Source organism: Lathyrus oleraceus, chromosome 6 (genome assembly GCF_024323335.1).
Source record: "Lathyrus oleraceus cultivar Zhongwan6 chromosome 6, CAAS_Psat_ZW6_1.0, whole genome shotgun sequence".
NCBI classification, from domain to species: domain Eukaryota; kingdom Viridiplantae; phylum Streptophyta; class Magnoliopsida; order Fabales; family Fabaceae; genus Lathyrus; species Lathyrus oleraceus.
This window is the reverse complement of record NC_066584.1, coordinates 97076907-97221085: the sequence shown is the minus strand read 5'-3', so window position 1 is coordinate 97221085 and position 144179 is coordinate 97076907.

Genomic DNA, 144179 nt, shown 5'->3' with positions numbered 1-144179 from the left:
GAAAGCATGGTTCAGATTACCTTTCCAAGGCCAAGTATCAAAGAGGCCAATCCAATTTCTGAGCACCAAAAAGACTTCTGGAAATTTTCTTCTTTGAGCTTTTGAGTACCAAATCCGAAAACCCTAATCTGCGAGCATAAAAGGAGAAAAAGAAATCAGTGAGAAGGAGGAAAAAACTTAGAGGCGAAAAAGATACCACACAAACCCTAATCCCAAAATCGAAGCAAGAAACCAGTATTTGAAGATTCAAGGACTACCTGAGCTCGTCGTCACCGTCGAAGGTGAGCCGTCCTGTCCAATTTTCTTTATCCTTTCGCGCTTTGATTGAGGGATGATGACTGAGGTAAGAGCGATCGTGAGATTGAGGGATGATGACTGAGGTAAGAGCGATCGTGAGATTGAGAGAGATAGGTATGAGCGAGTTTGAGAGCGTGAGAGTGGTCTGGTACAGATTGAGAGCGATGGAGAGTTTGAGAGAGGAAGAGTTCAGTTCAATGACGCTAGCTTTTTTCCATTTTTCTTTCTTTTTATTATTAGTTAACTCAGGAATGTTAAAAACCAAAACCATTTAACTCCATTTTAGTGACCTTTGAGTATTTCCAGTAGACATTAACACATCATTTTGGTATTCCCCAACCCATTAATCTCTAAAACCCAACAGCCAAGCGGCTGGGTTTAATTACTGGTAGTCCAACAGACTTTTTTTATTTTAGTTTTTATTCTAATGTTTAATCTATTTTGGTTTATATATTTAAAGCAGCATCAAAATAATAACTAATCATGAGTGGTCTGGTGGAGAAGGGTAGTATCATAGTCTTGAGTGGGGTGGGTTCAATACTCATATGTAGCATTTTCTTTTAGCATTTTATTTTCTTTTAGTATTTTATTTCTTTTAACATTTTTTGTTATGTTTATGCTTTATTATTTTCATAGTTTCATTATCATAACATAGATTTGTTTTCTTTTAATTTCATCATTCATTCAAAACCATTTTAAAACCATAAAAAATCATATTTTTCTCGATTTAATATCGAGCCCATTTTTCCACACCCTTGTAAGTCGATTGCTTTTTAAGCGTCGCCATCAACCTCACATAGCTTACTCTTGGGCTTTCTTACAATGAGCCGGTTCTCTTGCACTTACACTCATATTTCGCATCATTTGTTGTTTGGGGCTGATCTAATTATTTCATGATTTTGAATCCCCATTTGACAAAATGTACCCCACTTCCCCAATGTGTATATAATGTTGTATTGTTTTATTTCTCTATTTTTTTTAGACACTAACCTAAGAGTAAAATCCACCATTTCTGAAAAAATACAAAAATATGACTTGATCCAACGTCGAGTATTTTCTCAATAAACAAATCAATTCATTTCGCCCCCCTATTCTATTCCAGTTCTTCCAAACTTTCATCAAATGCTTGATTCAACGTCAAGCCATTTTCTCTAATAAAAACTCAAAAAATATTAATTCATAGTCAAGACTTTTTCAATAAAGATGGAAGTGGAATGTGGTGTATACCACGCACTCCTGAGACTAGGATTCGAGATGTATATCTCGCCAATCCTAGCTCTCGCCATCATCCAATTTACCCACTTTGTTTTCTCAAACACTCATTCAAATCTTTCTCAAACGTCCATCAATACTTGATCTAGGTCAAGTCATTTTCACAACAAAACTCAAAATACCTAATTCTTATTTAACACTTTTTCAATAAAGGTGGAAATGGAACATGGTGTATACCATGCACTCCTGAGACTAGGATTCGAGATGTATATCTCGCCAATCTTAGCTCTCGCCATCGTCTAAAATTGTCAATGCGGTTTCTTCAAACCCTTTCTCAATCAAACCTAAAAATACTTAATCTCTATTAAACACTTTTGCAAATAAAGATGAAAATGGAACATGGTGTATACCATGCACTCCTGAGGCTAGGATTCGAGATGTATATCTCGCCAATCCTAGTTCTCGCCATCACTCAAAGCACATCCAACCAATCAAACTTTTTTTCTCGCCGCCGTGCGACCAATCAAAAACCTTTTAAAATGAAAGATATATTGCCTTAAGAGATACAAAACAATGTTTCGGCCACGATTGTTGAGTAGAGATAGATGACGCTTTTCCGAATATGGATTTGTAAATCATAACACCTAAGTACATATTGCATGACAACTCTAGGGTAGAACTTCCCCATTTCTTTTAGACCTTCCGTGTGTCTCCAATCTTGTGGCATGTCAATCCATCCTATTGCAAAAAGGTAACTGCCTAAGACTCGATTCAGCGAGCTGCGACACCTACTGCTAGGACGTGAACACATTGCCCACTCTCCTTTGACACAACTGGTGTCCTTCTTTGTAAGTCCATGTTCAGATGGCAGTCCCTATGTAGCCGAACTACGGCAACTCTGATTCTCATGTTCAGATGAGATACGTAGGCATAAGATGCGACGTCTTGCCGAGTTTGACTGACAACTAACAACTAATCCTTGCTTGTTTTTGCCCTCGTGGCGATTCTTTTCTCTTGCCCTAGTTGCAATCGAGACCTTTGTTCCCATAGTTAGCCGAACTACATTATGCTCTGATTCTCATTCCAGATGAGATATGTAGGCATAAGACGCGATGTCTTGGCGAGCACACATCTCTTTCACCCATAGGTAGCCGAGCTACGAAGACTCTGATTCTCATATTCAGATGAGATACGTATGCAATGGATACGATATCTGTGCGAGTCATTTTTCTCTTGACCCTTTTAGTAAATAGTACATTAGATAAACACACACCCTTTAGACAAGAACAACAAGAGTGGATCCCGTAGAGTACTACGGATGCGTAGGGGTGCTAATACCTTCCCTTCGCATAATCGACTCCCGAACCCAAGATTTGGTTGCGAGACCTTGTCTTTTCCCTTCCTTTCTCCAGGTTTACTTCGAGCGTTTCCCTTCCCTCATTTGGGATAAATAACGCACGGTGGCGACTCTTCTGTCATCTTTTTCTTTCGCCGGTTGTTTTTTCGCATTCCTTTTTCAGGTTGCGACATGTGGCATATGTAGATCACAATGTCACTTTGGAGCAATTCGATAGCATTGTTGCAAACATTAATGCTTGCAACAACCTGAGCTTTTGTGACTCTGATCTCCCTGAGGAGGGAAGAGACCACAACTTGGCTTTACACATATCTATGAATTGCAAAGACGACGCCATGTCCAATGTGCTGGTGGACACCGGGTCATCATTGAACATATTGCCAAAGTCCACTCTCTCAAAGCTATCATATCAAGGGCCTCCCATGTGGGAGAATGGAGTAGTTGTGAAGGCTTTCGATGGGTCTTGCAAAATTGTGATTGGGGAAGTTGATCTCCCAATCAAGATCGGACCAAGTGATTTCCAGATTACCTTCCAGGTTATGGACATTCACCCATCGTATAGTTGTCTCTTAGGCAGACCATGGATTCACGAGGCAGGCGCCGTGACGTCCACCCTACACCAGAAATTGAAATTCATGAAAAACAAGAAGTTGGTGGTGGTAGGGGGAGAAAGGGCTCTCCTGGTTAGCCATTTGTCTTCCTTCTCTTATATAGATGCTGAGGTTGAAGTTGGAACTCCTTTCCAAGCTTTATCTATTACTTAGCCTATTGAGAAGAGAACTCCTTCATTTGCTTCCTACAAAGATGCAAAGCTGGCCATTGAGCGTGGTGCAACCACTGGTTTAGGAAAAATGATTGAGTTAGAAGACAACGAGTCCCGGGCTGGCATAGGTTTTTCTTCTGGTACTTTCAACAAGCAAGGGTTATTCAAGAGTGGAGGTTTCATCCACACTGGTCTAGATGAGGAGGTTGCTGCCGTTTTAGAAGAAGATACAAAGGATTCTAGCAATTTCATCATCCCTGGAGGGGTCTGCAACAATTGGGTCGCTGTGGATATTCCAACAGTTGTCCATAAGTCAACGTAATGATCACTTTGTTTAAAAACCCTTCTCCCATGCCAAAAGGAGGAGTGATGACATTGATGGCGCATAAATACAATGATATTTTCATTCAATAAATTCATGTTAAATGTTTGTTTTCCCATTTATTTTCCCTTTTTGTTTTTGCATGAAATTAGTGATCACATAAAACCTCAAAATGGAATAAAATCAATCTTTTCATCTGCATAATGATTTGCCTTGTTTGAATTCTAAATCTTTTCATATCCAAAATCATTATGCAGGTTGATTTCTAAACCCATTGAACATAATGACCCAACACCATCTCCCAATTTTGAATTCCCTGTATTTGAGGCAGAGAAAGATGATGTTGAAGAGATTCCTGATGAGATCACCCGGCTACTTAAGCATGAAGAGAAGATCATTCAGCCGCATCTTGAGAATCTGGAAACAGTCAACTTGGGGTCTGAAGATTGTGTGCGAGAGGTAAAGATTGGGGCACTTCTGGAAGAATCTGTTAAGAAGGGGTTGATTAAGTTACTACGAGAATATGTCGACGTCTTTGCTTGGTCGTATGAAGACATGCCTGGTCTAGATACTGATATTGTGCAACATTTCCTACCTCTAAAGCCTGAGTGCATGCCTATAAAGCAGAAGCTCAGAAGAGCTCATCCTGATATGGCAGTGAAGATCAAAGAGGAAGTTCAGAAGCAAATTGATGCGGGGTTCCTGGTGACTTCTATATATCTTCATTGGGTGGCCAATATTGTGCCCGTGCCTAAGAAAGATGGAAAAGCCCGGATGTGTGTGGACTATAGAGACTTGAATAAAGCTAGTCCGAAAGATGATTTCCCTCTACCACATATTGATATGTTGGTAGACAATACAGCTAAATTGAATGTCCTCTCGTTTATGGACGGATTTTCCGGATAGAATCAGATTAAGATGGCACCCGAGGATATGGAGAAGACAACATTCATCACACCTTGGGGAATATTCTGTTATCGACTGATGCCCTTCGGTTTGAAGAACGCCGGAGCCACGTATCAACGAGCTATGACCACCTTGTTTCATGATATGATGCACAAGGAGATAGAGGTATATGTTGACGATATGATTGCTAAGTCAAGAATGGAAGTTGAACATGTAGAGCATTTGTTGAAGCTTTTCCAGCGTTTGAGGAAATATAAGCTTCGTCTAAATCCCAACAAGTGTACATTTGGGGTCCGTTCTGGCAAGTTATTGGGCTTCATTGTTAGTGAAAGAGGTATTGAGGTTGATCCTGCAAAGGTCAAAGCAATACAAGAGATGCATGCGCCCAAAACTGAGAAGCAAGTCCGAGGTTTTCTTGGCCGCTTGAATTATATCTCCAGATTCAACCCAGTTCGGTGCAACTCACCTACGTCTGGGGGCTACCGAGCCAGGAAGGAAATCCACTATAATAGAATTAGTTCAAAGACTATCCGTACACTTCAACAAGTTACAGTCTTTCTCAACTAATCTCTACCCGTGCAATTTCTACCTAAGCACTCTTAGATATGAGAACCCACTCACTTCCCTTACAATCACACACCCGTGATTATAAATAACAATCCCTTGTGAAAAGAAAATACTTTTCAATTACAATATTCTTGATTTTACTTCACAGTTTCAATCAAGAAGGCACACTCTTGATCTTGCTTCAAAGCTTTGATCAAGAAGACAAATCAGTCCAATTCAATCATCTATGGATGACTTGAATGACCTACAGACACAAACCCTATCTCTCTCTCTAAATTTCGCTCAGTCTTGGTTGTGTGTACAATCAGGTTTTCTGAGTCCCTTTTTATAGAAACATTGGACAGCTTGAAAACCCTAAATATATTTTCCAATTAAATCTTTTCATATCAGCTGTAAAGATCTCCTTGGAAAATAAACAAATCTGGTTGATATCCCTGATAGATTGCGCCAGCTAGCCATATCTTCAATCAACCAATGATTGCCACCAATTGTGCAATCACAAAACACCAGACATTCATATTGAATGTTCTGTGTACAGGATGTCAAGACATCGGGTCTGACATCTGGAAAATCCTGCATAATCCAGTTTCCTTTTATAGCAGGTACAGCCATATCAGTTACCATGACAATGAGTATGTCAACTGAAACAATCCTGCAGCATATGTCTTCCATTTAAGCTCTAGCAGGTACATCCAATATCAGAAGCCTTGTCAATGTATGTGGCATTCTGAAACAATCCTGCTTGCATATGTTCTTGAACTCCAGCAGGTACATAGGATATCTTATGTTAAGACATCACACAAGACATCTTGTGAACACTCTTTGTTTTACCAAAATTGCTGCCAACTCTTAGAATCAACAAAGATGTTCTGAAGGTTATTCCCCTTTTTGTTATTCCAGGCGACGTCCCTGGCCCTTCTTCCACAGCTGGAAGTAATCAAGGTAACATTCCTGATAAACCCCCTCATAAGGATGACATGCACTTTACTGATCGTACCATTAGGAACCTAGTTACTAGGATTCTTAATGAAGGGCATGTAGTCAAGGGTGTTTCTACCCCTCTGTCTAGAAGAGACCCCTCTCTTAAGGTGGAACCCCAAGCTGAGAAAGATGATGATTCATCTAGATCAGAGAAGGAAGTGGCTGCTGAGGGATTATGTTCTCTAGGTAAAACCTTACCTAGTAAGAAACCAGTAGATGTGTCTCATGAAACTGTTGAGAATGTTATTGATCTGGAGGAAGAAAGTTCTGAGGAAGAAGATGACACTTTGGTCCATCTTGTGAAACCAAGTGCAGCAAAGAAACTGAGGACCAGGAAAGGAAAGACTATGGCTGAAATGAGGACAGCAAGAAGAGTGAAAAGGTTGCTGGTGTAGGACCCTCCAAATCATGGAGTAAAGTTGAGGTTTGGAAGAGGAAGGTAAGAGACAGTTCTGACTCTGAAGAGGATGTCGAAGACGATGTCCCAGACATCTCCCCTGCTAAAAGGCAGGCTGTTAAAAAGTCCCTAGCCAAAGTGGCAGCTTTGCACTTAGACAACATCTCTTTCCATCTAGAAGATGGTGCTTCCAAATGGAAGTTTGTCATTCAAAGGAGGGTGGATGTTGAAAGGGAGTTGGGAAAGGAGGCTGTAGAGGTGAAGGAAGTCATGGAATTGATTAAGGCTACTGGACTTATGAAAACTGTTGTTGGTTTACCCCAATGTTTTGAGGGCTTAGTAAAACAGTTTGTTGTGAATATCCCTGAGGATATTTCTGAAAAAAGTAGCAAGGAATTCTACAAGGTTTTTGTAAGAGGTAGATGTGTGAGATTCTCCCTAACCATAATCAACAAGTTCCTAGGGAGAGGAACTGAAGGAGGTGTGGATTTAGAAGCTACAGACAATGAAGTCTGTAGGACTCTTACTGCTGGCCAAGTTAAGGAGTGGCCTAGTAAGAATCACCTATCAACTGGCAAGCTAACTGTCAAATATGCCATCTTACATAAGATTGGTTCAGCCAACTGGGTGCCTACTAATCATATCTCAACCATCTCTATTGGTCTTGGAAGAATCATTTATGCTATTGGAACCAGGATAAACTTTGACTTTGGAAGGTTTATGTTTGATCAAATTGTCACACATGCCTCCACTAATGTAGTGAAGCTGCCCATTACCTTTCCATCCATCATTTGTGGAATTATCTTGAGCCAGCAACCAGGCATTCTCAACACAAGTGATATCCCTAGCAGAAGAAAGCCTCCACTATCCATTCACTACAAGTTGTTTGAAGGAAGCCATGTCAATGATGTTGTCATGACATCTGCAAGAAAGGAGCCTGCCTCTCAAGGTAGCTTGATCGATCAATTGAAGGAAACTTATAAGGAGATGGATAATGGTATTAGGGTTACCAAGGCAAGGAAAGAGGCTTTGGAGGTTCTTATTAATAGCTTAGAGAAGGAAGAGATGGAGAAGGCTGGTGAGACCAAGGATTCAGATGCCAATACCTCAAGTGAGAGGTCCAATGCTCAATCTAGTGGCAGCTCTGATTCTGAAGGTGAAGATGATGCCACTTCCTCAGATTAAGCTGTAATGGTTCTCCCTGTTTTGAAGACTGTGTGTGTTGGGTGCTGTGATGAAGACTTGGTTGGTTTGGCTGTTCTGTGTGTTGTTCTGGATGATGATTTGGCTGTTTTGGAAGCTTGAATGTTTTATTGTTTTGTTGAAATATTTGTAATGTATGGCAATCCTTACTGATGCCTTTATGTAATATTTGGGCTCTTGATGAGTTCCATGGATTTCTAATTATCTTAGCTATCACAACTGTGTATAATTATGGTTTGTATCTCCTAAGAATTACGTTTTAACATTTGATATGTTATCACATCTGTTGTGACATTCTCTACTAGGCTGATTGACATTTATTTTGTCTAATTGGTCACCTTTGGTCAATTTTGACTAAAAAGGGGGAGAAGTGATTATGTGGAGCAGTTAAATATATGGAGTTGTGTGGAGATGTATGTGTTGGTGTAGCTGAACAGATGACCAGCTATTATTGAAGGAGATGTGGTTAATATAAGACACAATGATGTTCTGTTTATAGATGTTGGAGGAGATGTTAAATGTGGTGCACAAGTGATGTTGGAGTAGATGTCAGAGGGTGACTCTGATTGTTACAGGTGCTTGCACAGGTGATGTTAGAGAAGATGTCAGAGGGTGACTCTGATTGTTACAGGTGATGTTATTACAGGTGCTGTTATTGTCAAAGGAGATGTCTGTATTGAACAGACTTAGGGGGAGAAGAAGTACCCTTGTGCATTTGTGTGTTTTACTAGTTGCTTCTAATAGCTAGTAATTCTGTGTTTGCTTCTGCTGCTGTTTAAACTGTTGTTTAACTGCTGATAGTTTTTCTTGTGAACAAAAAGGACAGATATATGTTTTAGCCAAAATTTGCCAAAGGGGGAGTTTGTTGGTTCTAAGTGTTGGCAGCAATTTTGGTAAAACAAAGAGTGTTCACAAGATGTTGCATGTGATTTCTTAACATAAGATATTTATGTACCTGCTGGAGTTTGAAAAACTTAATGTGCAGGATTGTTTCAGGATGTCATACACGATGTCATGACATCTGATATTATGTACCTGCTGGAAATTATAAATGGAATTATGTAGGATTGTTTCAGGATGTCAGACCCGATGTCATGACATCCTGTATACAGAACATTCAGGGTGAATGTTATGTGTTATGTGATTGCGCATTTAATGGCAATCTATGTATGATTGAAGATTTGATTTGCAGGCGCATTCAATCATTAATTACAACCTGATTTACTTATTTTCCAAAGAGATCTAACCAGCTGTTATGAAAAGATTTAATTGGAAAATAGTTTTAGGGTTTTCAAGATGTCCAAGCCCAGCTGAAAGCTTCTATAAAAAGGGACTTGGAAAACCTGATTTGACACACAACCAATACAGAACGAAATATTGAGAGAGAGCAAGGGTTTGTGTCTTGTTTAGGTGTGAGACTTGTAAGACATTCAATTCATCCATAGATGATTGAATTGGTCTAATTTGTGGGTTGTAATTTGTCACTCTAAGCTTGTAAGCAAGAGTGTGTGTCTACCTGATCAAAGCTGTTAAGCAAGATCAAGTGTGTGTCTACTTGATCATAGTTATTAAGCAAGATCAAGTGTGTGTCTACTTGATTGAAGATGTTAAGTAAAATCAAGTGTGTGTTATTGAAAAGTGTCTTCTTTTCACAAGGAATTGTTGTTTAAAATCACAGGTGTGATTGAGGGGGAGTGAGTGGGTTCACATATCTAAGAGTGCTTAGGTAGAAATTGCACGGGTAGAGATTAGGTGAGAAAGATTGTAACTTGTTGAAGTGTATTGAGAGTCTTTGAACTGATTCTATTTAGTGGATTTCCTTCCTGGCTTGGTAGCCCCCAGACGTAGGTGAGTTGCACCGAACTGGGTTAACAATTGCTTGTGTCTCTGGAATTACTATTCTCTATCTTTATCCTGTTTGTGTTACTCAGATATTAGTGTCGTGACGTTACCTTCGACATCTCATATCTGATACCAGAATTTCACCTCAGTCCAATCACAAGAGTGATCTTTCCGAAGAAACTTGAGTACAGGCGCACATGTGGCAGTCATGTGGGAAATGAATCTGGAAATATAATTCAAGTGGCCGAGAAAACCCCTGACTTGCTTCTCAGTTTTGGGCGCAGGCATCTCTTGTATTGCTTTGACCTTGGCAGGATTAACTTCAATACCTTTCTCGCGGACAATAAAGCCCAACAACTTACCAAAACAAACACCAACAGTACACTTATTGAGATTCAAGCAGAGTTTATATTTCCTCAAGCGCTGGAATAGCTTCAACAAATGTTCAACATGTTCCTCTTTATTAATCGATTTAGCAATCATGTCATCGACATATACTTCAATCTCTTTATGCATCATATCATGAAAAAGAGTGGTCATTGCTCTCTGGTATGTTGCACCAGCATTCTTCAAACCGAAAGGCATCACTCTATAATAGAATGTTCCCTAAGGCGTAATGAATGTGGTCTTCTCCATATCTTCGGGTGCTATCTTGATCTGATTATATCCGGAAAATCCATCCATAAACGAAAAGACTTTGAATTTAGCAGTATTGTCTACCAACATATCAATGGGTGGCAGAGGGAAATCATCTTTTGGACTGGCTTTATTCAAATCTCTATAATCGACAGACATGCGGACTTTTCCATCTTTCTTCGGCATAGGCACAATATTGGCCACCCATTATGGATACTCAGTCGTTACAAGAAAACCGACATCAATCCGCTTCTGCACTTCCTCTTTGACCTTCACAGCCATATCAGGATGCGTTCTTCTCAACTTCTGCTTGACCGGCGAGCATTCTGGTTTCAACGACAATCTATGCTCCACAATTTATGAATCCAAACCAGGCATGTCTTGATAGGACCAAGCAAACACATCTGAATACTCTCGAAGAAGATCAATCAACCCCTTCTTGACATCTGGACACAGGCGAGACCCAATCTTGACTTCCTTCACATCATCCTCGGAACCCAAGTTGACAAGCTCAATCTGCTCTTCGAACGGCTGAATGGTCTTTTCATCTTGCTCAAGAAGACGAGATAATTCATCACTCACTTCTACATCACTTTCCTCCTCGGCTTCAAACACAGGAAATTCAAAATTTGGAGAAGGAGAAGGACCATTGTATTCAATGGGGTTAGGAACCAACCTGCATAACGATTTGATATTTTGATTTTAGAGAAGTGAATTTGTGACCAAATATTATGAAGATGGAGAATTATATTGTTTATTTATGTTTTTTATGATTACCATTTTCAGAATAAAGCAAAAAGTAAAAACAAAACATCATATATGTGGATGAATAGAATTAATTTTATTAATGATCAATTTGAAAATGCCCAAACAATGTTCACTTCTCCCTTAGGCATAGGAGAAGGATTTTAAAACATATAAAAGCAATTACTTAGATCGATGAAAAATAACAGGAACATCAACAGTAGTCTAATTATTGCAAGCCTTTCCATGCGTCACAAAATTGGTGCAGTCTTCCTCTTCGTCATCCTCTAGCACAACAGCTAAGTGTTGTTCATTGCCATGAATGAACCCTCCGCTACGGAAGCTAAGTTGCATATCTTCAATCCTTGCAGTTGATGAACCTTTCTGGAACCCCAAACCGGTTCTGCCTTTGCTGTAGGAGACCTCTACCATGCGCCCCCACTGATCAACATTGCCTTCTTCCACAATCTTCTTAGCATCTTTCAACAAGGACATAGGTGCCCTAACTCTCTTTTCAGCAGCAATAGATAAGGCCTGGAACAGAGTTCCAACCTCATCCCTAACTTCAATGTAAGAGAAAGATGACAAATGGCTAACCAACAACGCCTTCTCTCCACCAACAATCACAAGCTTGCCATTTTTCACAAAGTTAACTTCGGCAACACATTCAGTGACGACCCAGTGTCAACAAGAACATTTTATAAAGCATCCTCTTTGCAATTCATAGAAATGTGCAAAGCTAGATTATGATTCCTTCCCTCCTCAGGGAGTTCTTCATCACAGAAGCTAAGATTTTTGCAAGAAGTGATGTTAGCCACAATATGATCGAATTGGTCCACTGTAACATCATGGTCTACAAAAGCTTGGTCTAGAACTCTCTGCAGTGCTTCTCTGTGTGCTTCAAAATTCATGAGCAGAGACAACACTGAGATTTTTGAGGGGGTTTGAAGCAGCTGCTCCACCACATTGAACTCACTCCTTTTGATTAACCAAAGTACCTCATTATCATCGTTAGCTTTCAAATTGCTGGATTCACCAGACTTACCCTTTGAAACACCAACTGGATCTTCAACAAGAACTTCCACCTTCTTACTCACAATTGATTCTTCCTTATCCTTTGGGAGCACCGGCCCAAACACATGACCACTGCGAGTCACCTTGGTAACATCAACAATGCTCACCACAGAGCTAGTCGTAGGCAATGGAACCTCTTGACCACCTTCTATCATTGTAGCATTATACTGATACAGCACAACTTTATCAGATGAATACGCGACTGAGCCCGCTAACCGTATAACCAACGACAATACTGATCTATTGCTGACATTGTTACTGTTGTTGTTGTCATACTGGATTACCAATCTCTCTGGATGCTTGACAATAGGCATGATGACATTTACATCGTCATCTACATGACGGGATTGAACAGTTTGAATCATGCCTTCATCCATCAGTCGCTGGATGTCCCTTTTCACAATTTCTCAACCCCTTGAATTAATGCTGCAAACAGCACAACCATCGTGGTCATGCTAACAATCACTCACCATGAAAATGTCCTTATGCATCTGCACCAAGGACCTCCTGATAAAACGCACATCAAAAACTTTAAACTCACCAGGACAACCATCCACCATATTCACAGAAGAGTTCCCATGGGCGGGCAACGAATTTGCTTTCACATTCGGCGTGCGATCCTCAAAGGACACCATTCCACTCTTTATTAGCTTCTGAACCTCATACTTGAGTGGGTAGCAGTTCTCAATATCATGTCCGGGTGCTCCTTGATAAAAAGCACAACGGAGCTCAGGCTTGTACCACCATGGAAGTGGTTCTGGAATCTGTGGCGGGTTTCTTGGTTGGATCAGGTTCTTGAGAACCAAGGATGGATACAATTCTGCATAAGACATAGGAATCGGGTCGAAAGAGACCTTCTTCCTCTCAAAGTTTTGTTGATGATGATTGTTGTTGGTATTGTTGTTGTTGTAGGTGTTTGTTCGTTGTTGCGTTTGTTGTTGTTGACGTTGTGGTTGTTGAACTGGTGTTGATTATTGATTAGAAAATACTGGGATAACGGAAGATACTTGATGGTGATGTTGACGGGATAGTTGATTCCTTCTGATCTGAGGCCTCCTCTACCTCCCACTGTTTATTGCATTTGCTTCATTGTCCTTTTTCTTGCTGAAACTGCTACCATATCTCTTACTTGTCGATGCCTCATCTTTCGACAAACGTCCCTCTCTGACTCCTTCCTCAAGCCTCATCCCCATGTTTACCATTTCGGTAAAGTCACTGGGGGTACTAGAAATCATTCGTTCATAATAAAATGAACTCAGGGTCTTCAGAAAGATCTTTGTCATCTCTTTTTCCTCCAAAGGAGGAGTGATCTGGGCAGCCAATTCCCTTCATCTCTGCGCATACTCTTTAAACGTCTCCTTATCTTTCTGAAACATAGACCTCAGTTGGTCTCTATCCGGCGCCATGTCCATGTTGTACTTATATTGCTTGACAAAAGCCTCCCCCAAGTCATTAAAAGTGAGAATGCTTGCACTATCCAACCCCATATACCAACGGAGCGCAGCACCGGTCAAACTGTCTTGGAAATAATGGATCAACAGTTGATCATTATCGGTCTGAGTAGACATCTTGCGAGCATACATCACTAGATGACTGAGCGGACAAGTATTCCCCTTATATTTTTCAAAGTCAGGCACTTTGAACTTCACCGGGATCTTGACGTTGGGTACTAAACACAACTTAGCAGCACTCTTTCCAAACAAATCCTTACCCCTTAGCGTCTTCAATTCCTTGCGCAACTCAAGAAACTAATCTTTAATTTCATCCATTTTCTCGTAGACATCCGGACCCTCAGACGGCTCAGAGTGATAAATGGTTTCCTCTACACGAGGTAAGGTGTGCACAACGGGAGGTGGCACAGACATGACCGAGCTAGATGTCGGCATGGAAGCAAAAGTAGGCGCAAAGCCTTCAGGCATAAAGTTGGACGGAATTCCCCACGTGAATTCGGAAGGCATAGTAGGATTGAAATGAGCGGTAGCAGCAGGCATGGTAGAGGTAGCCATCTCTGAAATAACTGTCCTCATAGGAGGAGTTGTAGGCGTTGGAGAAGCTTGGCTCTGAGCGGAAAGAACTAACTCCTTCGTGACAGTCAGGCGGGCGATCTCGTCCTTCAGCTCTCTATTCTCTTACTCTAGATGCTCCATAATTTTGAAGTGATTGGCGCGGGTGTTGTACCGGTGAGTTAGCTTGGCTAAAGCACAGAAGAAACACGAATGAGACATTTGGCGAAAGAGAAACCTGCTTATGCAAATGATGCATAAAATACAATGCTTGATTATTTATTTTTGTTTTCAAGGAACTTACTTATATCATTTTCAAATATATATATATATATATATATATATATATATATATATATATATCAACAATTGAAACAATTTTTACATGACCAAAAATATCTTTTCATTTGTATAATTGGAAGGATTACACTGAGTACAATTTTAGAAACCAAATGAAAAATACAAGAGAAAAGGAGACTAGTCATCCTAAGGATCCCTAACAACGTCAGAAGATCTGGCTGAAGATGCGTACTTCCTTCGAATGCGACAGATCTCGGTCTCAATAGAAGCTTTCATCTGAGTCTTCTCGAGGACAAGCTGGTTAACAATCTTCTTCCAAGCAACGGAAGGCTGAGGCATGCTAGAAGATGAAACATCTGGCTCTCTCTGTCTCTTCGTCACTCGGTCTTCAAGTAGCTCAATGAGTGCATCTTTGTCCTTAGACTCCAACTGTAACTCTTCATGCTTTTTTGCTCAAAGCACGGAAATGCTCTTCCCACATATCCTTCTCTTGCTTCATCTTGATGAGCACGTCTTCCAACTCCTCTACATCTTGGTTATGGAGAGTTAATGGCTCAACCACAATCATAGATATAGGTCTTTCACAGGGATAAGGCATCTTCAACTCCAAAGCTCTCTTCTTCACCCAAAGAGTGTAAGCTTCCAAAGTTACACAATTGCGCGGACCAAGCTCAGATCTTCCTTTCCTATGCACATTATGCCAAGCATGCACCATCTTCTGCTTCAAATGTTAGGGATCTTTACCCTCTTGATAGAAAAGACCTTCTAATAAAGTGTTATTAGGCTTGTCTCTCAAGGGGACCCCAAGTTGACGACGAGCCAAAGCAGGGTTGTAGTTAATTCCTCCTTGTGTACCAATGAAAGGCACATTAGAGAATTCACCACAACTATCAATAATCTCCAAACTGCTCAAAGACGGATCATACCAAACTATATCATCATTAGTGAGAGACAAGTCTCTGAGACCACCTTAGACATTGTTTGTTCTCCACAAAAGCAAGTGTCTAAGGCAAGTGCGAAATAAACCACTTGTACAGAAGAGGAATGCAACAGACAATAGTTCCACCACCCTTAGAATTCCTTAGATGCCAAGAGAAATACATATCACCCATAAAGTAGGCACATGACTCCCAATCAAGAAAAGTCTAATGGCGTTAACATCAACAAAACCGTCAATGTTAGGGAACAAAGCTAATATATAGATGAGCAACACAAAGATAGCTTCAAAAGCATCAACACTACCGGCTTGAGCAAAAGCAGTAGCTTCCTTGATGAGGAAATCATATGGCAACTCAAACAATCCTCCTTTCTTCACCCAATGAGCCTCTATCTCAGACTTCTTCAAGTGAAGAGCTTCAACAATAATACTAGATCGGGGAATCTCCTCCAATCCACTAAAAGGCACTCTACTAGAAACAAGTATCCCCAAAAGATGAGAATACTCCTCCAATGTAGGCACAAGCTGAAAATTTGGGAAAGTGAAACAACGGTAGAGAGGATCATAGAACTGCACCAATACACTCAAGAGTCCTTCAACCACATCAGCAGACAAGATAGACAGAAGCTTCCCATGACGTTGTTTGAATTCCAAGGGATCTAATACAAAAGATGCTAGCTTCCTTAACTCTTTCAAGTCGGGACATGTGAAACTGTACTTCTTAGTGTTCCTTCGTCCATAATCCATGGTCTGAGATGCGCATGAATGCATGAATGCAACAATCACAGATAAGGGATCACACATAAGACAAACAAAGGTCAAGGGATGAATCAAGTCATTGTCAAGATCAATCATCCATTTTGGTGGATTATGGTTTACACCTTATCAACACCCAAATTCCATCCTCCTATCTTAATTGCACTCAAGTTCGGGCTAGAACTTATCCAAGGGAAAAGGGAAAAAGTACGAACAAAACCCAAAGTAAGAAGTTTTCAAATAAAAATTAATAAAATGTAAGAGATTATAGGTAAGGGGGTTGGTTACACAGAGGGAAGGTGTTAGCACCCAAAGTGTCCTAGGTACTCCTAGGGAGCCCTTTTTGTGTGCATATGTATTTGGTACAAAAATGATGTTTACAAACAAATAGAATGGGGGGATGAGAAAAGAATTCATTAATTATATATTTTTTGTGTTTGACAAGCCCTTCGGACTTGTGCCTACGTACCAACATAAAAATGAGGGATCAAAACCTCATAGTTTGTGATACAAATTTCAAAGTGGATGCATTGCTTTTAACAAAAATTAAGTTTGAAAGGCACAAAGGCCTAAAAATGGTCTGAATGAGTTAGTTTTTTTTTGGCTTTTTGAATGTTTAAGTCAAGTATAGTTAAGTTTATTTATAAATTTGATTTAAGAAAAGAAGTTTGAAAATGCAATGGCATAAGGCCAAAGTTTCTATCTTTTTGCAAAGTGGTCAAAATTTAGGACAAAATAAAGTCAATCAAAGAAGATTTTGAAAAGGGAGGGAGAGATTTTGAAATTAAAGAAATGGGGAGAAGATGAAGAGACTAATCATATGCATAAAATTAAAAGTTGAGAGTTGAAAAAAATCTGACCAAATGGGTAGCAATCCAATAGACAAGAATGTCAATAGAAACCTAGAATTCCCTTGGACGTTTGAATCAAGCAACACACAAATGCACAATTATATTATCTTGAAGAACAAAGGCATCAAATAAAGATAGCCACATCCAAGCTTTAATCACTCCATGATCTTCTTCAAATTAGCCCATGTAACAGATGAATTCCACAAGTCACAGGTTCAAAATAACAGCTTCACAATGATCATGTTGTAGATGAACTTAGAGGGATCTTGAATGATGTATCAGATGAAGTTTCAAATTGCAAGCACTTGGTTTCTAAATAAGTTGGCATTGGCCAAGTTCTTTAGCATAGGAATGTTGCCTAAGTTCTAAGTCCATTCGTCCAAGATCAAGCCAACAGTCCGCAAATTTTTTTTTAGGGTTTTTCTTGTTATTATGTACATTAATGGTCAAAGACCACACAAACAAGCAAAATATATACAAACAAGATATATCACACAATATGGTCCAAATTGACAAAGTGAAGATTGTATTAACATAAACAATTAGAATGATACGAACAATGGCAAATGAATAAAGGCTAGAATTAAATGACATTAAAGTAAATGGCTTGAAATTAAAAGTTAGTTGTTAATGAGTTATAAGTTAGTATTGTTTTGCTTTTGCTTTTCATTTTAAGACATTCTTTGGAGAACACTCAACCCGGTTATCACAAGCATGGATCCTTGAGCCAAGACATCTTCTAAAGGAAGGAAAAAAGACCAAGTTTCCACACAATACCATGAAAGAGGGGAGACTTACAATCTCACTAACTAGAATGTTATGCCTTTTGTGTCACAAATTTAGCGCTATGTTAAGAAATCGTAATTGGACTTATGTAGAAGTCACAACTATTTGAGGCCGGGCAATAGAATTTTTGGTGTTAATGCATGTATGAGACATAGTATAATGGACTATGCTCATGAAACATACCACACACAAAAAGATATATGCAAAAGAGCTGACCTAATCTCATCCATACTCATGTTAATTTTTCAATCACTAGCTTTAGGACTTTGAGATATCCTGGACCAAATGAGATGAATGCATAAAGAAGGGGAATGAGATGAAGAGGGAGGGGATTAGGTCAAAACTCAAATTGGTCAAAGGAGGATTTTTACCAAATTAATATCATTCGTTCATTTTGGGAGATGGAATGTACATTCCATCAATCCCCTAAATCCAATGATATTAACTTGACAAAGTCAAATCAACCTTGACCAAGGCCCAACAACAAAAGTCAAACACAAACAAGTCATCACAAATGGTCAACAAAATTATTTGGCATTTATTCAAATTAAAAATACTAAAATAAGGCATTTAAATTAAATATGGTTTGTCAAATTCCTAAAACCTCATTAAAACACAAAATAAATGGCCATGACATTTATCATAGGTCAAACAAGGTCAAAAGAACATTGGAGAAAAAATTTCAGAATTTTTAAAGACTTAAAATTATTTTTAAACAATTAAAAACAAATGCAAAATCAATTAAATCATGAAAAATATTAATAATGATCCAAAAAATAATTTTAATTCAGAATATGAAAGAGGAAATTATTTGAAATTTTTTGGTGAAAATCTAATATTTTTTGGATCAATATTAAAATTAATATGTATTAATGAAAATAAAAGGAATAAAAGAATATCAAAAAAATAACAAAAAACGTGGACCACTTGATCTCCCTCAATAATTGAGGTGGCAGATCAAGTGGTCCTCATCGCGCTTTCCACCGTGGACTTGAGTCAATGCGCCACAGGGATGGTAATTAAAACCAACGCGTGAGATTAAAACAATTTGAATCAGATCAATGGCTCTGAACACTTCCAGCGCATCACCGACGTCCAAAGGTCGGTTATCTTCTCCGGTGACCCTGGCCGGACTGGTTCACTCATCACCATCAAGAAAATGAAAAAGGAGGACATGATCTGAAAGAAAAAATGGCGTAAAGCACGAATCTGACCTCAATTTTAACTAACTCCACATATATAGAAAGATATGAGGAGTTGAATTTTGAGGTATGTCAATTGAGTTGTTTCGACTTGACCTATAAGCAACTCAATCTTCTTGCCTACATTGGTAGGACTTCAGACAACCAAGGATCCAAGAGAATTGAGTGGAATTGAGAGAGAATCGATGAGATGAATTTTTTTGGAAAACACCTTCAATGCAGGTCTGGATTCACTTGTTCTTGCTTTGGCTCGTGCTTGATCTTGTTAAGGATGCTTGCAGAAGTAAATTAGAATGCACAAAAGGTATTGGATCACTTGCTCAATGGTATAGGTCAAAAATGACCTATAATGTAACCTCATATCACATGCTCATAAAAGTTGAATTTGCTCTCACTCCAAACATAAAAGTTGAATTAGACATCTTGAATTTGATTGTGCAACTTGGAAATCTTTCATCTCATAAAAATTAAGCAAGTTATGGCCTTGGGAAATGTTTACTGTGGAAATCAGTAAACAATGGCTGGTCCTCCCTAAGCCTTAAAACTAAGGGTTAATTGTAGGATCGACCAGTTGATCCTAAGACATGTGCTAATGTAACAGGGTAACTCGTTCAATTCGACGAACTATTAACTTTGTGAGAAATGGCTTCTGACAAAATATTGAACAAGCAAAGGTTTTTCCACACGAAATGATGATGCTATAGACTATGGGTGACTCGTGACCGATAACACTATAACATTCAAAAGACATACACAACGAACACGCTTTTGGTGAATTCTATTATCGTAATAGAATTAGTGTCGATAGCATAGACGACAACATAAAAGGATAATTCAAATGTAAACGAAATTAAAATAAAGTGTTCAACGGGAACAACTGAAAAATAAGGAAGTTGCATTGAATTAAATATGGTGATTCATGTACATAGCACTCTTGAAAACTCTTGCTTCCTCACGCTAGGAATGTGAAGTTTTTTACAAGTGATTTTGGTACAAAGGGAACACCCGGAGTCCTCTGTGAGATCCCCTATTTATAATGAACTAAAGAAACTGTCTACAAGCAAAACTACTCAAAAATAATTGTCTGTAGACAGATGTCGTACCACACGATCTAAAAACTACTCCATATCTTTGGCGCTTGTTCTCCTTGTAACTGCTAGTCATTTTGAATTTCAAACTTATCTCGCTCACGTATTTATGTCGACACCATCCCCTATGTGTTTGGTACAATCAAGAATTTCTTAAGTCCCAATCTCCGGTTCAGTCGACACAACGGATCTCGACCAAACTTGTTTCTTCCGTCGATTTCATCTTCTGGTAACTTATGGTTTCCCCAACTCTTGCTTATCTTGGGCTCAGCTTTTCTTTCACACCTCCCCTTGGTGGGGTATAATCCTTAAATCCATAAGGCGCTTTCATTAATTACGCCTTCAACATGCCCTATCAATTTCTTGTGGTAACAAAATGCCCCCCAGAGATGCCATTTTCGAATGTCGACTTTGTTTGAGATAATGGCATCCTTGAGATGTCGAATTGCTCTTTACTGTTTCCACTTCTACTTCGTGGTACAACTGCTTGTCCCATGCTGCTGACGTCATCTAATCATTACAAACATCTCCTTTTTCTCTCGAGACTCACAAAATCACGTATCCATCACTTCACATCTTTATGACGGAAACGTGTCTCCACCCACGACTGCCCCTTCGCCTCCACGTGTCTGCAGATGTGGGAACATGGGCACATGTATCAGAGAAAAGAAAATCAAACGTCCATTTTTCCTTTTCCTAGGGTTTAAACTCTTATAAGACCCTTGTTTCTTCTTCTTCTTTCCTTTTTTATCTCTTCATCTTACCCTCTGCTTCAGTAAACGAAAACGAATAAAACTCCTCTCTTCTTCAAACCTTCAACTTCTTCCATGGCCAGTTCAAGCAAAAACAAAACCCTCCCCTCCGCTGCGAAGCTCACGCAACCACTCACCATTGATGACAAGGAATATGTTCCTGAACCTCCCTTTGCTGAAGAAAAAGCCAAAATATGGCATTCTCGGGTATTAATCCCTTTCTCCCTATCTGACAAACCTCTAGCATTCTTAGGTCCACTCCCAGAGAATCGCCAACCTGAGATAACTAAGAAAAATTCCTTTTTTCCTATCAGTCATCTTTCTGAACCACTAGTTTCTTCTCAAAAACCTTTCTCCCTCTGTTATGTCGAAAAGAACTTTAGAACTGCTCCTCCCAAGAACTGTCCTAAGTTTTATGCTTGGATGGGTCGCTTAGAGGCAGAGAAAATCGACCACTGGAAATGAATAGGTATATATACCCTTTTGCAGATTTCCCGTTGTGGCCCCCATCAATCCCGTGGCATGTTGCTGGCGGCCCTCCAATTCTGGGAAAGCTCGACCAACTCCTTTCACACAAAGTGTGGCATGATTACGCCAACGCTTTTAGATATTGCTGCCATTACATGCCTAAAACCGACTGGCGAAGTCTTCGACTGTGAAGCCGTAGCACTAGTCTCTTTAAGGCTTGACGTCGGTGATTCTCGCAAACCGACATACAATAACTTCATTGATCATCATGCTACATCTTCGGGCCCTATGACCACTGAAGAACATGTGGCCTATCTAACTCTTTGGTTGTCTCGCTTTGTGTTCTGCTCTAGATCAATGCAGATAGCTAAACACTTTGCTCTCCTGGAAACTCAGCTACACCAAGAGCGTGACATCGCTCTTGGACAATTAATAATGGCCTCTCTTTATGAGTCTTTATCTGAAGTTATCTTCCAAATCAAACTCTTTGACCCTGAGAACTCAAAAAGAAGAATGTCTTGGCTCACGGTCCCTTTTGGTTCCTACAATTGTGGCTCAACGCCACTTTTTCTAAAGATGTAACGTCTCATGGGATGAGAAGGGTCGCGTGTCCCCCAGCAGAGAAACACCTTCTTTGGAAGCGACTGATCCCTCTGACCCCCATCGACAGAACCTTTCCTGATGTCAAGGTGTTTCGCCTTTTGTTCGACATTATGTTAACGCGCGCTGACTTTCACCCTTCTATGGCTCCCTTCAGTAGTCGAACTGAAGGTCCTGAATGGCTCACCAGGGCTTTCCCTCCGACTGAAGATGAACACAAGAATGAAACTTTTGTTATCTGGAGACGCTTTCTGGTCCCCCAGTTTCTGTCGGCTGTAACATCCGGCGTCAACCCTGGACTAGTTGCTTACCAACCCAACTTGGTATCTAGACAGTTTGGACTTTGTCAGTTTGTGCCCAAGTCCCTATTTTATTCTCTCGACATACTCACAAACATCCTTTGTGATCAGTACTGGAGTATGATCCAAGAAGATGTTGAGGCCCTTTGGAAAAACCGACCCAGGCTCCATTCCATCCGGTTTCAACCAGCCTTCTTCTACACCAAAGAATTTGATGATTGGTGGCAATCATATTTTGCTGCTTACATTGGCGCTCCTGAGGCCAAATTATCTGAACTAACTCAAGCTCTTGTCCATTCGCAGGCGAAATCAACCAAGTGTAAGGCTCTCCATATCAAACAAATTCAAGCTTTCCAGAAATATTTCAAAGTTGTGTATCGACCTGATAATCTTCATCGGACCATTTCTGAGGCCGCTGCCAAATTAAAGGAGAAGGTAACCGACAGGATCCCAAAGCTTAAAATCCCTGGTTACGCAAAAGACAAGTATCTTTGCGCCCTTCATTTCGGAAACAATAAATTCTCTCCTTTGCCATTTAGCCCATTGGCTTTGGCCTTCGGCTCTTCAATTCCAGATTGGTATTATTGTCCCTTTTCAGACATGCAAAATGCTTATAAGAAAAAGGCCGACAGAATGGTATCGACGAAGCATTATCTGCCCTACTACTCAGGGCCACTTAATATTGATCCTCAATATGTTATAGTGCTCGATACCACACAAATTGGTAACACTTTTCTTGAAAGTTGGCACCTCTTTTCATTTGGATTCTGTCGCTTACTTGATTTTCCATGTTTTCTTTACAGCAATCCCCATTGACCCTGTGGATCACGCTTCTGTCAATGAACCTATCACTTCGGCAAAAAAGACTCAGGTTCAAATCTGTATGATTTGTTGTTTTCTTTTACTTTGGTATATATTCTTAACTGTCATTTCCACTCTTGTAGGCTACTCTTGAGAAGTCCTCTGATGATGATGGGCAACCCATTTCCCAAGTTTTGAAAAAATCCAGTTCTTCGGTATACAACTATATGTAGCAATCTCATTCAACCCTGTGATTTCTCTAAGAAAAACAATACATGGCATCTAACCTTTTACCTATGTGCAGGGTCAACCACGTTCGACAGATCTACCTGTCCCTTCTCCTCAGTCCAAAAAATCCAAAAAACATAAGCGTTCTGCTATCGCAGGACCTGAGGTATTTCTTGTCGGCTTATCCGATCTTCTGACTAGAATATCTGCTTATAACCTCTCTTCCTGTCTTCAGCCGACACCACAGCCGACTCATCCATCTTCTCAACAATCCCACAAATCCAAAGGCCACCAGGGCCATAAAAGGAAGAAGCATGATTCTCCCTCTAAGGGTGGTGAAGCAAAGAAGAAAAAACAACACAAAGTGCTCACTACAAAGGCTCCTTCTTCTCTAGACGCTGACACCATTGTGGTCTACACGTCTATCCTCAATAAGGTCCCTGATCCAGCTGTGGGGACTTCGAAGCCGACCAACATCCCTGCTGCTGCTATCTTTGAGGAAGGGAATCCGGACATTGTTCTTCCTACACCGACACAGGTAATTACTTCTTTTACTATCTTTTTCCATGAATTGCTAGAATTTTCTTACAAACATCTGTAAGACCCTAATTTTGACCCTAAGATCCCTCATGGCATCATATCATTACTTAATGCATTTGCCTCAAGGATCATAGCATCTTGGTTCCTTACCCTAGGGTTGGGACTTGTGTGAGTTGGTTTGTGACCACCAAGCATGCTTGAATTGCATATTATTGCTTTTCTTATTTTGATTACTAACCAAAGGCACAAAAATATGTCACTAACTTGTTTTGTTTTGAAGCTCAAGCAATCATGAGATCCCTTGCTCCTAGGAGGCTCCCATGCTCATTGAAGTGGCTAGATGAAGATGAAAGCAAGCATGACAATGGTTCCAAAAGCTATCAATCATCATATATGTCTCCCAAGTATCTCAATTTGTCAATTTGATCAAGATAAACCAAAGGGCTTGAGGATTGTTTCCCAAGGAAACCCTAATTCAATTGTGCATTGACTGTGCCTTGCTCATGAAGAAACCTCAACCTATGATCAAATTAAATCAAGGTAAGTTATTTCATTCATCATTTTATGCATATATGAGCTTATGTGAGTATCCTCAATCATTCATTCAACAATATTTGAAGTTTGGACTTGAGAAGTTGACCAGTCAAGTCATCTGACTAAATTGAAATCCACTGAGACCTAACTTTTGATGTGTTTGTTAAATGAAGATGAACCCAAGAGCACAAATGTTCTTAATAACCATATGAATAACTTTCATGTTCATATAAAATGCATTTGAAACTTGGAAGGTCATGATCCATTTCAAAATATTATAGGTCATTTTGACTGAAACCCTAATTTTGGGTCAACTTCCCAAGGACCTAACTCCTTAATTTCTTATGATTTTGGGGTGAGACCAATTGCATTGGAAATCTTAAGATGTCTACTTCAAATGTTATGTTGGAAAAATTTCATAATCCTAAAAGAAATACATGTGATAATACAAAACATTATAGGTCACTTTGGACCAAAACCATTGAATGTTGAAAAAATCCAACTTCAAGTTCCCCTAACTTTCTCATCAAAAATCCAAATGATGCAAAATGTAAGTCCAAATGGATCATCTTGAAAATATCTACAACTTTGATATTGGAGGTTTTTCCATTTGAGGCTTGCATCATTGAAGCACAAGGGCTTGAAGTTGGTCATTTGTGGCAAATTTTTCAAAGGCATGTTTTGTTCCACAAACTTCATGACCCGTTTTCATAATTTTCCAAACTCCAAATGGATTTTTCTCCAACATAGCTTTTGTTCCTTATGTCAAGATCTTTCCAACCATTACTCATATGCCTATTTTTGGATTTTCGATGAGTGACTTTCGAAGAGGGGAACATTTGTGATCAATTATGCATTTCACATTAAATTTCCATGCACAAGCCTTTGCAATTCAAATTGCACGTCCAATTCCATTTGGTATGAGCTCAACATTCATTTCCATCAGCTTTTGGGCCTCACATGCGCCTGTACAGGCCCATGCATGGAGGACCCAAACCTTCATGCACACGAGTTTGGCACATCATTGCTTGGATCTCAGCAATAAATACATGCCTTGCCTCATTCAAATTTGACCCTGGAATCAAATTGAAGCTCTGCAGAATTGGAAACCCAACCATACCAAAGGAATTCTCATTTTTAATTTCTCATTTCAAGTTTGAATTTCAACAAAATCAGTTGATCTTCAATACTAATTCCTTAGCCTTGCATTCACATCATACCTCAAGATCAAACTGCAATCAAGTCTTGGAGCAGATCGTGTTGTTTAAAGCTGCACTTCAAAGGTTCATTGCTCAACTATTTTGATCCATATCTCATCATATATTGTGATTTGCTTGTGTTTATTTGGTTTTCTGAAGTCCTCGTGTGAGAGGCAAGCCAATGGTGGCTTTAGTTTCAAGTTTTAGAACATTTCAGTTTGAACACCTGGAAATTCAAGCTCAGATTTCTCATTCTATAGAGATCTTTAGATAAATCCAAGGTTACAGGGGTGATGTACATCACCCCAACTTCATTTTTATATAAGGCACGTGTATTTTGGTGGAGGTTGCAAAACCTGCAACTGGTGGCTGAATTTTGTTGGCTCACCGGAAAAGACGGTCGTTTCCACCACCGTCCCCACGTGGAACCTACTTAGCCTTTGGATCTAACTGGAACGTTCTAATCTCAGCCTTTGCTTCTTTTGACTTTTTTAAATGCATTATGTTTCGCGATTGACTCATGTACATGATGGAAGCGGGCCTCTGAGCCTTTGATGTTGTCCACGTCATTTAATGAACTGGATCCAACGCTTCCTGATTTTTCATATTTTCCAACTTCTGTTTTATTTTCTTTTATTCCATTTACTTTCAAAAATTCATAACTATATTATTTGGAATCACAAAAATATGGGACCAATTGCAAAAAAAATATTTAAAAATCTAGTTTCATAATCTGATTTTTAATTATTTTTGTGATTCCATTTAATATTTTTTGTGAATTATTTTGTTTGTAATAGTTTTTAATTCATTTTTAATACTCTTTGATATCCAAAAACTCCAAAAATATTTTCTTAACACATATGGATCATGATAAGTCTATGAAAAATATTCTCATCAATTTCTTAATTGATTTGAGATTTATTTGAGATTTTAGTTTATTTGTGTTATTTTCCTTGATTTTTAATTGTTTTAAAATAGTTTATGTTTTCAAAAAATGTTGAGAAAATTTGTAAAACTTTGTTTCACCATGTTAGACTCATGATGATTCAGTTGGACTTATCCAAGTTGATTTGAATTGAATTTGAAGTTTGACCATACTTTGTTCATTTTATTTTATGTTTTATTTTAATTCCACAAATACCAAAAATATGTTTGACCTTTCTTGACTTCTAATCTTCATTTCACTTCTGTTTACCATTGATTGATGTTGATTTCATTCACATTTGATCATTGTGTTTAGATTATGTCATTTGATTTCTCATTTTGTCCATTTCATTTTCTTCTTCATCTTCTTCTTTTTATTTTGACCAATGAGTTAGTGATTTGTGGTTAACCTTGACATATGGGAGGCTTAACCTTCTTTGATCCAAATCAAACTCAACTTGATAAAAGATCAAGTGAGTTGCTTTGTGTCCAAGATAGGTTGCTTCTTGGTCAAGAAAAAAAACCTGAAATCCATACAAGGTCTTTCTTCTTTTCTTTTGGCATGGCAAGTTGTAGGAGCTTGGCTTACCAGTCATGATCTCTAACTTGTGTTTATTTGCCTATAGTTTTATTGACCGGCCTTAAATAGGTGTGACTACTACATTAGTCGACTTACGATTGCTTAACATAGCGCTAAATTATCTTATGACACACTAACACTAACTACTAATTACTAACTTTTAATTCAAGCATTTAATTATTGCAATTTACTTTAATGCAATTTAATTTCTTTCTCATTTATTCATAATGCCTTTTCCCTTTGCTCACTTGAGCTCATATTTTATGTTTATGCTATTTTCCTTTTGCTCATTTGAGCACATTATTATGAATAAATATATTGTTGCTTTGTGTTTGTTTTATGATTGTTTGTGTGAACCCAATGCAAAAAGGATAAAGGACTTAGAATTAGGACCTTACCTATGCTTAATGGAGTTCAAGAGCAACTAGGCCTCACGCCTTTAGAATGCTAAATTTGTTGAAGAGTGTCGCTCCCCGGATTTCCCGAATCCAAGTACAAATGCGAAAAAAGTGGCGCGGAAAAAGAGTAGAGTCGCCAGCTATGTACTTTTATCCCAAGAGGAGGGAAAAGTAGTACTGCATAATCAAGAGGGAACGGATAAAATAAAGTCTCGAACCAAAGAAAACCGAGTAAGGGGGCCGGTTACGTGAAGGGAAGGTTATCGCACCCCTTCACGTCTGTGGTACTCCACATGATCCACGCTTGCTGTTTATGTCTAAAGTGTGTGTATAAAAAGTCCTATATGCGATGCGAAAGAGAGAAAATCAAAGTAGGGAAAGGAAAGAGTTATTGCTCGCACAGGCCCTACCCTGCTGCATACGTATCTCAAGAAGGATTGAGAATCAGAGCACCGTAGCTCGGCTAACCTATTTTTGTTTGTTTTGTGTTTTTTAGATGAACGACGTTACTATGCAATCTACCGGATGCTCGACCTTTGGAGACTTACTCACCTGTAGTAGAAGGAGTTAACGTGTTTTTAAGAAAAGAAAATCAAAGAGTTTGTTTGTGTTTTAGGAATGCTCATGCAAAAAGGAAGCCCTAGACGAAGGAACCGTGCTACCTAAATTGACATGCAAACGAGAGACTATACGAAGCCTAGAAGTCCTATGGGGAGACGATCACACCACACAAAAACATATAACATAAAGTAAACGCACCAACAAGGGGGCTCAAACATACATGGGTAGGGCTTTAGTCAAGAGGGGTCATATCAACCTCGACAAACAAGCCATGGAAAGGTAATCAAATGGGCTCTTAACCACTGACATTAAACGTCAGGGTGAGCAGATCAAAAGGGTAATAAGGATAAGACCTCATAGCTCTTAACCCTGGACAGGGTGAGCTCGTGACAAAGTGTGGGGGTTCAGAAAGATGGAACCCTCTCCACTGACTGACCGGACAAAAGATCTTGGGCTTTTGTTCTGAAGCATCGACACGGAGTGCGAGCATAAAGAACGACACACTGAATAACGGGGAATTGACTACTAATCCCTTTTATCCATCAATTTCCTCTTCATGGAGGTCTTTAGCACTGGTGCCTCCTCTTGGAGGTCTTTGGGCACAAAAGTAAACACACAAAAAACATTGCCTCCTATCGAGGTCTTCCAGCTAAGAAAGCAATAAAATGCTGGAAAGATGTAAAAGGGATCAAGAGATCTACCACACAGATAAAGATCCAAAGTAACAACAACTAAAGAAACAAGAAACCCAGAGATCTCTCAAGCTAGCACCATCAAAGAAAGCAAGTCAGCAAAGCAATCAGAATAAATCTCCAAATGGTATCCCACAAATAAAGTGGAATACCAAGCAAGCTATCTCTTCAAGAGTCATGTGAGACCTTACAAAAACTCAACAAACAAGTTAGAATAACAAGATAATGTGCAATCATGAGTTGCACCAAACAAAAGAATCATAGCAACAACAGTGTCAGGTAAACAGTGCACGGATGCAATAGAAAACATGTCATAACAAAGCATGAATGATGAAAGGAGGATACAATAGAACCAAGTAAGATGTGACATCAATTCAATAAGTGTCTCAAGAACTCAACTCAACAAGATCAAAGCAAAAGCACTAAACATCCAAAGATGCATCAAAGTCAAACAAGTCAACATACAAGTTCAAAGTGCTTCAACTTCAACAATGAATCATAAAAGGTAAAGGCATGAGGCAAAGGTCAAGGATTAGACAATCAAGCACACAAACAGCACCAAATGACTCCTAAAATATCAATCAAAAGTCATTTAAATCCAACTTAGAAAAGTGAAAGTCAATCATGTCCAAAGCACCTCAAAATGCGACAAAAGCATTATAGACAAGTTCATGCAATTATGTGTCAAGATGAAATGAACATGGCAGTAAGGTATTCACATCATAAGCATGTCAAATGAGCTATGTAATCAATATGCAAACCTCCAAGTTCATATCATAAGCATAGAATCACTTTTGGATCAAAGTCAAACAAAGTGTATCATGAAACCCTAATGCGTCTTTCATGCTCAAATGAATGCAAAAAGGAAATCATTATGAATAAATGCACAAAGACTTGATAGAAGCATTATAGAATAGGGGAGAACACATGTGAAAAGGCACCAAACCATAATCAAAGTGTAACCACATGAATCATGCTATTAAAGTTCACAAAAGTTCACAAAAACAACCAAGGATAGGAGACCTAAACCTCTTGTCAAACAAATGCATCAAAAGGGTATCAAAACTCAAAGTCAGGGGGCAAGGCTCCACACATCAAGACATGACATACATACTAAAACATGTGCAAAAGGATTGGTTTCAACATTCAAAGGAAGTGGCACAAGTGCCTCATGCTAAGCAAACATCAAAATAGGGACTAAAATGCAAACATCAACTTCAAAAATCCAAATCAAATTGAAAATGCATCCTAAATTCATGGAAATTTAACACAAGGTTCCACTAAGCATATATAAACATCATGCAAAAATTCAGGAGCATCCAGATTCATTTGATATGAAAACAAAAATTGAGAAATTGAGAATGCAAGAACATGTCCTAAAAATGCAACATTTAAATTCATGTGTCAAACCCTAGAAAAATGACATAGAAAATAAACAAACCAGTTACCACATCTTAGTATCATGTATGAGGATGGTGTGTGCAAAGGCTTGGGTCAGAATGATTAAAATATGGGATTTCATGAAGGTTTGAATGCAAATGGTCAAAAATACACATAAATGAATCAGAAATTCATATTAAATTCCACGTGTCATGAAATAATTGGGCAATGATATCAAAAAAATCAAGGACTCAACAAAGATCACTCACAAAAAATTTCAGATTTTTTTAAGTATTTTTGCTATTTTTAAAAAATAAAATAAAACAAGTTAAAATATGTACGTGACATGTGACACATGTGTAACAATATCAATTGGTCACACAAGTCACTTAAGTGGCTAATAAAAATAAATAAAAACGAAAATCAGAAAATATATGGGCTTTTGGATCAAAAAAAAAGTCAACAAGTCAAACATGCAATGGATGGATGAGATTGGTCCAAGCAAGAAAACACATGGATGAATCTTGAGCATCCATTTCAAATAAGGTCAAAGTGATCCAACGGCCATGGGATTGTCTTCTTCCTCAAGACAATCCGGCCATGAACAGTAACGCCGGTAGGATTCCGGCCACCCACGGCGGCGGCCTCCTCCCACGCGCGGGCAAACCTCGATGAAAATGGGGCTACCCCCCTAAACCACATGCTAGAAACTCAAAAATCATATTAGTTTTTCATGAATCTTCACCAATCTCTCAAATCACAAATAACAAGTTTGAATATCAAAACTTTAAATCAAGATTTCTCACTCAATATTGCATCATTTTAAAAAGTAAACACATCTACATCATCACCATAGCATGTAGTTTCATTTAGGCATAAAAAATGAGCAAAATAAGAGAGTCGAAATTTGAGTTACCAAAAATGGCACCTTCTAAAGCTTCAGTATGGTGATGAGATAAGCTCCAGAATACCTCCCTTGAACTTCTATGAATGTTTGCTACCTTTGGTTGTGCTTGAAATGGTCCAGATCTTGAGATTCAAGAAGCAACCTCCATTAAAGCTCTGTTTAGAAACTGCTTGGAATGGCTCAAATCGTGGGTGGTTTGTGATCCTTAGAGTGTGTAGATCAGGAATATGCTATTGGTTTTCATTTTCCATGGATGTATGGAGAGATTTGATGAGAATAAAGTATGATATTATTTTTGGAAAGTGAGAGTTTTAGTGTGTATGGAGGTTGCACGAATTAGGGTTTTGCTCAATGATATTTTTAGAGTTTATACTCTGATTTTTGTGGCTTGGTGGACTCAAATGAAGGTGTTTCAAGTCCATGATTATTTTGGTTATTTTTTTGGAAAATCCCCCCTTATTTGCACATGAACAACCTTGTTTAATGCATTAATCCTCTCTTGAGACTTGATTAATCATGATTATATGAAAGAAATAACACAAAATGATGTTTAATGACAATTTTACCAAGGTGTAATTTTTATGCATGTATGACTTTTCCACACATGTGGGAATGCATGGGCTCAAATTCCAAGGTGGATTTGGCCCAAAAAACAATGCTGAATAAATTCCCAATGATTGGCACGTGAGAATATTCCATGATGTCATCCTGTATCCTTTTGACTTTTCATGAAAGAAAGCTTGAAAAATGACTTGCACCATTGATGAATCATGAAAAATTATAGGTCATTTTGCATTCCATTTTGAAGTACTTCTCAAAACAAAACCATAGCAAAAAGAGCCACACCAATTGGACTTGTCAACCTCAAGTTATGCCTTTTTAAAGCCTTCATGCACACTTCGTCATTCAAGAACCATAACTCTTCAACCATTCATCATATGACCTTGAAATAGGACTTTTTGGAAAGAGGAGACAAAGATCTACAACTTTCATGTCTGAGAAAAAATTCATTTGGAGCTTCCTTGGTGATGAAAAATTAAGTTGATGCACAATTTCCCTTGTGTTGACTGATCATTCAGATAGAACCCACAAAGTGACTTGGATGATATCCAAACTTCTTGGAAGATAAACTCTTGGAGCTAATTCTGATTGACATGATTGTTAGATGCCCAAAAGTGCTTATTTGAGCTATCAAATGTGGGCACCTTTCACTCTTTTTTGTCGAGAAAGTGTTCGAAACCGCCTTTGCTTTTGATGATTTGCAATACAATGTTAAATGATCTTGGTACATCAGCAAGCTCGCTAGGCGAGTGAGGTAGCGAAGGGCTCGCTAGGCGAGCACTCAGCGAGGTTCCAACGAACACTCCCAGACTTGGATAAAAGCATAGCTAGCAATTACTCGCTAGGCGAGCATCCAGCGAGCAGGTAGCGAGCAATTCTAGTAGCAACATCATCAAGGATCACTGGAGCGAAGGAGGAAGCGTGGGCTTCGCCTAGCGAAGGATTGTTCGCCTAGCGAACATATGCAAATTTTCTGGGAAATTTCTTCTGGGCGCAGGTGCCTCTGATGGCTTATTTTGGGGCTCGCTAGGCGAACCATTCTACTCGCCTAGCGAGCATGACAACTCAGGAACCAGTCATATAAGTAGCATGGGCTACTTTTTGGAAAGGACACACTTTTTAGACTTAGATATTTTTCTGCATTTTTCTTGGGATCATTTTTTGTAACCTAGAAACCCATTTTCTCATCTTTGATCTTCTCTTAACAATATTCTACAAAAAGAAGGTGGATTCCCATCCAATCCCGATTCTTCGACTCAGATGTTGATCAACCTTCGACCGAAACTTGTTGACCAAGATACCATGAAAATGAGTAGCTAAGTCCTTCATTTTGTCAAGGTTAGATGTAGATGATCATAAGCTTGGTATGTACATAGGATGATCTTCATTTGTAAACTCTTTGATGATGAATGTATGAATGAGGAGGGCAAATTTGAGGTGCTACAAAGAGCAACTATGCCTCATGCCTTTAGAATGCCTAATCTTGAAGTTGACTTGAAAGGACCCCTAATCTAAACTCACTCTTTATCCATTCCTCTTATTGCATTGTGAACTTTTTGATTGTTTGTTCTTGGGTGATAGGGATTCCAAACTTGAGATAGTAAGGAGGACCATTGTCATGAATAGCCAAGTTAAGAGGAACAAGCCAAATTGAGATCCTAGGAGCTTGATTGAATATTTGTTTGATTGCTTGAGTTAATTGCTAAGTCCAAAGGAAAGAAGCATCTTGAATCATCTTTATGATCTCAAGGAAGGAACTCCAAAGGTTTTATCTCTTCTCTCATATTTGCATGTTTAGGACTAGCCATTCTCTTCTTCTCTCCACTCTAACCCAAGCCAAATTCATTTTGTGCAAACATTGACACTGTTTTCAAAACTAGAAACCTAGGCATTATGCCTTTGATGTTTCAAACTCTTTTCATTAATACTTATTTTGAATGAACCTTAAGTCAACTTTGACTTCATTTTGTGAATACTTCTAATTTGTAAATACAACTCACTTCAAGTGATATTTGTGGTTCCAATGACCACCTTTGTTAAACTTTTTTCATAAACATTAGCATTAGGTTTGAGTTATCATAGTGGTTGATATAAACCTCACCTTATCCTTAGTGCTTGGACTACAAGTCTTCCATACTTATTATAGGATGGATCCCTCACTAGTATGTTGAAGCCCTCCTCACATGGTGGATTGTTGGTTTAGGTTGAGTTTTCTCCCTTTGATAACAAAAGACCTTAAGGCTTTTGCTCAAATCAATTCACCAATATTTTGAGATTTTTTACCCCGAACTACGAGGTTTTGATCCTACCTTTGTGATGGTACGTAGGAAATGGGTTCATCCATTCAAACAACAAATTGTTAATAATATGTATATTCTTTTCTCATCTCCCCAATCTTGTTTGCACAAATATTTTCACAAATACCAACCTACAATACACTTTGCAAAAAGGGCTCCCTTAGAGTACTAAGGATGTTTTGGGTGCTTAAAACCTTCCCATTGCATAACTAACCCCCTTACCCAGATCTTTGACATTTTTATTAGTTTTTGATTTGATAAAACTTATTACTTGGTTTTTGTTCGCTTTCTAACCTTTCCTTTGGATAAATAGAAGTGTGGTGGCGACTCGAATTGTATGATTTACTTTTGATTTAGTCAATAAATCTAAAGGTAACGAATACCCCGCTACAGAAAAGTGGCGACTCTGCTGGGGAGTTGAACTGTTCCTAGTGGGTTTAGCCTACTTTTTGCCTTTGTGGTATTGTATATTTATATTTATTTGTGACATATTTTTATGGAAATTTGGGATGTCTGTCTTGTTTGTAATGAATGATTTGCTTGATATATATATTACTTGTGTGCTTGGTGGTCTCTTGTGAGATGAGTTCTATACCCGAACTCGAGTGCACTTATGATTGGAGAATGGCATAGTCTTGTTGACTTGTGCGGAGTTATACCTTAGCAAGTTGACTTGCAAGCCCATTCACTTGGTGGAGGTTTTGTTGGGATCAATAATGCCACACGAGTAGTCGTGGTTAGGCATTACTCTTTCCAATATATACCTTAGAAGCCAAGGACCTTAGATTACCTAGCCCATCTTGGCCTATTTTAGGACGTAGTACGAAGATCGTTCAAATGTAAGATTTGATACGATTGTTACACAATACTACACTCATAAGAGTCTCTCTTGAGAATATTTTTGGAATATGAGTAGTCGTTTATCCGATAATATCTGAAAGATGAGATGATGACTATGGGGACCTCTTTTAGAACATGATCGTCAGGTTTAACCATAGTACACTCCCTTTGGGTGGTTCTTAACCGAGACTCCATGCTCGTGACTTGCAACAAACCCTTGATTTGTGGTTGATCCGTTCTTGTATATCCTTAATATCAATGGAACTTGGGTGTTGATAAGGTGTAAACCATAATCCACCAAAACGGATGATTGATATTGAGGATGACTTGATCCATTCCGTGAACTTTATGTGGCGTGACTTGCTTGATCCTTGAGTGTGATTGTTGCATCCATGCATTCATGCATTCATTTGCATCCATATCATAAACAATGAGAAATTATCAAGGAACTTAAGAGGTCTATTTGCAAATTTTCAACCATGGATAAGCAAAGAAGGAATAAGAAAAAGTACAGTTTTAGACCACCCGACTTGAAAGAGTTAAGGAGTTTGACATCCTATGTATTAGATCCCTTGGAGTTAAAAGCTCGCCATGGGAAGCTTCTATCTATTCTTGCTACTCAGGTGGATTTAGGTCTGATGAGTGTGTTGGTGCAGTTCTATGACCCTTTGTACCGTTGCTTCACTTTTCCGGACTTCCAGCTTTTGCCTACGCTTGAGGAGTATGCCTATCTTATGGATATACCTATCTTAGATCAGTTGTCGTTCAGTGGCTTGGAGAGGGTCCCTTATTCCCAAGAGATTGTTGATCTGCTTCACATAGATGTATCTGATATTGGTGCTCATATGACTACCAAAGGTGGAATTCAAGGTCTCCCATCTGATTTTCTCATTGCCCAAGCTACTTTGTTTGGGAAGACCATGAGTGAGGACGCCTTTGAAGCCATGTTTGTACTTCTCATCTATGGGCTAGTGTTATCCCCCAACATCGACAATTTTGTGGATGTGAACGCTATTAGGGTTTTTCTACTCTTAATCCCGTTCCGGCTCAGTTGGGTGACACTTATTTCTCTTTGCATATGAGGAATGCGAAGGGTGGTGGTACCATTGTGTGTTGTTTGCCTCTGTTGTACAAGTGGTTTATTTTGCACTTGCCTCAGACGCTTGCCTTCAAGGAGAACAAAGGATGTCTACGGTGGTCTACGAGACTTATGTCTCTCTCTAATGATGATATCTTTTGGTATAACCGTGTGTATGATGGTGTCCAGATTATTGATTCTTGTGGTGAATTCTCCAATGTGCCTCTTGTTGGTACATGTGGTGGAATTAACTACAACCCTATTTTGGCTCACCGTCAGCTTGGGTTCCCCTTAAAGGATAAACCTAACAACATTCTATTGGAAGGTGTGTTCTTTCAAGAGGGTAAAGATCCCCAGAACTTGAAGGGCAAGATGGTCCGCGCTTGGCTCAAGATTCATAGGAAGGGAAGGAAAGAGCTTGGTCCGAAGAATTGTATTGCTTTGGAACCCTACACCTCTTGGAAGAGGAAGAGAGCTTATGAGTACCGCATGCCCTACGACTACACGAGACCTACCCCAATGGTTATGGTTAGGCCTTCAACCCTCCCTAACCAAGGAGTAGAGGAGTTGAGAGATGAAGACCATTCGCGTGCTTGGGTTCGTGAGCGAGAGGAACTTCTTCAGCAACTCAGAGATAAGGATGTTGTGATAGAATTTTTGGAGCATCAGATTATTGATGAGCCTGACGATGTGGTGACTTCTCTTCTTCCTCAGTCATCTAGATTTTGGAAGAGGAAGTATGATCGACTTGTCAAGGAGAAGGCAGATATGGAGGCAGCCTATGAGAGATAGGTGAAGAGGCTTCGTGCAACTTATCTTCCGGTCTCGAGAGCTTTGGAGGATTGTTTCTAGGGTTCCATAGGATGTTATTTTCCTTCTCTCTTGTATTGTATTTGGTTACCAAAATTGTACTACTTCTTTGGTGTAAAACGTTTTCCAAATATTATTGCTATGAATATTCCATTATATGTCTAAAAGATCAGTATTTTCAAATATTTTTAAATAGATCTCTATAAAGTCCCTCTGATAATAACAACAAATCATATGCACAAACGTTGCATGCATGTCGCAACCTGAAAAATGGAATGCGAAAAAAACAACCGGCGAAGAAAGACAGGAGAGTCGCCACCATGCGTTATTTATCCCAAAGGAGGGAAAGGAAACGCTCGAAGTAAACCTGGAAAAAGCAAAGGACAAGACAGGGTCTCGCAACCAAATATTGGGTTCGGGAGTCGATTATGCGAAGGGAAGGTATTAGCACCCCTCACATCTGTAGTACTCTATGGGATCCACTTTTATAGTTCTTGTCTAAAGGGTGTGGGTTTATCTAATGTGTTATTTACTAAAAAAAAGGGGTCAAAAGAAAATGACTCGCACGGATGTCGCATCCACTGCATACGTATCTCATCTGAATATGAGAATCAGAGTCTTCGTAGCTCGGCTACCTAGGGGTTAAGGGTAATTATGCTCGCTAAGACATCGCGTCTTATGCCTACGTATCTCATATGGAATGAGAATCAGAGTAAGCCGTAGTTCGGCTAACTACGGGGTTATGGATTGGGTTTTGGACGAACGACGTTACTACGCAATCTACCGGATGCTCGACCTTTGGAGACTTACTCGCCTGTAGTAGAAGGAGTTAACGTGTTCTTAGAAGAAGAAAAATCAATGAATTTGTTCGCATTTTAGGAACGCTCAGGCAAAAGGGAAATCCTAGACGAAGGAACCTGCATAGTGTAAACACACAAAACATTGCCTCCTATCGAGGTCTTCCAGCTAGGAAAGCGGTAAAATGCGGGAAAAATGTAAAAGTACCACGCGGATAAAGATCCGAAGTAAAAGCAATTAGAGGAATGGGAAACCCAGGGATCCTTCCAAGCTAAATACCATCAAAGAAAGTGAGTTAGTACAGGTAATCGGAATGAAACCTCCAGGCGGTATCCCACAAATAAAGTGGAACACCACGCAAACCATCTCTGCAAGAGTCATATGAGCCCTCACAAAATAAAACTCAACAAACAAGTTAGAGAAACAAAATAGGGTAACCAAGAGTTGCCCCCAAATCAAAATGTAACCACATGAATCATGCCATTAATATTCACAAAAAGCTCACAAAAAGCAACCAAGGGTAGGAGGCATAAACCTCTTGTCAAACACATGCATCAAAAGGGTATCAAATTCACCCATAATACCTCATACATTTAGAGCATTCAAATTAAAGGCATAAAGATGATGGATATAGGGCAAACCTGATTGGAGAGACCGGTTGAAATCAAATGGCACAGCTGGATTTGCAAACCAATGTTAGGGTTTGCTTGAGCTGAAAGTGTGTGAGTCAGAATGAACCTTTCAGAGTTGCCTGGAGGTAGCTGCAGATTAATTCTCACTCTCTCTGTCTAGGTTTCTCTCCAGGGTTTTGTTCCAAGGAAACCTCAGAGTGTTTTGCTTCTCTTCCTTTTTCTGTCTGTTCTCCCTCTTTTATAACCTGATTTTCATGGCTTTGTGGGCTCAAATGAGAGAGGTCCAAGTCTGAGATTTTTTCTTTTATTTATTTATTTATTTAATTTTTTTTTTTGCATAACACGTGGGCTTCGCCTAACGAGCATGACAGCTCATGAATAAACCTTTGCTCCTTCAAGATTAACGTTTTGACTGACAAATAGACCCCTGTTGGAAGTAACTCAAGTCTTTCCCTTGTGTTGACTGATCATCTAAATAGAACCCACAAAGTGTCATGGATGATGTTCAAGCTTCTTGGAGCTAATCCCGATTGACATGATGAAATGCAATGTATCTAATGTTAAATGACCTAAAAATGAATGCGTGAATAAGGAGGGAAAATTTTGGGGTGTTACAGCTGCCCCTATTCAGTCATCAGCTAACCAGAGCAGGATGAAAGCGAACAGCTTATCATACAAATTGGGTGAGCTGTGATTGAATACGAAAGACAGACCGAAAATTTGCGCTCCGAGAACACCACAAAAATGCTGAAATACACCGCACTGTTTATTTCTCTTCCGATCCTCTGGCTGAATCTGAATCAGTCTTCTGACTTAATCTGGAGTTTCGATCCTCTGGCTGAATCTATACTCAATTTAGTCCTCTGGTTGGATGTTAATTTTGATCCTCGGGCTGGATACGGTTTCAATCTTCTGGCTAGATCTTCTTCGATCTTCTGGCTAGATCTTCTTCGATCTTCTGGCTAGATCTCCTTTGTTTCGATTCTCTGGCTGAATCTATTTTCTTTGATTCTCTAGCTGAATCTACTTCGATCTTCTGGCTAGATCTGAATTGTTTCGATTCTCTGGCTGAATCTATTTCCGGTCTTCGGGCTAGACCTGACTTCGATCTTCTGGCTAGATCTACTTCGATCTTCTGGCTAGATCTACTTCGATCTTCTGGCTAGATCTGAATTGTTTCGATTCTCTGGCTGAATCTATTTCCAGTCTTCGGGCTAGACCTGAATTGTTTCGATTCTCTGGCTGAATCTATTTCCGGTCTTCGGGCTAGACCTGACTTCGATCTTCTGGCTAGATCTTCTTCGATCTTCTGGCTAGATCTCCTTTGTTTCGATTCTCTGGCTGAATCTATTTTCTTTGATTCTCTGACTGAATCTACTTCGATCTTCTGGCTAGATCTGAATTGTTTCGATTCTCTGGCTGAATATATTTCCGGTCTTCGGGCTAGACCTGACTTTGATATTCTGGCTAGATCTACTTTGATCTTCTGGCTAGATCTTCTTCGATCTTCTGGCTAGATCTGAATTGTTTCGATTCTTTGGCTGAATCTATTTCCGGTCTTCGGGCTAGACCTGACTTCGATCTTCTGGCTAGATCTACTTCGATCTTCTGGCTAGATCTGAATTGTTTCGCTTCTCTAGTTGAATCTATTTCCGGTGTTCGGGCTAGACCTGACTTCGATCTTCTGGCTAGATCTGGATTGTTTTGATGATAAATTCCCATCATCAGGATCTCGCATCTGGGGCATGCGCTGGTTGACACTCTTTCGAAATCTACAGTCTTCATGTTAGATATGCAGCTTCGAGAATATCCCACTTTTGGGCTTCGTACATATTCTTCAGGCTAGAACATGTTATAACGACTCTTCGATTAGACTTTGTTTTTTTAATGCGATCTGCGGGCTGGATCCTCTTATAGGTTGATTTTCTGTTGAGTTGTCAATCTATTCCTCCAGCTGGCTTGCTGGGGAAATAACGCTCGTAGTCGACTCTCTGGCTGAATCTTCGAAATGACCCTCAGGCTGGATCTCTGGAAAACGATTCTCAGGCTGAATCTTCGAAATGACCCTCATGTGGGTCACACACACACTTGATCCTCTGGCCGAATCTCATGACTTTAGTTGCAAAGTAATTTTTCAGTCTGCTTTGAAGAACCTGTTTATCATCTTATGTGTATGTTTGATATGCATGCAAATGCAAATGCAAATGTTATGCATGGTGCAAAAGAAAAAAGAAATCTGCTTGGGGAAGCAACTCTGGCAGGGAGCGGATCGCTGTATCAATCCTTGAATGCTCTGTGGGGAACGATCCGTCTGCCGGGACCGGGGAGCCACCGAAAAGAAATCGACCTTTTTTGAAAAGTTGACCTTGTTGGGGAAGTATCAACTATGGAAACTTTGCTTGGCGAGGCTCTACGAGGAGAGTCTGTGAGGAAAGCACTTCCTGGGGAAATGTCGTAGGAATCGACCTTTGCTGGGGATATGAACTTGCTAATCATCCTCAGGCTGGGGATTAAAACAAATCTGTTAAAAAAAATAATCTGCTGGGGACGAGATGAACACTGGGAACACCACCCTCTTGTCTGTTGGGTATGCGACTACTCCGCTGTTGCTGGAAAGATATAGTCTGGAACTGTCGACTCCGCTGGGGATATACAGTCTGGATACTGTCAACTCTACTAGGGAACCTGCTCTGCAGAGGAGAGGCTTTGTCCACCGCTTGGGGGTGAGGATTCATGACTTGGCATCCGGTTCCTGTGACCTGTAACCAAAAAATACACGTATGCCCCGGGGAATTACTCGGTTTGAATTCACCGTCCGGGATTAAGCACATTCAAAGCAATTTTGATTGTTTTCCTGCGTAAGTCATCTGCAAAAGCCACCATTACATTCAGATGCAATATGTTTCCTCAAGAATTCAGACATCTTTTGCAAACAAACTCATAAATGAAAAGTAAAGAGGCTTTTTAACTGAATTATTCGACTTTTGTTGGTTGAAAAATTTGTGCCAGGAAATAGGCGAGTACATCAGGAAGCTGATCCCTGGAAAGAGGCGATCGCTATAAATTGAACAAGAGAAACTATCCTAATGGCAATGTGGAAACGGGGTCCCACCGAGTTTCGACTCTGGTATGGCTCGTATGTCCTCAAGACGCTCTGCTCATCTTGCTTTCTGAAGTGGATGATTAGTCGATCTTTTACCTTCGAAGATTTCCGGATTGAATGAAACGGTGATATAACACGGATGAACTCAGATCGCAGTTATTCGCTTATTCCCTAACTTTTGCGTGGATCGCCCTTTTGGGTTTTCAATCCACCGGGATACCCTTTTTTTCCTGAGCCGCCCTTTCGGGTTTTCGACTCACCGGGTGTACATTTTTTTTTATATCCCTAATTTTTGCTCGAACCTCTTCATTCTTTTTTTTGGTTCGCCGGGATGCCCCTTTTTTGCCTGGACTATTCTTTTTATTGTCCAGCGGGTCTATTTTATGCGAAGTATTTTTTTAACTGTGTCTGAGTTGACAAGGGACGGGAAGTCTTCCCCATCCATGGTTGTTAGCATCAGAGCTCCGCCAGAGAAAACTCTTTTAACCACGTATGGACCCTCGTTGTTCGGTGTCCATTTGCCCCTGTGATCTGTGTTGGGAGGAAGAATTCTTTTGAGTACCAATTCACCGACTCGATACTCCCGAGGGAGACTTTCTGATCAAACGCTCTCTTCGTCCGTCTCTGATATAGTTGGCCATGGCATATAGCTGCTAGTCTCTTTTCCTCAACTAGGCTTAGCTGATTGTATCGAGAACGGACCCATGCTGCTTCGTCCGGCTTCATTGTTGGTGCAGGGAAAAATTATTCGAGCACAAAATGGCATATGAACCCCCTCCGGCGTGATCAACACTGCACCAACTTCGCGACCATTGACGTTGACCGCCCCATCAAACATCATAATCCATTTGGATTCAGGGTCAGGCCCCTCCTCCGGGAGTGGTTCCTCGTAATCTTTCGATTTGAGAAACATGATGTCCTCATCAGGAAAGTCGAACCTCATAGGTTGGTAATCATCAATCGGTTGCGCGGCAAGATAGTCTGACAAGACACTTCCTTTGATGGCTTTTTGTGAAGTGTATTGGATGTCATACTCTGTCAGTATCATTTGCCGCCTAGCAACCCTGCTGGCTTTTCAAAAATATACTTGACTTGATCCATCTTTGATATCAATAGAGTCGTGTGAGTCAACATATACTGTCTTAGTCGGCGAGCAGCCCATGCCAAAGCGCGGCAAGTGTTCTCGAGCAGTGAGTATCTTTGTTCACAGTCGGTAAACTTTTTGCTAAGGTAGTATATTGCATGCTCTTTTCGACCTGACTCGTCATGCTGACCGAGCACACAACCCATTGACCTTTCTAACACAGTCAAGTACATGATCAACGGCCTTTTCCTCTTGGCCTGTAGACTGGCCCCGATCTTGATCTCTTTCTTGTCGTCTTCGGTACCAATGTTGATGGTCTCAACCACCTCCTGATAAGGTGTGATAGCTCGGTCCTCCTGTTTCAACAACCTGGCTAACTCCTCAGGCAATTCACAATCTTCCTCAACCCGTTCTTCGGCTTGATGGATAGGATTGTCGAAGTCATAATTGGCCATAGCAGTGTCGTTAGCAGTGAGATCTGGGTGATCAGTTTTACGAGGTGTTTTTTGGAAAGAAAAACGAAAAAGAAACATGAAAAAGAAACATTGCCGTTTTTGTAAAAGTAAAAATAATTAAAAGAAAGAGAATACAAAATTGTTTGCAAAAGCTGTCCTTTATTGATGATGAAAATAATTGCGAAATGTAACTAAATGGATGGCCCTACAGATGACTCATTACACCTTGGTCAAAGTGTAAGACTTTGTTATGCATGTGATAAAAGGAAAACAATAAAAATTACTCCTTCAGTAGAGTAAACCGGACGACTTTTTCAGACGACCAATTGTCGAGCTTTTCTCCTGGGACACACGGGCGAATCCAGCTATCTAAGTCACAGTCGCTGTCAGCCTTGTCTTCATCTGCAGCATTGACGGTGTGGGGAGAAACCAAACCCCCGCTGGAGAAAGTACCGACTTCATTCTTCTGAGACCCCGGAGTATACCCCAATCCAAACTTGTCTTCTTTTATGATTGGCTCAACAAATTTGCCTCAGCCTTGGGCATTACCAGCCTTAACCATTTCAACAGCTTGCTTGTATGAAGAGATAGAAGTCCCGACCTTCTCAGACTCAGGTGAAAAGACAGTTTCGGGCGCGACCTCACTGATGTTTATGGCTTTGAAGCCCTGACACAGCATCTCATGCATCTCGCCATCCATCTCCACATACTTAAATGTAGACAGGTGGCTACCAAAAATATCTTCTTCACCACAGACAGTGACGATCTGACCTTCTAGTCCATACTTGAGCTTCTGGTGGAGAGTAGAAGTAACAACACCGGCAGCGTGAATCCAGGGTCGACCTAGCATACAGCTATAGGCAGGCTGGATATCCATCACATAAAAGGTACTCTTGAATACCTGCGGTCCAATCTTAACTGGCAACTCAACTTCGCCACAAACAGCTCACTTAGAGCCATCAAAAGCCCTCACAACCAAATTACTCGGCCTCAAGGTGGCGTCATCGCAATCAAACTTCATCAAGGCTTTCTTTGGAAGAACATTCAGAGAAGAGCCTGTATCAACCAAGACATGGGAAAGCACCGTCCCTTTGCATTCCACTGTGATATGCAAGGCTTTGTTGTGATTCCTGCCCTCAGATGTCAGGTCATAATCGGTGAAACCTAGCCCATGGCTAGCGTTTACATTTGAAACTACCGACTCCAGCTAGTTAACAGTTATCTCTGGTGGAGCATAGGCCATATTCAGTACTTTCAACAAGGCTGCTCTGTGTGCCTCAGAGCACATCAATAGTGAGAGAATGGAGATCTTTGAGGATGTCTGATTTAGCTGGTCGACTACCTTGTAGTCACTTTTCTTGATAATCCTCATAAACTCATCCACTTCCTTCTCGAATGCGGTCTTAGGAGGAGCTTCCTCGGTAGTAACCTCTTCGGTGGATACCTGTTTTCCTTTAGCCTTGGAAGCTGCCTCAGCTTCAGCATTCGTGCGCAATGTTGATGGTGCAAATAGGCGTCCACTGCGAGTGAAGCCACCAATTCCTCCAACATTGTCTACAGCGGAGCTACCAATGTCAATGTCTTCTTCGTTAACTTTCTGCCCTTGACAGTAGATATCAGCCCCATAATGCCACGGGATAGCACTGTCTTTCTCATACGGAACAGGTCCTGGTACCGTGATGGTGACCGGACCAATCAAAGTCGGTTGAGGGTTGTCAGAGTAAATTGGTGCTGGACTTTCTGGGAAATATATTGTTGTCGGAGCGGGTCTCTCGGGAACATATATTTCTTCAGGAGTGAAATAAAACGTTACTATCGACACATCATTCTTCACTGGACGAGTCTGATCGAACTGAAGACAACCTTCATCTATCAGTTGCTGAATACCCCTTCTCAAATTATCCCATCCGTTCTCGGCGTCTTGACAATTTCTGCAATCTTCCCCACAGCCCGGGAAAATCTGTCCTTTCAAGAGTCGGTCTTTGACCACCGATAGCGAAGTCTTCACTTTAGTCACATCAGAAACCAAATTCAAAGTTTCCCCACTATCAACAACATTAATCCTCTGCCCGCCGTGAGCTGGCATCGGGTTTTGGATAACATTAGGCACCGGAGAAAAATTGATGGCCTGGGAATCTCTCAAATCTTGTACCTTTAGCTGGAGAGTCTTGCAATTATCTATAGTATGGCCAGGTGTGTTGGAGTGAAAAGCACATCTGGCGTTGACATCATAACCTCTAGGCAGATTGTTGGGATCGACCGGTGGGGCCAGAGTTCTCAAAGTAACCAGATTAATGTCAATCAGCTTGGGAAGTAATACAGAATAAGGCATTGGGATTGGCTCAATGACCCGGTCCGCCTGCCTTGGACGTTGTTGATAAGGTCTCTGCTGACCCGGATTACCTCCTTGTTGTTTATTGTTGTACCTGGGTTGCTGTTGCGGTTGATACTGCGGTTGAGGAACATGTGTTGGAATAGTGACTGCGGCCACTTGATCTTGATAATAATTAGGGCGTCCTCTGCCCCTGCCTCTGCCGGCATATATAACGCTCGTCTCACATTCTCTTCTTCGCTGACCGTTACCAGCAAACGGTTTCTTGGGAACTGATGAGTTGGAAGCACTGTTGTCTTGAATTCGTCCCATCTTCAACAGACTCTCGATCCTTTCTCCAGCAATCACTATCTCTGCAAAGCTGATTGACGGGCAAGCAACCAATCTCTCAATATAATTTCCTTGAAGAGTGTTCATGAACATGTCCACCATCTCCCTTTCAGACATAGGGGGTTGGACGGATGCAGCAATCTGTCTCCAACACTGAGCATATTCTCTAAAGGTTTCCTTGGCAGTCTGAGACATTCCTTGCAACAAGGTCCGATTTGGAGCCATGTCCAAGTTGTATTGATATTGCTTGACAAAAGCCTTTGCCAAGTCTTTCCAGCTCTTGATGGTAGTACGAGACAAATGAGAATACCATTCACGAGAAGCTCTAGTTAAATTGTCTTCAAAATAGTACATCCACAGCTTTTCATCTTTAGTGTGAGCTCCCAACCTTCCCAGATAAGATTGGAGATGAGTGCGTGGGCAAGAAGCCCCGTTGTATTTCTCAAAAGTAGGGGGTTTGAACTTGTGAGGGATCATTACTCCCTGAACCAGACCAAGATTGGTGACATCAAAACCTAAGGAATTTTGAGACTCCAAAGATTTGAGCTTCTCAACAAGCTCATCCATACGGCGAGTGGTCTCGAGGGCCTCGTCGTGCAAAGAAAATTGATCATACTGACAATCTTCAGTAACGGGGCGCCCGTTAATCCGATTCCCATGATTCACATTGTACCTTCCGCCAATACCATTCCCAACATTTCCCGTGTTGCCAACATTACCCGGGTTTCCATCAACATTTGCGTTACCTGCGTTTCCAGTGTTCACAGGGTTATCAGCGTTCCCAGGGTTACCAGGGTTCCCAGGGTTACCAGGGTTCCCCTCAGCACTTGGTATTTCCACCTTTGGATCGGGCCTCGGTTGCTCAACCAATTCCTTCAGCTTCGCCTGGCCTTCTGCCATACCAGTCATCAATGTTGAAAGATAAATAACTGTACAAAAGAATAAACACCCAATAAAAAACAACCTACAAAAGCTAGGAGGGACTCGCTTAAGGAAACCGGGTCCCCAGCAGAGTCGCCAGCTGTCGCAACCTGAAAAATGGAATGCGAAAAAAAAACAACCGGCGAAGAAAGACAGGAGAGTCGCCATCGTGCGTTATTTATCCCAAAGGAGGGAAAGGAAACGCTCGAAGTAAACCTGGAAAAAGGAAAGGACAAGACAGGGTCTCGCAACCAAATCTTGGGTTCGGGAGTCGATTATGCGAAGGGAAGGTATTAGCACCCCTCACATCCGTAGTACTCTACGGGATCCACTTTTGTAGTTCTTGTCTAAAGGGTGTGGGTTTATCTAATGTGTTATTTACTATAAAAAAAAAGGGGTCAAAAGAAAATGACTCGCACGGATGTCGCATCCACTGCATACGTATCTCATCTGAATATGAAAATCAGAGTCTTCGTAGCTCGGCTACCTAGGGGTTAAGGGTAATTGTGCTCGCTAAGACATCGCGTCTTATGCCTACGTATCTCATCTGGAATGAGAATCAGAGTCTTCGTAGCTCGGCTACCTAGGGGTTAAGGGTAATTGTGCTCGCTAAGACATCGCGTCTTATGCCTATGTATCTCATATGGAATGAGAATCAGAGCAAGCCGTAGTTCGGCTAACTACGGGGTTATGGATTGGGTTTTGGACGAACGACGTTACTACGCAATCTACCGGATGCTCGACCTTTGGAGACTTACTCGCCTGTAGTAGAAGGAGTTAACGTGTTCTTAGGAGAAGAAAAATCAATGAATTTGTTTGCGTTTTAGGAACGCTCAGGCAAAAGGGAAATCCTAGACAAAGGAACCTGCATAAAGTAAACACACAAAACATTGCCTCCTATCGAGGTCTTCCAGCTAGGAAAGCGGTAAAATGCGGGAAAAATGTAAAAGTACGACGCGGATAAAGATCTGAAGTAACAGCAATTAGAGGAATGGGAAACCCAGGGATCCTTCCAAGCTAAACACCATCAAAGAAAGTGAGTCAGTACAGGTAAACGGAATGAAACCTCCAGGCGGTATCCCACAAATAAAGTGGAACACCAGGCAAACCATCTCTGCAAGAGTCATATGAGCCCTCACAAAACAAAACTCAACAAACAGGTTAGAGAAACAAAATAGGGTAACCAAGAGTTGCCTCCAAATCAAAATATAACCACATGAATCATGCCATTAAAATTCACAAAAAGCTCACAAAAAACAACTAAGGGTAGGAGGCCTAAACCTCTTGTCAAACACATGCATCAAAAGGGTATCAAATTCACCCATAATACCTCATACATTTAGAGCATTCAAATTAAAGGCATAAAGATGATGGATATAGGGCAAACCTGATTGGAGAGATCGGTTGAAATCAAATGGCACGGCTGGATTTACAAACCAATGTTAGGGTTTGCTTGAGCTGAAAGTGTGAGTCGGAATGAACCTTTCAGAGTTGCCTGGAGGTTGCTGCAGATTAATTCTCACTCTCTCTGTCTAGGTTTCTCTCCAGGTTTTGTCCAGGGTTTTGTTCCAAGGAAACCTCAAAGTGTTTTGCTTCTCTTCCTTTTTTTGTCTGTTCTCCCTCTTTTATAACCTGATTTTCATGGCTTTGTGGGCTCAAATGAGAGAGGTCCAAGTCTGAGATTTTTTCTTTTATTTTTTTATTTATTTATTTTTTTAAATTTTTGTTTTGCATAACACGTGGGCTTCGCCTAGCGAGCATGACAGCTCATGAACAAACCTTTGCTCCTTCAAGATTAACGTTTTGACTGACGAATAGACCCCTGTTGGAAGTAACTCAAGTCTTTCCCTTGTGTTGACTGATCATCTAAATAGAACCCACAAAGTGTCCTGGATGATGTTCAAGCTTCTTGGAGCTAATCCCAATTGACATGATGAAATGCAATGTATCTAATGTTAAATGACCTAAAAATGAATGCGTGAATAAGGAGGGCAAATTTTGGGGTGTTACAATGCATCATATGCATAAGCAGGTTTTGTTCAGAGCTTCTTGATCAATGGTCTAACTCTTTGTTCTTCATTTATTTTGAAGACAAGCTGACGCACCGGTATAACACCAGGGCAAATCTTCTAAAGCTGATGGATCATCTTGAACAAGAGAACCGTGAACTAGAAGAGGAAGTAGCTAGGCTGACTGCCATAATGGACAGTCATCTCAGAAGTGGCTTCTTCTACTGTGCCTGCCGCCACTGCTCACTTCGCGCCGACTATGCCAGCCGCGTTTCCCTAGGGGATGCCCGCGAACTTTGTGCCTGAAGGTCTTGCTCCAACCTTCGCTTCTCTGCCAGCATCTAGCCCGGTCCTTGCTGTGCCACCTCCTGTTGTGCACACTTTACCAAGAGTCGAAGACACCATCTATCATTCTGAGCCGTCTGAGGGCCCAGATGTTTATGAGTAGATGGACGCTATGAATGACCAATTCCTTGAGCTGTGCAAGGAACTGAAGACTCTAAGAGGGAAGGACCTCTTCGGTAAATCTGCTGCTGAGTTGTGCCTTGTGTCCAACGTCAAGATCCCTATTAAGTTCAAAGTGCCTGACTTTGAAAAATATAAGGGAAACACTTGCCCTCTCAACCATCTTGTGATGTACGCACGCAAGATGTCAATGCAAACAGAGAATGATCAACTACTCATCCACTATTTCCAGGACAGTCTGTCTGGTGCCGCACTCAGATGGTACATGGGTCTGGATAGTGCGAACATCCGCTCCTTTAATGATCTTGGCGAAGATTTCGTCAAGCAATACAAGTATAATGTTGATATGGCTCCTGATAGGGACCAACTAAGGGCGATGTCCCAGAAAGAGAAGGAGACGTTTAAGGAGTACGCCCAGAGATGGCGTGAGTTGGCCGCTCAGATCGTGCCACCCCTCGAGGAGAAAGAAATGACCAAGATCTTTTTGAAGACCTTGAGTTTATTTTATTACAAGAGGATGATAGTTAGTGCTCCCTCGGACTTCACCAAAATGGTGAACATGGGAATGAGGCTAGAGGAAGGAGTCCAGGAAGGACGTCTGACCAGGGATGAAGGCTCTTCTGCAAAGTGATATGGGGGCTTTGCAAAGAAGAAAGAGGGAGAGGCACATGTTATGTCTTCCCATATCAAGAGAAGACCCTCTATGAAGAGGAAGATTGTTCGCCCTTCCAGTAACCAGCACCAGGTGGCTCATATAGCACCTGCCTTCAGGGAAGCTCAACATTATCAACATCAACAATAACAACATCAACAATATCAACAACAACATCGTCCACAACAATAGGCCTACCAGCCTCAAAACAACAACAATACCAAAACCAGCTACGATAGGAAGAGGGTCACTTTTGATCCGATTCCAATGACTTATGCTGAACTCTATCCTTCCTTAATTGATAGGAAGTTGAATACTCCATGTCACCCACCTGCTGTACCGACCAACCCTCAGTGGTGGTATAAGTCTGAGCTACATTGTGTATATCATTCCGGTGCTCCCGGACATGATGTGGAGAATTGCTATCCCCTGAAGACCAAGGTTCAAGACCTTGTTAGAAGTGGGATTTTGTTTTTCGAGGACGTAGGTCCTAATGTCAAGAAGAACCCATTGCCCGAGCATGGGAAAGCTGCTGTAAACATGGTCTAGGGTTGCCCTAGCAAATATAAAGTCCTGTATGTCAGTCATATCAGGCAATCTCGGGTCGAGATGTATAGACTGTTGTGTGTATACAGTTACTACGAGCATGACCATGACATGTGCCAGGTGTGCACTGTCAATGAGAGAGGATGTCGCCAAGTCAGGAAGGACATCCAAGAGATGTTGGATGAGGGTATGATCGAGATACTTCATAATCGCAATGAGGATGAAGTTGATGTAATTTCGCCTGTATTCAGAATACCAAAGCCTATTGTCGTCAAATATGATGGCAACAAGAAGAAGGTTTCTCCATCTCTTATAATCAAGCCAGCAGGCTTTGTCCTGTACTCTTCAGACAAATTTTTTCCCTACATATATAACGCAGTTGCGTTAGAAGATGGGAAGGAGGTGTCGTTACCCTCCACTTTGGTTGTGAGTAGATCAGATGTCAGTGGTGTGACCCGCAGTGGTCGTGTTTTCTCGGCGCCGCCGAAACCCCAAGATGACATGAGAAGAACTACCGTTGTTAATCCTGCCGGTCTTATGGGGACTTATTCTTCTCTGAATCTGGCACTTGCTGTGAAAACTCCTGCCCATGTTGGCCAGCATGGCATATTGAAAGAGGACTGTCATGAGATGATGAGGCTCATCAAGACGAGCGAGTATAATGTTGTTGATCAGCTGCTTCAAACTCCATCAAAGATATTTGTCCTATATTTGCTGATGAATTCTGAGCCACACCACAAAGCTTTGCAGAGGGTGTTGGACGTGGCATATGTGGATCACGATGTCACCATTGAACAATTTGATATCATTGTTGCAAACATAACTGCTTGTAACAATTTGAGCTTTTGCGAAGTTGATCTTCTCGAGGAGGGAAAAGACCACAATTTGGCTCTACACATTTCAATGAACTGCAAGGATGACGCCTTGTCTAATGTGTTGGTAGACACAGGGTCATCGCTCAATGTGTTACCAAAATCCACTCTAGCCAAACTTTCTTATCAGGGGCCTCCCATGAGGAAGAGTGGAGTGGTAGTCAAAGCTTTTGATGGATCGAGGAAAACTGTGATTGGCGAAGTTGAGCTCCCAATCAAGATTGGACCTAGTGATTTCCAAATCACTTTCCTGGTCATGGATATACACCCATCATATAGCTGCTTGCTTGGCAAACCTTGGATTCACGAGGCAGGCGCCGTGACATCCACCCTACACCAAAAGTTGAAATTCGTCAAGAACAAGAAGTTGGTGGTGATAGGGGGAGAGAAGGCTCTATTTGTTATCCATTTGTCTTCCTTTTCCTACATAGATGTTGAGGATGAGGTTGGAACTCCATTCCAAGCCTTGTCTATTGTTGAGCCTTCAAGGAAAGGACTTTCTTCATTTGCTTCCTACAATGATGCAAAGTTGGACATTGAGCATGGTGCAACTACTGGTTTAGGACAAATGATTAAGCTGGAAGATAATAAATCTCGGGCTGGCATAGGGTATTTTTCAGGCATTTCCAACGAGCGTGGGTTGTTCCAAAGTGGAGGTTTTATCCACATTGTTGAAGACTAAGAGGCTGCTGCCATAGTGGAAGATGATGCAGAGGAAGATTTGGGCAACTTTATCATCTTTCAGGTTGTCTCCCCAGTTAGAACAGAGAGGGTGATACATCATAAAGTCCCCAGAAAGCCTCTTGCATCTTGCTTCACTATAAATAAACATGCTCAACCAATCCAAACCTCACTCTAAAGGAATTGTGCAATTTCACTTTCATTTTTCAGATCCAATTTTCAACTTCATTGGTTGATTATTGGACTTAAATTCCTTGGCCTTGCTTCATCTCTATCTCAAGAGCAAACTGCAACCGAGAATTGTGAAGGATCGTGCTCCATAGATCTGCATTTCTGAGGTGGATGTTCAAACTTTTTTCAATCGAAACTCACTGATTATAGCTCATTTCTTGTGTTTATTGGCTTGGCTGAAGTCCTCTCATAAGAGGCATTTGAATTGTGTTCTTAATTTTGCAAATCCATGAAGTTCAGATTGAACACCGTGATTTTCTCTCTCTGATTTCTCTTTCTATGAGAGTCTAGAGGAGAAACCAATGGTACAAGGGTGATGTACATCACCCCAGCTTTCCAATGATTTGAGGATCGCTCCATTTGGTTAAGTTTTGTTGACCTGCAACTTTGGCCGAAATCCCTGAGATCGCCGGAGAAGACGATGGTGTACACCATCGTCTCTTTGCCAGTTTTGATCTGGACCATTGGATTGAATCTCCAGATCTAATCTCAACTCTCCATTCTTATGACTTTATTTAATTCCATGTGTGGCTCAGTTGACTTGGACTTATGATGCGCGCGTATGCCATTGCCTTTGGATCTGCCAGGTCATTTAATGAAACAGATCCAACGCGCCTAGATTTTTGTTATTTTTTATTTTTCACTTTTATTTTGTTTATTTCCTTTTATTTAAAAAAATCATAACTCTTTCATTTTAATTTCAAAAAGTATGAGACCAACTGAATTATTTCCCTTTTTAATTCTAATTTCTGAAGATGATTTTTATTATTTTTTATTTTGTCATTTGATATTTTTTATGAATTTTCTCTTTTTTGGTTATTTTTAATTCATTTTAAATAGTTTATGATATTCAAAAAATACAAAAATATTTTCTTAACCTCTTTGAATGATGATGAATCTATGAAAAATATTCTCATCAATTTATTAATTGATTTGAGATTTATTTGAGATTTTAGTTCAATTAGATTATTTTTTATTCATTTTTAATTGTTTAAAAATAGTTTCTGGTTTCTAAAAATGCTGAAATTTTTTGTCAAACTTTGTTTGACCTTGTTGAACTTAGGATGATCCATTTGGACTTTTCAAAGTTGATTTGAAATGGATTTGAAGTTTGACCTTTACTTGTTTATTTTAATTCAAGTATTATTTTAATTTTCAAAAATGCCAAAAATATTTTATTTGTTTCTTGACTTCTAAGTTTCATTTTGCTTCTGTTTACTATGGGTTGACCTTGATTCCATTCATCTTTGGTCAATGTACTTTGCTTATTTCATTTGAAGTTCAATTTATGTACATTCTTATTCATCTTCTTCTTTTTCTTTTTCTTTTTTATCAATGAGTTAAAAATTGGTGGTTAGCCTTGATATATGGGAGGGTTAACCTTCCTTGATTCAAATCTAGTTCATCTTTATCAAAGATCAAGTGGATGACTTTGCATTAAGGATATGTTGCTTCTTGATCAAGCAAAAAGCCTAAATCAATACAAGATCATTCTTCTTTTCTTTTGGCATGGCAAGTTGTAGGAGCTTGGCTTACTAGTCAAGATCTCTAACTTGTGTTTATTGCCTATATTTTTATTGACCGGCCTCAAATAGGTGTGACTACTATATTAGTCCACTTACGATTGCTTAACATAACGCTAAATTGCCTTGTGGCACACTAACTCTAACTATTGACCACTAACTTTTAATTCTCGCACTTTACATTAATGCAATTTAATATTCTTGTACATTATTTCATTTACTTTTGCCCTTTGCTCACTTGAGCTCATGTTTATGTTAATGCAATTTGCCTTTTGCTCACTTGAGCTCATGTTTATGTTAATGCAATTTGCCTTTTGCTCACTTGAGCACATAATTGTGTATATACTATTGTGCTTGTGTTGTTTTTCTATTTGTGTGAACCAAATGCAAAATGGACAAAAGGACTTAGATCTTAGGACCCTTACCTATGCAAAAAAAGGAGTCAAAGAGCAACTAGGCCTCATGCCTTTAGAATGCTTAATCTTGAAGAAGGCTTGGAAAGGACTTAATTCTAAACTCACTTTTGTCCATTCTTTGTTTGCATTGTGGAACTTTTTGATGTGTGTGTTCTTATGTTCTAGGGATCCCCAACATGCCATGTAGAAGAACCCTTGTCATGATCATCTAAAGTGAGAGATACAAAAGCCATTGGAAGATTCCTAGGAGCTTATTTGATTGTGTGCTTGATTTCTTGAGTATTTGCTTATTGCTTGCCATTCCAAAGGAAAGGGAACAACTTGGATCATCACTATGATCTCAAGAAGGGAACTCCATTTGTGGTTTTATTTCTCTTCCTTCATCTTTGTATGTTTAGGACTTAGCCATTCTTCTTCTTCCCTCCACTCTAACCCAAGACAAAACTTTTTGTACAAACATTAACATTTGTTTTCAAAATTAGAAACCTAAGCACTATGCTTTTGATTTTCAAAATTCTTTTCATAACAGTTATTTTGAATTGAATCCTAAGTCAACTTTGACCATATTTTGTGAATACTTTTCATTGGTAAATACAACTCACTCAATTGTTTTTGTGGTTTCAATGGCCACTTCTTACCAAAGCTTTTCATAAACATTAGCTATTAGGTTTGAGTTATCCTTGAGGTTGATATAATGCTCACCTATATCCTTAGTGATGGACAATACATCTTCCATGCTTATTATAGGGTTAACCCCTCACTAGCATGTTGAAGCTATCCTCACATGGTGGATTTGTGGTTTTAGGTTGAGTTTTCTCCCTTTGATAACAAAAGACCTTAAGGCTTTTGAACCAATAAATTCACCAACTCCTTTGACATTTTTACCCCGAACTACGAGGTTTTGATCCTAATTTTTTTAAGATGGTACGTAGGCAATGGGTTTATCCATTCAAACACAAAAATTGTAAATAATTTGTACATTCTTCTCTCATCTCCCCAATCATGTTTGCACAAATACTTTTCACAAATACCAACCTACCTTACAACAATTGTGAAAAGGGCTCCCTAGGAGTACCTAGGATGTTTTGGGTGCTTAAAACCTTCCCATTGCATAACCAACCCCCTTACCCGAATCTCTGACATTTTTATTAGTTTTTGATTCGATAAAACTTCTCGGTTTTTGTTCTCTTTCTAACCTTTCTTTTGGATAAATAGAAGTGCGGTGGCGACTCAAATTGTATGATTTACTTTGGATTTAGTCAATAAATCTAAAGTTAACGAATACCCCGCTACAGAAAAGTGGCGACTCTGTTGGGGACATTTGCCTAGTGGGTTTTGCCTACTTTTCACATTCGTTGTATGGTATGTTTATATTATTTGTGACATATTTTTATGCAAATTTGGGATTATTGTATTGTTTGTAATGTATGAATTGCTTGATATACCAATTTCTAGTGTGCTTGGTGGTCTCTTGTGAGATGAGTTCTATATCCGAACTCGAGTGCACTTATGATAGGAGAATGGCATAGTCTTGTTGACTTGTGTAGAGTTATTCCTTAGCAAGTTGACTTGCAAGCCCATTCACTTGGTGGAGGTTATGTTGGGATCAATAATGTCACACGAGTAGTCGTGGTTAGGCATTACTCTTTCCAATATATGCCTTAGAAGCCAAGGACCTTAGTTTACCAAGCCCATCTTGGCCTTTTTTAGGACGTAGTGCGAAGGTCGTTCAAGTGTAAGATTTGATACGATTGTTACGCAATACTACACTCATAAGAGTCTCTCTTGAGAATATTTTTGGAATACGAGTAGTCGTTTATCCGATAATATCCGAAAGATGGGATGATGACTATGGGAACCTCTTGTAGAACATGATTGTCAGGTTTAACCCTAGTACACTCCCTTTGGGTGGTTCTTAACTGAGACTCCATGCTCGTGACTTGCAACAAACCCTTGATTCACGGTCAATATGTTATTGTATATCCTTAATATTAATGGAACTTGGGTGTTGGGTGTACACCATAATCCACCAAAAATGGATGATTGATATTTAGGATGACTTGATCCATCCCATGACCTTTGTGTGGTGTGCTTTGCTTGATCCTTGAATGTGACTGTTGCATCCATGCATTCATGCATCCACTTGCATCCATATCATCAATAATGAGAAAATTTTCAAGGAACATAAGAGGTCTATTTGCAAATTTTCAGACATGGATAGACAAAGAAGGAACACAAAGAAGTACAGTTTCAGACAACCCGACTTGAAAGAGTTAAGGAGTTTGACATCCTATGTATTAGATCCCTTGGAGTTCAAGGCTCGTCATGGGATACTTCTGTCTATTCTTGCTACTCAGGTGGATGAAGGTCAGATGAGTGTATTGGTGCAGTTCTATGATCCCTTGTACCGTTGCTTCACTTTCCCGGATTTCCAGCTTTTGCCTACGCTTGAGGAGTATGCCTATCTTATAGGTATACCTATTTTGGATCAATTGCCGTTCAATGGCTTGGAGAGGGTTCCTACTTCTCAAGAGATTGTTGATCTGTTGCATTTAGATGAATCTCTGGTTGGTACTCATATGACTACCAAAGGTGGAATTCAAGGTCTCCCATCTGATTTCCTCATTGCTCAAGCTACTATGTATGGGAAGTCCATGAGTGAGGACTCCTTTGAGACCATATTTGTACTTCTCATTGTAGCACCTCAAATTTGCACCTCCCATTTGTATATACATTTTCATTTTAGGTCATTAACATTGCATTGTCATTGCATAGGCCATCATGTCATCAGGCAAGACTGATTAGGAGGTTCAACTGTGCAAGGCAACAAGAGCATTTTTCCTGAGATCAAAGCCCTAGGGTTGGTAAAATGAGTTCACATGACAAAAGGATCATTTGGAAGTAGCTTGGCCAAAGGTTGAAGGCTCAGAACTCATCAGTCCATGTGCAAATCATCTGAAACCCTAAAAAGTCAGCAGAAGTCAACTGTCAATTCAACTGTGGATTTGGAGGTGGAAAGTGGTTAGAGATGCTTCATTCATGTTCAAACAAGTCTCATTTGACATTTCAAACATCAACATTGAAGGATTTGAAGTCAGATCAAGACTTTCCAAAAATAGCAGGTGACCTGTAATTTGAAGTTTCCAAAAATGGAAAGGCTTTTGACCAACTTCAACTCAAGATTACATCATCAATAAAGCTTCAAATGAAATTTTGTCCAACATGAAAGTTGAAGATCTTTCTCTCCCATTTCCAAAAAGTCCAAGATCATGAATTTCTCATGTGTGGTTGAGGAGATATGGTCCAATCATGGAAAAGTGTGGTTTAAACTTCAAATGAGCATGACTTTCAAACCAAAAGGCCAATTTGAGTGGTTCTTTTTGCATATTGATCCTTATAACATGTATTTTCCAAGCATACTATCATATGGCATGAATTCTCATTTGCATGGCATTGGCTCATTCATGAAGATTTTGGGAAGAAATTGCATAACTTCATTTTGGTTGAACATATGCATACCAAATCAATTCCAACATGTGCATGAAACCATTTAAAGGCATTTTTGACATTGAACATGCACTGTTCACGTGCATGAGGGTGCATGGAGAGAAAATTTCACTTTTTGCATTCACACCACAAACTCCTTAATCACATGTGCATTTGCCTTAATCCTTTCCTAAACATGATTAGCATAGAGTATATATGCTTAATCATAACTGTTTTCATCACAATTACCAATTCTAGATCTAGAATCACAAAATCTTCAAATTTTTTCTCTCACTTTTTTTTGCTAAGTTCTTCAAACACAAGCACTTTTCAGTGATCCATTCATCATCATGAAGTGTTGTTGAGCATATTTGGATCAAGATTCAAGAGAAATCGTGGCTGTATTGTTCATGTTCATAGAGTGAAGCATTCATGGCAGTTGGAGATTTAGTTCGTTTCATGCATTGTTAAGCTTCCATTTCATCATCATCCATCTCAAGGAGCATATTGGAAGAGATCTGAGCATTGCTAAGCCTTGGAAGCACGTGGATTCAACTCTGTTCATCAAGAGGTTGGTTTTTCGACCTCTTTAATTCACAAATCCATTATGCTAGTTGTGTAGTTCATAGATTGGTGATGAATCTGAGCTTTGAATGGAGTGAAATGATGCATTGTACACAAAGATCCATGCATTTGAAGTTTTGATGATAAACTTTGATTCCTTCGATACATGCGTGTTCATGTGTTTTCTCATGAAATGTTTATGGATTGTGATTGTTTGATGCATGGCGAATCGTTTGGTATAACTTTTATGGATTTCTGGAACATTTTGTTGGATATGGAAATTTCCAGATGAGGATCTTCATCGTGTTCATCATGTTCATGCATTTTCCAGTTTTGCTGGAGATTTTCCTGCGAATTTTTTGAATCCATGCAGCGCGCCAAGTTAGGGTTTAGGCAAAACTACGTCGTTTTGCAAGCGCGCGCTAGGTAGTTTGAATTTGGCACAGGTTCGATACCGGTTAAATGCATTTTCCAATTTGCCTTGTATTTTTTCTCACTATTCCATCATATTTCCATGCTTGCTCCATTTCTTTTTTTCAATCTTCCATCAACTTCCAAAATTCATTAAAAATTGAAAAATCAACCAAATGATCTCCAATTTTTTGCATTGTGTTCCTCATTCTATCTAGTTTTTTATGATTATCAAAATGCAAGTTGTGCCTAGCCTGGAAAATATTTTGTCTAAGGAGTTTGCACATGTACGCACATTTGACCTTGCCATGCTCATACCTTTGTGAAATGCTGGTCTTTGATCCAATGAATGTGAAATTTTGCATGCTATAACTAGACACATTGCTTGACATTTTGGTTTTGATTTGGTATTTTTATCACTTGTCATTTCTGTTTTATGATCATGCTAAGTTGGTGTGACAATTTGTGTCACACCTTGTGATGTTCAACTTGAATGATGTGTTTGCCATGCCAAATGAACTCCAATTGCCTTGATTTTTTGTGTGATGCATGTTATGGATGTTATGATTGCTCATGATTTTTGTTGGAATTATTGGGATCATTTCTGATTTAATTGAGATTTTTCATTCTGGTTGGTCACATTTGAGCTTTAAAATTGCCTTGAACTTCATTTGATCATAAAATGCTTGTGGCTTATCCAATGCTTCTGAATTTTTGCATACTATTTCTAGACATGTTGAGTGTTGTTTTGGCCTTGGTTTGAGGTTTTTACCATGATCCATCCCTGTTTTATGCCTATGCTAACTTGGTGTGACAATTTGTGTCACACATGTGCTTGTCTTGACTTATGCTATGTGATTTCCATGCCTAATGATGTCCAATGCCTCTAATTTTTTGTGTGATGATCATGTTGTATGTGCTGTTTACTCATAAATTTTACCAAGATTATTTGAATCCATTTTTATTTAATGTGCATTTATCTCTTCTGATGTCACAATGTGGTCACAATTTGCATACCTTGCCATGTTTGGTTCATGAAATGCTTTTCATTAATGATATTGATATGGGACCTTTTGGAATGTGTCAAGATGTGATTGAAGTTGATTCATGTTAAATTTCATGTTTTGTTTTGAATGTTTGACCCTCTTTTGACCCTAGGCTTTGACCTAGTGGTTTGGACTCACTGTTTGGATTGTGGATTTCAGGTTAAGATGCACATTGCCATGATTGGAGTGGCTCACCCATTTGAGTTGATTAATTGGTTGATGATTGGCTAACCTTGTGTTGTTTTGTAGGTTGATACCAATTCATTTGTTTTTGAGCTTGTGCCTTGCACCTTGTTGCATGATGCTTTGACTATATGTCTGATTGTGTGATTGACTGTTGTCTGTCTGTTTGTTTGAACTATGAACTGATTGGTTTAGATTTTTTCAGGTACCTAAGTTGCTTTGAGTTATTTTGAACTTGCTTTTGCTTTGCTTGGTTGCTTAACCACCGAGGTATAACTCTCTGACTTCATGTAGTCTGGAAGACCTGTCCTGTTATGTGGGCAGGCACCTGTCTGAAGCCCTCCTTAAGAGGCACTGCTTGTGTTTGTTTACTTTTGTGCCAAGCAGGAAAAGTCGTCTTATGAGGCAATTGGCAGATAAAAGAGATGTGCAATCCATCTCCTGCTATTCAGTGTGTCATTCACTTTGCTCACACACCATGTGTTGATGCATTGTGGATATTAACCCAAGATCTTTGTTGTGTCAGTCATATGTGGAGAAGAGTTCCTACTTTCTGAACTCCCACACCTTCTATTGTTTGAAGCTCTCCCAGGCCAGGGATAAGAGCTGTGAGGTCTTATCCTCATCCCCATTTCATCTGCTTCACCCTAACTCTCAATGTTAGGGTTAAGAGCTAATCACACCCCATTCCAGTTGGCTTGTGTTTCACAGCCTAACCTTGTATGAGCCCAATTGTTTGCACATAGTGTGTGTGCTTGCTTTGTGTGCTTGTATGTATTTGCCTATGCTGTTTAGGAGAGCTTGCTCCCTGTGCAAGTTAGATAGAAACCTTAACTTAGGGATCGTATGCATGACAACTTCTAGGCTCGAGTCGTAGTCTCCCTAGTAGTTTGTGTCTCCCTTTATATCTGGTTAGGCTAGTCCTTTTTCCCTGCGTAGGGGAACTACGTCACCCTGATCTTCATACCAGATGAGGTACGTAGGCAGGAGATTGAGCTGATCTCTCCGGGCGCCCTTTTTCTTTTTCAAACCCTTTGTGTGTGTTTGGAGTCTGACGTAAGTCCAGCGATTGGGAGTTGGTTTCCTGTGTCTTGTTTGCTTGTTGGAGTCTGACATAAGTCCAGCGATTGACAGTCGGTTTCCTGTGTGTGTTTGTTGGTTCGGAGTCTGATGTAAGTCCAGCGATTGGCATTCGATTTCCATGTTTGCCTGTTTGTGTGGAGTCTGATGTCAGTCCAGCGATTGGCAGTCGGTTTCCTGTGTGGTTTTGTTTGGCGTGTGTTAGCCGAGCTACGAGTGCTCTGATTCTTCTCTAGTCAGAGAAGATACGTATGCATAGGATGCGACATCCTAGCGAGCATGTGTCCCCTATTCCCAAACTACGTCGACTCTGATGTCTGTGCCTGACAGGCTACGTAGGCCCAGGATGCGATATCCTGCCGAGTTAGTTTCTCTTGTTTTCTTGTGTTTCCTTCCAGTCAGTGTGTGGTGTCTGAGCAGTTTTTAGCAACCTTATCCTTTCTTTTGTGCGTGGATCCCGTCGAGTACGACGGATGCGTAGGGGTGCTAATACCTTCCCTTCGCATAACCGACTCCCGATCCCATCTCTCTCTGGTCGCGAGGCCATGTCTTTTCCAGGTTTACTTCGAGCGTTTCCTTTCCCTCTTTTGGGATAAATAACGCACGGTGGCGGCTCTGTTGTTTCGTCTTCCCGCCGGTTTTTCGCGTAATGCGATAGCTGGCGACTCTGCTGGGGAAATAATATAGAGAAGTTGACCTCTTGCTGGTCCATCTTCCCTAAACGAGTCTCTCCTAGCGCTCTCTAGGTTAGGGTTTGGTTGCTTTTGCTGTTTCATTTATTGCATTTATTTGTTGATATTTGCATTTATGTTTGCATTTATGTTTGCATGCATCATATTTTCATCTGTGTTGGCTGGTTGTCTGTTTCTCTGTGGGGTGGGAGTTACATGAGGGAAAAGGCCCAATACCCAGGCTATGAGTGAAATCTAGGACACCTAGGAATAGAGTGATTCATGGGAAGCGGGTGGTATTGCGCCACTTAGCGGAACTTGACATCACGAGCAGTTCAGACTCTGATGGGGTATTATCGTTACATACTTCGGGTGTGTATATGATGATATTCTATGAAAGGGTTATTTATGCTGCGTTTCTCTCGACCTTACCCTGGCCTAGATGACACCCGTGAGTGGGGAGGGAATGATCATTATTATAGGTACAGTTGGTGACTTGTCGGTGACTTGTTGGTGACTTGTGGTCCTGTTGGTGACTAATGGTTCAGAATTGTTGGGTCTCAGATGACTTTGGGTCTCAGATGATTTGTGGTTCCGAGTTCAAGCTGAAGCTTTGATCCTGTGCTCCGAGATGCACAGCCAGCCACTCTTGTCTACATCATTTGCATCATAGCATGTTTATTTTCGAAAAAATAATGCAAAAAAAAATGGAAAAAAGAAAAAGAAAAGAAAAAAAGTTAATCTCTTCATGCATATCATTTCTCAGGTTCATTCAGGAGTCTATTCACTGTGAGAGATGGCATTCGTTCCCGAGTTGAAGCGGAAGACTTGCTCCTACAGTTTTCACAGTGAGCCTTTGACGTCTTTGATAGAGTTGAGCAACCGTGTGACCGGCGGTAGTCAGAAGATGTTTACTGATCAATGTGGGGATTTGTTGACACTGTTGAGGATGGTGGTAGATCCAGTGCCGTTGCAGACTCTTCTACAGTTCTACGACCCAGAGCTTTATTGTTTCACCTTCCAGGACTATCAGCTAGCTCCTACTCTTGAAGAGTACTCCATTCTGTTGAATGTCCCGATCCGATACCAGGTGCCTTTCTTGGATGTGCCTAAGGAGGTTCATTTCAGGGTTGTTGTTAGAGCTCTTCATTTGAGTGTCAAAGAAGTGAGTGATAATTGGAAGTCCAGTGGGGATGTTGTAGGGTTGCCTTTGAAGTTCCTGTTGAGGATTGCTAGAGAAGAAGCAGAGAAGGGAAATTGGGAAGCTTTTCATGCTCAGTTGGCTATCATGATTTATGGGATTGTCTTGTTCCCGAGTATGCCCAACTTTGTGGACTATGCTGCAGTCACTATCTTCATTGGAGGAAACCCGGTTCCTACTCTGTTAGCTGACACTTACTATGCTATTCACAGTAGGCATGGTAAGGGTGGAGCTATCAGGTGCTGTCTCCCACTTTTGCTCAGATGGTTCTTGTCTCTTCTGCCAGTCAGTGGACCTTTTGTGGATGCTCAGAGCACTCATAAGTGGACTCAGAGGATCATGTCTCTTACCTCTTATGATATCAGATGGCAATCTTACCGGATGGATGTGCGTAATGTCATCATGAGTTATGGAGAGTTCCATAATGTGCCACTTGTAGGGACTAAGGGTTGTATCAATTACAATCCAGTTCTTTCTCTTCGCCAATTGGGGTTTGTGATGAATGGAAGACCACTTGACGCTGAGATAGCTGAGAGTGTGTATTTTGAGAAGCAGAGTGACCTGGCTAGATTGGAGTAGATAGGAAGAGCTTGGAAGACCATTGGTGTCAAGGATGGAGCTGTCCTGGGGAAAAAGTTTGCCATTGCTATGCCTGACTACATTGATTGGGTCAAGAAGAGGGTTGAAACTTTGTTGTTGCCCTATGATAGGGTGAAGCCTTTGCAAGAGCAACCACCTTTGATCCTTGCTGAGAGTGTACCTGCTGAGCAGTACAAGCAAGCCTTGATGGAGAATCTCCAGTTGAAGGAGAAGGAGCAAGACACCCAGCTGGAGCTCTACAAAGCCAAAGCTGATAAGTTGAATTTGGCTCATCAACTCAAAGGTATGCAGGGTGAAGACGCTGCTAGAGTGAAGAGCAAGAAGAGGTCCTATGAAGAGATGGAGAACTTGTTGAATGCAGAACACCGGGAATGCTTGAGGTTGCAGAGAGCTGAGGCCAGTTATCAGAAGAAGATAAGAGACTTGGAGAAGCAACTTAGAGACAAAGACACCCAATTGAAGAAGGAAGTCGATTTGAGGCATGCATCAGAGAACCAACTCAGAGGAGAAGTTGTGGAGCTCAGAAGACAATTGAAGGAGAAGCTCACTCCTTTGCCAAAATGTTCAGAGTGTGATCTATTGATAGACCAGTGTCAGTACCTGAAGACTCTCATTCCTGGAAGCCATTTGTCTTAGCTTGTATCTCTGTTGTTTATGTTATGAATCACCTCCAGGCTTGTTGGATGGGATTCATTGTTGTACTCCGATTATTTGGATCTTTATTGACATTGTTGTATGATCCTTGTTGCTCATATCTATAGATGAGTTGGTTGTTGATGTTTCACCTGGTGCTTAGTTATCTTGTGTTGCTTCCTTGTTGTTTGCTGTAGGTTGCCATTTCTTGAAGGATGAATTGGGCGCTTGAATGCCTGAGAAATGAACATATCATGTGCATCATACGCATCATTAGCATCATACACATATCATTTTGCATTACAGGTGTTCTTGCTCGAGACTTCTCACTCTGGTTCCTGTGTCAGGCAGGATAACTGATCAACGTCCACACCGCTACTCAACCAGATTGAATCATCAGAGGAACATGGACCAGGTTCAGGCAGAGTTGGCTGAGATGAGGGCTAACATGGCCCAATTCATGACTATGATGCAGGGTGTCGTTCAAGGGCAAGAGGAGCTGCGTGCCTTAGCCCATAGACAAGAAGCTGTGCTCCCACCTCCTAGTCGTGCCTCACCAGTGGGTGCACCTGTGACTGATAATGTTGTTGTTGTCGCTCCCGTCAATGATTATGCCGTGGGAGATGATTTGAGGGGTATTAGAATCAACGGACAACCTCTTGCTGCAGAGACTGTTAATGCCAGAGGTACCCGGGCTCCTGTTCGTCATCCTGCTCCGCTTGTTGACAGGCAGGAGGATATGTTTACACTCCTCAGTGAAGACGATGATGTTGGGAGAGTTGAAGAGAGGGATAGGAAGGTTGATGCCCTAGCTGAGAAGATCAGAGCCATGGAGTGTCAGAACTCTTTAGGTTTTGATGTTACAAACATGGGTTTGGTGGAAGGGTTGAGAATTCCCTAAAAGTTCAAAGCGCCTTCATTTGACAAATATAACGGTACTTCTTGCCCTCGCACCCATGTGCAGGCGTACTACAGGAAGATTTCTGCTTATACAGATGACGAGAAAATGTGGATGTATTTTTTCCAGGATAGCTTGTCTGGGGCTTCCTTGGATTGGTACATGGAATTGAAGAGAGATTCTATCCGTAGTTGGAGAGATCTGGGTGAAGCCTTCTTGAGGCAGTACAAACATAATATGGACATGGCGCCGAGCCGGACTCAGTTGCAGAGTCTTTGTCAAAAATCAGGGGAGAGTTTCAAGGAGTACGCCCAGAGGTGGCATGAACTGGCTGCAAGAGTACAACCCCCTATGCTGGAGAGGGAGTTGACTGATATGTTTATCGGTACTTTACAAGGAGTGTTCATGGACCGGATGGGAAGTTGCCCATTCGGTAGTTTCTCAGACGTTGTAATTTGTGGGGAGAGGACTGAAAGTTTGATTAAAGCTGGAAAAATTCAGGATGCGGGGTCCTCGTCTTCAAAGAAACCATTTGCTGGGGCACCTCGTAGGAGAGAGGGTGAAACCAACGCTGTGCAACATAGAAGAAGCGCCAACAGAGGGCAATATCGCCAGGTTGCTGCTGTAACCATCCCAGCACCTCAACCTCGTCAACAACAACAACAGAGAGTTCAACAACCACCGCCACAACAACAACAACAGCAACGTCCGTATCAGCCTAGACAGAGGATGCCTGATCGACGTTTTGACACGTTGACGATGACCTATGATGAGTTGTTGCCTGAACTGCTCAGATTGGGATTTGTTGAGTTGCGCACAATGGCACCGTTGATAAAGATACCACCTGGGTATGATGCCAATGTACGTTGTGATTTCCACTCTGGTGCACCGGGGCACCACATTGAGAACTGTAGGGATTTTCATCATAAAGTCCAGGACTTAATTGACGCCAAAACTATCAATTTTGCTCCTGTGCCGAATGTTGTGAACAATCCTATGCCTCAGCATGGTGCGCATAGGGTAAACAATGTTGAAGACGGTGAAGCTGAAGACTTGGTGGTCAGTGTTGAGGAGATTCAGACCTCGTTGGGTGTTGTGAAGGACCGTCTATTGAGTGGGGGAGTGTTCCCGGGCTGTTGTGAGGGCTGTGAAGAATGTGCTGGTTCAGAAAATGGTTGCGTACAGTTGAGGGCTGGTATTCAGAATCTGATCGATGAGGGCTGTTTACAGTTTGCTCGGGCTGCTAGAGATTGTGGGGTGGTGTCAACCGTCACCATTTATTTCAAACCGTCTGAGGGACGTGGCCAAAGGACTGTTAATGCGCCTATAGCTAGTGGTACTCCTGTTACCATTTCTGCTCCTGTAACCGTCAGTGCTCCAACTACTATTGTTGCTTCGGGCAAAAGGACTGTTGAGAATAGTAGGGTTGTGCCGTGGAAGTATGACAATGCATATCGCAGCAGCAGAAGGGCTGAGAGTCAGGTTAGGCCAGTGAACCAGTCTCCTATGACTATTGGTGTGCCTAGTAGGACTCCTGTGGTTGTTGGTCCAGTTGTGGACAACGTTGGAGGACCAGGAGGGTTTACCAGAAGTGGACATCTGTTTGCTCCCCAACCTTTGAGAGATAACAATGCTGAGGCACTCGCCAAGGTGAAGGGTAAACAGGCCGTGGTTGATGAAGAACCTGCTCAGAAGGAGGCGCCTGAGGGTTCATTCGAGAAAGACGTGGAGGAGTTCATGAAGATAATTAAGAAGAGTGACTACAAGATTGTAGATCAGCTGAATCATACTCCGTCCAAGATTTCCATCCTCTCATTGCTTCTATGCTCTGAGGCACACCGTAATGCCTTGTTGAAGATGCTGAATCTGGCTTACGTGCCTCAAGAGATCTCTGTCAACCAGTTGGAGGGTGTGATTGCTAATGTGAGTACCAGGCATGGTGTGGGGTTCACAGACTTGGACTTGACGCCTGAAGGTCGCAACCATAACAAGGCCCTGCATATCACCATGGAGTGCAAAGGCTCAGTATTGTCACACGTGTTGGTGGACACTGGCTCGTCTTTGAATGTGCTGCTTAAGAAGATTCTGGGTAAGATTGATGTTGAGGGGGTTATCCTCACTCCGAGCGATCTGATTGTTCGTGCCTTTGATGGATCCAAACGGTCTATTTTTGGTGAAGTCACATTGCCGGTGAAGATTGGCCCGGAGGTGTTTGACATTGTCTTCTATGTGATGGACATTCAGCCTGCATATAGTTGTTTATTGGGGCGTCCCTGGATTCACGCAGCTGGGGCAGTTTTGTCAACTCTCCACCAGAAGCTGAAATATGTCTGGAAGGTCAGATTGTGACTGTGTATGGTGAAGAAGACATTCTGGTGAGTCACCTATCCTCTTTCAAGTATGTAGAGGTGGATGGCGAGATCCATGAAACTTTATGCCAGGCATTCGAGACTGTTGCTCTTGAGAGGGTGGCTTTTGCTGAGCAGAAGAAGCCAAGTGCCTCGATTGCATCGTATAAGCAAGCTATGGAGGTTGTCAACTCCGGTAAAACAGAAGGCTGGGGCAAGATGGTGGACTTGCCTGTCAAAGAAGATAAGTTTGGTATTGGTTATCAACCTCTGCAGGCGGAGCAGGGTGTGCAAACAGGTCCGAGTACCTTTACCAGCGCTGGGCTGATGAATCACGGTGATGTCTTTGCAGCCAGTAGTGAAGATGGTGACAGCGATTATGATCTGGACAACTGGGTTCACCCGTGTGCACCAGGGGAGTCGATCAACAACTGGACAGCAGAAGATGTGGTCCAAGTTACTCTTCAAACAGAGTAATTTTCTTTTGTTTTTCATTTTGCACAAAACCCTATGTTTTGCCCAAGGCGTAGTGGTTCATTGTAGGGCCTCATCATGTTTTTTCAATGATATCATTAATAAAGGACGTTTTGCAAACAATTTTGTGATCCCTGTCTTTCTATTTTTGTTTTCATTTTTCAAAAAAATAAAAATGGCAATGTTTTTGTTTTTTGTGACTTTCTTGAACTCTTTTTTCTAAAATAAAGCATTAAACATGCAGAGGTGATCTTACGGACTCCACTATGAACAGTTTTGTTATGGCTCAGTATGATTTTAATAATCCCATCTACCAAGCTGAAGAGAAGAGTGAGGAAGATTGTGAACTCCCTAAAGAATTGGTCAGATTGTTGAAGCAGGAGGAAAGGGTCATCCAACCTCATCAGGAGGAGTTGGAGATTATTAATCTTGGTACTGAGGACGCCAGAAAAGATATTAAGATCGGGGCTGCTTTGAAAGAAGATGTCAAGAGAAGGTTGATTGAGATGCTGAGAGAATATAAGGAGATATTCGCCTGGTCGTATCAAGATATGCCTGGGTTGGATACCGATATTGTGGTGCATAGACTACCTCTCAGGGAAGATTGTCCTTCAGTCAAGCAGAAGCTTCGGAGAACGAGTCCTGACATGGTTGTTAAGATCAAAGAAGAAATTCAGAAGCAGTTGGACGCGGGTTTTCAATCAGTGACGACTAATCCCCCGTGGGTGGCCAACATCGTTCCCGTGCCGAAGAAGGACGACAAAGTCAGAATGTGTGTCGATTACCGGAATTTGAACAGAGCGAGTCCGAAGGATGATTTCCCATTACCTCACATTGATGTATTGGTTGATAATACGGCTCAATCCTCGGTTTTCTCTTTCATGGATGGTTTTTCTGGGTATAATCAGATCAAGATGGCGCCAGAGGACATGGAAAAGACGACATTCATTACGCCTTGGGGCACGTTCTGCTATAAGGTGATGCCATTAGGGCTGAAGAATGTCGGTGCTACCTATCAGAGGGCTATGATGACTCTCTTTCATGACATGATGCACAAAGAGATTGAAGTGTACGTGGATGATATGATTGCGAAGTCGCAGACAGAAGAGGAGCACCTGGTTAATTTGCAGAAATTGTTTGACCGGCTGAGAAAGTTCAAACTGAGGCTGAATTCGAACAAGTGTACGTTTGGTGTGAGATCCGGGAAGCTGTTGGGCTTCATTGTCAGTGAGAAAGGGATTGAGGTTGATCCAGCAAAAGTCAAAGCTATTCGAGAAATGCCTGAACCGAAAACAGAAAAGCAGGTTCGTGGGTTTTTAGGGAGATTGAACTACATTGCTAGGTTTGTATCTCACCTAACTGCCACGTGTGAACCAATATTCAAATTGCTAAGAAAGAATCAAGCAATCAGGTGGAATGATGACTGTCAGAAAGCTTTTGACAAGATAAAAGAGTATTTACAGAAACCTCCAATCCTTATACCTCTAGTTCCTGGGAGACCGCTGATAATGTACCTATCAGTGATTGAGAATTCGATGGGGTGTGTATTGGGAGAGCATGACGAGTCTGGTCGAAAAGAGCATGCCATATACTACCTTAGCAAAAAGTTTACCGACTGTGAAATCAAATATTCACAGCTTGAGAAAACTTGTTGTGCTTTGGCCTGGCCTGCTCGCCGACTGAGGCAGTATATGTTGAACCATACCACTTTGTTGATTTCTAAGATGGATCCAGTGAAATACATCTTTGAGAAGCCAGCTCTCACCGGACGTGTTACCCGTTGGCAGATGATTTTAACAGAATATGATATTCAGTATACGTCGCAGAAGGCCATCAAAGGTAGTATTCTGTCAGACTACCTTGCCGAGCAACCAATTGATGATGATCAGCCGATGATGTTTGAATTCCCTGATGAAGACATCATGTATCTGAAGATGAAAGATTGTGAAGAGCCTCTTGTCGAGGAAGGACCGGATCCTGATGACAAGTGGACAATGATGTTTGATGGGGCTGCGAATGTGAATGGCAACGGTGTTAGGGCAGTGCTTATTAATCCTAAAGGTACTCATATACCTTTTTCTGCCAGACTGACTTTTGACGTACCCAACAACGAGGCTGAGTATGAGGCTTGTATCATGGGGATAGAAGAAGCCATCGATCTGAGGATCAAGACTCTGGACATATATGGAGATTCCACTCTAGTGATTAATCAGGTCAATGGAGATTGGAATACCAACCAGCCGCATTTGATTCCTTACAGAGATTACACCAGAAGAATATTGACGTTCTTCAAGAAGGTGAAGTTGTATCATGTCCCCCGGGATGAGAATCAGATGGCTGATGCCTTGGCTACTTTGTCTTCTATGATCAAAGTTCATTGGTGGAATCATGTGCCACATGTTGCGGTGAATCGACTCGAGAGGCATGCGTATGTGTTTGCAGCCGAGTCTGTTGTTGATGAAAAGCTGTGGTACTATGATATCAAGAACTTCCTCAAGAGCCAGGAGTATCCTGAAGGTGCATCAAAGAATGACAAGAAAACCCTGAGAAGGCTAGCTGGAAGCTTTTATTTGAATCTGGATGATGTGTTGTACAAGAGGAACTTTGACATGGTTCTGCTCAGATGCGTGGATAGACACGAAGCAGACATGTTGATGCAAGAAGTGCACGAAGGATCTTTTGGTACCCATGCTGGTGGTCATGCAATGTCTAAGAAATTGTTGAGAGCCGGTTATTACTGGATGACTATGGAATCCGATTGTTTCAAATACGCTCGGAAGTGCCATAAGTGTCAAATCTATGCTGATAAGGTGCATGTACCACCAAGCCCTCTGAATGTCATGAATTCGCCTTGGCCGTTCGCGATGTGGGGCATTGATATGATTGGGAAGATTGAGCCTACTGCTTCTAATGGACATCGCTTCATCCTGGTTGCAATTCACTACTTCACCAAGTGGGTGGAAGCAGCTTCCTATGCTAACGTCACCAAGCAAGTGGTTGCCCGGTTCATTAAGAAGGAAATCATCTGTCGTTATGGGGTCCCTGAGAGAATCATCACTGACAATGGTTCGACTCTCAATAACAAGATGATGAAGGAGCTTTGCAAAGATTTCAAGATTGAACATCACAATTCTTCTCCTTACAGACCGAAGATGAATGGTGCTGTAGAGGCGGCAAACAAGAATATTAAGAAGGTTGTGCAGAAGATGGTTGTGACGTACAAAGATTGGCATGAGATGCTGCCTTTCGCTTTGCATGGGTACCGTACCTCAGTACGTACGTCGACCGGGGCAACCCCTTACTCCCTTGTGTATGGTATGGAAGCTGTCCTACCTGTTGAAGTGGAGATTCCTTCTCTGAGGGTCTTGTTAGATGTCAAGCTTGATGAAGTTGAGTGGATTCGAACAAGGTTTAACGAGTTAAGCCTTATCGAAGAGAGACGGCTAGCAGCTGTGTGCCATGGGCAGTTGTATCAGAGAAGGATGAAAAGAGCCTTTGATCAGAAAGTGCATCCTCGAAGCTATCAGATCGGTGATCTAGTTTTGAAGAGGATCCTTCCTCCCGGTACAGATAACAGGGGAAAGTGGACTCCTAATTATGAAGGTCCATATGTTGTTAAGAAGGTTTTCTCTGGTGGAGCCTTGATGCTTACAACTATGGATGGTGAAGATTTTTCGTCCCCTGTTAACTCAGATGTAGTCAAAAAATACTTCGCATAAATTGACCCGCTGGACAAAAAGAATAAAAGAGTCCAGGCAAAAAAGGGCATCCCGGCGAACCAAAAAAAAAAAGGAAGAAGAAAAGGTTCGGGCAAAAGTTAGGGATAAAAATGAAAAGAATTTGTACACCCGGTATGTCGAAAACCCGCAAGGGCGGCTTAGGCAAAAATGGGTATCCCGGTGGATTGAAAACCCGAAAGGGCGATCCAGGCAAAAGAGGGATTAGAGCGAAGACTACAGTCTGAGTTATCTGTACTTCATCACGCTTCATGGTCTACCATTTCGAAGGGTATGATCGGTCCAGTCATTCTTCTCAGAAAGCAAGGAATTCGGGAGAAAATTGATGATCTGTGAGTCATAACAGAATTGGGAAATAGTGGATGATGTATTCACATTGCCATTAGGATAGATTTTTTCCTTTTGTGCGCAATTACCTCTTTCTAGGAATTGCTTCCCGATGTATTCGCCTTTTTAGGCCCACTTTCAATCAATAAAAGTCGTTATTCAGATAAATTGCTCTCTTGTTTTTATTTTTACTGTTTTGTTTGCAAAAACGTCCGAATTTTTGATAAACATTGCATATAAAAACATGAAGGCTAGACAATAACGTGCAGAAAGATAAAACGTTTGAAAATCATTTTGAATGTTGAGGACACTTGGATGTATCTTATCCATGCAATCCCCTGGTGCATGTATGTTGTGTTGTTTTGCAGGTTGTTACCTTGGGATTCCTGGCTGAAGCAGATAAGCTACGGTCTGTTCAAGGATGCGTCAACACTATTCAGTAGTGTGAGAGGGGCTTTCCCCAGCAGTTGAAGCAGGTTCAAGACTTGTCTCCCCAGCGTAGTCAAGATCAGGAATTCCTCAGCCGGATTGAGGATGATGCCCCGACAGGCTTGGAAGTGACTGTTTCCCCAAGCAAGTCTGAAGGTTATCAGAACTATTCTCCCTTGCAGAGACGTCTGTGGAGTTTTATTCCTCAGCGGGTCTAAGGTTAGTTTTAACTCCCCAGCTAGTCTGAAAGCTGACGAGTTCCCCACTGAGTCTGAAGTTTTTTTAATCCCCACCGAGTTGGAAGTATGTTGTATCACCAGCAGAGGTGTCAGTGGAGTATGTTATTCCCCAGCGTGGTCGTGAACGCTTTTCCTCAGCAGAGTGGTGTAGGCCTTTCCCCAACAGGGTCGTGTGTGCCTATCCCCATCAGGGTTGTGAAGTTTTCCCCTAGCAGATCTCCCGAGCAGAGGTTTGTGTTGATAGTTTTCCCCTAGCAGATCTCCCGAGCAGAGGTTTGTGTTGATAGTTTTCCCCTAGCAGATCTCCCGAGCAGAGGTTTGTGTTGATGGTTTTCCCCAGCAGGTTCCCCGAGTGGATCCGATTCAGTGGAAGTCTATCCCCAACAGTGGTTATCCTACCTGTGGATTGGATGGGTCGTCCCCAGTAAGTCGCTTTTGTTTGTTTCCTTAGCAGAGTCCCCGAGTGGATTGGATCCGGTGAAGTTTGTTCCCGATGAGATCTATTCTTTCCCCAGCAGCGGTGCTATTCTCCAGCATGAGTGAGAAGTCGGTGCAACTCCTCGCAGAGCATTCCTCAGACAGGGTATCCCCACAGAGTTCGTCATTTTGCATTTTGCATGTAGTAATCATTGCATCCTCAAATCGCGTAGCATTTCCATTCAATGTGGAGCATTACGCCATAGAAAAATTCAAACATATGTGTAAGACCCCAATTTTGTCCCTAAGATCCCTCATGGCATCATATCATATCATATCATTGCCTCAAGGATCATTGTGCACCTTGCTTCCCTCTTTGTGGGTGGGTTACATTGTGAGTGTGGTTCTTGATCACCAAACATGTTTAGCATTTGTATATCATTGCTTTTTATTTGTTTAATAACCAAAAGTACAAAAATATTGTCATCTAACATTGTTACTTGCAGATGAAGCAATTAGGTCAAATCAGTCAAAATCAGCCATTGAGCAATAGATGGTGGCCATTCTTGAAGAATTTGGGCACCATGATCATTCATAAGAGATTCATATGAGTTGTGACATCATTTGGAATCAAGATCTCAAGTGGTAGAGGCTTGAAATTCATCAAAGCATTGTTCAGTCAACCAAAACCCTAGCAAAGTCAACTGTGGTCAACTGTGCATTTAATCAGGGACTTGATGGTGGGAAATGGTTTGAGAGGTCTCATTCATGTACATACAAGCCTCATATAACATGTCAAACATCATCATTGAGGAATTGGAGGTCAGGCAAAAAGTTTCCAAAAATAGCAAGTGACCTGTAATTTCAAACTGCCAAAAATGGAAAGGTCTTCTCCTCAACTTTACATGTCCAAGCAAGCTTCAAATCAAATTTTGTCCAACATGAAATTTGAAGATCTTGCTCTTACCTTTCCAAAAAGTCCAAGAACACTCATTTCTCATGTGTGGTTGGCAAGTTGTGATCAAATCATTTTCAAGAAAAGTTGAACTTCAAGGAGGCATAACTCTTGAACCATTTGGCCAATTCATGTGATTCTTTTTTGAGCAAACTCCATTTGACATGCTTTATCATAATCCATCATTACATTGCATCAAAAATCGTCACATAAAAAGTCCATTTTTCAAGTGAACCAATTTAAATTTTGGTGGGAAAAAGGTGATTTTGAAAAATACACATGATTTTCACTCGAAACCAATGCCAATCACTTCAAAACAGAAATTTGGACTTGCTTCAACTGGTTTTGCACTGTTCCATTGGTCACATTTGAAAAAGGGCATTTTGGCATTTTTGTATAACATGCTAATCTCACTAATCCAATTCCATTTTGCTAATCATGATTAACAATGCTGATTAACCAGGGGTATTTAAACCTAATTGTAACATAATTCTGGATCACCAATCACAATCTCAGATCCAAACCAAAATTCTCCAAAATTCTCTCAAATTTGCTCAAGCTTTTTTCACTTTTGCCATCGAAATTCTTCATTCTTTTTGCTTGTTCTTGTTCTAATCATCATTTGCAGATATTATTGAGGATCTGTTGAAGCAATTCGTGGCCAAATTCATGCTGGATCTTGACTGCTGAACATTGAAGATGCACATGGCAGTTGGATTTTTCAAGAGAATTGAGCATTGTTGAGCTACTTTCTTGACTTCATTCATCTTCTGTATCATCATAGGAGACCTGTTTTCATCTTCCAAGCCTTGAAACAAGCAGAATCAAGATCTGCATCTTCAAGAGGTAGGAATTCGAATTCTTCAATTCTTGCAATTATCATATGGCTTTGGTAGATCTTAGTACATAGAGCATGCTGCAAGTTGAATCGTGAATTTTCATTAAGTTTTGATTTAGTTATGCTGATTTGAATTTTGGATTGTGAAACTTGTTTTGCTCGATCCTTTTGCTATGAGTGAAATTAATTGAAATGAATGTTGGATTAGTGCTGTACATGATGAGAGGATTCGATCCATATAGGTTTCATTAATTTCTGTGAGATTTTGTTCATGTTGATGATGAACAGGAAGAACACGTGATGAATGTTTGAATATCATTTCCAGAACATGATTTGATCTGCCTTGCCTTCAGTTTGCATGGATTTGGTGTTTATTTCGCCATGAGCCAATCAGAGCGCGCCATGCACTTAAGTGAAACGCAGCGTTTCACTTAAGTGGCACTCATTTTGAAATACTCAGGGGTTCGATTCCCCGCTTCAGCATCCAGCCAATTGCCTTGTGTTTTTTCTTCCACTTATGCATATCATGTATCACATGCCTTTCCATGCTTTTTTTATTTTTCTTTCACATTCAAAAAATCATAACTCAAAAAATATTAATCCAATTCACATGCAATTTTTTCTACCATGATTCTTGCAATGTCCTTTATTTTTTGATGATTTTTAATAAATTTGTGCACGTGTACAAAAAATAAATGCCTAGGGTTTGTTTTCACATGTCCTTTGTTGCACCTTGCTTACTATTTTGTTCATGAAATCTTGATGCTTGAACCTATGGAGCTGAAATTTTACATGCATGATCTAGACGCATTCCTGGTCATTTTGGTATATGGTTTGTGATTTTTTCCTTTCTGGATTGTGAGATATGATGTGATCTTTGGAGGTGTGACAATGTGTGTCACACCATTTCTTGTCCATGTTCTTGATTTTACTTTCCATGCTTATGCTATGCCAATTGATCTGGATTTTTGCATGTTGATACTTATGGATGTTGAGTTTTCTTGTGATGTTTCCTGGGATTTTTGAATGCATTTTCTATTTGTTTGAGAATTTTCCCTCTGTTTGACCAATTGTGAACATTTTGTGAGTCATGATCTCATATGTTTTGTGAAATTCTTGTGGCTTATTGGATGGACTTGGAATTTGGCATGTGTATTATAGACATCTTGAAGTTTGTCATGGCTTTGGTCTCATTCATTTATCTTATGTCATTTCTGTTTTATGCTTGCATGAACTTGATGTATGATTTGGTGCCTTGTATGAGCTTGCTTGAATATGCTTTGACTTGTTGATTTTAATTGACTTGCTTCCCCTTATTCAAATGCAATGAATTTTTGTGTGTTGCTCATTCAATGTGTTCTATTTAGGCATGATTTTTCCTGGAATGTTTTGAGCCATTTTGGTATTGATATGCTTGTGTTCATTCTGTTTACATCAATGTGATTCCAACTTGCCTAGTTTGACATGATTTGCTTATGAAATGCAATTGATGAATAGTTTTGACATGAGACCAATTGGACTTTGTTCTTATTTGATTAATCTTGATTTTGGTTGATTTTCAGGTTCTGTTTTAAATTTTTTCCCTATCTTGGACCCTAGGCTTTGGCCTAAGGGTTTACTTCTCATGTTTGAAGTTTTGTTTTAGGTTGCACATGTAAGTTACACAATTGATGATGCCTCATCTTGAGGGCATTCGATATTTGCTTTTGATCACTAATGTGTGTTTTGTAGGTTGAAGTTGATTCAATTGGGATTGACTTGTGGCTTATGCCTTTGCCTATATTGGTTGTCTGTTGCATTAACTGTTGGTTGTTTGTCTGTATAGCATACTAATTTGTTTGATGTTTCCACAGGTACGCTTAGTTGCTGTAGTTCCTTTGTGAACTTGCTATTGCTTTGCTTTGCTTAAGCATTGAGGTAGAATCTCTTGTCTCCATGTAGTCTGGAAGACCTGGCTTGTTACTTAGCCAGGCACCTGTCTGAAGTCCTCCTTAAGAGGCAATGTTTGTGATTGTTTACTTTTGTCCCCAAGCAGGAAAAGACCTCATATGAGGCAATTGGTAGATAGAAGAGATATGTAGCCTATCTCCTACTATTCTGTGTGTCTTCCCATTGCTCACATTACATGTTTGTAGCAGTGTGGATCCCAACCCAAGATCTATCGAGTCGTTAACTTGTGGAGAGAGTTCCCACTTTCTGAACTCCCACACCTTCTGATATTTAAAGCTCTCCCTGACCAGGGATAAGAGCAATGAGGCACACCCCTCATATCCTTTCATCTTGCTTCACCTTGGCTCTCAATGTCAAGGTTAAGAGCACCATTTACCCTATTCCAGTTGACTTCATAGTCTAACCCTTTGCTTGAGCCTAATTGCTTGGTTATAGTGTGTGCTAAATGACTTTGTTTGATTGATTGCTTGTTGCATTTGTACATGTTTGCTTGTTTGCCATTGTGCATTTATCACCATTAATTGTTCATTATTGCATGATCATCATTTCATATCTTTGTGATTCACCTTTGGTTTACCCATTGAGGACAACTGTAAGTCCATTCATTGGCTATTGTTCCTATGATTTGGAAGGGATAGAGTGTAAGACCATTTCATTTGGCCACTTATGTCCATTGCTTGTTTGTTTGTTGTATGTGAGGAGGCAATTATAAGACCATGTTGTTGGCATTTGTACTCCTATGATCATCCTTTGGAGGTTGGTATAAGTCCAGATAGGTTGGCATCTGACATCCATCTTTTGGTTTGTTTGTTGTATGTGAGGATGCAATTGTAAGACCATGTTGTTGGCATTTATACTCCTATGATCATCCTTTGGAGGTTGGTATAAGTCCAGATAGATTGGCATCTGACATCCATGTTTTGTTTTATTTTAGGAGATTGGTATAAGTCCATTGATGGCATCCGGCATCATTGTTTTGTTTTAGGAGATTGGTGTAAATCCATTTATTGGTATCCGATATCCGCTTTTGTTTGTGAGATTGGTATAAGTCCATTGATGGCATCCGGTATCACCTTGCATTTACTTGCTTTTATTTGCTCATTGGCCTATTCCTAAGGATACACTTGAATCATCTTCTATATGATTTCAAGAGGTGAACCTCTCTGAGAAGTTTTACACTCCACCATCCATACCCTCTTTGTCCTAAACCTTTTCACACTTTGCATTCAAAAACTTTGACTTGTTGTGCAAACATCTTCATGTCTTTTCAAATCAGAAACCTGGACCCTAAGTCCTTGACTTTTCAACTCCATTTCATAACACTTCTTTGAATGAATCCTAATCATACCTTGACCATATTTTGTGAATACTCATAATCAGTTAACTTCACACATTCAATTGTTTTGTGGCTTCGTCCATTGTTAATATGCTTTCACACATTAGCCATAGGTTTCAATTACCATAGCGGTTGATGTAAATCTTACCTTATCCTTAGTGAGTTGATTGTAAGACTTCCGTACTAAAAACAGGGTTAACCCTTCTAGTACGTCGAAGCCGTCCTCGCATGGTGGATTGTTGATTCAAGTTGAGTTTTCTCCCATTGGTAATGAAAAGCCTTAATGCTTGTGTTTTAAAATGAACTCACTGATTTTTGGAAATCTTTTAGCCGAACTACGGCATTTTGATCCTTACCTTTGATGGAAGGTACGTAGGCAACGGGTTCATCCGTTCAAACACAAAAATAATAAAATTGTACATTCTTTCCTCATCATCCCATTCATGTTTGCACAATATGTCATAAACAAATAAACATTTTTATACAACAAGTGTAAAAGGGCTCCCTAGGAGTACCTAGGACGTGATGGGTGCCTAACACCTTCCCATTGCGTAATTTACCCCTTACCCAGACTCTCTGATCTTTTCATTAGTTTTCTACGTGTAAAACTTCTTAGGTTTTTGTTCGCTTTTTAACCAGTCCTTAGGATAAATAAAAGTGCGGTGGCGACTCGATTCTTTGTATACATTGCTTATGGTTTAATCAATAAATCATATAGCGACGAATACACCGCTACAGAAAAGTGGCGACTCTGCTGGGGATAACATTAGACCTTCCCTGGTGGTATTGCCTACTTTTCACCCTTGTTGTATGATATTTGTTTATGTGTTATTTGACATATTTTTGTACAATTTGGGATAACTGTATTGATTGTAATGTTTGAATTGCTTGATATACAATTGTTGTTTGCTTTGGTGATCTCTGTGAGATGAGTTCTATACCCGAACTCGAGTGCACTCTAGGATAGGAGAATGGCGTAGTCTTGTTGACTGGTGTGGAGTATTCCTTAGCCAGTTGACTTGCGAGTCCATTCACTTGGTGGAGGTCATGTTGGATTAATAATGTCACACAAGTTATTTGTGGTTAGGCATTATTCTTTCAATCATGTGCCTTAGAAGCCAAGGACCGTAGTATACCAAGCCCATCTTGGCCTATTTTAGGACGTAGTGCGGAGGTCGTTCAGATATAAGATCTGATGCGATTGTTATGCGATACTACACTCATAAGAGTTTCTCTTGAGAATATTTTTGGAATACGAGTATTCGTTTCTCCGATAATATCCGAAAGATGGGACGATGGTTATGGGATCCTCTGGTAGAACATGTCTGGCAGGTTTAAACCCTAGTACATTCCCTTTGGGTGGTTCTTAACCGAGACTCCATGCTCGTGACTCTCAGCAAACCCGTGATTCATGGTTGAGTCGTTCAAATATCCTTAATATCAATGGAACTTGGGCGTTGATAAGGTGAAAACCATAATCCGCCAAAATGGATGATTGATATTAAGGATGTTCGAGCCGGTTCATGTACCGTTAATATCAATGGAACTTGGGTGTTGATAAGGTGAAAACCTAAATCCACCAAAATGGATGATTGATATTAGGGATACAATGAGCTTTCCCATTACCTTTGTTTGGTGTGACTTGCTTGATCCTTGAGTGTGATTGGTGCATTCATGCATTCATGCATTCATCTGCATTCATGTCATCAGAAAAAAAAAATCAAGGAACTTAAAAGGGTTTATTTACAAAATTTTCAGACATGGAAAGACCAAAAAGGCATACAAAGAAGTACAGCTTTAGACAACCTGATGTGAAAGAGTTAAGGAATCTGACATCTTATGTATTATATCCCTTGGGTTTCAAAGCTCGCTATGGGAAGCTTCTGCCTTTGTTGACTACTCAGGTGGATGAGGGTTTGATGAGTACTCTGGCACAGTTTTATGATCCTCTGTATCACTGCTTCTCTTTCCCGGACTTCCAGCTGTTGCCTACCTTGGAAGAGTACTCTCACCTTATTGGGATCCCGATTCTGGATCAGGTGCCATTCAGTGGCTTAGAGAGTATTCCGACTGCTCGAGAGATTGCAGACTTGTTGCACATAGATGAAGCTTTGATTAAAGCTAATCTGACTACCAAAGGTTGAATTCAGGGTTTTCCGTCTGATTTCCTCGTCGCTCAAGCTACCATCTATGGGAAGGCCATGAGTGAGGATGCCTTTGAGGCTTTATTTGTGCTGCTCATCTATGGATTGGTCCTATTTCCCAACTTCGACAAATTTGTGGATATGAACGCCATTAGGATCTTCTCAGTTCTTAATCTCGTTCCAACTTTGTTGGGTGATGCCTATTTCTCTTTGCATCTGAGGAATGCAAAGGGTGGAGGAGTTATTGTGTGTTGTCTGCCTTTGCTGTACAAGTGGTTTATTTCGCACTTGCCGCAGACTCTTGCTTTCAAGGAGAACAAGGGATGTCTACGGTGGTCTCAGACACTTATGTCTCTCACTAATGATGATATCTCTTGGTATGATCGCGTGTATGATACCGTCCAGATCATTGACTATTGTGGTGAATTCCCTAATGTGCCTCTTCTTGGTACATGTGGTGGGATCAGCTACAATCCCATTCTCGCACGACGTCAGCTTGGGTTCCCCCTAAAGGATAAACCTCATAACATTCTGTTAGAGGGTGTATTCTTTCAGGAGGGTAAAGATCCCCAAGGCCTGAAAGCCAGATTTGTCCGCGCTTGGCGCAAGATCTGCAAGAAGAGTAGGAATGAGCTGGGTCCGAAGAATTGCATTGCTTTGGAGCCCTATACCTCTTGGGTCAGACAGAGAGCTGCCGTATACCTGATGCCATATGATCATCCGAGACCTACACCTTTGGATGTGGTTGGGCCTTCAACCCTCCCTACCCAACGTGTAGAGGAGTTGAGAGAAGAAGACCTTTCACGTGCTTGGATCCGTGAAAGAGAGGAATTGCTGCAGCAGCTTAAGGAGAAGGACGCTCTGATTGAATTTCTCGAGCATCGGGTGATCGACGATCCGAACGATACTTGGACTTCTTTGCTTCCTCAGTCTTCCAAATTCTGGAAGAGGAAGTATGATCAGCTTGCTAAGCAGAAAGCAGATATGGAAGCTGCCTATGAGAGAGAGATCAAGAAGCTTTGTGCATCTCGTCTTCCAGCATCCCGAGCTTCTAGGGATCCATAGGATGTTGTTTTCCTTTTCTATTTGTAATTTGATCCAAAATGATGTACTTCTTTGTCTCGATTATATATTGAATGAGATATTTTCCATAATGATAATAAATGCTTTAAATATTCAAGAATTGCAAATAATACCCTAAGGGTTCCTTGAAAATAAAACAAAGCATATGCACGAGCATTACATGCATCATTTTGCATAAGCAGGTACCTTGTTCTTGGTCTTCTTGTCTGTGGCCTAACTCTGTGTTCTTCATTTATTTTGAAGACAAGCTGACTCACCGGTACTATACTCGAGCCAATTCTGCAAGAGTGATGGATCAGCTAGAGCAAGAGAACCGTGAACTGAAAGAAGAGGTCGCCAGACTTGGCGCTTTGATGGAGCAACTCCTTGCTGCTCAGAATCAACCTGCTCAACCGCCTGCAACTCCTGTCCAGAGGACGGTTATATCTGAGATTGTGGTTCCGACTGTGCCTGCCGCCAGTGCTCATTTCGCGTCTCATGCTATGCCAGCCGGGTTTCCTTGGGGTATGCCTCCGGGTTTCATGCCTGATATTCCTGCCCCAACCTTTGCTCATATGCCGACATCTAGCCCGGTCCCTGTTGCTGCTCCTCCTGTCGTGCATACCATGCCTAGGGTAGACGACACCATCTATCACTCCGAGCCGTCTGAGGGTCCGGATGTTAATGAGAAGATGGAAGCAATGAACGACCAATTCCTCGAGCTAAGAAAGGAATTGAAGACCCTCAGAGGGAAGGATTTGTTCGGCAAGTCTGCTGCCAAGTTGTGCCTTGTTCCCGGTGTCAAAATTCCGATCAAGTTCAAAGTGCCTGACTTTGAAAAATATAAGGGGAACACCTGCCCTCTTGCTCACCTGGTCATGTACGCCAGAAAGATGTCTACCCAAACTGATAATGATCAGCTTCTGATCCATTATTTTCAAGACAGTCTGTCCGGTGCTGCACTCAGATGGTACATGAGTTTGGACAGTGCTAATATCCGATCCTTCAATGATCTTGGCGAAGCCTTCGTCAAGCAGTACAAATATAACGTTGATATGGCGCCTGACCGTGATCAGCTCAGGGCCATGTCTCAGAAGGATAAGGAAACATTCAAGGAGTACGCCCAGAGGTGGCGAGAGCTGGCTGCTCAGATTACTCCACCGCTGGAGGAGAAAGAGATGACTAAGATCTTCTTAAAGACTCTTAGCTCATTCTATTACGAGCGGATGGTTGCAAGTGCTCCCTCTGATTTCACCGAGATGGTGAACATGGGGATGCGTCTTGAAGAAGGTGTCCGTGAAGGACGTTTAGCAAAAGATGAGAGCTCTTCTTCTAAACGGTATGGGGCGTTTAAGAAGAAGGATGGAGAGGCGCATGCTGTGCAATCCCATGCTAAATCCAAGAGACCCTCTGATAAGAGGAAGCCAATGCGTCATCAGCACCAGGTGGCTAGTATAGCACCTGTATTCAGCGACAGTGCTCAATATCAGCAACCTCAGCAATATCAGCAGCAGCAACACAATCAGCAACAATCTTCTCAACAGTATCGTCAACAACCACCTCGTCCACAACAGCAGGCCTACCAGCCTCGTGGTAGCACCAGTAATCAAGCCAACATGAACTATGATAGGAAGAAGATCAGTTTCGATCCGATTCCCATGTCGTATGCAGAGTTGTATCCCTCTTTAATAGAGCGGAAGCTGATTACTCCAAGAGATCCTCCGGCTATACCGGTCAACCCTCAGTGGTGGTATAAGCCTGACCTGCACTGTGTCTATCATTCTGGCGCTCCGGGCCATGATGTAGAGAACTCTTTTCAGCTGAAGACCAAAGTGCAAGATCTGATGAGATGTGGCATTCTGAGCTTTGAAGACTCAGGCCCGAATGTTACCAAGAACCCATTGCCCGCGCATGGGAAATCTATTAATATGGTCTAGGGGTGCCCTGGGAAGTACAAGGTCAAATATGTAAGCCATATTAGATAGTCGCTGGTCGAATTACATCGGTTGCTGTGTCAATACAGCCACATGGAGCATGACCACGACAAGTGCCGCATCTGTTCGGTTAATCGTTTGGGTTGCAATCAGGTACGAAGAGAGCTTCAAGAGTTGCTGGATGAGGGTACCATTGAGATCCTTCAGAATCGCAATGTTGATGAGGATGAACCGGAGGTGAATGTTATTTCACCAGTGTTCAAATTGCCCGAGCCTGTTGTTATTCGTTATGATAGCAGCAAGCCGAAGGTCTCTCCGCCTCTAGTAATTAAGCCTGCAGGCCATGTGCCTTATTCTTCAGACAAAGCTGTGCCATTCAGATATAATCCCGTTGCTGTAGAAGATGGGGTAGAAGTGCCTTTGCCTTCAACGTCTATCACAAACATTGCTGATGTGAGCGGGTTGACCCGGAGTGGTCGCGTGTTCTCTGCACCTCCCAAGGCTCCTGTTGTTTCTGATACCGTTGAGCGTCCTGTTGGGACAGCTGTTAATATTCAGAATCCGGCACCTGTTGCCAAACCCTCCTCTGTACAAAAGACTCCTGATTCTTCAGTTGGCCCGAGTGGCATTGTGAATGAAGAATCTGATGAGATGCTGAGGCTCATCAAAAAGAGTGAGTACAATGTTGTAGACCAGCTTCTACAAACGCCATCCAAGATTTCCGTTTTATCTCTGCTGTTGAATTCAGAACCCCATAGGGAGGCTCTGCAGAAAGTCTTGGATCTGGCGTATGTTGATCATGATGTCATCGTTGAACAATTTGATGGTATAGTTGCAAACATCACCGCTTGCAACACTTTGAGTTTCTGTGACGCTGATCTCCCTGAGGAGGGAAGAGACCACAACATGGCTTTACATATTTCTATGAACTGCAAATCTAATTCCATGTCCAACGTGTTGGTGGACACTAGATCATCTCTGAATGTATTGCCAAAATCCACTCTTTCGAAGTTGTCATATCAGGGGCCTCCCATGAGGCAGAGTGGTGTTGTGGTGAAAGCATTTGATGGGTCGCGCAAGACCGTGATTGGGGAAGTTGACCTCCCAATCAAAATTGGACCTAGTGATTTCCAAGTCACCTTCCAGGTAATGGATATCCACCCATCTTATAGTTGTCTCTTAGGCAGACCATGGATTCACGAGGCTGGCGCCGTGACATCCACCCTACACCAGAAGCTGAAATTTGTCAAGAACAAGAAACTGGTCGTGGTAGGGGGAGAAAAGGCTCTCCTGGTTAGCCACTTGTCTTCTTTCTCGTATATTGACGCTGAGGATGAAGTTGGAACTCCGTTCTAAGCTTTATCTATTGATGAACCAATTGAGAAGAAGTCTCCTTCATTCGCTTCCTACCGTGATGCGAAACTGGCCATTGAATGTGGTGCAGTTGCTGGTTTAGGGAAGGTGATCGAACTTGAAGACAATAGATCCCGGGCTGGCATTGGCTACTGTTCTGGGACATTTAATGAGCAAGGTTTGTTCACGAGTGGAGGTTTCATCCATGCTGATCAACCTGAAGAAGTTGCTGCTATCTTAGAAGAGGATGCAGAGGATCTGAACAATTTCGTCATCCCTGGCGGTGTCTGCCACAATTGGGTCGCTGTAGATGTTCCTACGGTCATCCATAGATCAGAGTAATTGTTCACTTTGTTTGAAACCCTTCTCCCATGCCAAAAGGAGAAGTGATGACATTGTTGGCAGCATTTAATACAATGATATTTCATTCAATTAATGCATTGTTAAACATTTGTTTTTCCATTTGTTTTCACTTTTTGCTTTTTGCATGAAATCAGTGATCACAAAAAAAAACCCATAAAAACAAGAATAAAAGCAAACATTTTTTCATCCGCATAATGATTTGCTTGTTTAAATTCTAAAGTTTTTCATTAACCAAAATCATTATGCAGGTTGATTCTAAAACCCATTGAACATAATGATCCAACGCCATCTCCCAATTTTGAATTCCCTGTATTCGAGGCAGAGGAAGATGATGTTGAAGGGATTCCTGATGAGATTACCCGTCTCCTTGAGCACGAGAAGAAGATCATTCAGCCACACCTTGAAGATCTGGAAACAGTCAACTTGGGGTCTGAGGATTGTGTTCGTATGGTGAAGATTGGGGCACTTCTTGAAGAGTCTGTCAAGAAGGAATTGATTGGGTTGCTACGAGAATATTCCGATATCTTCGCTTGGTCATATGAATACATGCCGGGTCTAGATACAGATATTGTGCAACATTTCCTGCCTTTGAAACCCGAGTGCGTGCCTGTGAAGCAGAAGCTCAGAAGAACTCATCCTGATATGGCAGTAAAGATCAAAGAGGAAGTTCAGAAGCAAATTGATGCGGGGTTTCTGGTGACTTCTACATATCCTCAATGGGTGGCCAATATTGTGCCTGTACCTAAGAAGGACGGAAAAGTCCGTATGTGTGTTGATTACAGAGATTTGAATAAAGCTAGTCCGAAAGATGATTTTCCTCTACCACACATTGACATGTTGGTAGACAATATAACTAAATTCAAAGTCTTTTCCTTTATGGACGGATTTTCCGGTTATAATCAAATCAAAATGGCACCCGAAGATATGGAGAAGACAACATTCATCACACCTTGGGGAACATTCTGTTATCGAGTGATGCCCTTCGGTTTGAAGAACGCCGGAGCCATGTATCAACGAGCTATGACTACCTTGTTTCATGATATGATGCACAAGGAGATAGAGGTCTATGTCGATGATATGATTGCTAAGTCTCGAACGGAAGTTGAACATATTGAGCATTTGTTGAAGCTTTTTCAGCGTCTGAGGAAGTTCAGACTTCGTTTGAATCCGAACAAATGTACATTTGGAGTCCGTTCCGGCAAGTTATTGGGTTTCGTTGTCAGCAAAAGAGGTATTGAGGTAGATCCTGCAAAGGTCAAAGCAATACAAGAGATGCCTGCACCCAAAACTGAGAAGCAAGTCTGAGGTTTTCTTGGCCGCTTGAACTACATTTCCAGATTTATATCCCACATGACTGCCACATGTGCGCCGATATTCAAGCTCCTCCGGAAAGATCAGTCCCATGATTGGACCGAGGATTGCCAGAAAGCTTTCGACAGTATCAAAGAGTATCTGTCTAAACCTCCGATTTTGTCTCCTCCTATGGAAGGAAGACCTCTGATCATGTATTTAACTGTGCTTGAATACTCGATGGGTTGTGTCCTGGGTCAGCAAGATGAATCAGGGAAGAAAGAATCTGCTATATACTACCTCAGTAAGAAGTTTACTGATTGTGAGTCTCGGTACTCTATGCTTGAGAAGACGTGATGTGCTTTGGCTTGGGCTGCTAAGCGTTTGCGCCAGTACATGATAAATCATACAACTTGGTTGATATCCAGAATGGATCCAATCAAATATATCTTCGAGAAGCCTGCTTTAACTGGGAGGATTGCCCGTTGGCAGATGTTGTTGTCTGAGTATGATATTGAGTATCGAGCTCAGAAAGCTATCAAAGGTAGTATCTTGGCTGACCATTTAGCGCACCAGCCAATTGAAGATCATCAGTCCGTTCAGTATGACTTCCCGGATGAGGAGATTCTGTATTTGAAAATGAAAGATTGTGATGAGCCAACACTTGATGAAGGTCCGGAACCTGGTTCCAGATGGACGATGGTGTTTGATGGCGCTGTAAATCAATATGGAAATGGAATTGGGGCAGTAATCATTACTCCTCATGGCACACATATTCCGCTCACAGCAAGGCTAACTTTCAAATGCACGAATAATATGGCTGAGTATGAGGCCTGTATTATGGGACTTGAAGAATGCATTGATTTGAGAATCAAGCATCTTGATGTGTATGGTGATTCGGCCTTGGTTGTCAATCAGATCAAAGGTGAATGGGAGACGAATCAACCTGGTCTCATTCCGTACAGAGATTATGCAAGAAGGATTTCAACGTTCTTTACAGAAGTTGACTTTCATCATATTCCTCGAGAGGATAATCGGATGGCAGACGCTCTTGCTACGCTTGCTTCCATGATTGTTGTCAAGTATTGGAATGAAGTTCCTAACATTGCCGTGATGCGCTTGAATAGACCAGCTCACGTGTTTGCAGTTGAAGAAGTCAATGATGACAGGCCTTGGTATTTTGATATCAAGAATTTCCTCCAGAACCAGGTCTACCCGCCTGGGGCATCTGTGAAAGATAGGAAAACTTTGAGAAGGTTGTCAGGAAGTTTCTACCTCAGTGGTGAAGTGCTGTATAAGAGAAATTTTAACATGGTTTTGCTCAGATGCGTGGATAGACACGAAGCAAACCTGTTAATGACTGAGGTCCATGAGGGTTCATTCGGTACTCATTCCAATGGACACGCCATGGCTAGAAAGATGTTGAGAGCAGGCTACTATTGGCTGACAATGGAGTCTGACTGCTGCAAATATGTGAAGAAATGTCACAAGTGTCAGATTTATGCGGACAAGATTCATATTCCTCCGACACTTCTGAATGTGATTTCATCACCATGGCCTTTCTCTATGTGGGGAATTGACATGATCGGCATGATTGAACCGAAAGCGTCCAACGGACACAGGTTTATTCTCGTAGCAATTGACTACTTCACCAAATGGGTTGAAGCCGCTTCGTATGCGAATGTGACCAGGCAGGTGGTTGTGAAGTTTATCAAGAACCAGCCAATTTTCCGTTATGGTGTGCCTGATAAGATCATTACTGATAATGGATCTAATCTGAATAATAAAATGATGGATGAGTTGTGCGCTGAATTCAAGATTGCACACCATAATTCTTCTCCCTACAGACCTAAGATGAATGGGGCTGTTGAAGCTGCTAATAAGAATATCAAGAAGATTATCCAGAAGATGACCGTCACGTACAAAGATTGGCATGAGATGCTGCCATTTGCTTTGCATGGATATCGTACATCTGTACGCACTTCAACAGGGGCAACCCCTTTCTCTCTTGTTTACGGCATGGAGGTTGTGCTCCCAGTAGAGGTGGAGATCCCATCAATGAGAGTCCTGATGGAAGCCAAGTTGACTGATGCTGAATGGATTCAGAGTCGTTATGACCAGCTGAATTTGATTGAAGAGAAGCGATTGACTGCCATGTGCCATGGTCAGTTATATCAGCAGAGAATGAAGAAAGCATTCGATAAGAAGGTCAAGCCTCGTGTGTTCCGAGAAGGTGACCTCGTGCTCAAGAAAGTCTTGTCTTTCGTGCCCGATTCCAGGGGCAAGTGGACTCCAAACTATGAGGGTCCATATGTTGTTAAGAGAGCCTTTTCAGGCGGTGCTTTGACACTTACAACAATGGATGGGGAGGATTTCACTCGTCCTGTGAATTCAGATGCAGTCAAGAAATACTTTGCCTAAAAAAAAAGTATATGCAAATGAAAAACAAGAATAGCTCGCTAAGTTGAAAACCCGAAAGGGCGGCTTAGGCAAAAATGAGCGTCTCGGTGGAGAACCCGCGAGGGTAATCCAGGCAAAAATTAGAGACTTGAAAAAAAGGATATATTTGTATCCCGCTAGATTGAGTACCTCACCCTGGGGAAATCTAGGCAAAAATTAGGGATTCGGCAAGTAACTGCATCCTGACAAGACTTTCTGTTCCGCAGTTGTCTGTTCGTCAGAGGTTCTCGATTCATCGTCAACTGAAGCTTCGAATACATCGAGATTCACATTGGTAGAGAAAGGATCATTATGTTCAATGTAGCCCTCTTCCAATATATATCACTGATTTCAAATTTGTACAGATCTATGGAGTCTTGCCATTTGCAGGCTACCATTCCATCAAATCAATTTGAGCTTTTTATCCAATTATTTGCATTCGTATTTGTTTCAATTCAACAAATGTTTTTCATGTTTTAATTGATAAAATGTCATTGTTTAAACGAATAAATTTTTCAAAATTTGTTGTTTTAAACAAAGTGAACATTCACAAAGATGAAAGGATACTTAAGAATTTCTCAGTGCTCTCCCGAGGGTGGCATGATTTCCAACGGGTAAGACATTGGTTCATATTCCTGGCATTGGTTGTATCCTCTTTATCCTACTTTTTGTTGGGGTTGTTCCCCAAGCAGAGCTTTTGTTAGGGTTGTTCCCTAAGCAGAATGTTGTTGAAGACTTCGTTTTCTTCTCCAGCAGTATTCTCCCCCGGCATGGGTGTTTTCCATTTGGAAGCTTCGGTAATTGGTGGTTTGAGACCCCGGTACCCTATCACTCTCCCCAGTGCAATCGTCAGTGGAGTTGTGGTCTTTCTCCTCAGCATGGATGCTTTCCCTTTGGAGATTCAATGGTTGGTGGATTGACATCCCGGTACTTTATCGCTTTCCCCAGCATTGTCGCAAGCTGAGTTGTTGCTTCTTTCCTCAGCACAGTCGCTAGTGGGATCTGTGATATATCCCCAGAGTAGAGTGCTTGTGGAAAACGTCGTTTTCTCCAACAGTACTCTCTTCCCCGGCCACGTTGCCAGCGGAGTTGCTATATCTCCCCATCAGTGCACTTATTCCTTCAGCAGGGCAGTGATTGTGTTCCTCCTCAGCAGTTGTGGATTTTCTCCTCAGAAGAGTCAGCATTTGGTGGTTGATCCCCAACTCTCTTCCGTATCCCTTAGTGGATTCTTCAACGGATCTCCCCAGGAGACGTCAGTAAGTTTGTGGTTTGGTGGTTCGTGTATACGCGAAATCCCCGATAGAATGGGTTTTCCTCAACAGGGTTAGGATTGCATCTGAGTATTCCCCTCAGAATCTCCGCCAAAGTTGGAAACCTCTGTTTTCCCCAGTAGGGTTGGTTGGTGATCTATCATCCAGAGATTTGGGTTGATTCCCTGATTGCTTTTGATCCCCCGTAGAGTAGCTTGTTGCAGAATCTACTTGTGTGATCTGTTTTTCCCTCAGTGGGTTGTTCCCCAATGGAATGGATATTTGTGTTCTCCCCAGGTAGAGTTGCTTGTGCAGCCAGATTCTACGTGAATGATCTGTTCTCCCTTTGTGGGTTGTTCCCCAGTGGAGTTATTGCGGAGTTGCCTTCGTGGTAGTTTTTCCCCGTGCAGTGAACTCTTGTTCCCCTGCAGATATTTTGGGATTTATCCCATTCCCCAACAGATTTGTCTTTGTGGCCGTTGTTGCCTGTTGTGACTTTCTGTACTCCAGTTGGGTTTATTGTTGATCCATTACTCAGAGATTTTGTGATATCTCCGATCTTTTGCCTCCCCGCAGATCTTTGCTTTTCAGCTTGAAGATCTCCTGCAGATTGGCTTTCCAGTTGGATCTTTCCCTGGAAGTATAGTACCGGATGTTTGATTCCTGGTCCTGTTTGTGTTAGAAATGTCTGTTTTGTCAGCATTCATCAAACATAAATCACGCATATTCATGCATACTCATAAACATTCAGATATTCATGTTGCATTTTTGCCATATAGCTTTTGTTTGTTGTTTCCTGCTATGGTGATATAGATCTCTTTATAGATCTCCCAAAGCGGATGTCGGGTGTTTAATCTCTCAAAATAGAGTCAGCCCTTAAGCAGAAAGTGTCTACCCTTTCCTGCCATTTCCCCACTAAGATACATCCTCGTAGATGACGGTTGTTTCCGTTCCCTCCCAACACACATTGGGACGGGTTTGCCCTTTTGAGTTATATCCTCATTAGGACAAGTCTTGATTCAGTCCGCTTTTTTGGTTCGATCCTAAATTGGCCTTTTTCAACTGTCTCTTGCGCTTCACTATGGCATAAATGAATAGTTTCTTACAAACCGGCGCTCATTCATCTTATCCTCAGTGGAATGTATGGCCTTCTGCCTACAAACCAGCAATTATAAGTCCTATCTTTGCGGTTTTCTACCTACTACCCGGTAGTTATAAACCCGTTTTCTCCCCTAACGGAGTCAACTTTGTTGTTCATCCCAACCGATGACAGTTACTTTTCTGCGGTTTTCTACCCGGTCTTGTTTCTGGTAGATGTAATCCCCTATTTGTGGTTATCTTCATCTAGTATTCGATGTTGATCTTCCTTCGCTTGGATGAGTTGCTTGAATAAACGCTCATATCCCCAGCAAATATTTTGCGGATAATTGCCGTATGCTAGCAATTTTATCCCCAGCGGGTCCCTTCACCGTTTGTCAGCGATTGTGTTCCCCGGATCATTGATTTTCGTCAATGTATCCCCGGCGAGTCTTCTTTCATTTACCCTCTTGTTGGTAATGTTGTGGCTCCTAGTGGATTGGCCATCTTTATATACCTAGTCGGGTATCCCGATGCCGTTCTTTTCGGATTTTTATCCTATAAACAACCTACAACCCGGTTCAGGATAATCTTCCTCTAGAGGTTATTATTCACGTTTTGACGGCAATGAATAATATATCTCATTCACTCTTCAGTTGAAACCTTTTGTGTTTCCCTAGTCGAGTAAGATTCGTTATTTCCCTTTGCGGAATCGAATATTTGTTGTTGGATAATTGCCGGATGCTTGCAATTTATCCCTTTGAGTTGTCTTTCGTTTACCCGGATGCTTGGTATCGATTGTCTCTCTTTTTGGTTAGTCACCTATTATATACTTCGGTATCTCTGGTGTCTTTTCCTTTCGAGTATATTATTCACGGTCTGCCGGTAATGAATAATATGTCTCTTCCGCTCTTTGGTTGGAATCCTTTGTTGGTCTTCCCCAATAGAGTAAGATTCGTATTCCTTGTGGAATCGAATGTTCATCCTATAAACAAGTTTGCTGTCCTAGCTTTCTTCAGGGTGATGAGTGTTTTGGAACACAAACCAATTCACATTTTTGGATTTTTATCCTATAAACAACCTACAACCCGGTTCAGGATAATCTTCCTTTTGAGTATACTATCCACGTTCTGACGGTAATGGATATTATGTCTCTTTCGCTCTTGGGTCAATCTTTTGACTGTTTTCTCCGCAGAGTAAGATTCGTATACCTTGTGGAATCGAATGTTCATCCTAGAAACAAGTCTGCTTTTCTAAGCTTTCTTCAGGGTGATGAGTGTCTTGGAACACAAACCAATTCACGTTTCGGATTTATCCTATAAACAACCTACAACCCGGTTCAGGATAATTTTCCATGCGAGTATATTATCTACGTTTTGACGGCTATAGATAATATATCTCATGCGCTCTTTTGTCGGATCCTTTGTTTGTTTCCCCAACTGAGTAAGATTTGCATTCTTTACAGAATCAAATGTCCATCCTATAAACAAGTTTGCTTTCGCTTTCTTCAGGATGATGAGTGTTTTGGAACACACACCAATTCACGCCTTGGTCGGTCACCTGTTACATACCTACAACCCGGTATCCTTGGTGTTCCTTCCTGTCTGCTCCCTATTATGACCTTGGTCCCCTGTGGAGTCAGATTTTCCTGAGTTCATGTACCTTTTTCAGGTCTTCCTCAGATGTTTGGTTGATCGATATCTCTCCCGTATACAGGTTTTAGATATTCATTCTTCCTGAGTTTGTTACTCACTAACCGGTAACATCTCATCCTTTGGTTTCCCCTGGAAAATCTTTTCTAGATTTCCCCAGCGGATTTGTGTTCTTATTCGTGTTGCTGTATTGGTGTTATCCCCAGTACATGCATTTTGTGAGGCAGCTTGAGTCTTTCCAATGGAAGTGTCTTCCTTTGGAATTTCTTTCTTCTCCCCAGTTTGAGTCTTTTACTTCCCCAGTAAAGTCTCCAGTCTGTTGTTTCTATTTTCCCCAAATCAGAGTCGTGTCCTGCTCACGCATGTCTTTTCCTTTTATCCCCAATAAGAGTCCTGTTAGAGTCTCTGTTCCTGGTGAGTGAATTACTCCGATGGATCGTCTTTCCTTCTGTGTGAATCATATCCCCACAGAGTTTGTGTCTTTTGCATGCATACATTTGCATCATGAGGTCTCTTAGGGACCAAAATTTGTCTCATTACTGTTATTTAAGCCCATTCTACCGTGTCGAGATGAAGATTTCTAAACTTCACTTCTCCGACTAGAATGACCTTAAATAGGGGCATCTGTAAGACCCCAATTTTGTCCCTAAGATCCCTCATGGCATCATATCATATCATTGCCTCAAGGATCATTGTGCACCTTGCTTCCCTCTTTGTGGGTGGGTTACATTGTGAGTGTGGTTCTTGATCACCAAGCATGTTTAGCATTTGTATATCATTGCTTTTTATTTGTTTAATAACCAAAAGTACAAAAATATTGTCATCTAACATTGTTACTTGCAGATGAAGCAATTAGGTCAAATCAGTCAAAATCAGCCATTGAGAAATAGATGGTGGCCATTCTTGAAGAATTTGGGCACCATGATCATTCATAAGAGATTCATATGAGTTGTGACATCATTTGGAATCAAGATCTCAAGTGGTAGAGGCTTGAAATTCATCAAAGCATTGTTCAGTCAACCAAAACCCTAGCAAAGTCAACTGTGGTCAACTGTGAATTTTATCAGGGACTTGATGGTGGGAAATGGTTTGAGAGGTCTCATTCATGTCCATACAAGCCTCATATAACATGTCAAACATCATCATTAAGGAATTGGAGGTCAGGCAAAAAGTTTCCAAAAATAGCAAGTGACCTGTAATTTCAAACTGCCAAAAATGGAAAGGTCGTCTCCTCAACTTTACATGTCCAAGCAAGCTTCAAATCAAATTTTGTCCAACATGAAAGTTGAAGATCTTGCTCTTACCTTTCCAAAAAGTCCAAGAACACTCATTTCTCATGTGTGGTTGGCAAGTTGTGATCAAATCATTTTCAAGAAAAGTTGAACTTCAAGGAGGCATAACTCTTGAACCATTTGGCCAATTCATGTGATTCTTTTTTGAGCGAACTCCATTTGACATGCTTTATCATAATCCATCATTACATTGCATCAAAAATCATCACATAAAAAGTCCATTTTTCAAGTGAACCAATTTAAATTTTGGTGGGAAAAAAAGTGATTTTGAAAAATACACATGATTTTCACTCCAAACCAATGCCAATCACTTCAAAACAGAAATTTGGACTTGCTTCAACTGGTTTTGCACTGTTCCATTGGTCACATTTGAAAAAGGGCATTTTGGCATTTTTGCATAACATGTTAATCTCACTAATCCAATTCCATTTTGCTAATCATGATTAACAATGCTGATTAACCAGGGGTATTTAAACCTAATTGTAACAGAATTCTGGATCACCAATCACAATCTCAGATCCAAACCAAAAATCTCCAAAATTCTCTCAAATTTGCTCAAGCTTTTTTCACTTTTTCCATCGAAATTCTTCATTCTTTTTGCTTGTTCTTGTTCTAATCATCATTTGCAGATATTATTGAGGATCTGTTGAAGCAATTCGTGGCCAAATTCATGTTGGATCTTGACTGCTGAACATTGAAGATGCACATGGCAGTTGGATTTTTCAAGAGAATTGAGCATTGTTGAGCTACTTTCTTGACTTCATTCATCTTCTGTATCATCATAGGAGACCTGTTTTCATCTTCCAAGCCTTGAAACAAGCAGAATCAAGATCTGCATCTTCAAGAGGTAGGAATTCGAATTCTTCAATTCTTGCAATTATCATATGGCTTTGGTAGATCTTAGTACATAGAGCATGCTGCAAGTTGAATCATGAATTTTCATTAAGTTTTGATTTAGTTATGCTGATTTGAATTTTGGATTGTGAAACTTGTTTTGCTCGATCCTTTTGCTATGAGTGAAATTAATTGAAATGAATGTTGGATTAGTGTTGTACATGATGAGAGGATTCGATCCATATAGGTTTCATTAATTTCTGTGAGATTTTGTTCATGTTGATGATGAACAGGAAGAACACGTGATGAATGTTTGAATATCATTTCCAGAACATGATTTGATCTGCCTTGCCTTCAGTTTGCATGGATTTGGTGTTTATTTCGCCATGAGCCAATCAGAGCGTGCCATGCACTTAAGTGAAACGCAGCGTTTCACTTAAGTGGCGCTCATTTTGAAATACTCAGGGGTTCGATTCCCCGCTTCAGCATCCAGCCAATTGCCTTGTGTTTTTTCTTCCACTTATGCATATCATGTATCACATGCCTTTCCATGCTTTTTTTATTTTTCTTTCATATTCAAAAAATCATAACTCAAAAAATATTAATCCAATTCACATGCAATTTTTTCTACCATGATTCTTGCAATGTCCTTTATTTTTTGATGATTTTTAATAAATTTGTGCCCGTGTAGAAAAATAAATGCCTAGGGTTTGTTTTCACATGTCCTTTGTTGCACCTTGCTTACTATTTTGTTCATGAAATCTTGATGCTTGAACCTATGGAGCTGAAATTTTACATGCATGATCTAGACGCATTCCTGGTCATTTTGGTATATGGTTTGTGATTTTTGCCTTTCTGGATTGTGAGATATGATGTGATATTTGGAGGTGTGACAATGTGTGTCACACCATTTCTTGTCCATGTTCTTGATTTTATTTTCCATGCTTATGCTATGCCAATTGATCTGGATTTTTGCATGTTGATACTTATGGATGTTAATTTTGCTTATGATTTTTCCTGGGATTTTTAATGCATTTTCTATTTGTTTGAGAATTTTCCCTCTGTTTGACCAATTGTGAACATTTTGTGAGTCATGATCTCATATGTTTTGTGAAATTCTTGTGGCTTATTGGATGGACTTGGAATTTGACATGTGTATTATAGACATCTTGAAGTTTGCCATGGCTTTAGTCTCATTCATTTATCTTATGTCATTTCTGTTTTATGCTTGCATGAACTTGATGTATGATTTGGTGGCTTGTATGAGCTTGCTTGAATATGCTTTGACTTGTTGATTTTAATTGACTTGCTTCCCCTTATTCAAATGCAATGAATTTTTGTGTGTTGCTCACTCAATGTGTTCTGTTTAGGCATGATTTTTCCTGGAATTGTTTGAGCCATTTTGGTATTGATATGCTTGTGTTCATTCTGTTTACATCAATGTGATTCCAACTTGCCTAGTTTGACATGATTTGCTTATGAAATGCAATTGATGAATAGTTTTGACATGAGACCAATTGGACTTTGTTCTTATTTGATTAATCTTGATTTTGGTTGATTTTCAGGTTCTGTTTTAAATTTTTTTCCCTATCTTGGACCCTAGGCTTTGGCCTAAGGGTTTACTTCTCATGTTTGAAGTTTTGTTTCAGGTTGCACATGCAAGTTACACAATTGATGATGCCTCATCTTGAGGGCATTCGATATTTGCTTTTGATCACTAATGTGTGTTTTGTAGGGTTAAGTTGATTCAATTGGGATTGACTTGTGGCTTATGCCTTTGCCTATATTGGTTGTCTGTTGCATTAACTGTTGGTTGTTTGTCTGTATAGCATACTAATTTGTTTGATGTTTCCACAGGTACGCTTAGTTGCTGTAGTTCCTTTGTGAACTTGCTATTGCTTTGCTTTGCTTAAGCATTGAGGTAGAATCTATTGTCTCCATGTAGTCTGGAAGACCTGGCTTGTTACTTAGCCAGGCACCTGTCTGAAGTCCTCCTTAAGAGGCAATGTTTGTGATTGTTTACTTTTGTCCCCAAGCAGGAAAAGACCTCATATGAGGCAATTGGTAGATAGAAGAGATATGTAGCCTATCTCCTACTATTTTGTGTGTCTTCCCATTGCTCACATTACATGTTTGTAGCAGTGTGGATCCCAACCCATGATCTATCGAGTCGTTAACTTGGGGAGAGAGTTCCCACTTTCTGAACTCCCACACCTTCTGATATTCAAAGCTCTCCCTGACCAGGGATAAGAGCAATGAGGCACACCCCTCATATCCTTTCATCTTGCTTCACCTTGGCTCTCAATGTCAAGGTTAAGAGCACCATTTACCCTATTCCAGTTGACTTCATAGTCTAACCCTTTGCTTGAGCCTAATTGCTTGGTTATAGTGTGTGCTAAATGACTTTGTTTGATTGATTGCTTGTTGCATTTGTACATGTTTTCTTGTTTGCCATTGTGCATTTATCACCATTAATTGTTCATTATTGCATGATCATCATTTCAGATCTTTGTGATCCACCTTTGGTTTACCCATTGAGGACAACTGTAAGTCCATTCATTGGCTATTGTTCCTATGATTTGGAAGGGATAGAGTGTAAGACCATTTCATTTGGCCACTTATGTCCATTGCTTGTTTGTTTGTTGTATGTGAGAAGGCAATTATAAGACCATGTTGTTGGCATTTGTACTCCTATGATCATCCTTTGAAGGTTGGTATAAGTCCAGATAGATTGGCATCTGACATCCATCTTTTGGTTTGTTTGTTGTATGTGAGGATGCAATTGTAAGACCATGTTGTTGGCATTTATACTCCTATGATCATCCTTTGGAGGTTGGTATAAGTCCAGATAGATTGGCATCTGACATCCATGTTTTGTTTTATTTTAGGAGATTGGTATAAGTCCATTGATGGCATCCGGCATCATTGTTTTGTTTTAGGAGATTGGTGTAAATCCATTTATTGGTATCCGATATCCGCTTTTGTTTGTGAGATTGGTATAAGTCCATTGATGGCATCCGGTATCACCTTGCCTTTACTTGCTTTTATTTGCTCATTGGCCTATTCCTAAGGATACACTTGAATCATCTTCTATATGATTTCAAGAGGTGAACCTCTCTGAGAAGTTTTACACTCCACCATCCATACCCTCTTTGTCCTAAACCTTTTCACACTTTGCATTCAAAAACTTTGACTTGTTGTGCAAACATCTTCATGTCTTTTCAAATCAGAAACCTGGACCCTAAGTCCTTGACTTTTCAACTCCATTTCATAACACTTCTTTGAATGAATCCTAATCATACCTTGACCATATTTTGTGAATACTCATAATCAGTTAACTTCACACATTCAATTGTTTTGTGGCTTCGTCCATTGTTAATATGCTTTCACACATTAGCCATAGGTTTCAATTACCATAGCGGTTGATGTAAATCTTACCTTATCCTTAGTGAGTTGATTGTAAGACTTCCGTACTAAAAACAGGGTTAACCCCTCTAGTACGTCGAAGCCGTCCTCGCATGGTGGATTGTTGATTCAGGTTGAGTTTTCTCCCATTGGTAATGAAAAGCCTTAATGCTTGTGTTTTAAAATGAACTCACTGATTTTTGGAAATCTTTTAGCCGAACTACGGCGTTTTGATCCTTACCTTTGATGGAAGGTACGTAGGCAATGGGTTCATCCGTTCAAACACAAAAATAATAAAATTGTACATTCTTTTCTCATCATCCCATTCATGTTTGCACAATATGTCATAAACCAATCAACATTTTTATACAACAAGTGTGAAAAGGGCTCCCTAGGAGTACCTAGGACGTGATGGGTGCCTAACACCTTCCCATTGCGTAATTTACCCCTTACCCAGACTCTCTGATCTTTTCATTAGTTTTCTACGTGTAAAACTTCTTAGGTTTTTGTTCGCTTTTTAACCAGTCCTTAGGATAAATAAAAGTGCGGTGGCGACTCGATTCTTTGTATACATTGCTTATGGTTTAATCAATAAATCATATAGCGACGAATACACCGCTACAATATGCATTCATGTGCTAACCTAACCAGACCATATCCCCGGCAAAAGCGGATAGTTGTTCAACATCTGTACGGCATATTTGCTACAGTTGCTCCTGACAGCATTCAGGATTGATATTCCCCAGAGAGGTTTATTTTATCACTTGTCCGTAAAAGGAAGGCTTGAGTCTCCCCGGTGAGATCCACAGTAAGTGTTTAGACTTGCCTTGACATATGCAGATGTCATCTTTGTGATACCGGTCAGTGTCGTGTCAACACCCACGTGTGTTCTTTCTTTCGGTGACGGTAAACACCGTTGTTTCGGTGTCGGTAAACATCGAGTCTCACCCCAGTCATCGGTAAATGTCTGGTCGGCCCTTTATTGATGTCGGTAAACATCATCTTCCGAAGTGCGTAACATCTATCCTTTCCCATTCATCCGTTGATGTCTGGTCACCTCTCCGTTGGTGTCGATACACGTTGAGTTTTTCCTATTCGTCCGTTGACGTCTAGTTGTATCTCTTCCCCACAGGTCATCTGTTGATGTCTGTTCACCTCTCCGTTGGTGTCGATAAACGTTGAGTTTTTCCTATTCGTTCGATGACGTCTAGTTGTATCTCTTCCCCACAGGTCATCTGTTGATGTCTGTTCACCTCTCCGTTGGTGTCGATAAACGTTGAGTTTTTGCCTGGTCGTCCGTTGACGTCTGGTTGCACATCCTACTCCCCAGTCATCGGTAAATGTCTGGTCGTCTTTGTTTGATGTCGGTAAACATCATCTTTCGATGTCGGTAAACATCAAGTCTCATCCCAGCCATCGGTAAATGTCTGGTCGTCTTTGTTTTGATGTCGGTAAACGTCGAGTCTTTATCCCAGTCATCGGTAAATGTCTGGTTGTTCCCCAACCAGAGATCCCCAGTAGAGTCGTCGGTAAACGTCCTATCTGGTTTCCGGTTGCAAATATTTTGTTTTCCTTCCCCAGTGAAGTGTTCACCTCTCCGTTGGTGTCGATAAACGTCGAGCTTCTCCCTTTCGTCCGTTGACGTCTGGTCGAGTCTTCCCATTCATCCGTTGATGTCTGGTTACCTCTCCGTTGGTGCCGATAAACGTCGAGCCTCTCCCGTTCGTCCGTTGACGTCTGGTCGAGTCTTCCCAGTCATCCGTTGATGACTGGTCACCTCTCCGTTGGTGTCGATAAACGTTGAGTTTTTCCCATTCGTCCGTTGACGTCTGGTTGTACCTTTCCTTTGATGAAAATCAAAATCCCCGGTAGAGTCGTCGGTAAACGTCTTGTCTGGCTACTGTTGCAAATATCCTGTATCATATCCCGCAGAGTGCAAATTTCTACGGTTCCTTGGTATTCAATCCCTGTTTACCTTGAAGGTCTGACAGTCGTTGCTCTCATCCGTTCAGGTTCCCAGTTGATTGAATAGGGGTAGCTGTAGCACCTCAAATTTGCACCTCCCATTTGTATATACATTTTCATTTTAGGTCATTAACATTACATTGTCATTGCATAGTCCATCATGTCATCAGGCAAGACTGATCAGGAGGTTCAACTATGCAAGGCAACAAGAGCATTTTTCCTGAGATCAAAGCCCTAGGGTTGGTACAATGAGTTCACATGACCCAAGGATCATTTGGAAGTAGCTTGGCCAAAGGTTGAAGGCTCGTAACTCATCAGTCCATGTGCAAATCATCTGAAACCCTAAAAAGTCAACAGAAGTCAACTGTCGATTCAACTGTGGATTTGGAGGTGGGAAGTGGTTAGAGATGCTTCATTCATGTTCAAACAAGTCTCATTTGACATTTCAAACATCAACATTGAAGGATTTGAAGTCAGATCAAGACTTTCCAAAAATAGCAGGTGACCTGTAATTTGAAGTTTCCAAAAATGGAAAGGTTTTTGACCAACTTCAACTCAAGATTACATCATCAAGAAAGCTTCAAATGAAATTTTGTCCAACATGAAAGTTTAAGATCTTTCTCTCGCATTTCCAAAAAGTCCAAGATCATGAATTTCTCATGTGTGGTTGAGGGGATATGGTCCAATCATGGAAAAGTGTGGTTTAAACTTCAAATGAGCATGACTTTCAAACCAAAAGGCCAATTTGAGTGGTTCTTTTTGCATATTGATCCTTATAACATGTATTTTCCAAGCATACTATCATATGGCATGAAATCTCATTTGCATGGCATTGGCTCATTCATGAAGATTTTGGGAAGAAATTGCATAACTTCATTTTGGTTGAATATATGCATACCAAATCAATTCCAACATGTGCATGAAACCATTTTAAGGCATTTTTGACATTGAACATGCACTGTTCACGTGCATGAGGGTGCATGGAGAGAAAATTTCACTTTTTGCATTCACACCACAAACTCCTTAATCACATGTGCATTTTCCCTAATCCTTTCCTAAACATGATTAGCATAGAGTATATATGCTTAATCATAACTGTTTTCATCACAATTACCAATTCTAAATCTAGAATCACAAAATCTTCAAAAAAATTCTCTCACTTTTTTTTGCTAAGTTCTTCAAACACAAGCACTTTTCAGTGATCCATTCATCATCATGAAGTGTTGTTGAGCATATTTGGATCAAGATTCAAGAGAAATCGTGGCTGTATTGTTCATGTTCATAGAGTGAAACATTCATGGAAGTTTGAGATTTAGTTCGTTTCATGCATTGTTAAGCTTCCATTTCATCATCATCCATCTCAAGGAGCATATTGGAAGAGATCTGAGCATTGCCAAGCCTTGGAAGCACGTGGATTCAACTCTGTTCATCAAGAGGTTGGTTTTTCGACCTCTTTAATTCACAAATCCATTATGCTAGTTGTGTAGTTCATAGATTGGTGATGAATCTGAGCTTTGAATGGAGTGAAATGATGCATTGTACACAAAGATCCATGCATTTGAAGTTTTGATGATAAACTTTGATTCCTTCGATCCATGCGTGTTTTTGTGTTTTCTCATGAAATGTTTATGGATTGTGATTGTTTGATGCATGGCGAATCGTTTGGTATAGCTTTTATGGATTTCTGGAACATTTTGTTGGATCTGGAAATTTCCAGATGAGGATCTTCATCGTGTTCATCATGTTCATGCATTTTCCAGTTTTGCTGGAGATTTTCCTGCGAATTTTGTTGCAAAACGCATACGATTACCTGCGGAACGCATAGGCATTTCCTGCGGATTTTTTGAATCCATGCAGCGCGCCAAGTTAGGGTTTAGGCAAAACTACGTCGTTTTGCAAGCGCGCGCTAGGTAGTTTGAATTTGGCACAGGTTCGATACCAGTTGAATGAATATTCCAATTTGCCTTGTATTTTTTCTCACTATTCCATCATATTTCCATGCTTGCTCCATTTCTTTTTTTCAATCTTCCATCAACTTCCAAAATTCATTAAAAATTGAAAAATCAACCAAATGATCTCCAATTTTTTGCATTGTGTTCCTCATTCTATCTAGTTTTTTATGATTATCAAAATGCAAGTTGTGCCTGGCCTGGAAAATATTTTGTCTAAGGAGTTTGCACTTGTATGCACATTTGACCTTGCCATGCTCATACCTTTGTGAAATGCTGGTCTTTGATCCAATGAATGTGAAATTTTGCATGCTATAACTAGACACATTGCTTGACATTTTGGTGTTGATTTGGTATTTTTATCACTTGTCATTTCTGTTTTATGATCATGCTAAGTTGGTGTGACAATTTGTGTCACACCTTGTGATGTTCAACTTGAATGATGTGTTTGCCATGCCAAATGATCTCCAATTGCCTTGATTTTTTGTGTGATGCATGTTATGGATGTTGTGATTGCTCATGATTTTTGTTGGAATTATTGGGATCATTTCTGATTTAATTGAGATTTTTCATTCTGGTTGGTCACATTTGAGCTTTAAAATTACCTTGAACTTCATTTGATGATAAAATGTTTGTGGCTTATCTAATGCTTCTGAATTTTTGCATACTATTTCTAGACATGTTGAGTGTTGTTTTGGCCTTGGTTTGAGGTTTTCACCATGATCCATCCCTGTTTTATGCCTATGCTAACTTGGTGTGACAATTTGTGTCACACATGTGCTTGTCTTGACTTATGCTATGTGATTGCCATGCCTAATGATGTCCAATGCCTCTAATTTTTTGTGTGATGATCATGTTGTATGTCCTGTTTACTCATGAATTTTTCCAAGATTATTTGAATCATTTTTTATTTAATGTGCATTTATTTCTTCTGATGTCACAATGTGGTCACAATTTGCATACCTTGCCATGTTTGGTTCATGAAATGCTTTTGGTTAATGATATTGATATGGGACCTTTTGGAATGTGTCAAGATGTGATTGAAGTTGATTCATGTTAAATTTCATGTTCTGTTTTGAATGTTTGACCCTTTTTTGACCCTAGGCTTTGACCTAGTGGTTTGGACTCACTGTTTGGATTGTCGATTTCAGGTTAAGATGCACATTGCCATGATTGGAGTGGCTCACCCATTTGAGTTGATTAATTGGTAAATGATTGGCTAACCTTGTGTTGTTTTGTAGGTTGATAACAATTCATTTTTGTTTGAGCTTGTGCCTTGCACCTTGTTGCCTGATGCTTTGACTATATGTCTGATTGTGTGATTGACTGTTGCTGTCTGTTTGTTTGAACTATGAACTGATTGGTTTAGATTTTTTCAGGTACCTAAGTTGCTTTGAGTTCTTTTGAACTTGCTTTTGCTTTGCTTGGTTGCTAAACCACTGAGGTATAACTCTCTGACTTCATGTAGTCTGGAAGACCTGTCCTGTTATGTGGGCAGGCACCTGTCTGAAGCCCTCCTTAAGAGGCAATGCTTGTGTTTGTTTACTTTTGTGCCAAGCAGGAAAAGTCCTCTTATGAGGCAATTGGCAGATAAAAGAGATGTGCAATCCATCTCCTGCTATTCAATGTGTCATTCACTTTGCTCACACACCATGTGTTGATGCATTGTGGATATTAACCCAAGATCTTTGTTGTGTCAGTCATATGTGGAGAAGAGTTCCTACTTTCTGAACTCCCACACCTTCTATTGTTTGAAGCTCTCCCAGGCCAGGGATAAGAGCTGTGAGGTCTTATCCTCATCCCCATTTCATCTGCTTCACCCTAACTCTCAATGTTAGGGTTAAGAGCTAATCACACCCCATTCCAGTTGGCTTGTGTTTCACAGCCTAACCTTGTATGAGCCCAATTGTTTGCACATAGTGTATGTGCTTGCTTTGTGTGCTTGTATGTATTTGCCTGTGCTGTTTAGGATAGCTTGCTCCCTATGCAAGTTAGATAGAAACCTTAACTTGGGGATCGTATGCATGACAACTTCTAGGCTCGAGTCGTAGTCTCCCTAGTAGTTTGTGTCTCCCTTTGTATCTGGTTAGGCTAGTCCTTTTTCCCTGCGTAGGGGAACTACGTCGCCCTGATCCTCATACCAGATGAGGTACGTAGGCAGGAGATTGAGCTGATCTCTCTGGGCGCCCTTTTTCTTTTTCAAACCCTTTGTGTGTGTTTGGAGTCTGACGTAAGTCCAGCGATTGGCAGTTGGTTTCCTGTGTCTTGTTTGCTTGTTGGAGTCTGATATAAGTCCAGCGATTGGCAATCGATTTCCTGTGTGTGTGTTTGTTGGTTCGGAGTCTGATGTAAGTCCAGCGATTGGCATTCAGTTTCCATGTTTGCCTGTTTGTGTGGAGTCAGATGTATGTCCAGCGATTGGCAGTCGGTTTCCTGTGTGGTTTTGTTTGGCGTGTGTTAGCCGAGCTACGAGTGCTCTGATTCTTCTCTGGTCAGAGAAGATACGTATGCATAGGATGCGACATCCTAGCGAGCACGTGTCCCCTGTTCCCGAACTACGTCGACTCTGATGTCTGTGCCTGACAGGCTACGTAGGCCCAGGATGCGATATCCTGCCGAGTTAGTTTCTCTTGTTTTCTTGTGTTTCCTTCCAGCCAGTTGTCGCATTACGCGAAAAACCGGCGGGAAACGAAGACAACAGAGCCGCCACCGTGCGTTATTTATCCCAAAAGAGGGAAAGGAAACGCTCGAAGTAAACCTGGAAAAGACATGGTCTCGCGACCAAAGAGAATGGGATCGGGAGTCGGTTATGCGAAGGGAAGGTATTAGCACCGCTATGCATTCGTCGTACTCGACGGGATTCACGCACAAAAGGAAGAAAAATGGTTGCTAAAACGCTGCTCACAAACAAACACACTGGCTGAAAGAGACACAAGAAAACGAACGAAACTAACTCGGCAGGATATCGCATCCTGGGCCTACGTAGTCTATCAGGCATAGACATCAGAGTCGACGTAGTTCGGACTAGGGGGAAACGTGCTCGCTAGGATGTCACATCCTATGCATACGTATCTTCTCGGACTAAAGAAGAATCAGAGCACTCGTAGCTCGGCTAACGCACGCAAGACAAAACAACACAGGAAATCGTCTGCCAATCGTTGGACTTACGTCAAACTCCACACAAACACAGGCAAACATGGAAACCGAATGCCAATCGCTGGACTTACATCAGACTCCGAACCCAAACACACGCACACTGGAAACCAAATGCCAATCGCTGGACTTACATCAGACTCCAAGCACACAACAAGAGGATACGGAATGCCAATCGCTGGTCTTACATCCATCTCCTAACACACACAAAGACAAAACAAAAAGGGCGCCCGGAGAGATCAGCTCATCTCCTGCCTACGTACCTCATCTGGTATGAGGATCAGGGCGACGTAGTTCCCCTACGCAGGGACAAAGGACTAGCCTAACCAGATAACAAAGGGAGACACAACTAGGGAGACTACGACTCGAGCCTAGATGTTATCATGCATATCATCCCTAAGTTAAGGTTGCTATCTAACTTGCACAGGGAGCAAGCTATCCTAAACAGCACAAACAGAAGCAAACAATCACACAAATAGCACACACTATATACACACAAAGTGGGCTCACACAAGGGTTAGGCTGTGAAACACAAGCCAACTGTAATCGGGTGATGTTAGCTCTTAACCCTAACATTGAGAGTTAGGGTGAAGCAGATGAAATAGGAAGTGAGGGGTGTGCCTCACAGCTCTTATCCCTGGCCTGGGAGAGCTTTAGACAGATGAAAGTGTGGGTTCAGAAAGTGGGAACCCTTCTACACTTATGACTGACTCAACATGGATCTTGGGTTAATATCCACAATGCATCAACACCAGTTGTGTGAGCAAAGGGATGACTCAACTGAATAGCAGGAGATGGATTGCACATCTCTTTTATCTGCCAATTGCCTTATCAAAGGTCTTTTCCTTCTTGGGGACAAAGATAAACAATCACAAGCATTGCCTCTTAAGGAGGACTTCAGACAGGTGCCTGACCAAATAACAGGCCAGGTCTTCCAGACTACATGGAGTTAGAGACATTATACCTCAATGCTCAAGCTATCAAGCAAAGCAAAATCATGTTCACAAAGGAACTATAGCAACTAAGGTACCTGAAAACAATCCAACACAATCAGTATACAATTCAAACAAAAGTCAAACAGACAGACTAAAAGTCAACAGTTAACTATACAAACAGTCAACAAGCAATGCATCAAGCAAAGCACAAGCTCAACTCAAAGGAGCTAATCCACCTACAAAACAACTTAATGTTAATCAACATCAATCAAATATCAATCCAAATGAGCAATTGAATCAAACTCCTCAAGGCCATATGCTTCTTGTCCTGAAAACACAACTCAAACATAAGCACTAACCACTAGGACATGGCCTAGGATCAAAGAGGGAGAAATAATTCAAAACAGAACATGAAAATTGGCATGAATCAAATTAAACCAATCAATAACAATATCCAACTGGTCTCATATCAACAGAATCAACCAATTTCATTTCATAAAGCAAACATGGCAAGGCATGCATTTCAAAGCTCATTGAAGCAAACAGAATGAATCAATCCTCATCAACTCAAAAACAATTCAATAAATCCCAAGAAAAATCATGGCTAAACAGAATTCATCATATTGCTATCATACCAAAATTCAAGCCATTTGGATAAGTGGAAGCATGTCAAATAAACTCCCTAAGGCAAGGCAAGGTAAAACAAGCTCAATGAGGGCACAAAACCATACATCAACTTCAAGAAAGCATAAAACAGAATTCAAACATGATATGGACATCAAACCAAAGCCAAGACAAACTTCAAAGTGCCTAGAACAGCAAAATTTCAAGTCCATCCAATAAACATCAAGCATTTCACAAATCTTTTAACATCATGACTCTCAAAAAGTCCACAAATGGTCAAACACAAAAGAAATTCTAAAACAAATGGGAAAGGCACTCAAAAATTCTACAAAAATTCACACTCAAACTTAACTTCCATAAGTATCATCAGGAAGAACTTCAGATCATTTGACATTTATTTGGCATGGTAAATAAAATCAACAAGTTGGACAAGAAATGGTGTGACACACATTGTCACACCTCCAATGATCAGCTCATATCTCAACAACCAAGCATGCTAAAAATACAAACTCAAAGCCAAAAGATCAATCAAAGTTTCTAGATTAGGCATGTAAATTTTCAGCTCCATTGGATTAAGCATCATTATTTCACAATGAAAATGGCAAGACATGTCAAGGAAATACACACATGAACAATCCCTAAGCCAAAACAAATTCCACACGTGCACAAATTCTGGAAAAATCCTCAAAAAATAGTAGAGATCTTGATGAACACAATGGAAAAAATCTCATCTCATTTGGACAAATATTTTTGGAGTTATGAACTTTTTAATGTGGAGAAAAAATAAAAAAATGATGGAAAGGCATGGTAAGAACATGTGAAGCCTAATGAAATAAAATGCCAAAGCAATATTGAAAAGCATCCAACCAGGTATTGAACCGGCCAGGTTTTTGAATTGAGGCGTTCATTTAATGAAATGCGCCGTTTCATTAAGCGATGTGGCATGGCGTGATTGGTGCATGGGCGAAAAAACACGAAAAACATGCAAACAGGCGAAGGCATGGATCAAATACGATCTGGAAAAGCAAAACCTAGAACATTCAAACAAGTTCATCGTGTTCATAATCATCAAGATCCAACCAACACAGAAATTCATGAGACGCATATCAATCACTTCGTCCTTCATCATACATTAACAATCCGGCATCAATTTCATCTAATTCAAGCTATATCAAACGAATCGAGCAATGAAAGTTTCAACAACCAAATTTCAAATCATGATAACTTCCTCAATTCTTGATGAAATGCAACGATTCAAAGCGCAGACTACTCTACAATCAAAGATCTATCAAAAGCCTAGCATAATTTCATGAATCTTGAGACTCGAATCCTGACCTTAATTGAAATGCAGTAATGGAATCGTGGTTTTCTGGCCTTGTGATGTGCAAACAGAAGCTCTACAATGCTCAAGTAGATAAATGGATGAAGGAATGTTGCTCAATTGTCCTGGATGTAGCTCTAATCGGCAACTGCCATGGATGATGCTTGCTTTAACAGTCCAAGATTCTGCTCGAAAATGGTGATTCTTTGCTTGCAGAAGATCCAATAGCACTTGTAGATGATGAATCAATGAAGAAATAGCAAAGGATTGTGAAGAAACTTGCAGAAAAAGTAGAGAGAAAGAGTTTATGAGATTTGCAATTTTGATCTAGATCTGGTTTGAATGAAGTGTTAATCTGTTTTCTGTTAGGATTAGTCTATATATATGATGCACTAATCATTCTCCTAATCTCAATTAGCCAAATGCAAGTGTTTAATGAAAATGCAAGTGTTATGCCAAATTGCCCCATGCACCCTCATGCATGCTAAATGTTGCTACAGTACACGTTTTAGAACCAAATACACTCCAAATGCTGTTTAAGACCAAGTGCAAGTGATTGGAAGTGTGGAAAATGCTTAATTTTCAAATTGGACTTTTTCCCTCCAAATTTCAAATTTAATTCAAATGAAAAATGCAATATTTTTGTGATGAGAATTAATGAAATGTGATGCATGATTTGGATAGCTCATGTTAAAACAAGAATGTCACAAAAAATCCCACTCCATTTGGCCTTTTGGTGTGAAAGTTATCCCCTTTTGAACTTCAAATTTTCTTGGCAAAGATTGATCCATAACTTCTCAACCACACATGGGAAATTCATGTTCTTGGAATTTTTGGAAAGGGGAGAGAAAGATCTTCAACTTTCATGTTGGACAAAATTTCATTTGAAGCTTTCTTGGACATGTAATCTTGAGGAGAAGACCTTTCCATTTTTGGCAATTTGAAATTACATGTCACTTACTATTTTTGGAAACTTTTCATCTGACCTCAAATTCTTCATTGTTGATGTTTGAAATGTCAAATAAGACTTGTATGGACATGAATGAGGCCTCTCTAACCATCTCCCACCTTCAAATCCATGATTTCATGCACAGTTGACTTTGGTTGACTTTCTAGGGTTTTAGATGAATTGATCATTGACTGATGATTTTTGAACATCCTACCTTTGGCCAAACCACTTCAAAATGGTCCCTAGGTCATATGAACATGTTGAACCAACCTTAGGGCTTTGCTTCAATAGAGAATGCACTTGCTTGCTTGCTTGACTGGATCTCCTGACCAGTCTTGATTGATGACTTGCACTTGGGCAATGGACAATGCAATGTTATGCATTGGACAATGTAATGCTAATGACCTAAAATGAAAATGAATGTACAAAATGGGAGGTGCAAATTTGAGGTGCTACAGCTGCCCCTATTCAATCAACTAGGAACCCGAACGGATGAGAGCAACGGCTGTCAGACTTTCAGGGTAAACAGGGATTGAATACCAAAGAACCGTAGAAATTTGCACAATGCGGGGATCCAACAACGGAAACGTCCACCGGGATCTGATATTTATTACTGGGGATTTTGGTTTTTTTCTTCAAAGGTACAATCACATCCAGACACCGCAAGACGACGAATGGGAATAGAAATCACAACTAGATGCCAACGGACAACTAGGAAAAACTCGACGTTTATCGAAACCAACGGAGAGGTAACTCTACTGGGGACGACCAGGAAAAACTCGACGTTTATCGAAACCAACGGAGAGGTAACTCTACTGGGGACGGCCAGGCAAAACTCGACGTTTATCGAAACTAATGGAGAGGTAACCAGACATTAATGAATGACTGGGAAGACTCGACCATACGTCAACGGACGAACGGGAGAAGCTCGACGTTTATCGACACCAACGGTGAAGGAGAAGCTCGACGTTTATCGACACCAACGGAGAAGGAGAAGACTCGACCAGACGTCAACGGACGAACGGGAGAAGCTCGACGTTTATCGACACCAACGGAGAAGGAGAAGACTCGACCAGACGTCAACGGACGAACGGGAGAAGCTCGACGTTTATCGACACCAACGGAGAAGGAGAAGACTCGCCCAGACGTCAACGGACGAACGGGAGAAGCTCGACGTTTATCGACACCAACGGAGAAGGAGAAGACTCGACCAGACATTAATGAATGACTGGGGAATAGGATATACAATCAGACGTCAATGGACGAATGAGAAAAACTCAACGTTTATCGAAACCAACGGAGAGGTGACCAGACATCAACGGATGAATGGGAGAAGTGAACACAAACAATCATCAATGGACAATTGGGAAAAACTCCTCGTTTACCGAAACCAACGGAGAGGTAACTCTGAGGGGAATCAACAGCCATTAACAAATGATCTGTGGGGAACACACAACTATACGTCAACGGACGAACGGGAGAAGCTCGACGTTTATCGACACCAACGGAGAAGGAGAAGACTCGACCAGACATTAATGAATGACTGGGGAATAGGATATACAATCAGACGTCAACGGACGAATGAGAAAAACTCAACGTTTATGGAAACCAACGGAGAGGTGACCAGACATCAACGGATGAATGGGAGAAGTGAACACAAACAATCATCAACGGACAATTGGGAAAAACTCATCGTTTACCGAAACCAACGGAGACGTAACTCTGAGGGGAATCAACAGCCATTAACAAATGATCTGTGGGGAACACACAACTATACGTCAACGGACGCATAGGAAAAACTCGACGTTTATCGACACCAACGGAGAAAGGTGACTCTTATTGGGGATAATTCAACCAGACGTTACTAGAAAAACTCAACGTTTATCGACACCAACGGAGAGGTGACCTCTGGGGAGGATAAAGGGTGTTACGAACATCAAAAGATGATGTTGACCGACATCCAAAGAAGACCAGACATCAACGAATGACTGGGAAAGACTCGAAGTGTACACCGAAAGATGGTGTTGACCGACACCAAAGAAAACCAGACATGGACGTATGACTGGGGGTGAGACTCGATGTTTACCGACACTGAAAGATGATGTTTACCAACACCAAAGAAATAACACACGCGGGTGCTGACATGACACTGACCAGTATCACAAGATGACATCTATATATGTCGGGGTAAGGCTAAACACTTGCAGGGGATCTCACTGGGGAGAAAACAGGCTTTCCTTTCACCAACGGATGAGGAAATAAACCTCTCTGGGGAGTATCAATCCTGAATGCTGCCAGGAGCAACTGTAGCAAACGTGTTGTACAGATGTTGAACAAAGATCCGCCTCTGCCGGGGATGTGGTCTGATGGTTAACACATGAATGCATATGTTTGAATTTTTCTATGGCGTAATGCTTCATATTGAATGGAAATGCTACGCATTTCGAGGATGCAATGATTACTACATGCAAAATGATAAACTCTGGCTGGGGAACCAGAGGATCAGATACTCCAACTCTGTGGGGAGACTCTGCTTGAGGAATACTCTGCGGGGAGAGCACTGACTTCTCACTCGTGCTGGAGAAATAACACTGATGCTGGGGAAAGGATAGACTCCACTGGGGACATCCTTCATAGGACCCAATCCACTCGAGGACTCCGCTTGGGGAATAATCAAAGCAACTTTGCTGAGGACTACCCAACGGCGACTGCGCTGAGGAACCATCAATACTACTCCACCGGGGAAAGTAAACAAGGTAACTCGCTGGGGGAGTAACAAATCGACTTTGCTAGGGATAATAAGGAGACTTCACTGGGGAAAGCCAACCAATCCACAAATAGGATAAACTCTGCTTTGGGAAATAAATGCTACTCCGCTGGGGGACGACCCACCCAATCCACAGGTAGGATAGACTCAGCTTGGTGATGCAGATATCATTCCGCTACGGAAGACTCACCCAATCCACAGGTAGGATAAACTCTGCTGGAGATAAATTTCTTTGAACCCGCTCCACTCGGGGAACTCGCTGAGGAAAATCATCAACACCAACCTCTACTCGGGAGATCTGCTAGGGAAAACAACTCTGTCGGGGATAACACACCAACTCTACTGAGGAAGAGCGAAACGCTGGTGGGGAAAGTAATATACCATACTCTGTGCCGGGGAGAGACATACAGAACCCTGCTAGGGATGAGCGCTCACGACCACGCTGGGGATAACAGTACTTCAAACCCGACTGCTAGGGAACAACACTCCACTAACACCTCCGCTGGGGATACCACATCCTTCATACTCAGTGGGGATCTCAACTGGGGAAATATTTGCTGGGGAATACACCCACTTCCAGGCCTGCTGGGGATAGAAGAGAATATCCAAGGGCGTCTCTGCAGGGGAACATAGCTCTGACAACTTTCGTACTTGCTTGGGAAATATCTGTTGTGGAAACATCCCTATAGATGACAACCTGCAAAACAGCACAACAAAATGCCCCAGGGGATACATGGACAAGATACGCTCAAGTGTCCTCAACATTCAAAATGATTTTCAAATGTTTTATCTTTCTGCAAGTTATTGTTTAGCCTTCATGTTTCTATATGCAATGTTTATCAAAAATTCGGACGTTTTTGCAACCAAAACGGTAAAATAAAAACAGGAGAGCTATTTATCTGAATAACGACTTTTATTGATTGGAAATGGGCCTGAACAGGCGAATACATTGGGAAGCAATTCCTAGAAAGAGGTAATTGCGCACAAAAGGAAAAATCTATCCTAATGGCAATATGAACACGACATCCACTATTTCCCAATTCTGTTATAACTCACAGATCATCAGTTTTCCTCCCAACTTCCTTGCTTTCTGAGAAAAATGACTGGACCGATCACATCTTTGGAGATGGCAGACGAAGAAGCGCGATGAAGTACAAATAACTCGGACTGTAGTCTTCGCTCTAATCCCTCTTTTGGTTGGATCGCCCTTTCGGGTTTTCAATCCACCGGGATACCCATTTTTGCCTAAGCCGCCCTTGCGGGTTTTCGACTTACCGGGTGTACAAATTCTTTTCATTGTTATCCCTAATTTTTGCCCGAACCTTTTCTTTCTGTTTTTTTGGTTCGCCGGGATGCCCTTTTTTGCCTGGACTCTTTTATTCTTTTTGTCCAGCGGGTCAATTTATGCGAAGTATTTTTTGACTACATCTGAGTTAACAGGGGACGGAAAATCTTCACCATCCATAGTTGTAAGCATCAAGGCTCCACCGGAGAAAACCTTCTTCACAACATATGGACCTTCATAATTAGAAGTCCACTTGCCCCTGTTATCTGTATCGGGAGGAAGGATCCTCTTCAAAACTAGATCACCAGCATGATAGCTCTGAGGACGCACTTTCTGATTAAAGGCTCTCTTCATCCTTCTCTGATATAACTGCCCATGGCACACAGCTGCAAGCCGTCTCTCTTCGATAAGGCTCAACTCATTAAACCTTGTCTGAATCCACTCGGCTTCGTCCAGCTTGACATCCAACAAAACTCTCAGAGAAGGGATCTCCACTTCAACTGGTAGGACTGCTTCCATACCATACACAAGGGAGTACGGGGTTGCCCCGGTCGACGTACGTACTGAGGTACGGTACCCATGCAAAGCGAAAGGCAGCATCTCATGCCAATCCTTGTACGTCACGACCATCTTCTGCACAATCTTCTTGATATTCTTGTTTGCCGCCTCTACAGCACCATTCATCTTCGGTCTGTAAGGAGAAGAATTGTGATGTTCAATTTTGAAATCTTTACAAAGCTCTTTCATCATCTTATTATTGAGATTCGAACCATTATCAGTGATGATTCTCTCAGGCACTCCATAACGACAGATGATCTCTTTCTTGATGAACCGGGCAACCACTTGTTTGGTAACATTAGCATAGGAAGTTGCTTCCACCCACTTGGTGAAGTAGTCAATCGCAACCAGGATGAAGCGATGTCCATTCGAGGCAGTAGGCTCAATCTTCCCAATCATATCAATGCCCCACATGGCGAACGGCCAAGGCGAATTCATGACATTCAGAGGGCTTGGTGGTACATGCACCTTATCATCATAGATTTGACACTTATGGCACTTCCGAGCGTACTTGAAACAATCGGATTCCATAGTCATCCAGTAATAACCGGCTCTCAACAATTTCTTCGACATTGCATGACCACCAGCATGGGTACCAAACGAACCCTCGTGCACTTCTTGCATCAACATGTCTGCTTCGTGTCTATCCACGCATCTGAGCAAGACCATGTCAAAGTTTCTCTTGTACAGCACATCATCCTGATTCAAATAAAAGCTTCCAGCTAGCCTTCTCAGGGTTTTCTTGTCATTCTTTGACGCACCTTCAGGATACTCCTGGCTCTTGAGGAAGTTCTTGATATCAAAGTACCACGGCTTCTCATCAACAACAACAAACTCGGCTGCAAACACATATGCAGGCCTCTCGAGTCGATTCACTGCAACATATGGCACATGATTCCACCAATGAACTTTGATCATAGAAGACAAAGTAGCCAAAGCATCAGCCATCTGATTTTCATCCTGGGGGTCATGATACAACTTAACCTTCTTGAAGAACGTCAATATTCTTCTGGTGTAATCTCTATACGGAATCAAATGCGGCTGGTTAGTATTCCAATCTCCATTGACCTGATTGATCACTAGAGCGGAATCTCCATAGATATCAAGAGTCTTGATCCTCAAATCAATGGCTTCCTCTATCCCCATGATACAAGCCTCATACTCAGCTTCATTGTTGGTGACGTCGAAATTCAATCTAGCAGAGAAAGGTATATGAGCCCCTTTAGGATTAATCAGCACTGCACCAACACCGTTACCATTCACATTCACAGCCCCATCAAACATCAATGTCCACTTGTCATCAGGATCCGGTCCTTCCTCGACAAGAGGCTCTTCACAATCTTTCATCTTAAGATACATGATGTCTTCATCAGGGAATTCAAACATCATAGGCTGGTAATCATCAATTGGCTGTTCGGCGAGATAGTCTGACAAAATACTAGCTTTGATGGCCTTCTGCGATGTGTACTGAATATCATATTCTGTTAAAATCATCTGCCAACGGGCAACACGTCCGGTGAGAGTCGGCTTCTCAAAGATGTACTTCACTGGATCCATCTTAGAAATCAACAAAGTGGTATGGTTCAACATTACTGCCTCAGTCGGCGAGCAGCCCAGGCCAAAGCACAGCAAGTTTTCTCAAGCTGTGAATATTTGATTTCACAGTCGGTAAACTTTTTGCTAAGGTAGTATATGGCATGCTCTTTTCGACCAGACTCGTCATGCTGTCCCAATACACACCCCATCGAGTTCTCAGTCACTGACAGGTACATTATCAGCGGTCTCCCAGGAACTGGAGGAATCAGGATTGGAGGTTTCTGTAAATACTCTTTTATCTTGTCAAAAGCTTTCTGACAATTATCATTCCACCTGATTGCTTGATTCTTTCTTAGCAACTTGAATATAGGTTCACACGTGGCAGTTAGTTGAGATACAAACCTTGCAATGTAGTTCAATCTCCCTAAAAACCCACGAACCTGCTTCTCTGTCTTCGGTTCAGGCATTTCTTGAATAGCTTTGACTTTTGCTGGATCAACCTCAATCCCTTTCTCACTGACAATGAAGCCTAACAGCTTCCCTAATCTCACGCCAAACGTACACTTGTTCGGATTCAACCTCAGTTTGAACTTTACCAATCTGTCAAACAATTTCTGCAAATTAACCAGGTGCTCCTCTTTTGTCTGCGACTTCGCAATCATATCATCCACGTACACTTCAATCTCTTTGTGCATCATGTCATGAAAGAGAGTCGTCATAGCCCTCTGATAGGTAGCACCGACGTTCTTCAGCCCAAATGGCATCACCTTATAGCAGAACGTGCCCCAAGGTGTAATGAATGTCGTCTTTTCCATGTCCTCTGGCGCCATCTTAATCTGATTATAGACCGAAAAACCATCCATGAAAGAGAATACCGAGGATTGAGCCATGTTATCCACCAATACATCAATGTGAGGTAATGGGAAATCATCTTTCGGACTCGCTCTGTTCAGATCCCGGTAATCGACACACATCCTGACTTTGCCATCCTTCTTCGGCACAGGAACGATGTTGGTCACCCACGGTGGATACGTCGTCACTGACAAGAAACCAACATCGAACTGCTTCTGAACCTCTTCCTTGATTTTAACTGCCATATCAGGACTCGTTCTACGAAGCTTCTGCTTGACTGAAGGACAATCTTCTCTGAGAGGTAGTCTAAGCACCACAATATCAGTATCCAGCCCAGGCATATCTTGATAAGACCAGGCGAATATCTCAACATACTCTCTCAGCATCTCAATCAATCTGCTCTTGACCTCTGTCTTCAAAGCAGCCCCGATCTTGATATCTCTTCTAGCGTCATCAGTATCAAGATTCACAATCTCTAACTCTTCCTGATGAGGTTGGATGACCCTTTCCTCTTGCTTCAACAATCTGACCAATTCTTTAGGGAGTTCACTGTCTTCCTCACTCTCCTCTTCAGCTTGGTAGATGGGATTGTCGAAATCATACTGAGCCATAACAGAACTGTTCATAGTAGATGCCGTGAGATCACTTCTGCATGTTTAATGCTTTGTTTTAGAAAAAGAGTTCAATAAAGTCACAAAAACAAAAATATTGCCATTTTTTTTTTGAAAAAACGAAAACAAAAATAGAAAGACAGGGATCACAAAATTGTTTGCAAAACGTCCTTTATTAATGATAATCACTTGTAAAACATGATGTGGCCCTACAATGAACCACTACGTCCTGGGCAGAACGTAGGGTTTTGTGCAGAATGAAAAAACAAAAGAAAATTACTCTGTTTGAAGAGTAACTTGGACTACATCTTCTGCTGTCTAATTGCTGATCACTTCCCCTGGTGCACACGGGTGGACCCAGTTGTCGAGATCAAAATCACTGTCACCATCTTCACTGCTGGCCGCAAAGACGTCACCGTGATTCATCAGCCCAGCGCTGGTAAAGGTACTCGGACCTGCTTGTACGCTCTGCTCCGCTTGCAAAGGTTGATAACCAATTCCGAACTTATCCTCTTTGACCGGAAAATCCACCATCTTGCCCCAGTCTTCAGCTCTGCCAGAGTCAACAATCTCCTTGGCTTGCTTGTACGAAGCAATCGAAGCACCCGGCTTCCTCTGATCAGCACACGCCACCCCCTCGAGAGCAACAGTCTCAAATGCCTGGCATAAGGTTTCATGGATCTCGCCATCCACCTCTACATATTTGAAAGAGGACAGGTGACTCACCATCTAACCGCACACGGTCACAATCTGACCGTTCCAGACATACTTGAGCTTCTGGTGGAGAGTTGACGAAATTGCCCCTGCTGCATGAATCCATGGACGCCCCAACAAACAACTGTACGCGGGCTGGATGTCCATAACATAGAAGATGATATCGAAAACCTCTGGACCTATCTTCACCGGCAAGGTAACTTCTCCAAACACAAAACGTTTGGATCCGTCGAATGCACGAACTATCAGGTCACTCGGAGTAAGCACAACCCCTTCAACAGATATCTTCTTCAGAATTTGCTTGGGCAAGACATTCAGCGACAAGCCGGTGTCGACCAACACATGAGACAAAATTGCACCCTTACACTCCATGGTGATGTGCAAGTCTTTGTTATGATTGCGACCCTCAGGCGTCAAGTCTAGGTCAGTGAACCCTAAACCATGCCTGGTGCTCACGTTGGCAATTACACCCTCCAATTGGTTGACGGAAATCTCTTGAGGTACATACGCCATATTCAACATCTTCAGCAAGGCGTTACGATGGGCCTCAGAGCACAGCAGCAAAGAAAGAATCGAAATCTTGGACGAAGTTTGATTAAGTTGATCTACGATTTTGTAGTCACTCTTCTTAATGATCCTCATTAACTCCTCCACATCCTTTTCAAATGAACCCTCAGGCACCTCCTTCTGAGTCGGTTCTTCGTCAACCACAGCCTGTTTGCCCTTCGACTTAGCAGAAGCCTCAGCATTGGCATCCCTCAACGGTTGGGGAGCAAACAGTCGTCCACTGCGAGTAAACCCTCCTGGTCCACCAACGTTGTCCACAACGGGACCCACAACCACAGGAGTTCTACTAACTGGCACACCGATTGTTACAGGCGCTTGATTCGATGGCCTGATCCGATTCTTAGCCCTTCTGTTGCTACGGTAGGCATTATCATATTTCCAGGGCACAACCCTACTGTCCACAGCCCGTCTGACCGGCGCAACGATTGTTGTTGGACTACTGGCAGTAACTGGTGCAGAGATGGTAACTGGACTACCACTGGTTGCAGGCGCACTAACAACAGTCCTTCGTCCACGTCCTTCAGACGGTTTGAAATATATAGTGACAGTTGACACTGCCCCATGATCTCTAACAGCCCGACTGAATTGCAGACAGCCCTCGTTCATCAAGCCCTGAATACCAGCCCTCAACTGGTCACAACCATTCTCAGACTCAGCACAGTCAACACAATCTTTATCACAACCCGGGTAGACACCCCCATTCAGCAAACGGCCCTTTACCACTGACAGAGAAGTCTGAATTTCATCAACACTGACAACCAAATCCTCAGCTTCTACCCCTTCAATGCAGTTCACCCGGTGAGCACCATGCGGCGGCATAGGGTTGTTTACAACATTAGGTACAGGAGCGAAATTGATAGTCTTGGCATCAATCAGGTCCTGGACTTTATGGTGGAAAGCCCTGCAGTTCTCTATATGGTGTCCCGGCGCACCAGAATGAAAGTCACAACGCACATTGGCATCATACCCAGGTGGTATTTTTGTCAATGGCGCCATAGTCCTCAACTCAACAAACCCTAGTCTGAGCAACTCAGGTAGTAACTCAGCATAGGTCATGGGTAGTGGGTCGAAACGTCTATCAGGCATCCTCTGCCTCGGCTGATACGGACGTTGTTGTTGTTGTTGTTGTTGTGGCATTTGTTGTTGAACTCTCGGTTGTTGCGGTTGTTGAGGTGCAGGAATCGTCATGGCGGCAACCTGACGGTACTGATTTCTATTCCCAACTCTTCTGCCATGCTGCACAGCACTGGCTTCACCCTCTCTCCGACGGGGGGCCCCAGCAAAAGGTTTCTTGGAAGACGAGGAACCCCCATCTTGAATCTTACCAGCTTTGATCAAGCTCTCGGTCCTCTCCCCACAGATAACCACATCAGAAAAACTACCGAATGGGCAGCTTCCCATCCGGTCCATAAAAACACCTTGAAGACTACCAATAAACATGTCAGTTAACTCCCTTTCCAGCATACGGGGTTGAACTCTCGCAGCCAATTCACGCCACCTCTGGGCGTACTCCTTGAAGCTTTCTCCATATTTTTGACAAAGACTCTGCAGCTGAGTCCGGCTAGGCGCCATGTCCATGTTATGTTTGTATTGCCTCAAGAAGGCCTCACCCAGATCCCTCCAGCATCGGATAGAATCTCTCTTTAACTCCATGTACCAGTCCAAAGAAGCCCCAGATAGACTATCTTGGAAAAAGTACATCCACATCTTCTCATCATCAGTATAAGCAGAGATTTTCCGATAATAAGCCTGCACGTGGGTGCGAGGGCAAGAAGTACCATTATACTTGTCAAAAGAGGGTGCCTTGAATTTATAAGGGATCCTCAACCCTTCAACCAACCCCATATTAGTCACATCGAAACCAAGGGAGTTTTGACATTCCATCGCACGAATCTTCTCAGCCAGGGCATCAACCTTACGATCCCTATCCTCAACTCTGACCACCTCATCATCTTCACTCAGCAGCGTGAACATATCCTCTTGTCTGTCGACAATAGGAGCAGGATGACGAACCGGAGCCCGGGTAGCTCTAACATTGACAGTCTCAGCAGCAAGAGGTTGTCCATTAATCCTTATCCCCCTTAATTCATCCCCGACGGCATAGTCGTTAGCGGGAGCAGCAACATTGACGTTCTCATGAGCAGGTGCAACAACAGGTGAAGCACGGTTGGACGTCAGAATCACGGTCTCTTGTCTCTGAACCAGGGCTCGAAGCTCCTCCTGACCTTGCGCAACCCCTTGCATCATCGTCATAAACTAGTCCATGTTTGCCCTCATCTCAGCCAACTCGGTCTGAACCTGATCCATACTTCTCTGCTGATTGAGTCTGGTTGAATACCGGTGCGGTCTCTGATCAGCTATCCTGCCTGACACAGGAACCAGAGTGAGAAGTCACGAACAAGAACACCTGTTATGCAATATGATATGAGTATGATGCTAATGCATATGATGCACATGATATGATCATTTCTCAGGCATTCAAAGAGCCTGATTCATCTTCGAAAGATGGCAACCTGCAGCAAGAACAACACAGAAAGCACAGAAACAACATACACAAGAGCAATGAGTACAGAGTGAAACCAACAACCTCATCTATAAATGAGCAACTGAATCATACAACAAAGATTCAAGGATCCAACAAAGTACAACAATGAATCCCACCCAACAAGCCTGGGGGTGATTCTCAACACAAACATCAGGAATACAAGCTAAGACAAATGACTTCCAGAAATGAGCGTCTTCAAGTAGTGACACTGGTCTATCAACAGGTCACACTCTGAACATTATGGCAATGGAGTGATCTTCTCCTTCAACTGTCTTCTAAGTTCTACAACTTCTGCTCCAAGTTGGTCTTCTGATGCGAGTCTCAAGTCGACTTCCTTCTTCAACTGGATATCTTTGTCTCTGAGTTGCTTCTCCAAGTCTCTGATCTTCTTCTGATAACTGGCCTCAGCTCTCTGCAATCTCAAACACTCTCTGTGCTCTGCATTCAGCAAGTTCTCCATCTCTGCATAAGATCTCTTCTTGCTCCTTACTCCACCAACATCTACGCTCTGGACATCTCTGAGTTGACGAGTCAGGTTCAACCTATCAGCTTTGGCTTGATACAACTCCATCTGGGCATCTTGCTCTTTCTCCTTCAATCGGCGATTCTCCATCAGGGCTTGCTTGTACTGCTCAGCAGGTACACTCTCAGCAAGAATCAAAGGTGGTTGCACTTGCAACGGGTTCATCCTATCATAGGGCAACAGCAAAGTTTCCACTCTCTTCTTGACCCAATCAGTGTAATCAGGCATAGCAATGGCAAACGTTTTCCCTAAGACAGATCCATCCTGGACACCAATAGACTTCCAAGCTCTTCCTATCTGCTCCAATCTAGCAGGGTCGCTTCGCTTCTCAAAATACACACTCTCAGCTATCTCAGCATCAAGTGGTCTTCCACTCATCACGAACCCCAACTGGCAAAGAGAAAGAACTGGGTTGTAATTGATGCAACCCTTAGTCCCCACAAGTGGCACATTCCGGAATTCTCCACAACTCATGATAACATCACGCACATCCATCCGGTACGACTGCCATCTGATATCGTAAGAGGTAAGAGACATAACCCTTTGTGTCCACCTATGCGTACTCTGAGAGACAAGAGCCATCTGAGCAACAGTGGCAGGCAACATCTGATAGCTCCCCCCTACCATGCCTACTGTGGATAGCATAGTAAGTGTCAGCTAACAGAGTAGGAACCGGGTTTCCTCCAAGAAAAATGATGATTGCAGCATAGTCCACAAAGTTGGGCATACTCGGGAACAAAACAATCCCATAGATCATGATGGCTAGCTGGGCATGAAAAGCTTCCCAATTCCCCTTCTCTGCTTCTCCTCTAGAAACTCTCAGCAGAAACTTCAAAGGCAAACCCACAACGTCCCCACTGGACTTCCAACTATCACTGACTTCCTTGATACCCGAATGGAGAGCTCTAGCAACAACTCTGAAATCAACTTCCTTAGGCACGTCCAAGAAAGGCACCTAATGCAAGATAGGAACATTCATCAGAATGGAGTACTCCTCAAGAGTAGGCGCCAACTGATAATCCTGAAAGGTGAAGCAACGAAGCTCTGGGTCGTAGAACTGAAGAAGAGTCTGCAACGGCACTGGATCGACTACCATCTTCAACAGTGTCAGAATATCCCCATAATGATCGACAAACCCCTTCAGATTACCACTGGTCACAAGGTTGCTCAACTCTTTCAGAGACGTCAAAGGCTCACGGTGAAAGCTATAGGAACAAGTCTTCCGCTTCGGCTCTGGGACTGTTGCCATCTCTATCAGTGAACAGACTCTGGAATGTACCTGAGAAATGATATGCATGCAGATATTAGCTTTTTTCCTTTTTCTTTTCTTTTTTTTCGATTCTTTTTTATTGCGTTTCTTTTGAAAATAAACATGCTATGATGCAAATGATGCAGACAAGACTGGCAGGCTGTGCATCTCGGAACACAGGATCGAAGCTTCGGCTCGAACTCGGAACCACAATTCATCTGAAACCCAAAGTCATCTGATAAACTGTCATCTGAACCCAATCTGAGGAACCAAGACACCAACAGGACCACAAGTCACCAACAAGTCACCGACAAGTCACCAACAAGTCACCGACAAGTCACCGACCGTACCTGTAATAATGATCATTCCCTCCCCTCTCACGGGTGTCATCTAGGCCAGGGTAAGGTCGAGAGAAACGCAGGATAAATAACCTTTCGCAGAATATCATCATATACACACCCGAAGTATGTAACGATAATATCCCACCAGGGTCTGAACTGCTCGTGATATCAATGTTCCGCTAAGTGGCGCATACCACCCGCTTCCCATGAATCACTCTATTCCTAGGTTTCCTAGATTTCACTCATAGCCTGGGTATTGGGCCTTTTACCTCGAGTAACTCCCACCCCAAACAGAGAAACACAGCACAGCCAGCACAGATGAATATGAATGAATGCAAACATTAATGCACACATAAATGCAAACAATAAATAAATGAATGCAATAAATAACAGCAAACAGCAACCAAAACCCTAACCTAGAGAGCGCTAGGAGAGACTCGCTTAGGGTAAATGGACCAGCAAGAGGTCAACTTCTCTCAAGTCCCCAGCAAAGTCGCCAGCTGTCGCATTACGCGAAAAACCGGCGGGAAACGAAGACAACAGAGCCGCCACCGTGCGTTATTTATCCCAAAAGAGGGAAAGGAAACGCTCGAAGTAAACCTGGAAAAGACATGGTCTCGCGACCAAAGAGAATGGGATCGGGAGTCGGTTTTGCGAAGGGAAGGTATTAGCACCCCTACGCATCCGTCGTACTCGACGGGATCCACGCACAAAAGGAAGGAAAATGGTTGCTAAAACGCTGCTCACAAATAAACACACTGGCTGAAAGAGACACAAGAAAATGAACGAAACTAACTCGGCAGGATATCGCATCCTGGGCCTACGTAGTCTATCAGGCATAGACATCAGAGTCGACGTAGTTCAGACTAGGGGGAAACGTGCTCGCTAGGATGTCGCATCCTATGCATACGTATCTTCTCGGACTAAAGAAGAATCAGAGCACTCGTAGCTCGGCTAACGCACGCAAGACAAAACAACACAGGAAATCGACTGCCAATCGCTGGACTTACGTCAAACTCCACACAAACACAGGCAAACATGGAAACCGAATGCCAATCGCTGGACCTACATCAGACTCCGAACCCAAACACACGCACACTGGAAACGAAAGCCAATCGCTGGACTTACATTGGACTCCAAGCACACAACAAGAGGATACGGAATGCCAATCGCTGGTCTTACATCCATCTCCTAACACACACAAAGTCAAAATAAAAAGGGCGCCCGGAGAGATCAACTCATCTTCTGCCTACGTACCTCATCTGGTATGAGGATCAAGGCGACGTAGTTCCCCTACGCAGGGACAAAGAACTAGCCTAACCAGATAACAAAGGGAGACATAACTAGGGAGACTACGACTCGAGCCTAGATGTTATCATGCATATCATCCCTAAGTTAAGGTTGCTATCTAACTTGCACATGGAGCAAGCTATCCTAAACAGCACAAACAGAAGCAAACAACCACACAAATAGCACACACTATATACACACAAAGTGGGCTCACACAAGGGTTAGGCTGTGAAACACAAGCCAACTGTAATCTGGTGATGTTAGCTCTTAACCCTAACATTGAGAGTTAGGGTGAAGCGGATGAAATAGGAAGTGAGGGGTGTGCCTCACAGCTCTTATCCCTGGCCTGGGAGAGCTTTAGACAGATGAAAGTGTGGGTTCAGAAAGTGGGAACCCTTCTACACTTATGACTGACTCAACATGGATCTTGGGTTAATATCCACAATGCATCAACACCAGTTGTGTGAGCAAAGGGATGACTCAACTGAATAGCAGGAGATGGATTTCACATCTCTTTTATCTGCCAATTGCCTTATCAAAGGTCTTTTCCTGCTTGGGGACAAAGATAAACATTCATAAGCATTGCCTCTTAAGGAGGACTTCAAACAGGTGCCTGACCAAATAACAGGCCAGGTCTTCCAGACTACATGGAGTTAGAGACATTATACCTCAATGCTCAAGCTATCAAGCAAACCAAAAGCAAGTTCACAAAGGAACTATAGCAACTAAGGTACCTGAAAACAATCCAACACAATCAGTATACAATTCAAACAAAAGTCAAACAGACAGACTAAAAGTCAACAGTTAACTGTACAAACAGTCAACAAGCAATGCATCAAGCAACGCACAAGCTCAACTCAAAGGAGCTAATCCACCTACAAATCAACTTAATGTTAATCAACATCAATCAAATATCAATCCAAATTAGCAATTGAATCAAACTCCTCAAGGCCATATGCTTCTTGTCCTGAAAACACAACTCAAACATAAGCACTAACCACTAGGACATGGCCTAGGGTCAAAGAGGGAGAAATAATTCAAAACAGAACATGCAAATTGGCATGAATCAAATTAAACCAGTCAAGAACAATATCCAAGTGGTCTCATATCAACAGCATCAACCAATTTCATTTCATAAAGCAAACATGGCAAGGCATGCATTTCAAAGCTCATTGAAGCAAACAGAATGAATCAATCCTCATCAACTCAAAAAAAATTCAATAAATCCCACGAAAAATCATGGCTAAACAACATTCATCATATGGTTATCATACCAAAATTCAAGCCATTTGGATAAGTGGAAGCATGTCAAATAAATTCCCTAAGGCAAGGCAAGGAAAAACAAGCTCAATGAGGGCACAAAACCATACATCAACTTCAAGCAAGCATAAAACAGAATTCAAACATGATATCGACATCAAACCAAATCCAAGACAAACTTCAAAGTTCCTAGAACACATGTGCAAAATTTCAAGTCCATCCAATAAACATCAAGCATTTCACAAATCTTTTAAGATCATGACTCTCAAAAAGTCCACAAATGGTCAAACAGAAAAGAAATTCTCAAACAAATGGGAAAGGCACTCCAAAATTCTACAAAAATTCACACTCAAACTTAACATCCATAACTATCATCAGGAAAAAATTCAGATCATTTGACATTTATTTGGCATGGTAAATAAAATCAACAAGTTGGACAAGAAATGGTGTGACACACATTGTCACACCTCCAATGATCAGCTCATATCTCAAGAACCAAGCATGCTAAAAATACAAACTCAAATCCAAAAGATCAATCAAGGTGTCTAGATTAGGCATGTAAATTTTCAGCTCCATTGGATTAAGCATCATTATTTCACAATGAAAATGGCAAGACATGTCAAGGAAATACACACATGAACAATCCCTAAGCCAAAACAAATTCCACACGTGCACAAATTCTGGAAAAATCCTCAAAAAATAGTAGAGATCTTGATGGACACAATGGAAAAAATCTCATCTCATTTGGACAAATATTTTTGGAGTTATGAATTTTTTAATGTGGAGAAAAAATAAAAAAATGATGGAAAGGCATGGTAAGAACATGTGAAGCCTAATGAAATAAAATGCCAAAGCAATATTGAAAAGCATCCAACCAGGTATCGAACCGGCCAGGTTTTTAAATTGAGGCGCTCACTTAATGAAATGCGCCGTTTCATTAAGTGATGTGGCATGGCGTGATTGGTGCATGGGCGAAAAAACACGAAAAACATGCAAACAGGCGAAGGCATGGATCAAATACGATCTGGAAAAGCAAAACCTAGAACATTCAAACAAGTTCATCGTGTTCACAATCATCAAGATCCAACCAACACAGAAATTCATGAGACGCATATCAATCACTTCGTCCTTCATCATACATTAACAATCTGGCATCAATTTCATCTAATTCAAGTTATATCAAACGAATCGAGCAAAGAAAGTTTCAACAACCAAATTTCAAATCATGATAACTTCCTCAGTTCTTGATGAAATGCAACGATTCAAAGCGCAGACTACTCTACAATCAAAGATCTATCAAAAGCCTAGCATAATTTCATGAATCTTGAGACTCGAATCCTGACCTTAATTGAAGTGCAGTAATGGAATCGTGGTTTTCTGGCCTTGTGATGTGCAAACAGAAGCTCTACAATGCTCAAGTAGATAAATGGATGAAGGAATGTTGCTCAATTTTCCTGGATGTAGCTCTAATCAGCAACTGCCATGGATGATGCTTGCTTTAACAGTCCAAGATTCGGCTCGAAAATGGTGATTCCTTGCTTGTAGAAGATCCAATAGCACTTGTAGATGATGAATCAATGAAGAAATAGCAAAGGATTGTGAAGAAACTTGCAGAAAAAGTAGAGAGAAAGAGTTTGTGAGATTTGCAATTTTGATCTAGATCTGGTTTGAATGAAGTGTTAATCTGTTTTCTGTTAGGATTAGTCTATATATATGATGCACTAATCATTCTCCTAATCTCAATTAGCCAAATGCAAGTGTTTAATGAAAATGCAAATGTTATGCCAAATTGCCCCATGCACCCTCATGCATGCTAAATGTTGCTACAGTACACGTTTTAGAACCAAATACACTCCAAATGCTGTTTAAGACCAAGTGCAAGTGATTGGAAGTGTGGAAAATGCTTAATTTTCAAATTGGACTTTTTCCCTCCAAATTTCAAATTTAATTCAAATGAAAAATGCAATATTTTTGTGATGAGAATTAATGAAATGTGATGCATGATTTTGATAGCTCATGTTAAAACAAGAATGTCACAAAAAATCCCACTCCATTTGGCCTTTTGGTGTGAAAGTTATCCCCTTTTGAACTTCAAATTTTCTTGGCAAAGATTGATCCATAACTTCTCAACCACACCTGGGAAATTCATGTTCTTGGACTTTTTTGAAAGGGGAGAGCAAGATCTTCAACTTTCATGTTGGACAAAATTTCATTTCAAGCTTCCTTGGACATGTAATCTTGAGGAGAAGACCTTTACATTTTTGGCAATTTGAAATTATAGGTCACTTAGTATTTTTGGAAACTTTTCATCTGACCTCAAATTCTTCATTGTTGATGTTTGAAATGTCAAATAAGACTTGTATGGACATGAATGAGGCCTCTCTAACCATCTCCCACCTTCAAATCCATGATTTCATGCACAGTTGACTTTGGTTGACTTTCTAGGGTTTCAGATGAATTGATCATTGACTGATGATTTCTGAACATCCTACCTTTGGCCAAACCACTTCAAAATGGTCCCTAGGTCATATGAACATGTTGAACCAACCTTAGGGCTTTGCTTCAATAGAGAATACACTTGCTGGCTTGCTTGACTGGATCTCTTGACCAGTCTTGACTGATGACTTGCACTTGGGCAATGGACAATGCAATGCTATGCATTGGACAATGTAATGCTAATGACCTAAAATGAAAATGAATGTACAAAATGGGAGGTGCAAATTTGAGGTGCTACACCAGTGTGTGGTGTCTGAGCAGTTTTTAGCAACCTTATCCTTTCTTTTGTGCGTGGATCCCGTCGAGTACGACGGATGCGTAGGGGTGCTAATACCTTCCCTTCGCATAACCGACTCCCGATCCCATCTCTCTCTGGTCGCGAGGCCATGTCTTTTCCAGGTTTACTTCGAGCGTTTCCTTTCCCTCTTTTGGGATAAATAACGCACGGTGGCGGCTTTGTTGTTTCGTCTTCCCGCCGGTTTTTCGCGTAATGCGACACTCATCTATGGGCTAGTGTTATTCCCCAACATCGACAAGTTTGTGGATGTGAACACTATTAGGATTTTCTCTACTCTTAATCCCGTTCTGACTCAGTTGGGTGACACTTACTTTTCTTTGCATATGAGGAATGCAAAGGGTGGTGGTACCATTGTGTGTTGTTTGCCTCTGTTGTACAAGTGATTTATTTCGCACTTGCCACAGACGATCGCCTTCAAGGAGAACAAAGGATGTCTACGGTGGTCCACGAGACTTATGTCTCTCACTAATGATGATATCTTTTGGTACAACCATGTATATGATGGTGTGCAGATTATTGACTCTTGTGGTGAATTCTCCAATGTGCCTCTTCTTGGTACGTGTGGTGGGATTAACTACAACCCTATTTTGGCACGTCGTCGGCTTGGGTTCCCCTTAAAGGATAAACCTAATAACATTTTGTTAGAGGGTGTGTTCTTTCAAGAGGGTAAAGATCCTCAAAACTTGAAGGGCAGGATGGTCCGCGCTTGGCGCAAGATCCATAGGAAGGGAAGGAAAGAGCTTGGTCCGAAGAATTGTATTGCTTTGGAACCCTATACCTCATGGGTTAGCAGGAGAGCTTCCGAGTACCTTATGCCTTATGATTATCCAAGACCTACACCTTTGGTTATGGCTGGGCCTTCAACCCTCCCTGACCAAGGAGTAGAGGAGTTGAGAGATGAAGATCGTTCACGTGCTTGGATCCGTGAACGAGAGGAGCTACTTGTCGCTCCCCGGATTCCCCGAATCCAAGTACAAACGCGAAAAGAGGTGGCGTGGAAGAAGAATAGAGTCGCCAGCTATGTACTTTTATCCCAAGAGGAGGGAAAGGTAGTACTGCATAACCAAGAGGGAACGGATAAAACAAAGTCTCGAACCAAAGAAAACTGAGTAAGGGGGTCGGTTACGTGAAGGGAAGGTTATCGCACCCCTTCACGTCTGTGGTACTCCACAGGATCCACGCTTGTTATTTATGTCTAAAGTGTGTGTATAAAAAGTCCTATATACGATGCGAAAGAGAGAAAATCAAAGTAGGGAAAACAAAGAGTTATTGCTCGCACAGGCCCTACCCTGCTGCATACGTATCTCAAGAAGGATTGAGAATCAGAGCACCGTAGCTCGGCTAACCTATTTTTGTTTGTTTTTTTTGTGTTTTTTAGGTGAACGACGTTACTACGCAATCTACCGGATGCTCGACCTTTGGAGACTTACTCACCTGTAGTAGAAGGAGTTAACGTGTTCTTAGGAGAAGAAAAATCAAAGAGTTTGTTTGTGTTTGAGGAATGCTCATGCAAAAAGGAAGTCCTAAACGAAGGAACCGTGCTACCTTAATTGACATGCAGACGAGAGACTATACGAATCCTAGCAATCCTATGGGGAGACGATCACACCATACAAAACATATAGCATAAAGTAAACACACCAACAAGGGGGCTCAAACATACATGGGTAGGGCTTTAGTCAAGAGGGGTCATATCAACCTCGCCAAACAAGCCATGGAAAGGTAATCAAACGGGCTCTTAACCACTGACATTGAACGTCAGGGTGAGCAGATCAAAAGGGTAACGAGGATAAGACCTTATAGCTCTTAACCCTAGACAGGGTGAGCTCATGACAAAGCGTGGGGATTCAGGAAGATGGAACCCTCTCCACTGACTGACCGGACAAAAGATCTTAGGCTTTTGTTCTGAAGCATCGACACATAGTGCGAGCATAAAGAACGACACGCGAAATAACGGGGGATTGACTACTAATCCCTTTTATCCGTCAATTGCCTCTTCATGGAGGTCTTTAGCACTGATGCCTCTTCTTGGAGGTCTTTGAGCACAAAAGTAAACACACAAAAACATTGCCTCCTATCGAGGTCTTCCAGCTAAGAAAGCGGTAAAACGCTGAAAAGATGTGAAAGGGATCAAGAGATCTACCACACGGATAAAGATCCGAAGTAACAGCAACTAAATAAATAAGAAACCCAGAGGTCTCTCAAGCTAGCACCATCAAAGAAAGCAAGTCAGCAAAGCAATCAGAAAAAATCTCCTAATGGTACCCCACAAATAAAGTGGAATACCATACAAGCTATCTCTTCAAGAGTCATGTGAGCTCTCACAAAAACTCAATAAACAAGTTAGAATAACAAGATGGGGTGCAATCAAGAGTTGCACCAAATCAGAATCAAAATGTAACCACATGAATCATGCCATTAAAGTTCACAAAAAGCTCACAAAAAACAACCAAGGGTAGGAGGCTTAAACCTCTTGTCAAACAAATGCATCAAAAGGGTATCAAAACTCAAAGTCAGGTAAACAGTGCTCGGGTGCAATAGAAAACATGTCACAACAAACACAAATCAGATTGAAGAGTAAACAGAAAAAAAACAAATGCTATCATGATCGCTACTGCTTCGCTTAGTGAAGGCTTAGCGAAGCTTCGCTGCAGGCTCGCCTAGCGATGGGCTAGCGAATGCCTACGGGTTCTGGGTTCTTCATTTGATAACAGTCCGATTTCAGAAACCCCTAAATCCTATGGTACCCATTTCAGAAACTGAGTGATCAAACATTCAAGGTATTATTCTGCACATTCATGCACATCTAAACCCACATGCAAAACCTAACGATACCCACTCTTTCAAATTCACCCATAATACCTCATACATTCAGAAATTTCAAATTGAAAGCATAAAGTAGTGGAAATAGGGCAAACCTGATTGGAGAGATCGATTGAAATTGAATTGCACGGTTAGGTTTACAAAGCAATGTTAGGGTTTACGTGAGATGGAATTGATAAGTCTGAGAGTCAGAGTCGGTTTTTTTTCAGTGTGTATGGAGGCTGCACGAATTAGGGTTTTGTTCCAATGAATTTTAGAATTTATACTCTGATTTTCGTGGCTTGGTGGGCTCAGAATGAAGGCAATTCAAGCCCATGATCTTTTCTGTTATATTTTCTATTTTCAAAACGCGTGGGCTTCGCCTAGCGAGCAAGACAGCTCAGGAAGTTCTTCTGGGAGCAGGTGACTCTGGTGGCCTTTCTTGGGACTCGCTAGGCAAACCATTCCGCTTGCCTAGCGAGCATGACAGCTCAGGAACAGGCTTTTACTCCTTCAAGATTAACGTTTTGAATGATGAATAGACCCCATTTGAACATGTTGGAAGTATCTCAAGTCATTCCCTAGCCATTTGACCCTCAGTTGAGCAACACTTGACTTTTGACTTTTGATATCCAAACTTCTTGGAAAATAAACTCTTGGAGCTAATTCTGATTGACATGATGAAATGCAATATGAAATGTTAAATGACCTAAAAATGAATGCATGAATGAGGAGGGCAAATTTGAGGTGCTACAGCTGCCCCTATTCAATCAACTGTGAACCTGAACGGATGACAGCAGCGGCTATCAGACTTTCAAGGTAAATAGGGATTGAATACCAAAAGAACCGGAGAATTTGCACTCTGTAGGTGACGAATCAAAGAAAGCGGGGCCATTTACCGATGGCGGCTTCAAAACAGATTTGATATTTACCGATATCAAGGAAAGCGAGGCCATTTACCGATGGCGGCTTCAAAACAGAATTGATATTTACCGATATCAAAGAAAGCAAGGCCATTTACCGATGGCGGCTTCAAAACAGATTTGATATTTACCGATATCAAGGAAAGCGAGGCCATTTACCAATGGCGGCTTCAAAACAGATTTGATATTTACCGATATCAAGGAAAGCGCTACACGACCAGACATTTACCGATGACTGGGAAGGAACTCGATGTTCACTGACATCGAACAATGATGTTTATAAGTGAAACAAGACCAGACATTTACCGATGACTGGGAAGGAACTCGATGTTTACCGACATCGAACAAAAATATTTATAGATGAAACAAGACCAGACATTTACCGATGACTGGAAAGGAACTCGATGTTTACCGACATCGAACAATGATGTTTACAGAAACCAAGGAAAGAATACATTTATGAAACGAAACCATTTACCGATGGCGAAAATGAAATACTCAATATTTACGGATAGCGAATCTGCTGGGGAATCTTAAACGACAAAACCATTTATCGATGGTTAACAAGCGACTGATGTTTACCGACATCGAACAATCATGTTTACCGACACCAAAAGGGAAAGGACAGACACGGGTGTTGACAAAACGATTTTTTTTGTAGACATCATGAGAGACATGCCATTTATTGATGGCCAACGATTGGAATTCGACGTTTACCGACATTGAAAGATGATGTTCGCCGACATCAAAGAAAAGCACAGACATTTACAGGGATCAACACGACACTTACCGATATCGCAAGGATGATATTTACCTATGTCAAAATAAGGCAGACACTTACTGGTGACTAAATCGGAAGAGAATCAAGCTTTCCTTTCATGGACTGGTGAGAAAATAAATCTCACTGGGATTATTGATTCTGAATGTTGCCAAGAGCAATTGCTGCAAATGTGCTACACTGATGTTGAAAAATGATCCGTCTCTTCCGGAGATATGATCCAATCTGGTTTAATACATGTATGCATATGTTTGAGTTTTCTATGGCATAATGCTCCATACTGAATGGAAATGCTACGCGATTTGAGAATGCGAATGCAAATGATGATTACTACATGCAAGATGCAAAGGGAGGAAAACTCCTGCTGGGAAAGCAAATGATCACTTTACCGAGCACACAATTTCTGATTCGATCTTCCAACTCTGTGGGGACATACAACAATTCTGCTGAGGATACTTATTGATCTGACATTCTCGGAATGGTAGAGAAAACAACTCAACTGGGGAGTCACTTGTTGGGAAAACACCAACCTCTCGACCATGCTGGGGAAACAAATTCTGAACTCGACTTAGACGACCCAACTTCTTACACGACTGGACAATGTTGAAAAAATGGGGTTTTCCTTCGAACAAACTTTGGCTCATCTGCTTTAGCCATCAATCAAAGATAGTAACCTGCAAAACGGCAAGACATACATGCCCCAAGGGATCGTATGGACAAAATATACTCAAGTGTACTCAACATTCAAAATGATTTTCAGATGTTTTTATCTTTCCGCACGTCATTGTCTAGCCTTCATGTTTTTAGATGCAATGTTTATCAAAAATTCGGACGTTTTTGCAAACAAAACAGTAGAATAAAAAACAAGAGAGCAATTTGACTGAATAACAACTTTTATTGATTGAAAATGGCCTATAAAGGCAAGTACATCAGGAAGCAATTCCTAGGAAGAGGTAATTGCGCCAAAAGAGAAAATAAACTATCCTATTGGCAATGTGAACACGACATTCCACTATTTTCCAATTCTGTTATGACTCATAGATCTTCACTTTCCCCCAAATTCTTTGCTTTCTGAGAAGAGTGATTCGACCAATCATATCCTTCAAGATGGTAGACACTGAAACGCGATGAAGTACAGATAATTCAGACTGTTGTCTTCACTTTAATCCCTCTTTTGCCTGGACCGCCTTTTCAGGTTTTCAATCCACCGGGATACCCATTTTTTCCTAAGCCGCCTTTGCAGGTTTTCGACTTACCGGGTGTACATATTATTTTTATTTTTTTTATCCCTAACTTTTTCCCGAACCTTTTTCTTTTCTTTTTCTATTGGTTCGCCAGGATGCCCTTTTTGCCTGGACTTTTTTTTGTCCAGCAGGTCAGTTTATGCGAAGTATTTTTTGACTACATCTGAATTCACAGGAGACAGAAAATCTTCACCATCCATAGTTGTAAGCATCAAGGCTCCACCAGAAAAGACCTTTTTAACAACATATGGACCTTCATAATTCGGAGTCCACTTGCCCCTGTTATCTGTACCGGGAGGAAGGATCCTCTTCAAAACTAAGTCACCTATCTGATAGCTTCAAGGACGCACTTTCTGATCAAAGGCCTTCTTCATCCTTCTCTGATATAGTTGCCCATGGCAAACAACTGCTAATCGCTTTTCCTCAATTAAATTTAACTCATCAAACCTGGCTTGAACCCACTCATCCTCGTCAAGTTTTACATCCATCATCACCCTCAAAGAAAGGATTTCAACTTCTACTGGAAAGACTGCCTCCATGCCATACACAAGTGAAAACGGAGTTGCCCCGGTTGACGTACGCACTGAGGTACGATACCCATGCAAAGCGAAAGGCAACATCTCATGCCAATCCTTGTACGTCACAACCATCTTTTACACAATCTTCTTAATGTTCTTATTCGTCGCCTCTACAGCACCATTCATCTTTGGTCTGTAAGGAGAAGAATTGTGGTGTTCGATCTTAAAGTCTTTACAAAGCTCTTTCATCATCTTGTTATTGAGATTCGAACCATTATCAGTGATGATTCTCTCAGGAACCCCATAACGACAGATAATTTCTTTCTTAATGAATCGAGCAACCACTTGTCTGGTAACATTGGCATAGGAAGCTGCTTCCACCCACTTGGTAAAGTAATCAATCGCGACTAGGATGAAGTGATGTCTATTAGAAGCAGTAGGTTCAATCTTTCCAATCATATCTATGCCCCACATCGCGAATGGCCAAGGAGAATTCATAATATTCAGAGGGTTTGGTGGTACATGCACTTTATCTACATAGATCTGACATTTGTGGTACTTCCGAGCGTATTTGAAACAATCAGATTCCATGGTTATCCAGTAATAACCGGCTCTTAACAACTTCTTGGCCATTGCATGACCACCAGCATGGGTATCGAAAGATCCCTCGTGTACTTCCTGCATTAACATGTCTGCTTCGTGTCTAACCACGCATCTGAGCAGAACCATGTCAAAGTTCCTCTTGTACAACACATCATCCTTGTTCAAGTAAAAGCTTCCAGCTAGCCTTCTCAGTGTCTTCTTGTCATTCTTTGACGCTCCTTCAGGATACTCTTGGCTTTTGAGGCAATTCTTAATATCATAAAACCACGGCTTCTCATCAATAACAAACTCGACTGCAAACACATACGCAGGCCTCTCGAGTCGATTCACAGCAACGTGTGGCACATGATTCTGCCAATGAACTTTAATCATGGAAGACAATGTGGCTAAGGCATCAGCCATTTGATTTTCGTCTCGGGGTATATGATACAACTTTACTGTCTTGAAGAAAGTCAGGATCCTTCTGGTGTAATCTCGATAAGGGATCAAATGCGGCTGATGGGTATTCCAGTCTCCATTGGCTTGGTTAATCACTAGAGCAAAATCTCCATAAATGTCCATAGTTTTGATCCTTAGATCGATGGCTTCCTCAATCCCCATGATACAGGCCTCGTACTCAGCTTCGTTGTTGGTTACTTCAAAAGTCAATCTGGCGGAAAAAGGTATGTGTGCACCTTTAGGATTAATGAGTACTGCCCCAACACCATTTCCATTCACATTTACTGCCCCATCAAACATCAGTGTCCACTTTTCATCGGGATCCGGTCCTTCCTCGACAAGAGGCTCTTCACAATCTTTCATCTTTAAGTACATGATATCTTCATCGGGGAATTCAAACATCCTCGGCTGATAGTCATCAATTGGTTGCTCGGCAAGGTAATCAGACAGAATACTACCCTTGATGGCCTTTTGCGACGTGTACTGGATATCATACTCTGTCAAAATCATCTGCCAACGAGCCACTCGTCCGGTAAGATCCGACTTTTCAAAGATATACTTTACTGGGTCCATCTTAGAAATCAACAAGGTAGTATGGTTCAACATATACTGTCTTAGTCGGCGAGCAGCCTATGCCAAAGCGCAACAAGTTTTCTCGAGCAGTGAATATCTTGTTTCACAGTCGGTAAACTTTTTGCTAAGGTAGTATATTGCATGCTCTTTTCGACCAGACTCGTCATGCTGTCCCAATACACACCCCATCGAATTCTTTGTTACTGAAAGGTACATTATCAGAGGCCTCCCAGGAACTGGAGGTATAAGAATTGGAGGTTTCTGCAAATATTCTTTTATCTTATCAAAAGCTTTTTGACAATCATTGTTCCACCTGATTGCTTGATCTTTTCTTAGAAATTTAAATATCGGTTCGCACGTAGCTGTTAGATGAGATATGAACCGTGCAATGTAGTTCAGCCTCCCTAAAAAACCACGAACCTGCTTTTCCGTTCTTGGTTCAGGCATTTCTTGAATAGCTTTTACTTTCGCTGGATCAACCTCAATCCCTTTCTCACTGACAATGAAACCTAACAGCTTTCCAGATCTCACTCCATATGTACACTTGTTTGGATTCAGCCTCAGTTTAAACTTTATCAATCTTTCAAACAACTTTTGCAAGTTTACCAAGTGCTCCTCTTCTGTCTGAGACTTCGCAATCATATCATCCACGTACACTTCAATTTCCTTGTGCATCATGTCATGAAAGAGAGTCGTCATAGCTCTTTGGTAGGTAGCACCGGCGTTCTTCAACCCAAATGGCATTACCTTATAACAGAACGTGCCCCAAGGTGTAATGAATGTTGTCTTCTCCATGTCTTCCGGCGCCATCTTGATCTGATTATAACCAGAAAATCCATCCATGAAAGAGAAAACCGAGGACTGAGCAGTGTTATTGACCAATACATCAATGTGAGGTAATGGGAAGTCATCTTTCGGACTGGCTCTGTTTAAATCTCGGTAATCGACACACATCCTGACTTTACCATCCTTCTTCGGCACGGGTACGATGTTGGCCACCCAAGGGGGATAATTGGTAACCGCTAGAAAACCTGCGTCCAACTGTTTCTGAACCTCCTCTTTGATCTTGACAGCCATATCGGGACTAGTTCTGCGAAGCTTCTGCTTTACCGAAGGACAATCTTCTCTGAGAGGTAGCCTGTGCACCACAATATCTGAATCCAAACCAGGCATATCTTGATACGACCATGCAAATACATCCACATATTCTTGCAGCATTTCAATCAGCCCTCTCTTGACCTTTTCCTCTAAAGCAGCCCCTATCTTGATCTCTTTCTTTGCATCCTCAGTACCAAGGTTAATGACTTCCAACTCTTCCTGATGAGGCTGAATGATCCTTTCCTCCTATTTCAATAGTCTGGCCAATTCTTTGGGGAGTTCACAATCTTCTTCACTCTCCTCTTCGGCTTGGTAAATGGGATTATCAAAGTCATACTGAGCCATAACAGAACTGTTTTTAATGGAATCCGCAAGATCAATTCTGCACGAACGATGTTTCATGCTTTATTTTAGAAAAGAGTTCAAGGAAGTCACAAAAAAAAACATTGCCATTTTATTGTTTTGAAAATGAAAGTAATAAAAATAGAAAGACAGTGAACACAAATTTGATTGCAAAACGTCCTTTATTGATGATAATCATTGAAAATTCAAAACATGATGTGGCCCTACAATGAACCACTACGCCTTGGGCAGAGCGTAGGGCTTTCATGCAAAATGAATAACAGAAGAAAATTACTCTTTCTGAAGAGTAACTTGGACTATTTCTTCAGCAGTCCAGTTGTTGATCTTCTCCCCTGGAACACACGGGCGCACCCAATTCTCCATATCACAATCACTGTCACCATCTTCATTGTCTGTTGCAAAGACATCCCCGTGGTTCATCAATCCAGCACTAGTGAAAATACACGGCCCTTTCTGATTCTGGACATCCTGATCTGATGATTGAAAAGGCTGATAACCAATACCAAACAAGTCTTCTTTTACGGGCACATCAATCACCTTGCCCCAGCCTTCCGCGTTACCTGAATGAATGACCTCCAGAGCTTGCTTATAGGACGCGATCGAGGTACCTGGTTTCTTCTGTTCAACAAAAACCACCTTCTCAATACTGACAGTCTCAAAAGCTTGACATAGAGTTTCATGAATCTCGCCATCCATCTCCACATATTTGAAGGAGGATAGATGGCTCACAAAGATGTCCTCTTCGCCACACACGGTCACAACTTGACCATCCCACACATTTTTTAGCTTTTGGTGGAGAGTCGAAGAAACTGCTCCGGCTCCATGTATCTAGGGACGCCCCAACAGACAACTATATGCTGGTTGAATATCCATCACATAGAAGACAATATTAAACACTTCCGGGCCGATCTTCACAGGCAACGTGACTTCACCAAAAACTGATCGCTTGGATCCATCAAAAGCACGGACAACAAGATCACTTGGTGTGAGAACAACCCCTTCGGCATCAAGCTTACTCAGAGCCTTTTTGGGCAACACATTCAAAGAAGAACCGGTGTCAACCAAAACATGCGACAAAACCGCACCTTTGCATTCCATCGTGATATGCAGAGCTCTATTGTGATTGCGACCCTCAGGTGTCAATTCTAAATCAATGAATCCCAAACCATGTCTCGTGTTAACATTTGCAATAACACCTTCAATCTGGTTAACAGAAATCTCTTGAGGCACATAAGCCATATTCTACACTTTCAACAGGGCGTTACGATGTGCCTCGGAACACATCAACAGAGAGAGAATAGAGATTTTTGACGGTGTCTGGTTCAACTGATCCACGATCTTGTAATCACTCTTCTTGATAATTCTCATGAATTCCTCCATGTCCTCCTCAAAAGAACTCTCGGGCACTTCCTTTCGCACCGGTTCTTCTTCAACTACAACTTGTTTTCCTTTTGTTCTAGCAAGAGCCTCAAAATTGTTATCCTTCGGAACCTGTGGTGCAAACAAACGACCACTTCTCGTAAATCCTCCGGGTCCTCCCACATTACCCACAGCCGAACCAACTATCACTGGAGTCTTATTTGACGAACCGATCATCACTGGAGTATGATTTACTAATCTGGTCTGATTCTCTGGTCTTCTATTTCTGCAAAAAGCATTGTCATATTGCCACGGAATTACTCTATTATTCTCAAAAAGTCTTCCACTAGAAGCAGCAATGGTGGTAGGAGTACTGATAGTTACTGGAGCATTAACAATCACGGGAACACCAACAGTCACTGGAGCAGATACGGTCACGGGCGTGGCTACGGTCACAGGAGTACCAATAGTCACAGGTGCACTAATAGTTCTTGGAGCACGTACAGAACCTTCTGACGGTGTAAAGTAAATGGTAACATTCGATACCTCTTCACGGTCTTTGACTACTCGATCAAACTGTAAACAACCTTCATTCATCAATTCCTGGATACCTTCTTTCAATTTCACACAACCATTTTCATGATTACCACAATCTGAACAATTCTTGTCACATCCCGGGAATACTCCCCCTCTAAGCAGACGTTCCTTCACTACAAACAACGAAGTCTGAACATCATTAACATTGACTACCAAGTTCAAATTTTCCCCATCTTCCACGTTATTGACTCTGGGCCCTCCATGCTGAGGCATAGGATTATTCACCACATTCGGAGTAAGAGCAAAGTTAATCGTCTTGGCATCAATCAAATCTTGAACTTTATGGTGAAAAGCCCGACAATTCTCGATGTGGTGCCCTGGCGCACCACAATGAAAATCACAACGGACATTAGCATCATAACCAGCGGGAATCCTTGTTAATGGAGCCATAGTGCGAAGTTCAACAAACTTTAACCTGAGCAGTTCAGGGAGTAATTCAGCATAAGTCATTGGCAACGGATCAAAGTGACGATCTGGCATTCTTTGTCTTGGTTGGAATTGGGGTTGCTGTTGTTGTTGTGGTTGTCCTCTTTGTTGTTGTTGAGGTTGGGTTGCTGGAATAGTCACAACAGCAACTTGACGATATTGTTGTCCTCTGTTTCCATTCCTCTGATTATGTATAGCATTTTTCTCACCCTCTCTCCTTCAGGGTGCCCCTAAAAATGGTTTCTTGGCGCTTGAAGAACTTGAAGAACCAGGGTCTTGAATTTTTCCCGCTTTGATAAGACTTTCAGTTCTTTCTCCGCAAATCACAACATCCGAAAAACTACCCAACGGGCAACTTCCCATACGATCCATGAATACACCTTGCAGGGTTCCAATGAACATATCAATCAATTCTCTCTCCAACATCAGAGGTTGTACTCTCGCAGCTAGTTCATGCCACCTCTGGGCGTATTCCTTGAAACTGTCACTGGTCTTTTGAAACAAACTCTGCAACTGGGTTCTGCTCTGAGCCATGTCCATGTTATGCTTGTAATGCCTCAGAAAAGCTTCACCTAACTCTCTTCAGCTTCTGATAGATTCTTTTTTTCAAGTCCATGTACCAATCCAAAGAGGCTCCAGACAAGATGTCTTGGAAAAAGTACATCCACATTCTTTCATCATCAGTATAAGCGGATATCTTCCGATAGTAAGCTTGTACATGAGTTCGGGGACAAGAAGTGCCATTGTAATTGTCGAAAGATGGCGCTTTGAACTTGTACGGGATCCTTAACCCATCAAATAAACCCATGTTAGTAACATCAAAACCCAAAGAATTCTGGCACTCCATGGCGCAAATCTTTTCAGCAAGCGCGTCAACCTTTCTATCTCTCTCTTCCGCCTTTCCAAATTCATCATCATCACTGGGAATAGTGAATATATCTTCTTGCTTGTCAACCAAATGAGAAGGATGGTGAACTGGAGCACGTGTCGCTCGAGCATTATCAGCCTCCATAATGATTGGTTGTCCATTGATTCTAATACCACGCGATTCGTCACCATTAGCGTAGTTGTTGACAGGGTTGGTAACAGCAGCGTCATCGACAGGGGTTCCTTCTGGCGGATTCTGACCGACAGGGGGAATCACAGTTTCTTGTCTCTGGACCAAGGCTCGGAGTTCCTCTTTCCCTTACACTACCCCTTGCATCATACTCATGAATTGGGTCATGTTCGTCCTCATCTCTGCTAGATCTGCCTGAAATTGATCCATGGTCTTCTGTTGATTCTGCCTTGTTGCGTAACGGGCGGACGATACTCAGCAATTCTGCCTGAAACGGGAACCAAAATGAGAAATCCTCTTCAAGAACACCTGTAATGATGCAAGAATGATATGTGTATGATGCGTATGCTATGTTTTATCATTTCTCAGGTATTCAAGAGTCTCGTCCACCTTTGAAAAATGGCAACCTGCACTCGTATGCGGAACATAAACAACAAAGAAGCAACATACACTGGACGGCAAGCAAAAAGTGAAACATCAATAATCTCCTCCATACAAACATAGTTCAAGCAAAGATTCAGTTCATCAGTGTAAAACAAGGAATCCCATCCAACAATCCTGGAGGTGATTCTCAAAATAAACAACAATACACACTAGGGAAGTCGTCCTTCAGAAATGAGAGTCTTCAAATACTGGCACTGATCCATCAATCGGTCACACTCTGAACACTCAAGTAGAGGGGTGAGCTTCTCTTTCAGTTGCACCCTGAGTTCGACAACTTCCTCTAGGAAATGAGATGCACGGATGTCACTTCCTCTGAGCTGGCTCTCTGCTACATGCCTCAGATCTACCTCTTTCTTCAACTGAGTATCTTTGTCCTTAAGCTGTCTTTCCAAGTCTCGTATCTTCTTTTTGTAATTGGCTCCCGCTTTTTGTAATCTCAAGCGTTCATGGTGTTCTTCATCCAACATTGTTTCTATCTCATCATAGGACCTCTTTTTGTTTCTTGATCTACTAGAACTTTCACCTTGCACTCCTTTGAGTTTATGAGCCAAATTCAGCCTATCAGCTTTTGCTTTGTAAAGCTCCATTTGGATCTCTTGTTCATTTTCTTTCAACTGGCGATTCTCCATTAAGGCTTGTTTGTAATACTCAGTAGGCACACTCTCAGAAAGGATCAAAGACGGTTGCTCCTGTAATGGTTCCATCCGGTCATATGGTAGCAACAAAGTCCCAACTCTTTCCTTGACCCACTCAGTGTAAGTAGGCATAGCAATTGCAAACTTCCTCCCTAAAACAGATCCATCTTTTATACCAATATTCTCCCAAGCTTTTCCCACTTGCTCCAATCTTGCTGGATCGCTCCGTTTCTCAAAGTACACACTTTCAGCTATCTCGACATCTTGCGGCCTTTCATTCATGGAAAATCCCAACTGACGGAGAGAAAGAACCGGGTTGTAGTTGATGCAACCCCTAGTTCCTATGAGTGGAACATTGCGAAACTCTCCACAACTCATAATGACGTTGCACACATTAATCCTATAAGCTTGCCACTTGATATCATAAGATGTGAGCGATATGATCCTTTGAGTCCATTTGTGAGTATTCTGAGTATCCACAAACGGTCCATTGGTTGGTAGGAAAGACAAGAACCACTTGAGTAGCAACGGGAGACAACACCAGATAGCTCCACACTTACCATGCCTGCTGTGTATCGCATAATAGGTGTCAGCTAACAAGGTAGGCACCAGGTTTCCTCCAATGAAAATAGTGATTGCTGCCAGGTCCACGAAACTAGGCATACTAGGGAACAGAATAACTCCATAAATCATGACGGCCAACTGAGCGTTGAAAGCTACCCAATTTCCTCTCCTTGCTTCTTCCTTAGCCATCCTTACCAAGAACTTCAAGGATAAGCCCACAACATCACCGCTTGGTTTCCAATTATCGCTCACTTCCTTGATGCTCAAGTGAAGAGCCTTAGAGACAACTTTGAAATCCACCTCCTTTGGCACATCCAGGAAAGGTACTCGATTTTTGATTCAGACACTCATAAGGATGGAATACTCTTCAAGAGTGGGAGCTACCTGGTAGTCCTGAAAAGTAAAGCAACGAAGCTCCGGATCATAGAACTGTAAGAGAGTCTGCAGAGGTACCGGATCAACCACCATCTTCAACAATATCGATCTGAACTTAAAGTAAGAAATTGCTCAAGTGAAATACAATTGACCGATATTTTCACCAAAGGATTGAAGATCGACAGATTCCTAATGTTGAGAAAAAAATTAAGAATAGTTTATATCGACAATAATTAGTGTGTTTCGACATCTTGGATGATAGGGGGTATGTTGAGATATTAGATATAATCCAAGTTGAGTTGTGTGGCCCAACCTCAAAACTGATTAGGGTTTAAGATTTGTTAATTAGTTTATTATTTTACATAATAGTCAAATCACTTAGATATATACGAATAGATATTTTGTAATTCAATTTTATAATTCAATTTAATAATATAATCTTAATTTTTTTTCTTTCTTTATTAAAAATGCCTGAAACATTAACGGAATACATGATAATGCTTCAACTTAAAGTTTGTGTTCACTGATATGAGTACGTTACAACCAGCATCATATGTAGCTTATCCAAAACAAAAAATAAAATAAAAAAATAGTATCATTGGCAAACAATTAAAATGGATATAGAAACAATTGTCCTTTAAATTTTCTGCTATACCATTGAATAATGGAGTAGTACATTAATTATTACTCTCTTGTGACTCATGAGATATTTTGCCTTACACACCAATCAAATTAGATATATTTCTCTCCTATACGAAAGTCTCTTTTACATGTATATATTGTATAAAAATAATTTTTAATGTGAAAATTAAAAAATTAATAGTTGGTGTGTTTTTACTAGGTTTTGTGAGTCGAGTATGCTCAATGTAAATGTATCTAAAATGTGTACACGAGGCTATTATGTCTTGTTTCTCATTTAACAAATTAATGATTTTATGCTTTTATTTCCCGTAATAGTTCCAGAGCACAAAATGAAATAATATAATCTGTGGTTAGAATATAATTTTGGTTTCTACTTGGGCAAGGAAGTGATTTTCTCAACAACTGAACTAAAAAGTAAATCATTCAACTGGCAAGGTGTGCATTACCATTAAATCAGACTTTATAATCCATTTGGAGTCCGATTCATTTTATTAAATAGTACATCGCATGTTGTTCTAAGGATGAATTATTATTGATAAATAGCTATGTGAATTTATTTTATTTTTGGAAGTGGAGAGAGACAAGTTTCCTTTTGTAGTTTGAAAATAAAAATTTGGGGTGGACTCCACTTTTTGTTTCTTGTTTTGGTTTAACATCTTGATGAAGTACAAACTTCTTGTTTGTTTCCACTGAATAGGTGAAGGCTGTTACGTCAAAAAATCTGGTAGAATAATAATCCTTCCACCACTCATCAAACTCAGGAGTACAGAGATAAGATGGTCGAAAGATCACTGGTCGAATATCAAGAGAATCATCAGTTAGCTTCTTCGACAACTCTTTGCTCTCATCTTCGTTGTGAAGGGAGTTGTAAAAAATGATAGATCCTTTCTTTGGGAAGATGGGTCGAGGTTTTATTTGGATTAAGCCAAACTGTCTAGCAACGAGATTGGGTTGGTAGACTATCCAAGCTATTTGTGTTTTGGTTACGTTATGATAGGAAAAAAGGAGCCTAGGGGTTAAAAATGATTCCCAAACATCCAAAACTATATTCTCATCCTTCTGCATTTCCAAGGGCAGTTGTTGGGTAAACCATTCAGGTCCAATTTTTCTACTAGCAAAGGGTGCCATGGTCGAAGTGAAATGATACCTTTTGGCAAAAATCATGAAATAACTGTTGAAAGCTTGTCGAAGGCTAATTCCTTCATCAGTTGGCGTTAGTTGCACCAACCTAGCCCATTCGACAGTTCTGTCCTTCACTTTTCTTCGTTCACTTCGTGTTTTACAGGAAGAATAGCTTCAAAGGTGGCA